The sequence below is a fragment of the Schistocerca nitens genome, chromosome 1 (assembly GCF_023898315.1).
Source record: "Schistocerca nitens isolate TAMUIC-IGC-003100 chromosome 1, iqSchNite1.1, whole genome shotgun sequence".
NCBI lineage: Eukaryota > Metazoa > Arthropoda > Insecta > Orthoptera > Acrididae > Schistocerca > Schistocerca nitens.
In genome coordinates, this window is record NC_064614.1 from 80,547,865 (window position 1) to 80,692,043 (window position 144,179).

Sequence of the window (144,179 nt, forward strand, 5' to 3'; positions counted from 1 at the left end):
TGCTGGATCTGAAATCGCTAATTCGCTACTCTGGCCTTGACTGAAAGTAATCAGTCACAGACGCTATGCGTTCCATGGAACGTTCAAATTTCCCTAGTCGAAATTAATGGCAATTGCACGCTCGCTCTGGGTTGAAGCGATGTGAACAAAATTAAGCCAGAAAAGATTCCCGCAGGAATATTTAACTATCGCTTTACGTTTGTCGCCACGATACGTGAAGCTTATCGCCCTCACTTCGCAAACGTAGAGTCAGAGTCGCGCCTTTACGACACACAGGTGTGTGGCCCGCCGCTAGATGTGAGCGCCCACTCTCTCTGTCTCCGTGTCTTCATTGAGTTTTCAAAGTGCTTTTATATGACGTTATCATCCCCACCTTGATTCTACTACGGCACACGTCTGGCTTCAGCCGACTGCTCCCACGTTAAAGGTAAATTCTTATTTTTCTTTCCCGGGTCTCCACTCGTTAATGTACTTTGGCCACTTACTTGCGTCTCGGCAGTGTTTATTCTAATAGGTATCATATTGATTTTCCCTTATTTCTTCCTGCAGTGCACCTGGGATTTCTTTTGTTAAAGCTAATTGAGTCGTTCCAATGTCATTAGCCAGCTTCCCTGTCCGTCTCCAGCCTGCGTTCGCTTTGTTATTTTACTAATGCCCCTCTCGTTAAAAGGGTAAATCGTTTGTTATTCCGTACATGAGATGGCTCTAATTATTTCCTGTTGTCAATAATATCGTTATTTGCTGCGGAATTTTTCGTTATCGTCGTTGTGCAGCTTATGTAAGGCACGCAAATGTGGACACCTGACAAGTTTATCTTAGTACAAATGTGTTATCATTGTTATAATAACAGTTTGCCAGAGAAGTATTCCTGAAATTTTTATCTGTCTTTTTCTGAGTGCCAGATAGGATCTTCACTGTTCAAGCACTCGTAAAAATGTCCTTTCATGTCATTTTTAAGACATCAGTAAGGTACTGTGCAAATTGTTTTTACGGTCAGGTGTAAAGCCCTAGAAAAAATTTGTCTCTGCTACGTGTTTATATAATCCTCAAATAAATAAAGCTTGCAGATAATTATTAGAGAACTAAACAGTCATATATTACTTCCACCATATTTAGTGTTACTACTAAAATATCGCAAATATTAATTCCAAAACAAAAAACAAGGACATTATGTTACCCGAAATCGTTTTGCGAAGCCAAACCTATCTCATAATTTTGTTATCGCTTAAGAAGATTATAAAGTTTTCAATCTCCTGCAGTATTTCTCTACAGTTTTTCTAGGAATGTTAAACTGTTTGCTCACTTCCAAATTGTTATTTCATATCGGTTGCAGCTATCAGTGCTATCTCATAGTTTTTTCAGAAATACTACCTCTTTCGTTTCTTTTTAAAGCTTTGAACTATCCTAACAACAAAACTGTTGCACGATGATGACTAGAAAACATTACTGTATTCGAGAGATACGGAGATCTTATACTTGAAACTTGGCCCATGAGTAGTAATTTCAAGTTTATATTGAAATGGTTTTAGCTGAGTACTTGAACACAGGTTATAGGTTTTGAAAGAAAAAAATCAAACATTGCATAGTTATTGCTTGTTTAAAATCAATGCGCGACACAATTGGCTCACGTGAAGATTGCGTTGACGTGATCGAGACTTTGTAGTGGGTCTATTGAAATTAATAAGAGTACATATTATAAAAAGACAGATGGACAGGTTGGCCATGTGGACCAACGTAGCTCTATTTAAGAGCCCCCTTCTGCCCTATCGTCATACTGGAAATAGTTTGGTTCACTTACGAAAAGAAAAATCGCGATATACTGTGTCAAAACAATCCTTAATCTACGGGCTTTAATCAATGTACTTACATTTCTTTTAGTAAGAGCCTTGTTTTTGAGCAAGTAAAATTTACTTTCACTAACACGAGAATATAAAATTCGTGCCCTTTGTCGCTCGACAGTCTAACCGCACTGAGCTTTCGTAGACAGACGGCGGTGCTGTTGCCACCAACCTCTCGGTCGGTGCCATATTCAAGAGGCAGTTCAATGAAATAATACCAAATGACCATCGTGCCTCTTTGGGCAATGTGCTGTGTTACCAGATCTGCTACATATCACTGCCTATCCTAATTTTCAGAGCAGGCAAGCTTCTGGTATCCATGTTCTGTGATGAGGCTTGGACATCATACACCGTGTCGGCTATTATTGATTTCACTGTACTTCAACCACATTCCAGGTGCAGAGCCACAAAACTCTGAGTGGATTTCTTCATGTGTGATCGTTATTGTCAGTAGACTTAGTCCCCATTCATTTCTGCTCCGCCTACATGCTTTCCTTACCGCAGTACGTGCCCAAAACTGTACCTGATGAGCAGTACTCATAACGTGATGGCTCAGCAGAGTAACTGATTCCGAAAATTCCTCATGTGAAGAGAGGTCACAGACACATTGCGATGTCCCAGCGGCCGCCACTCCGGAGCGACTGCGCGAGCCAGCCGCCTCCTGCAGGACGTCCCATCTGCTGCTGCTGCTGCCGCCCCCACCGCCCCCGCCTCCGCCGCCTCCAGCGCCTCCGCCTTGCGGAGCGTGACGGCAACTCCCGCGGCGCGGCGGTAATCAGTTCCAGTAGGCCGCGTCACGGCCGCCGCCGCCGCCGCCCCCGCCGCCCACCACCTGGGCGACGGCCGCCGCCCCGACGGATGGCCCGCACCCCAGAGCAACAACAACTAGAGCCGCTGCAACAACAAACTTGCCACCGCGCCAGAACTTGGCCCGATCCGGCCGTAATGCAGTTGTGCTAACTCTGCCCGCCGCCGCATCCCTAGCCACGGGTGCTCGTTACACTGAGGCGACGTTGGAGGGTCTCCGCTTTGTGAACCGCTGTGCTGATGCCAGCGACGTGGTCTCTTGTGCCTGGCAAGCGATGAAATTTTGAAGGAAACGCCTGCACTGTGTATGGCGCATTGTGTCTCTGTTAGACTATCAAATGTCTATAAAGATTATATTTTTTTCTGAAAGCAGGTTGCCTTTATTATGGATTCCTATACCCCATATTATTCCTCACTCGTTTGGCTACAAAACACTGTTTTTCAACATCATCCACTTAATGGTAAGACCTGTATGCCATCATGATAGCATTCCATTGGCCGACGGCGGAGACAACGTCTTGCTGCATCAATAACCTCCACATAATGTAATGCCACTTCCTCAGACGAAAATTGAAAAAAGAGAAAATAGGAACCAATACCCCAAAAATTTCCCCAAAATAAGTTCCAAATTTCATGAAAAGTGAACGAGTAACCAAAGTTCCATTTAACACTATTATTTGGATAATAACCAGTAACTGAAACAAGAACCTTATACTTAGTAATTTGTACAGGATGGGCGTATGGGCAGGTGGCGGGCGTTGTGGAATGATTAGGATTATTTTTAGAGAAAGGCCATTTATTGGCGAACGCATGTTGAAAGGGGCTACATAGGGCTTGGGAGGTGAGGGTGAGCCAGAGCTTAGAGTTTGGCGAACATTGTTCGCGAAGCTACCGAAAGTTGTTGTCTCCCAAAACTAAGTCCACAGTGCCGCAGCACCGGGAGAAGCGGGAGATGTTCAGTGCTACAGGGCGCGCATCCGACTAGCGGGTGAGCAAGAATACAAGAGAGCGAGCCCGGCTTCCTCCGCCCTGATTGGACAGGACCGAGCAAAACCGTGCGGACGGCATGGAACTTTCCAGAGCGTTGCCTGCTAAGCGACGCCTGGGGCGGCGTTACCTCGTAAGCACATGAAAGAGGCGCGTGATCAAGGTGCCCTTCGTCGGTGCTGACTTCCTGTTACTAGACCGAGGGACGAAAGAATTTACAGGCAGCTAACACTGCCGGCCGTGGCTTGGCCGCAATGGAAAAATGAAGATACCGTTTGGATGCTCATATAATAAAGTAACATCCCTTATTGTCTGGCTCATCCTTTACAGATTTATCCACTTACAAAGGAAAGACAGAATCTCAGTAAACTCAAACTCAAAATCATAGTAAATCGCAAAATCATTATAATTAAAATTAGCAAAGTAGAACCAACTATTTCAAACAATACTTCGTGTGAGTACTCTTTGAGAATCGTGAGTAATGGCAGAGGAAAATTCGATCCGTTGTCACTACGTTACGAGAGTTAGCCGAAGCTGGTCAGACTTGTTTCAATACTCGTATATGTAGGCGCGGTTAGATTGTTTTTCGAGGATTGATATTTGCGATCTACTCTGACGCAGTGAAACGGAACATTGACTACAACTATAACATCGCTTAGAGTTTATCTGAACTCTAAGCGATGTTATAGTTGTAGTCAGATAGAGGACTACCTTATATCAGACTGAAGTGAACTTTTAACTAGATAACTCGAACTCAACTCTAGTTAGGTATTGAACAGTGATAGACAATTATCTTCATTCGTAATTGCAAATGGACTCTGGAACTTGGCAATAGTTTTAAAATAGATAATTTATAAATCCCCCCCACCACCACCACCACCACTTGGGAAAGCTTCTTCCTCACGGCCTTGTTAGGAAGTGATTGTTATTGTGAAATAAACCACCCTTTCGTGCCAATTTACGCATTTATGATTCCATATTACGTAATTGTTTAGAGACATAACTGTAATCTTTTGCGTGGTGCGATAATATTTGACTGAATCGTTCGGCGCATGTACAGAAACTCTTTCACGTTAGGAAGCAATCGCAATGTTACGAGTTATTAGAGATTTGAAATTACAACGAAACTATGGGGAAGTTGGTGTTGGTGGAACTGAATTGAATTTATCATTAATATTTTAATAGCAACCGTTAAACCATCGAATATAAACGAGTTAATGTCGACGAGTAGCATAATATTGGTCACAATTGAAGTAAATATCACGCACATGTCGAGAGTTCAGTCAAGCACTGTTTTTTGTAACGTCGTCTTTACCTAATAACAGTATCATCGCTCTACCGACTATCGCCGAGTTTTAGCCAGGGCCGATCAATACTAATCTATCAACTACCAACTAGAAAATCCGATGACGTTACAATAATCTACGTAATCCTTCACGCGCTTTGCCTCTTTCTTTAATCCAAACGGATGAAAATCGCAGGGTGTGAGATCCTGGAAGTATGGTGGATGAAGAAGAACAGTCCAATGAAGGGTGAGCTTCTCTCTGGTGTGCAGATTCGGGTGATACCTAGCGCTGTCGTGCAAAAGTTGAAGTTTGTTTGCATTTTTATGGCGACGAACACGCTTAAGTCATTTCTTCAGTGTCCTGAGGGTAGCACAAAACACTTCATAGTTTACCGTTCCATCGCGAGGGAGCACACGAAAAGGAATAACCGCTTCACAGTCATCGAAGATCGTCACGATGACTTTACCGGCTGAGAGTGCGGCGTCAACTTTTTCTATGGACGAGAGATGGTGTGGTGCCACTCCTTGGATTGCGTCTTGATTCTGCTTCTAAGTGATTTCATCGCCTGTGGCGATGCACGACCGAAACTGCACGACCACCCTCGTAAATCATAAGCAACTCCCCACAGTTGGTCCTTCGGTCCTCTTTATGGTCTTCTGTTTGGTGGCGAGGAACCTTTGAGTACCCCAACTGGTGGATGAGTGTGTCAGCACTACCAACGAAGACGTCCTGTTGTGAACCTCGCTCTTTGATCGTGATCCGTTGCTTACCTGGAATGAGAGTGTCCGCACTTTCCAACATTGCAGGAGTCATAGCTTTGTGTGGTTATCGGGCACGCAAGAGATTTCACAGGATTGGGCCACCTTGTTCAAATGATCACAGACGCCTCGCACAACGATTCACCGCGCTTTTGTTCATTGACAGTTCGCCACAGACATTCTGTATGCGCCTTTGAATATCTAAATTGCTCTGGTTTTCTTACTAGAGAAACTCAAAAAGCTCTCTGTTACAGATGTCATTTTGAAAGCTACATAAAGCGCCACCACCTATCGGAACTTATGAAACTCTAGGGACTGAAGCGAAAATACACTCCTGGAAATGGAAAAAAGAACACATTGACACCGGTGTGTCAAACCCACCATGCTTGCTCCGGACACTGCGAGAGGGCTGTACAAGCAATGATCACACGCACGGCACAGCGGACACACCAGGAACCGCGGTGTTGGCCGTCGAATGGCGCTAGCTGCGCAGCATTTGTGCACCGCCGCCGTCAGTGTCAGCCAGTTTGCCGTGGCATACGGAGCTCCATCGCAGTCTTTAACACTGGTAGCATGCCGCGACAGCGTGGACGTGAACCGTATGTGCAGTTGACGGACTTCGAGCGAGGGCGTATGGAGGGCATGCGGGAGGCCGGGTGGACGTACCGCCGAATTGCTCAACACGTGGGGCGTGAGGTCTCCACAGTACATCGATGTTGTCGCCAGTGGTCGGCGGAAGGTGCACGTGCCCGTCGACCTGGGACCGGACCGCAGCGACGCACGGATGCACGCCAAGACCGTAGGATCCTACGCAGTGCCGTAGGGGACCGCACTGCCACTTCCCAGCAAATTAGGGACACTGTTGCTCCTGGGGTATCGGCGAGGACCATTCGCAACCGTCTCCATGAAGCTGGGCTACGGTCCCGCACACCGTTAGGCCGTCTTCCGCTCACGCCCCAACATCGTGCAGCCCGCCTCCAGTGGTGTCGCGACAGGCGTGAATGGAGGGACGAATGGAGACGTGTCGTCTTCAGCGATGAGAGTCGCTTCTGACTTGGTGCCAATGATGGTCGTACGCGTGTTTGGCGCCGTGCAGGTGAGCGCCACAATTAGGACTGCATACGACCGGGGCACACAGGGCCAACACCCGGCATCATGGTGTGGGGAGCGATCTCCTACACTGGCCGTACACCACTGGTGATCGTCGAAGGGACACTGAATGGTGCACGGTACATCCAAACAGTCATCGAACCCATCGTTCTACCATTCCTAGACCGGCAAGGGAACTTGCTGTTCCAACAGGACAATGAACGTCCGCATGTATCCCGTGCCACCCAACGTGCTCTAGAAGGTGTAAGTCAACTACCCTGGCCAGCAAGATCTCCGGATCTGTCCCCCATTGAGCATGTTTGGGACTGGATGAAGCGTCGTCTCACGCGGTCTGCACGTCCAGCACGAACGCTGGTCAAACTGAGGCGCCAGGTGGAAATGGCATGGCAAGCCGTTCCACAGGACTACATCCAGCATCTCTACGATCGTCTCCATGGGAGAATAGCTGCCTGCATTGCTGCGAAAGGTGGATATACACTGTACTAGTGCCGACATTGTGCATGCTCTGTTGCCTGTGTCTATGTGCCTGTGGTTCTGTCAGTGTGATCATGTGATGTATCTGACCCCAGGAATGTGTCAATAAAGTTTCCCCTTCCTGGGACAATGAATTCACGGTGTTCTTATTTCAATTTCGAGGAGTGTATTTCACGGTATCCGACATCCAATTCTACATTTTTTTAAATCGAAACTGACCCAACAAAATGTGTTTATGAATCAACCGTGTGTTGTTCTGTCTCCATTACTTCTTCTTCTGATATTTAATGTGTTTAAATTGTATGTCGTTGGTGGCGTAAATGTTTGTAGGTTCGCCTCATTTGAGTAAGAATATGGGATGGAATTAAGATGATTTTCCAATTCTCTATCAGATGCTGTCATATTTACAATTTCTAGTTCCTTTCATTGCTATGGCGATTAACGATGATATTTAATAAGGGACTAAGACACAACACCTAAATCGTTGGTTTCTGCGTTAGTAGTAATATCATAGTTTTATATAACAGCCGAGACAATCCGGCACGGTTCCTTTGCCCACTGTGACAGCAGTGGGCCAAGCTGGCGGCAAGCTGCGATTCTCAATACGATATCAAATGAGGGCGTCTAGAATCGCTTATATTGATATTTAACATAATTTTTACAATATGGAATGTATTTAGTGCCATGAAAAACGACAGTATCTAGAAAATTACATCATATTTGACTTTCTTTTGATTTCTAAGGACCCTAGAACATATCAAGCGGTGCATTACCGGACCCTTTATTTACTATTTTCATTTAATTCTTGAAGAATATCCATGTGTGGACGAACTCTTCGAATTCGTGATATCAGTCTTCCAAGGGTCTCTCACTCACTGACATTAAATCCGCTATTTGGAAAGGAAGATCTGATATGGCGCGAAATGGAAACCACAGTTAAAATCCTTGAAGCTTTGCGCAAATGTGTTGAGCAGTGTTTCTTGTATGCCTTCCATCGAGTCACATTGCTCTTTTCAATTCTGAGCGCACAGTGAGCACGTAAATATGCCAAGAAAATAGTTTCTACCGCCTAGTATGAAGGCCTGGTGAGAGATTACGCCTGACGTCATGCAGCCCACATAACATAGCTGCCATGCATTTCTTTATACATGACAATTCTCGGCCGCACTCTTCAGGGACAAGATGCTCCTGTAACGTTTACGATGGAAAGTTATGACTAACATTACAGCCTGTAATTGGCGCCCTCTGAGTTTCCTGACATGAACTGCTGTCTATGACGACAACATTTAGACACAGGCAACGAGCTGCAGATCAGCAAAGAGAATTAGCGGAAAGCAAAGGGCGGCTGTCTTCTCTGACGAGTTTATAGGGAAGATGGTACAACGCTATTACAAATGTTACAGTCAGAGAGGCGACTATGTAGAGAAGTAGGTCAAGGTGTAGCTAACTGCCGCAAATAAAACATTCTTTATTTTCCAAATTGTTTCCATTTCACGATAGATAGGACCTTACTTTCCGACTTTCCGATTTTGATATATATATATATATATATATATATATATATATATATATATATATATATATATATATATATATTTATTTTTGTCTTCAGTCTTCTGACTGGTTTGATGCTGTCCACCAGGAATTCCTTTCCTGTGCCAATCTCTTCATCTCAGAGCACCACTTGCAACCTACGTCCTCAGTTATTTGCTGGATGTATTCCAATTCCAATCTGTGTCTTCTTCTACAGTTTTTGCCCTCTAAAGCTCCCTCTAGTACCATGGAAGCCATTCCCTCACGTTTTAACGTATGTCTCATCACCCTGTCCCTTCTCTTTATTAGTGTTTTCCTCACATTCCTTTCCTCTCCGATTCTGCGCAGAATCTTCTCATTCCTTAGCTTATCAGCCCACCTAATTTTCAACATTCTTCTGTAGCACCAAATCTCAAATACTTCGATTCTCTTCTGTTCCTGTTTTCCCACAGTCCGTGTCTCACTACCATACAATAATGTATTCCAGACGTACATTCTCAGAAATTCCTTCCTCAAATTAAGGCCGATGTTGATATTAGTAGACTTCTCTTGGCCAGGAATACCCTTTTTGCCATTGCTAGTCTGCTTTTGATGTCGTCCTTGCTCCGTCCGTCATTGGTTATTTTACTGCCTAGGTAGCAGAAATCACTTACTTCATCTACTTCGTGACCATCAATCCTGATGTTAAGTTTCCCACTGTTCTCATTTCTACTACTTTTGTCTTTCTTCGATTTCTCTCAATCCATACTCTGCACTTATTACACCGTTCATTCAGTTCAGCATATCCTGTAATTGTTCGTCAATTTCACTCAGGATACCAATGTCATCAGCGAATCGTATCATTGATATCCTTTCACCTTGAATTTTAATTCAACTTCTGAGCCTTTCTTTTATTTCCATCATTGCTTCCTCGATGTACAGATTTAACGTAGGGGACAAAGACTACATCCTTTACACTCTTCTTAATACGAGCACTTCGTTCTTGGTCATCTACTCTTATTATTCCCTCTTGGCTGTTGTACATACTGTATATGACCCGTCTCTCCCTATAGCTTATCCCTACTTTTCTCAGAATTTCGAACATCTTACACCATTTTACACTGTCGAACGCTTTTTCCAGGTCGACAAATCAAAATTGTCCTTAGTTAAGCTGATTGTGCGGTTATTGTCGCACTTGTCAGCTCTTGCCGTAATCGGAATTGTATGGATGATGCTTTTCCGAAAATCAGATGGTATGCCGCCAGACTCATACGTTCTACACATCAATGTGAATAACAGTTTTGCTGCCACTTCCCCAATGATTTTAGAAATTTTGATGGAATGTTTTTCATCCCTTCTGCCTTATTTGATCTGAAGTCTTCCAAAGCACTTTTAGATTCTGATTCTAATACTGGATCACATATCTTTTGTAAATCGACTCCTGTTTTTTCTTCCATCACATCAGACAAATGTTCCCCCTCATTGAGGCTTTCAATATATTCTTTCCCCCTATCCGCTCTCTCCTTTGCATTTAACAGTGGAATTCCCGTTGCACTCTTAATGTTATCACCCTTGCTTTTAATGTCTCCGAAGGTTGTTTTGACTTTCGTGTATGCTGTCTGTCCTTCCGACAATCATTTCTTTTTCGATGTCTTCACATTTTTCCTGCAGCCATTTCGTCTTTGCTTCCCTGCACTTCCTATTCATTTCATTCCTCAGCGACTTGTATTTCTGTATTCCTGAGTTTCCGTGAACATTTTTGTACTTGTACCTGTCCTGGCAGATTAAAACTGTGTGCCGGACCGAGACTCCAACTCGGGACCTTTGCCTTTGGCGGGCAAGTACTGTACCATCTGAGCTACCCAAGCTCGACTCACGCTCCGTCCTCATGCCTTTACTTCCGCCAATACCTCGTCTCCTACCTTCCAAACTTCACAGAAGCTCTCCTGCGAACCTGGAAACATCCCCCAGACTGTGGCTAAGCCGTGTCTCCGCAATATCCTTTCTTCCAGGAGTGCTAGTTCTGCAAGGTTCGCAGGAGAGAGAATGACTGGATGTGAGTGAACTACATGCAATCCTATTTCTCGAGATTAGATATAGATTTCGTTATAGTTAAAAAAAAATTCAATACGTTGTCTCCATTTTATATGCAACAATGTATGGTCTAACATGCACCAGACACAAAGCACTCGTAGGTACTACAGTTTTTCACTGGAAACTGTTGGAATTTTCCGCAGTATTTTACATAATGTCAAATTACTACAAAAATGACAGGTAATTCCTCATGAAGTTGACGAATGCAGTTACAAGATATGAGAGATTGAAAATTTTATTGAATTGTTTCTTTAAAATAGTCTGAGAATGGTTTTAGACCTCCGTTCCAACAGTGTAGCCAAAGCGGGCAGAGAATGTTACGTTGGATGGGCGGCAGCAAACAGACGGCCGCCCCTTGGGAACAGAGGGTGCACTCGCCCAGTATTTACACTGAAAGAGAATGCGTTTCTGCACATCGGCCAAGTTATTTTGTGTTGGCTCTAAAGTGGGTAGCTGAAAGCTATCTGTGCGAGGCTGCTTATGGTCTGTGTCACTGGCCGTCGGAAAAATATTGGCTCACCAGTGGATTTGATTGTCAGCCTTATCGTGCGTCATTGCTTGCCGGCTGTGGTCTCAGATTCTTTCATTAATAATTACAGCTTGTAGTAAGAAACAAATGCAGATATCACTTACACGTTAAAAGCAAAAACAGACGCGAAAATCCTACCACTGACGATGTTTTAACTGAATAAAACGAAACGTGTATTATAGTGAAAAAACACATTGCATTACTTACACTCAAAGCACCAGTATTAACAAATTATTGATACAGGAGTTCCTGGTACCATGTACACTACTGGGCAAAATTTTCGATTACCCGTCACCAAAATGATCAAAACTATACTTCATTCCAATGTGCAAACACATTGTTCAAACTAATTAGACTAACAAAATAAATATTTACTCTCTATATCGTTACGTACAACAGAACATTTTTTAGATCTTAGCCTGTTTAAGGTATCCACCTGTGCCATCAGAACAACTGCACGAACGCTTAGCATTCTGGATATAAGATTTTGTTGTGTTTCTGCAGATGCTGCAGTCCAACAATTCTGTAAATTATTCCACATATATTGAACATTAGATGACCTCGGTTTTCTGACCTCGCTGTCATGTTCATCCCATAAGACTTAAGTTGAATTTAAGTCAGTTGACTGACGTGGCCGATCATATTCTTCAGCTCCCCACATTTATCTTTTGTGTACAGACCCTCCGCACAATTTACCAGCCTGCTTGAGATCATTGTCCTGCTGCAATAAACCCATGACCAATTAGTGTCTTGTCACACGGTACTGTGTTTCTATCAGCATCCCGTGACATCCTCCGTTGTTTAATGTTCCATTAATTCTCACTCAATCACCTATTTTTTCACCCGGAAAACATCACCACACCATGACCGACCCTCTACCATGTTTCGCCATTGATGTCACACACTGACTTCATACACCCTCTACGAAATCGACGAACGCCCATTCGACGATGGTGTTAACAACTTTCACCTTTGTTCACGCTCCCTTACTATTTACTTCCTCGCGAATTTCAGGTGCAGTACGAGTTCTCTGACGATTACTCTGTATACGTATGAACTGGTCTTTCCTGTATGATGTTACTCGTGGTCTTCCATATCGAGAAGCACTTGCATTGGCACCAGGTTTCTTGAACCGCTGCAGTGTTCACACCATTGTAGATTGGGACAAGTTTTGCTGCCATTTGCTAGGATGGCATTCCTGACGCAGGCTACAATTATAGTACGTTTCTCAGTTCCAGTCTTCTGCTTCCATACCTTCGGGTGGTGATATGGTACGAACCTCATCAGGTACATAGACACATTGGTAAATGCCCCCAATGTACAGTAGACTAACGCGAACTGATTGGTACATAGGAAGCTGAAGGAATGAGGCCTGTTCTAATGGAGCCGTCAGTGTTGTTGTGAAAACTCAACAGTGCCCCTCTATGTAAAGACCAATCAGATACACAACAGAGGCACTTAGTCTTTACATGTTTATACTTGTTTTATAATCAGAACGGGAATATGATACAATGTTTTGTTGTTGTGGTCTTCAGTCCTGAGACTGGTTTTATGCAGCTCTCCATGCTACTCTATCCTGTGCAAGCTTCTTCATCTCCCAGTACCTACTGCAACCTACATCCTTCTGAATCTGCTTAGTGTATTCATCTCTTGGTCTCCCTCTACGATTTTTACCCTCCACGCTGCCCTCCAATACTAAATTGGTGATCCCTTGATGCCTAAGAACATGTCCTACCAACCGATCCCGTCATCTGGTCAAGTTGTGCCACAAACTTCTCTTCTCCCCAATCCTATTCAGGACTTCCTCATTAGTTATGTGATCTACCCATCTAATCTTCAGCATTCTTCTGTAGCACCACATTTCGAAAGCTTCTATTCTCTTCTTGTCCAAACTATTTATCGTCCATGTTTCACTTCCATACATGGCTACACTCCATACAAATACTTTCAGAAATGACTTCCTGACACTTAAATCTATACTCGATGTTAACAAATTTCTCTTCTTCAGAAACGCTTTCCTTGCCATTGCCAGTCTACATTTTATATCCTCTCTACTTCGACCATCATCAGTTATTTTGCTCCCCAAATAGCAAAACTCCTTTACTACTTTAAGTGTCTCATTTCCTAATCTAATTCCCTCAGCATCACCCGATTTAATTCGACTACATTCCATTATCCTCGTTTTGCTTTTGTTGATGTTCATCTTATATCCTCCTTTCAAGACACCGTCCATTCCATTCAACTGCTCTTCCAAGTCCTTTGCTGTCTCTGACAGAATTACAATGTCATCGGCGAACCTCAAAGTTTTTATTTCTTCTCCATGGATTTTAATACCTACTCCGAATTTTTCTTTTGTTTCCTTTACTGCTTGCTCAATATACAGATTGAATAACATCGGGGAGAGGCTACAACCCTGTCTTACTCCCTTCCTAACCACTGCTTCCCTTTCATGTCCCTCGACTCTTATAACTGCCATCTGGTTTCTGTACAAATTGTAAATAGCCTTTCGCTCCCTGTATTTTACCCCTGCTACCTTTAGAATTTGAAAGAGAGTATTCCAGTCAACGTTGTCAAAAGCTATGTCTAAGTCTACAAATGCTAGAAACGGAGGTTTGACTTTCCTTAATCTTTCTTCTAAGGTAAGCTGTAAGGTCAGTATTGCCTCACGTGTTCCAGTATTTCTACGGAATCCAAACTGATCTTCCCCGAGGTTGGCTTCTATTAGTTTTTCCATTCGTCTGTAAAGAATTCGTGTTAGTATTTTGCAGCTGTGACTTATTAAACTGATGGTTCGGTAATTTTCATATCTGTCAGCACCTGCTTTCTTTGGAATTGGAATTATTATATTCTTCTTGAAGTCTGAGGGTATTTCGCCTGTTTCATACATCTTGCTCACCAGATGGTAGAGTTTTGTCAGGACTGGCTCTCCCAAGGCCGTCAGTAGTTCCAATGGAATGTTGTCTACTCCGGGGGCCTTGTTTCGACTCAGGTCTTTCAGTGCTCTGTCAAACTCTTCACGCAGTATCGTATCTCCCATTTCATCTTCATCTACATCCTCTTCCATTTCCATAATATTGTCCTCAAGTACATCGCCCTTGTATAGACCCTCTATATACTCCTTCCACCTTTCTGCTTTCCCTTCCTTATTCGAAACAAACTCCCTGTTTTAACCACAAATCCATAGTTGTGGTAGGCGATCAGAAACTTTCGACTGGTAGTGCATTCAAATGAAGACAGTGACTGATAATCATTTGGAAGTACCAGGCCACTGAAGACCTGAGACGATTTAATATATTACGCAGGAGCTGCTGTTCGTCTCGTGAACATGTTTTTAGAAAAGTGTATAATGTTCTATGTAGACCTCGTTACTCTACTTGCAGCCACAGTCCAGCCGTGTGCACTTTCCTTAACTGCGGGCGGTTTTGAAGCTTCCTGCATAGCACTCTCACAGAGTTGCGATTATAATTGCAATCTGTGCAAAACTGGGAAACCCGCGAAATAGTATTGCCACCCAGAATTTCGTCGATAACTTGTTTAGGCGGTGGCCAGCATCGTGTAAGGATTTTATAGAAAGCAACACACTGTGCTGTCTGTTACAATTATATTTATTCTGCTACCAGTTTCGGTCTTCGACCATCTCCAGCGGCAGCTGTATAACATACAAATTGGACAATGTGACAAAGCAATACGAAATAAGATCAAAACAGAAAAAAAAAACAATTGCATCAATGGAAATACCCAAAAAACTTATCGCAGTTTTATCACATGTCATACATGCTTTGACATTCGTTACTACTGAAAACCATAATTGCCAATACAAATGAAAACTCGTAGCAAGATAACAGTACGATGGCCCACTCACTAAAGGACAGCATGTGATGTATAGCAATACAAGTCAAACAACTTCAAAGTCAAGGATGACAGGTCGCGATGTATTGCAGTGTAAGTCAAAGAACTTCAGAGTCAGAGATGACAGTCATGACCAAATCCAAAGAAGATACCACTGAACACTTCTTTGGTTATCAAATTACAAAATAGAAATATTAACAATTGTACACTGATAGGTATTATATATAAACATAAATGAAATGCATATAAAGTAAAAGAGTAAAAGGACTGATGAATGTAACAATATACAGTATTTTAAAATCCAGTAAAAAATGTAAGGATGTCAAGTACAAGCTACAAAGCAGTCTATGAAATTACAATCAGTCACGTATTGTCAGACGAAAATACACATTACTGTAAATAAATATTAAAAAATACAAATTTTAGGTTCAAAAATGGCTCTGAGCACTATGGGACTCAACATCTTAGGTCATAAGTCCCCTAGAACTTAGAACTACTTAAACCTAACTAACCTAAGGACATCACACACACCCATGCCCGAGGCAGGATTCGAACCTGCGACCGTAGCAGTCCCGCGGTTCCGGACTGCAGCGCCAGAACCGCTAGACCACCGCGGCCGGCTACAAATTTTAGGAGTGAATTCAAACAAAAGGAATGTATAATACGTAAATGTGAAGATGTGATATTAAGTTCTTTGACTTATATTACTATACATCACATGTTGTCCTTTTGTGAGTGGGCCATCGTATTGTAATCTTATTACGATTTTTCATTTCCATTAAATAAATATTAATATATTAAATAAATATCATTATCACAGACAGAATGTCTTGGTCAGCTAAGGTTATCGTTCTTGCCGTTCAAGATTAGCGTTGAATGACGGACCTCAGATACATGACCTGGTGCTACACCAGAAAAACCGAGACGATCCTTAAAGGCTACTGTTGGAGGAGAGTTGTTTTTGTAGTCTTCAGTCCGCAGACAGGTCTGAAGAAGCACTTGTCGCTAGTCTATTCTGTGCAATTATCTTTCCGTAGCAACTGTACCCTCATTGATCTGAACTGCTTTTTGTGTTCGAGCCTTTGCCTCCTTATGCCATTTTCACCCACTACGTTTCCCTCCAGCCCAAAACTGTCTCTTAAATTAGTTACGTTTTGTCATAATGACCTTTTCTATTGCATTCTATGTTATACGTCTTCAGTGGTTATTCAGTCTACTTGTGTAACAGCATTCTTCTTTCAAAGGCTTGTACTTTGTTTTTGCCTGTACTGTTTAGTTTCGTATGACGTTACAGGGCTGGCAAAGAATCGGTAACGTCTTTCAAACAATTAAGCTTGACTGGATGAGTAAAATACAGCTATTCCATTTAAGTGAGGACAAGGTGTGCCACAGGTGGGGACGGAAGAGTAGCGTACAACAGAGGCCACGATACTGAGATGCTCAGACGAGGCAGCAGGAAATTGGAAGGATATATTAATTATTCAATGTACTGCAGTAGTCTTCGGTATCTGAATCGCGGAAGTAAATATGAAAGCATAAATTTCTGGCCAGTCAATGTTCACAGAAAATTTTAATCGTTATTCCGATTTAAACATGTTATCAACAAGAACCTATAAATATGGTTTTGTTGATTTTTATGAGGTGCTGATAATAAAAATTAACTTGAGCGTTCACTGAAGCTGTGTTTATAGTAAAAAATAATCGGCTCAGCGATGCACTGTGACAGAAATAGGGTAAACACGAATAAATGTAGGATGGAAAATAATGATAATCAAAGCAGAACTTCTCAGAAAGGGAAAGACATCTAGACTTAATGAAATGGCTGATAATTTTACAGAAATCATGGGAAAGAATTTTTTAGCTTCTTTCATCAGTAGTTTCTCTTACGTCATTGATCCTCTTCAGGTACCTAGCGAGTGGAAAAATGGCACATCAGACCCGTTTTCAAAATGGATCTTTGGAGAAATGCGCGTAATTATAGGATTCTATAATCCATCTGTTATGGAATTATGAAACATATTCTACGTTCACCTCATATGAACGTTTTTAGAGAAACGAAGTCAACTCTATAAAAATTAACATAGATATTGCAATGGTTTTGCTGAAAGCTCGCTTCGTTCGTCAATGAGATTCGGAGACAACAGAGTCTAGGTTACTGCCGTGTTCCGTGGCTCTAGGAAGGCATTCGTTAAACGCTACAATGACGCTTGGTGAAGAAAACAGGAGTATATCAAGTGGCTGACCACATTTGTGCCGGCCTGAGTGGCCGAGCGGTTCTAGGTGCTACAGTCTGGTACCGCGCGACCTCTACGATCGCAGTTTCGTTTCCTGCCTCGGGCATGGATGTGTGGGATGTCCTTAAGTTAGTTAGGTTTAAGTAGTTCTAAGTTCTAGGGGACTGATGTCCTCAGAAGTTATGTCCCATAGTGCTCAGAACCATTTGAACCACATTTGTGGCTGCATTCAGGATTTCATTTTGGATATAAGTTATAAGGAGACCATTCTACAGAAATTTCCGATGGCACATTCCACTTCCTTCAGTGAAAAACATTTAAGCTTTGCACTTGCATTGTAACTCATGAATGAACCCTCAAATCAAACCCTGGAAAAAATACTAGTTTGAGTAGAAGAAAGCAATGCTCAGAAAACGAAATTATTGCAATAATATTGCATTCATCGTTAAATAATGTGAAGACATAATTTGCAATAAGCGCAGATCATCACAAATGACAGACGCTACCCGGGGCGTTGTCAAAAAAGATATAACCTTGCAGAGTGACGCCAAGCAGGGCAGTTTAGGCAGTATCTGCGGATAATTATGGGAGAGAGTTGAAGGCAGCTGTGGACGAGAAGAAGTTGGACTGGTTAAGAATGCACACTGTAAGGTCAAATTATGTGAGGGAATCATCAGACAATTAACTTTTATGAGACTGAAATCTGCGGACGGAGGATAGTGTTGCATGTAGAAAATAAAGTCGCGCCAGTAATATTTATAACTAAGCGCAACCAATAGAAAACATGTGTTACGTAGGTAATAACAGTGTATGGTAGTAGCTGCTGTAATATAATAGAGAAAATAGTAATTAATTATCCAAAAGGAGTGAATGTGGTTCTCTCTTATTTTACTAATTCATTTGCTAACAAATTTACCTCGAGAAAGAATCGACGTACTCCATCGATGCTCAACCTCATGTTAAGATAACAAAGAACTGATTTTTTTTTTATTGAAAGAGTTCCAGGACAGCACGTCAAATGAAAAAAGACACATCTTCTAAACTTGAGAATGTCTTTGAAGTCGCGCAACACAGAACCGCTAAATGGCTTTCGTTGCATTCATACACACACTCTTCCATTCATATAGATTCAATACGGGGGGAAATATAAATTCCGTAGCGTATAAACATTAATATTTAATGAAAATCTTTGTGTTCTGCCTTACGGCAGGTCTTGTCACGGGGGAAGCCTCATCGGAGAAGTCCACCGCATGAGCGTCTAGGGAAGTGATTCCAGTGGTGGTTTCCCGTTGCCTTCCTCTGATTATGATGAAATGGCAATGAGGACAACACAACACCCAGTCCCTGACCGGAGAAAATCTCCGACCCAGCCGGGAATCGAACCCGGGCCCCTTTGCGGGACACAAGGCCGAGCTGACCGCTCAGCTATCGGGGCGGACTAACAGTAAGCTAATTACATTTGGCTCTCCATGCTGGGATAAAACAACACACAAATCTCAACAGGTCGTCCTTAAGCAGATAAAACTGACAATTGTAAAGATAATTTCAGGAGTTCCCAAAAGGAATGGGGCCGTTACTTTTCGAAATATAAATGAATAATTTACAGGGTAACTTTGGAGGCTTCATGAGAATATTTGAGGATAATGCTGTTGTCCATATGAAGGTTGCAACGCCCGGAGATCGTAGCAAAGGATCGACGCTCGAGCCGTGGACTAGCAGCTGACCTATAATGTCGCGCGGTGTAGCCGCGAGGTGTTAGGCGTCTTGTCACGGTTCACGCGGCTCCCCCCGTCGGAGTTTCGAGTCCTCCCTCGGGCATGGCTGTGCGTGTTGTCCATAGTGTAAGTTAGTTTAAGTTAGATCAAGTAGTGAGTAAGCCTAGGGACCGATGACCTCAGCAGTTTTGTCCCATAGGAACTTACGACAAATTTCCAAAACCCATCCAAAGTGACATAAAATGGAATGGCCATGTAAAAAATATTTTAGGTAAATTAGATACCAAGCTGAGATTTATTGGGAGAATCTTAAGAAAACGTCATTCTTCCACAAAAGTAATCCCTTACAAAACACTTCTCCCTCCTGCGCTTGCGAACAGCTCAACAGCCTGTGCGCTTTACCGGATTCAACTAACAGAGTAGATAGTTAAGATTCAACAGTGAGCGGCGCATCTCCACTCGTGCTAATTTAGTTGGGGCGAAAGCGTTACGGTGATGTTCAGTAGTTTCAGACGCAATAAAGCAGATTCGCTGTACAGCACACAGACGTTCACTCTTAAAAGTGAGAGAACTTACGTTGTAGGAGCAGTCGAGCAACGATTTACATCCTTCCACCTTCTTGCAAAATGACCTCGACGACAAAACAGTGAAATTGATTCATATGCAGGTTTAGCTATAATTATTCTTCCCTTGCATCATTTGGGACTTAGATAGGTATTTGGGTGCGATGGGAGTGAGGTGAAAATGAGGGGAGGAGATGCGATAGTGGTATTAGAAATACCTCCACCACACACTCATAGAATCAGACCTACATACCTAATAATGTCAATAACACAAAATCATAACGCTGTGCTGTAAATGAGTGAGATCATAACTGGCGTAGCTGCTTTTGAGGCTGCAATTAAAATGATTTATTTATAGGTATGTAACAGTATCTACGTGCAGCTAATTTCAGGTCTCCTCTGAAATCAGTGCGAATTGCAATTGTATTTCTCAGACTTATTCTCATCATTGGACGTACGAATATACCGTCTTATCTATTCACCTTTTGCCTTGCTGTCTGCCGGCCGCTATGCCCGAGCAGTTCTAGGTACTACAGTCCGGAACCACGCGGCTGCTACCGTCGCAGGTTCGAACCCTGCCTAGGGCATAGATGTGTGTGATGTCCTTAGGCTAGTTAGGTTTAAGCAGTTCTAAGTGTAGGGGACTGATGACCTCAGATGTTAAGTCCCATAGTGCTTAGAGCCATTTGAACCAATTGAACCTCACTCAGTTAAGACAATTTGGATTCTGAAATAAAATCATCCATCTCTCGATACCTCCCATTTACATGAGCTCTACATGACACTACAGTGCTTGGCAGAGGGTTCATAAAACCCACTTTCTGACTGAAATTTCGTGAAAATATCTGTTCGCAACGAAAACCACGTTGTTTTACTAACAAATGGAAAAACACCATTGCGATCATAATTACTGTTATTGATCACTACCGGTCTCGATTCCTATTGCGGAGGCTGTTCAGATGTCGTGTCGCAAGGTGCAGTTTACCAACGTTGGTGCGAATAACATGACTGCCAATCCAGTTCGCATATCATCACTCTTCTTCCCTATTTCGTCATATATGTGTTCTTTGAACTTTTCGAATATCTTCCGTCAGTCCTATCTGGTAAGGATCTCACACGCGGCACTACTGAAGAAGGACATGGACAAGCGTAGTGTAGGCAGTCTCTTAAGCACATTTGTTGCATCTTTCATTAGACAGTAAAATGCAGTCTTTCGTTCACTTTCCTTCTGCACGATGTTTTTAGTTTCGGGAGTCGTTACCTACAAGACTCTCATAAAAAATTTTATTGCTCTCAAGCTGGTGCTCAACGAAGGAAGTAGCCATTGTTTTCGACTTGATGTAGGTATTTACATGTTATGAAACTTCACTATTAGATATGTTTTATGCTATTTAACTTGTATTTCGAGCTGTGACTCTCAATTACTTGTAATTTAGTTTTGCACTTCGTGTTTGTCCCCACTCAGTGGTACACAATAGCATTAAAGTATCAATTTTTCCATTAAGCATCTAATCGTATGAACATTACCTACATTTTGTGCTCCCAAATTTTCTGTCTCTCTTTATCATCTGTAAATGAATGATTGAGTTTATCTTATATATGGTAACAGTACAGTATCTGGCTTTCTGCTGGGGTAGCAACAGTGTAGCCAACGTAGCGTTCTCAGTCAAGGCAAAAAGATTTGTACCCTTTCGGTAGTTAAGTTGGTGGCGGGAAGGATCTCTCTGGTATCTATGGCTGCCTGGGAAGTTCGTTGCAGGGAGAGCGTGCCCCTGGCATACGGCACTGGACCTTTGGTGAGTGAAGACGATACCCCGAAGAGGTGGTGAACGTATTAACGTGCGATAGTGTGTAGCAATTGTAACTGATGTACACGTTTGGTCTCATAGTTCATTTTCAAGTTGGGTTGTCGAATTCTTATACTTTTCAGACTGTAGTCACGAGTATGTTTTCTGTATTTACTAAGTTTTTCGACCCTTGCTTTGTATAACCATAACACGTGGTGTAGTAAGTTTGTTACTGCAGCAGAGCTTCATAAATGAGTTGTCTGACTTCTCTTTTAACTGGAATGAATGTGTTTTATTTCTTCATCGTTTCATTTCGTTTCAGTTTTAAGATAGCGTAGCTTTTTTCATATCACGTGGTGGTAATTTCATCGTGTGTGTTTTCACTAGCAGACCGGAGTGGCTGAGCGGTTCTAGGCGCTACAGTCTGGAACCACGCCATCACGACGGTCGCTGGTTCGAATCCTGCCTCGGGCATGGACGTGTGTGATGTCCTTAGGTTAGTTAGGTTTAAGTAGTTCTAAGTTCTAGGAGACTGATGACCTCAGAAGTAAAGTCCCATAGTGCTCAGAGCCATTTGAACCGTTTTTCGTGTTTTCACTACGATCTTGAATAAGTTTTATTCTTAATTCCGCGTGATATTTAATTGATATTTGTGTGTATACGATTTACATATGTGTTCTTGAAGTCTTCACGAGTTTTTATAATTTTGCTTTGTACGTGAATATTCACGACATTTGGGGGCGTTTAACGCCAGCGTCCGCCCCTCGTGGTCTCGCGGTAGCGTTCTCGCTTCCCGAGCACAGGGTCCCGGGTTCGATTCCCGGTGGGGTCAGGGATTTTTCCTGCCTCGAGATGACTGGGTGTTGTTGTGTCGTATTCATCATCATCACTCATCCCCATTACGGTCGGAGGAAGGCAACGGCAAACCACCTCCATTAGGACCTTGCCTAGTAAGGCGGTGCGGGTCTCCCGCATCGTTCCCCTACGCTCTGTAAAGAAGCATGGGACTTCATTTCCATTTTTCCAACGCCAGCGTAGCTTAGTTTGATATGCAATTGTTATTCGGTACATTTCTTTATCGGAATACGTTCCATAGTATTCTTATTCACAATCATTCAATCATATTGACAGGGATGAATCTCTGAGCCTCGGACTCACTGTGATGGCAAATTCTTTTTATCTCTGTTCTTGTGTGTGAATCGTAGACGTTTGTGTGAACTTTTTCCATGAGCGCCGAAGATTTCCTTTTCATTTATCACCGCAATGCACCGCACAGCTCAATATAAAAATAATATAAGTGAAACATAACAAGCAACGACAGATCATAGTTTAGAATTATTTTGTGAATTTTTAATGTGATGTTATATTTTAATAAACTATGTTAAACTGTGGTGACTGTTTCTCAGACAAACCCGTCCCCTTTTGTAAGATTGTTTTCAAGGTATCCCACCTAGCGTTTCTGAAGCGCACAAGGCAGGCCTAGTATTTGTAGACTCTGTGTGATTATCTTATTCTTTTTGTTGAGGTTGGAGCTCCTGCTTGCTCTGAATTACTTGAGTTAATGGTTGTACTTAAACTGTACCAAAATGCTCTTTCCATATATTCACTGGTTCTTTTTATTGATATTAACAGGTTAGTTATATTTACCAATTCAGTAATTAATTCAGTTCTTATATTAAATTTTTCCAGTTTTAATTAAATTCGGTGACAATCCAGAAAATTTTGTGGCACACGAAACTTACAGTAGAGTGCAGAGTTTCACGCTGGTTAACTTCCCCAGTTTTTGTTTGCAAATCACTCGCCAGATAAACATTCACCCATTATTAACCATTTAGTTATACACCCCAATTGCTTTATTCAGCTGCTTTACATCATTCTCAATAAATGGTTCAAATGGCTCTGAGCACTAGGCGACTTAACTTCTGAGGTCATCAGTCGCCTAGAACTTAGAACTAATTAAACCTAAGGACATCACACACATCCATGCCCGAGGCAGGATTCGAACCTGCGACCGTTTACATCATTCTCCACGATGCTCTTCGTTACAACAGTTAGCCATGATCGCCTTACATCAAAAGCTTCGTCAGTGGAGTTACTGTTCTATAGCTGAATATCTGTCGATTTGGCAGAAAATGCAATTATCGTTTTTGTGGTCATCAACGGAGTTCCATCTGTTCCCCCTCTTTCTCTCACACCCATTTTCCCAAGGCATTATTCGGCCCAGCAGCTACACGCTCCCAATATCACACCCTCCCTAGGCGGTGAAAGATAAAGAGAATCGGATTGGCCCCGGATATTTGGTAGGCGCTGATGTACGGGGTGCGACTGCAAGGCCTGGTGTTGCCCTAAATGTTAGTAGCAGAGGCACGAGAAGGGCGTTGGAGGGGTGAGGTTTGAGGGGTGGATGGGCGATTGAGAAAGGAGGGAATGGGGGAGTGAGACGCCATCTGGAACCGCCAGATGCTGCGCTCAAGGATCAATCTCGGGCGCCTCGGAGCGCGCTAATGATTCAGGGTAGGATGTTCGTAGCTGCCGGCTGCACCATGGCTACCATCTTAAAGAAGAACCTGAGTAAACATCAAGTGTTCGCATACGTAAACGGCACTTAACAACCCCATGTCCGAACCAGATAATAAGCACGTCTACAAAGTTGTTGCCCGTTCCGTACACATTTCATTTCATCTTTACTTGTGTGTAAAATAGTAACATACCGTCATTTAACTGTCACCAGTTTGGCTGGCGTAATTATCGTCCCATCTCCTTACTGTCATCTTTTTTCCAAAATATTCGAGAAATTAATGTTCTCAAGAGCAGTGTCACAAGATTTTTATAGCATATCACAGTTGAGATTGAGAAGGATTGCTCGACTGATAACACTATTTACACGTTCGCCCCCGAATCGTTACAACCCTCAAGTAATAAAACATCGGCAGTTATTATTATTTTTATCATTCCAAGGTAACTGATTGTGTACATCATGTTACACTTAGAAAAACTTGTGTTTAATGGTGCTCACGGCATTACACACAACTGCTTCGAATCATACGTAACAGACAGAAGGTAATAAGTTTTGCTTCAAAATTATCATCATTCCGGAAAGGCTTGTAACACGCCCGGGAGTACAAATGGGGGTGAGGGACCCTTAAGCTGGTTGTCGTTTCAGCTTTTCTTGACCGTGCATCGTGTCCACACCACGTACCTGGTAATCCCACCGCGGTCGTACTGTTCTGCTCCACACTGCTGCTGGCTTGCCTGAAACTATCTATCGAAATATGCAAGCGAGTAAGGGGAGCCACTCAACCTTAAGCAAAACACAGTTCTACGTCTGGTATGAACATCTATATTCTGAGACGATTAAAGGAAATCGCAGGTTGCACTGTTTACATCCTAATTCATAAGTGTTTATCCCAATTAACAATCTTGATTATCTGTCCACAATATCACTCAGACGAGCGTACGCGTAACCGACACGACGCGGGTGATTGTCGATGTTGCGGAAGCCGAAAGATCGCACGAAAGTTCTTACGCTCGTCACGCATACACAGACTTTTGGTACCAGTCCTCCCTCACACTAGTAATAAATTTTAACACTGTTCACAAAGCTAAATTTACAGTTCACAGTTCTCAGTTCTACGAGCGTGTGCGTAACCGTCGCGGCGCGGCTGATTGTTGATGATGCGGAAACGCGATGACCGAACGCAAGTTCTCACGCTCGCTACAAATCACTGGCAGTTTATTGCACTCTTTTATGGTAATTAATTTATGCTAATTCACATTAGTTCATTCTGAGAGACCGAACACGGTGCGGATGATACTGTACGGTATGACACACAACGAGAGGATACATAAATACGTTATCAGCAGCACTGCTCACTTTTAAATTACTTCTTGACTCACTTGTCACTGAATCATTTGCTTATTTTATCACTTTACTGTAATAGCACTTGTAGCAACACTTAACCTCCTCACTAACAATGCCTCTCACATACAGAGCTATACACAACCCCACATAACAGTTCCGTGACCCATGCTCGACTCTACAGACGAGCGATATGACAGTACGCTAACAGGCGGAAGATTTTAGTGATTGGGCGGCGGGTGGGAATTGGGGGGGGGGGGGGGGGATCACAAAAGGAGTCCAGCAGGGTTCAATTTTGGATCCACTCCTACGCCTTATATATGTGAATGACCTCCCACTCAACATTCAACAAGGAGAGAATCACAAAGGGAGTCCAGCAGGGTTCAATTTTGGATCCTCTCCTATGCTTTATATATGTGAATGACCTTCCACTCAACATTCAACAAGGAGAAATGGTACTTTTTGCTGATAATAGAAGTGTTATAACTAATCCTTTTAGTGAGACAGTAATGGAAGAGATTGTTAACGATCGTTTTCAACGAGTCAGTAGGTGATTATCTCTACATGAATTCTGCCTAAATTTTGTGAAAATATAGTGTATTCAGTTCTGTAAAACAAATAGTCATACCAAAAAGTGATATGGCTCATGAACAAAAGTGTCAGTAAGTAGGACAGAATGATCCTAAATTTTGTGTGTAATTACTGTTGAGCATTTGAGCTACTTTTGCTCTCCGTATAGTTGCTAGTTTTGGAAACATACAAATCAACTTCCTGATAAATACTTCCTGATAAATTTTCCATATTTACTCTCAATTATTAAATAATTTTCTGGGGAACTCAGAAAGGAAGTACTGACTGCACGAAAGTGAGCAACAGGAGTTACTCATGGTTTTCGCCCGTGGTTGTCATGTGGGTACCTTTTCAAGGAGTTGCGCGTTTTAAATGGAGCCCCACAATACATAAATTCGCTGATGAAATTAGACATAAATGATAGATCACAACATTAGAAGAAATAATTTTATCAGCCGTTAATAATGCAGTCAGTAGCTCCATTCGTAGTAAGGAAAATGTATTATCATTTGGCCAATAACAAGAAAAAGAAATGTAGCCGCATGACTAGAAGCAAAGAGTATTGTTATTAACAACGCTAGTAACACTAATCGTGCATAAATATCGTGCAGACTGCGTTGTTTCACGTTATTTCGATAAAATAGTAGTTCAAATGTTCTTTGGAACATATAACTAACTAATCCTACCCTGTTTATTTCTGTAGTCAAATCTCTTCATCTCTGCAACATCTCAGTTCTTTCAGTCAGCGCTAATCCAGCCTATGTGCTCTAAGGACTTTCTATAGAGTCTGCAAACAAAATAGTCCGGTTAATGTCTTTCAGTGAACTATTATTACCGGTTTCGGCAGAATTTCACCGTCTCCACATCTAAGACTAAAATTCTGACGTCAGCTGTCGAGCGTCGTTTTCAACGGTGGTGACCTTCGCCCTCCTGTATTTTAGTCTTAGTTCTGAAACAGACTTAAATCGACCGAAATCAGTTATTACATTTCAAAATATGACGTTAACTAGACTGATTGGTTCGTAAAATAATACAGCAGTAGCACTACTATTTTCAGCGATGCAGTGGTCCTTTCCTAGAAAAGTATTTTTGCAGCTATTTTGATTATTATTGTGATGCGTATATCGAATTACTCCATTTACTTCCCTCCTGACGTGAAGTGTATTCTCGAGGAAATCTTCTTTCAACTGTACCATCTCATTCTCTCTGTTTTCGTTCTTTTAAGAACAAAACGAAAAAAACATTCTCACCTTCTGTAATGTATGTAGACCCTCTCAGCTCGTTGAATTTCTGTTCTGTAGTACGCCCTACCCTCAGTGGAAAACCGTGTCTTTCCCATGCGTCAACGACTGAAGTATGGTATATTAAGAGCTAACCACGTGCATTAAGAAAGAAATTTTCTAGTCCAAAAATGGATAAAGGTCGTTTCTGATGCACATAATCATCCATGGTCGGATGATCTGTTATTAACATCGTTATTAATGCCTGAGAATGGTCTGTTGTCTGACCAAAACGTAGCTTCAGTGAGGAAGTGACTTACAACTAACATGCCAATAGTTTTTGAAAATAATTTGAAAGGTGTCAACTGTAATCACTTTAAAATAATTTATTTTAGTGGCTTTCTTCGCATGATGTAGTGACGGTTCCCGTATTCGAACAGATCTGGCCTCTATTCTCGCACGCAGAATGAGAAAATAAGTAAATAAAATGTAACTGTTTGGAATACCCAGTTTTGTCCAATTTTCTGTTGTTAGAAATTATCGGAATAAACTTACTGCATTAACTACCTTTTTAAGGCTTTCGTAATGGTTCCGGAAATTTATTTCAAGCACAACGAAGTGTGAGCATAAAGATGGGAAATGTGGTACAAACAACATCTGACGACCTCCATGTACGTTCTGCAGTGTTAGATCTTTTTTATGTTGGGACAACGTTGGTAACTGAAGCAGAGTAAAAACTGAGAATACTAAACAAGAACGACCTTCTATTCAAGGAATCAGTGAATGTAGTGTGCAGGAGTATTTAGTATTCTACCCATCCTCAACAACTGTTTTTGTATATGAGTAAATAACAAGCAACCAGTTGCATAAAACAAATGGAATTACTTTACCGGTTTCGACCACTTATAGCCCTTCTTCAGAAGGTTATATCTACCGCATTATTTGCAAGTATCAAAAATAACATGCATACAGCATCTTGTTGTCGATAGTAGCAAATAATGTTTTAGGTATAACCCTCTGGAGAAGGACGCAAAGTGTCCGAAATCGACAAAGAAATTATTATTTTCATGTAACTCCTTATTTATTATTTCGCTATGCAACGATGAACCAAAACATTGTGACCACCTGTTTAACAGCGTGTTGTTCCATTTTTCAAACACATTACAACAGAGAATCTGCTCGGTATTGATTCGACAAATGCTTGTCAGGTTTCCTGAAGTATGTGTCATCTGTTGCCTACGCAGTCAAGTAATTCCAGCAAATTACGTGATTGTGCCCAATACGTGTTCCAATGCGTACAGATCAGGTACATTTTGTCGCCAAGACATCAGTGTGAGTTCACTATAATGCCCCTCAGACCACTGTAGCACGTCCGCCCCCGGTAGCTGAGTGGTCAGCTCAACAGAATATCAATCCTAAGGGCTTGGGTTCGATTCCCGGCTGGGTCGGAGATTTTCTCCTCTCAGGGACGGAGTGTTGTGTTGTCCTAATCATCATCATTTGATCCCCATCGACGCGCAAGTCGCCGAAGTGGCGTCAAATCGAAAGCCTTGCACGCAGCGAACGGTCTACCCGACGGGAGGCCCTAGTCACACGACCACTGTAGCACGATTCTGACCTTGCAACAGGATTTCATCGCCGAAGGGGGAAATTCCAAGCATGAAGCGATGCAGGGGGTACGGTATAATGTTCACTGCTGCCATGATCTCTTCGATTGCCACCACAGACCCCATTCAAACCCAACTCAGTGCACCCCACAGTATAATTCTTTCCTTACCCGTCTGCATCTGCGAAGCGTTGCATGTTTCGATTAGTCATACGCCTTGTCGACGGCGTGAAAGAGGTCAACTGTCGACCTTGTGTAACAATACATGTGATTCATTCGACAGGCGACATGTTTCTATTAAGGGGCTCCGGAAAGGCTCAAAATCATGAAAAGTTCAATTTTTACTTTTTTGCGTTTTCTGAATCTGCAGACTATTACCTTTTAATAGATATATAATTTATTCAATTCCGAAGACTACAACTATTTTTAATTTTTTTTAAATGTGTTCTACATGGGCGTGACCCACTGTGGCGCTGTTAAACTGCTGTCAAATGGTGTTATTATTAACGTCCGTGTTCATCAGGTACATTTTAGTGATGTGAGATAAAGTATGTGTTGTGGCTAACCTGTGATGGTTCAATATATATCGCTGGTGTGATTGTCGATTGTTTCATGTTTATTTACTCTGTCGTTATCTCGAAAATATTCGTAATTAATTCTGTTTCTTGAGTCTCTGTTTTGTTGAAGTATAATAATGAGTAAAAGTAAAGTTATTAGAAATCCTCTGAAGGCTTTTAAGAAAAGGAGAAATGTTGGAAAGCCAAAGGTATTTAGAAATATGGGAATGAAGATAGGTTCTAACATGGTACGAGCGATGCTTGCTTTAGACAAGGAACGCCTTCGGGCTGCAGACAGGGCTGTAAAGAGTCTAGAAATACAAGCGAGAGTAAACAGGAGGAGGAACAAGAGGAAGCTAGAGGAGGAATTTGCAGAGGATGAAGATAATCGCCGTCCGAAGTGGCCGTGCGGTTAAAGGCGCTGCAGTCTGGACCGCAAGACCGCTACGGTCGCAGGTTCGAATCCTGCCTCGGGCATGGATGTTTGTGATGTCCTTAGGTTAGTTAGGTTTAACTAGTCCTAAGTTCTAGGGGACTAATAACCTCAGCAGTTGAGTCCCATAGTGCTCAGAGCCATTTTTTTGAAGATAATCCATCCTATGGACCTGGAATGCACTAAAAAGTTAATCCAATCTTTGTCGCTCGATTCCCAAAACTTTTATTTTCTCATACTAATTACATGTTTTCTAAGGATCTTCCAAACATATTTGTTTCAAACTTTCAGTAAATGTTACACAGTACCTTCTGCATAATTTAACACAGCCTTTTTCCAAAAAACTGTATATTTTTGAATATATAAATAAAAAATTGCAAAAAATGTGAATTTTCATTACAATTGAAAAAAAATCATCTTTAATAACTGAACTAAAATTTTGTAAAATCCCTGTGTTAAGTTGTAGCCCACATTCCAATAAATAATCTGTAAAAAGTTCAACTTCCTACCTCAAATACTTTGTGAGGAAAGATGTAATTTATAAGCGTTATTTTAACATTGCAAGTATAGGGCGTTCCGGAGCCCCTTAAGAGACAGTCGCAGTGATGCTGTGCCCATTGCAGTCATAAATGACAATGTCGTTGGGGTAACACAGGAACACGAAGGGATCATGTGACGTGGAGCACTGTGTTCAACAGTGGCCTTTCAAAGGTGTGCTCCGTAATACTTACGTCTGCATCAGCATTGTAGTCTGTCGTCAGATCGCCACAGATCGCTGCCTATAGTGGGTTACACAGAGGGGGATCCTGCGACCTCTACGTTTTGTGATGAGGCGTGGTCGTCCAATGCCATACGACCTAATCGTCATTTCAGCATCATTCAACAACTTTTCACAGATATTCACAACAGAAGTACGCCTACAGGCAAGCAGCTTCACCGTTTCATAGGTTCTCATTTCCCGCCGCAGCGCCAAAACATTGTGGCCTTTTACAAAATTGTTAAGGTTCTCGTGGCCACTTATCTATGGCTCCATATGATATGATCGTTTATTTTATTTATTTAATTAAATTGCAGCCAAATAGCCATATACAGTTACTTTGCTTAACATTTTACATTTACCTTTAAATTTTGGTTAGGTCGTGATAAGTTTTGCTTTTGCAAATTAGATGATGAAAGCCGTGAATAGAAAGTCTAGTTACGACATGTCGCAGCTCGAAGCTTGGCGCTGTCCGTGAGCGGTTCGTCATTGCTTCGGTGACATAGAACTCCTGCCATACTTTTTCTCGTTTGTCCTGCATGATCTTCAGTTGCTTTCTGGAAGCCTTGGTCTGTGGCATCATATATCGAAGTTTGATGTCTTCAATTAGGAATGTCTCTCTCGCTAGCAGGTACACTAGTATAGATCTTGTTGTCTTTGAGAGACCTAGTTCTCTTTGTAGATAAGTCGATTTTACCTTTTCTAGTGTTTCTAGAATTTTTTGTCAGGTGGTCCCATATAGCCTCCATCCCATAGACCAGGACTGGAAATATTTTTGCGTTGAATAATTTCATGGCTGTATCTAGACTGATTTCCTGTATTGCTATTATTGCTTGGGCTTCACGTTCTGTTGTATGTTTTGTGAAGCATTTGGCTGTTGGTTGCAATATCACCCCTAGGTATTTTAAGTCTGATGAGATTTTTATTTTTTTGTCCTCTGATGTTGATTTCCGCATTCTTGGGTGTTTTGCCTCCTTTTCTGAAAATCACCATTTCTGTCTTTGTTATGTTTATGTGTAGTTTGTGTTCTCTGCACCATTTGTCTATTTTCTCAATGATTTTCTGCAGCTTCTGCATATCTGTTGAACCTACGGCTATGTCGTGAGCGTATGCATATACATATACATTTTCTTCATTTTCTCCAATTCGGAGTACTTTTTCAGTGGCAAGAATGTACAGCAAAGGGCTCATTGGGTCATCCTGTAAGACTCCGTTCGATTGCAGAATGAGGTTCGAAAAAGAGAGGTTGTCTGATATTGCGATTAAGTTGTATTCGAGGATTGACTTGATTATTCTTGCCCATACGCTATCATCTCTCATTGTGTTTTCCAGTTTTCGGACTATGAGATATCTTTCCAGTAGGTCCAAGGGTTTGGTAAAATCTATGAACACTGTGTAGAACATTTGTTTCTTTTGTAGCGCTTTGTCGATGTTGTTTAGAAGAAGCCTGACTCCCGTAAGTGCTGATCTTCCAGATCTGAAATCCATTTGTCGTTCTGGGAGATGAATGTCGACAGAGGCTTTGATTTTTCGTGTAGTTATCTTTGAAAACATCTTGAAATGAGTATTTTCCAGGGCTATACCTCTGTACTTGTTTGGGTCGGTTGGGTCTCCTCTACCTTTTGAGAACTTTTATTGTCGAGTGTCTCCATTGTGTCGGAATTCTTCCAAGTTCCAGGCATTTGTTAAATAGTTTGGCCCATGCGTGTTGGAGGGCCTCTTTCGCGTCTTTTATATGTTCATTATATATATTATCGGGTCCTGCTGCTTTCTTGTTCTTCAGTGCTTTTATTACTTCTTTTACATCTTCTCCATTTAGAGGTACCCATACATTGTCTTTTTACTTAGTTTGATGTTGTTTCTGCTTCTTTGGGGGTGTTTTGATTCCTCGTTTGTTCAGTATCTCACTGAAGTGGTCTTCCCATTCCTTCATGTCTATATTTGGTTTATGAGTCAGTTTTCTTGGTCTTGCTGCTATGTACGGGTCTTTCTATGCTTCTCTTTATGCATTTCTTTCTATGTATTCTTTTTCTACTCTTCTAATAGTTTTTTGTAGATTCTCCTCTCTTCTGCGTACAGTTTGTATGTTTCCTCGTCGTGCTCGTTTCTTAATGTGTGGAGCGTTCTTAGAACAGTTGGATAGATGCATACGGTGCCTGAAGAAGGCATAATGAAATGCTGACACTGGTAGCCTTCACGAAAAAATAAAATAATATCTTAAGTTACACGGCTGTTATTGAATTTCACTGACATCTACATTACTTAACTAGCCAATGTCGCCTGTCCATGCTGGACCAACAGAGATACTATTTACAGGTTTTCAAGTTAGCCTTGCAGAACAATCAATTTGTAACTTAACTGTTCATTAAAAAAATTATTCAACGGTTCACCGCAAATACGTACCTACCGCCTATTGGGACGTATTAACACGTTAATCTACCGCGGTGAAAAACGGTGCAGCCTGCGGTGGTGAAATTAACCACTCTGGAGACCACGGCGTTGCCCTGCGTTTACAGGGCCAATGAAATAAATAACAGTTATTGCGTAACCACCGGCTCCCAGATATATAAATGCAAATAATAACGCTTTTAGGTCCGATAACATTTGCCTTCCCTTTGAATTTAAATGATTCGGGGATTAACTCCGGTAACAATATTCAAACGGGGGCCCCACCACTCTCTCTCTCTCTCTCTCTCTCTCTCTCTCTCTCTCTCTCTCCTACTCCCCCCCTCTCTCTCTCTCTCTCTCTCTCTCTCTCTCTCTTTCCCCCTCCCTAGTGGCAGACGCCCGCGTACAACCTACAATCGTCCAGCTACGGACATTTCCATTTGGAAGCTGCGCCGCAGTGTATCTCACCGAAACGGGAAATAACGCCAGAGGGGGTGTAGACGCTTAATCCGTGCGGAAAGGGGTGGCGGCAAAGTTCTAATAAACGCGGCTTTCGGTCCGGAGATAATGCCCACCACACGCTGACCATTAGTAAAGAGCTGGGTTGGAGGGGGTAGGGGAGGCGGGTAGTCTGAGGTGCGGTTGTTTTTATCGGCTTACCTGCGTAGGAGTGGCGCGTAGCGGAGTTAATTCTCTCACGTGTGGCGCACCTGACTTTGCGCCCGCGCTCCCCGTGTCGGAGAACTAAAGTCACAGGCTCGGTCTTCCATAAATCCACGCTATTTTCGGTCGCCTTTCACAAAGATATTAATGAGGGGGGGGGGGGGTGCGTGTCTTCTAGTTCATCTGCATGAAATTATTAGAATGTAATATTTTATTCTCAGAGAGAGAGTTTGTCTTGTAAGTACGAGGGCGTTCAATAATTAATGCAATACAATTTTTTTTAAAGGGGGTTGGTTTTCAATACACCATATTACTTCCGACTCCTTTTTCTATAAAACTCTTTCTATTTTTTTTTTCTCAACGTAATCTCCGTTCAGTGTGCGGGCCTTACGCCACCTTACTGGGGAGTGCCCGCATAGTACCACTCTCTTGTCTGACTTCGGAGCCAACCTCAGTAACCTCCCCATCTTCCACGTACTGCTTCCCGCAGAGTGCATCCTTCGTTAGCCCAAACAGATGGTCCTATGTTGCGCTTTATGGTCTTGTGATAGGCGCCGAAGAGCCCAATGGGCACACACCTTTGAGTACCACAGCGGCTGGACGTGTGTGTCAGCACTACCAACAGAGGCGTCCAGTTGGGCAGTGAGTTGTTTGAATGAGAGTACCTATACGTTCCAACATTGCAGGAGTCACTGCTAAGTGTGGCCAGTCGGCAAGCGGTAGATCGGACAGGTCTGCGCGATGAGGTGACAACACTCATCCCACCCAACGACTTGCCATGCTTTTGTTCACTGCCAGGTCTCCGTAGACGTTCAGCAAGCTCCTAAGGATGTCATGAGCTGGTTATCCACCAAAAGGAAGTCAAAGATGATTCTTTGCATGGAACACAGCTCCATTAGAAACAGCGAGCGAGGTGGCGCAGTGGTTAGACACTGGACTCGCATTCGGGAGGACGACGGTTCAATCCCGCGTCTCGCCATCCTGATTTAGGTTTTCCGTGATTTCCCTAAATCGCTCCAGGCAAATGCCGGGATGGTACCTTTCAAAGGGCACGGCCAACTTCCTTCCCCATCCTTCCCTAATCCGGTGAGACCGATGACCTAGCTGTCTGGTCTCCTTCCCCAAAACAACCCAATCCATTAGAAACGCTATTTTGAAGGCTACGTAAAGCACCGCCACCGTCGTAACTTCAGGAAATATGAGGGCCGAATCGGGAATATTCCACAACAAATTCTGTATTTTTTTAATCTTAAATTGACACTAGAAAAATACTTTTTGCATTTCTTATCGAACGGCCCTCGTATTAGCCTTACTACACTACTGGCCATTAAAATTGCTGCACCAAGAAGAAATGCAGATGATAAACGGGTATTCATTGGACAAACATATTATACTAGAACTGACATGTGATTACATTTTCATGCAATTTGGGTGCATAGATCCTGAGAAATCAGTACCCAGAACAACCACCTCTGGCCGTAATAACGGACTTGATACGCCTGGGTATTGAGTCAAACAGAGCTTGGATGGCGTGTACAGGTACAGCTGCCCATGCAGTTTCAACACGATACCACAGTTTATCAAGAGTAGTGACTGGCGTATTGTGACGAGCCAGTTGCTCGGCCACCATTGACCAGACGTTTTCAATTGGTGAGAGATCTGGAGAATGTGTTGGCCAGGGCAGCAGGCGAACATTTTCTGTATCCAGAAAGGACCGTTCAGGACCTGCAACATGCGGTTGTGCATTATCCTGGTGAAATGTAGGGTTTCGTAGGGACCGAATGAAGGGTAGAGCCACGGGTCGTAACACATCTGAAATCTAACGTCCACTGTTCAAAGTGCCGTCAGTGCGAACTAGAGGTGACCGAGACGTGTAACCAATGGCACCCCATACCGTCACGCCGGGTGATACGCTAGTATGGTGATGACGAACAAACGCTTCCAATGTGCGTTCACCGCGATGTCGCCAAACACGGATGCGACCATCATGAGGCTGTAAACAGAACCTGGATTCATCCGGAAAAATGACGTTTTGCCATTCGTGCAGCCAGGTTCGTCGTTGAGTACACCATCGCAGGCGCTGCTGTCTGTAATGCAGCATCAAGGGTAACCGCAGCCATGGTCTCCGAGCTGATAGTCCATGCTGCTGCAAACGTCGTCGAACTGTTCGTGCATATGGTTGTTGTCGTGCAAACGTCCCATCTGTTGACTCAGGGATCGAGACCTGCCTGCACGATCCGTTACAGCCATGCGGATAAGATGTCTGTCATCTCGACTCCTAGTGATACGAGGCCGTTGGGATGCAGCACGGCGTTCCGTATTACCCTTCTGAACCCACCGACTCCATATTCTGCTAACAGTCATTGGATCTCGACCAACGCGAGCAGCAATGTCGCGATACGATAAACCGCAATCGCGATAGGCTACAATCCGACTTCTATCAAAGTCGGAAACGTGATAGTACGCATTTATCCTCCTTGTGTGAATGCTCTGAAAAGCTAATCATTTGCATATCACAGCATCTTCTTCCTGTCGGTTAAATTTCGCGTCTGTAGCACGTCTTTGTGGTGTAGCAATTTTAAGGGCCAGTAGTGTATATTTTAACCTAGTACTTGTTTTAGCGCGAAGCTGACTAAGCCCGGATGCCGTAATAGTTGTTTCATTTGTCCATTCTTACAGTAAGAGTGTAAGCGACCCGGATGGAATAATGTAGCTTTTGGGTAGGCGATAGCGAAGTTTGTTCTACGACTATGACTTGTACCACCAACCCGAACCTCCAGCACAACCTCCCCTTCCACTGCGGCGCTGTTGTCTGTACGAAAGCGTGCTGAAAGGCAATGCCTCAGAATAGTTTAAGTGATAAAACGTTTTAAGTGAGACCAACGGCATAACATCTACGTCTTTCTTCTTCATGTCTACACATTTATCTATCAAAAAATCACCCTGGCGACTGACACTTTTCTGCCAACGAGAGACCATTTCGTAGATCACGGGCACTATAGAATGTTTACATCGTTGGTGGTGCCATAACCTCACCTCTGCTTACACGGGCTCATCACTATCAAACTGAAGTTGTGATATTATTGGATTCCAGACATTTTGCATATGAGGAAAGGACAGCCATCGAGCTGTAGTTCATAATGATACTAAGCATTACAACCCGAGAGTAAAGAAACGAAATCTGTTTATAACGTGCGCCTATACCAATTCGCGCGGCCAACGTTTAAAAGGTACTTCTAAACACTATGACTCACTGGGCGCAGATATTTAAAATCATTGCCGCAGCGCTTGATAGCAAGAAGCTGCGAAACAGAAGAAAGAACAATTTATCTTTTGTTAGGAAAATTCTAGAGTCTTTATAGCTGCACTTCTGGTCGCCGATATGTTAACATGTACTTCATTACCTTTGATGTTTGGTCGCCGACTTGTTAAGACGTGTTGTGTAGCACCGCTACAAGTTATATTTCATTTAGTGTGAAAAACCACGTTATCACCAAGAAAAAAGAAAAGCTTTTGTAAACCTTGTGACGATAAAAAATACTTACGCGCACGCCAGGACATTTAATTTTTACAAAATATCACACATACAAAAGCAGCGATTGTTGGACTGCTCCATGTATGAGAAAAACATAAAAAAGTAAGTTTTGTATTCATTGTAAATTTGTTAATGTTTATAGTTTAACGCCTTTGTTCTTTGAGAATATATTGATGCTTCACTGTACAGAAAATCTATGCTTATTCTTTTCTTTAAATTAACCACAAACAATGTTTATGTTGAAATGAACTTTGTTACAGGTTCGCTCTTTATCGCGGTGTCTCGATTGTATTTGGGAGACCATTAATGTGTTCAGTTTCCGATCTGACAACTTTTTTTACAAAATTTCACTGTTTTGCATTTTTTAATTATTCAAATAGGTCCCTTAGGTAATTTCATTGAAGAGTCTGATTGCGTGAAAGCAATCCGGGTAAGAGGTCATTTGAGAAACTATTTTCGCGCAATCAATCTGTACGTCTCCTGAACACAATCGAGAACCGACGCATCGGCGATCATTCATTAATTTTTCTCTCTTTCCAAGTCGTACCAAAAAACGACCAAGAAGAACTGCCGTGAGTACGCAATCTAGTGTTAAAGGTTGCATTCTTTATCTTGTCGGCAAAATTGCCATAAATTATCACCATCAATGTTATTTTGGTTAAATACGAAAAGCCAAAAAAACCTTTTAACGCTAGAAAGTCCTCGAAGATGTTCTTTAAATTTTGGAAACAGATGGAAATCGGATGGGGCGAAGTCGGGAGTGTATGGAGGGTGATCGACGATAGTGAACCTGCCGCCTCGGATTCTTGCAGATGTCGGAGCTCTCGTGTGTGGCCTCGCTATGTCTTGCTGAAGGAGAGGGTGCCTCACGTGTGGACGAAATTTCCGAATTCGAAACTAGATTACAGCTCGCTGTTTATCACGCTCCGACGATGTGACGTTACACACCGCCATGTTACACAACATAATTCGTAGCATTCCAGCGGCACTGGACTACATATATGTAGACATGATTAATAAAGTTGTGAAGGGTTAATAACGTTTTCTTCGTTCAGAAAGCTTCATGAGTTTTTACATACAAATTAGTAGGCGTTTGCTCGCAGATGTACTGAAATGTTTCATTGTCCTCTGAAGTTCTACGAGGAGTGAATAACTGGTGCTATTGAACCCATTAAGGTAACGTATTTGTGGTAAAAATCATATCTGTTCTGAAATATGTTGTTTCTCAGTGATGCACAGCCAACACGCAGTCCTAATACAACAATGAGTTTTTTTCACAGTCACACAGACTGATGGTCCTTTCGTGAGCATTATCTGGTTCAGTCAACGCAGAGCCTCAGCATACATCATACGCGAATCGGCATAACCTGTGCACTTAAGGGGCTCCGGAACGCCCTATACTTGCAATGTTAAAATAACGCTTACAAATTACATCTTTCCTCACAAAGTATTTGAGGTAGGAAGTTGAACTTTTTACAGATTATTTATTGGAATATGGGCTACAACTTAACACAGGGATTTTACAAAAATTTTAGTTCAGTTATTAAAGATGACTTTTTTCAATTGTAATGAAAATTCGCAACATTTTTTTGCAATTTTTTTATTTATATATTCAAAAATATACAGTTTTTTGGAAAAAGGCTGTGTTAAATTATGCAGAAGGTACTGTGTAACATTTACTGAAAGTTTGAAACAAATATGTTTGGACGATCCTTAGAAAACATGTAATTAGTATGAGAAAATAAAAGTTTTGGGAATCGAGCGACAAAGATTGGATTAACTTTTTAGTGCATTCCAGGTCCATAGGATGGATTATCTTCATCCTCTGCAAACTCCTCCTCCAGCTTCCTCTTGTTCCTCCTCCTGTTTACTCTTGCTTGTATTTCTAGACTCTTTACAGCCCTGTCTGCAGCCCGAAGGCGTTCCTTGTCTAAAGCAAGCATCGCTCGTACCATGTTAGAACCTATCTTCATTCCCATATTTCTAAATACCTTGCACCTTACAATGTTGCCATCATTGAAAGTCGCAACAGCATCATACACACCAAAGTGAAGTGTTTCTATTCCAACAAATACAGTCTTGGGGATTCTCGACCATATAACACTATTTACACTTTCATTGGGGTTTTGAGTTTTTCCGTGAATACACTTTTTCAACAGTTCAGGTGCTGCTAAGTCTCTGGAAATAGGTTTTATCACCTCCATTATTGCATGAGGCAGACTATGCTTATGAGTGTACACTTCACCAGTTAGCAATCCTTTGTTATATTTACACCAACTGTCTTCTTCTTTGGGACACAAGCTATGTTGGGGATTTTCATCGGTTGAAGAAGTATGAAAAAAAAGAGCCCAAACAGCCTTCTTCATTTAGTCGACACTTTGTGTATTTTGCCTAATAGCCATTCCATAATACGAGGGCAGTTCAATAAGTAATGCAACACATTTTTTTCTGAAACAGGGGTTGTTTTATTCAGCATTGAAATACACCAGGTTATTCCCCAATCTTTTAGCTACACAACACTATTTTTCAACGTAATCTCCATTCAATGCTACGGCCTTACGCCACCTTGAAATGAGGGCCTGTATGCCTGCACGGTACCATTCCACTGGTCGATGTCGGAGCCAACGTCGTACTGCATCAATAACTTCTTCATCATCCGCATAGTGCGTCCCACGGATTGCGTCCTTCATTGGGCCAAACATATGGAAATCCGACGGTGCGAGATCGGGGCTGTAGGGTGCCTGAGGAAGAACAGTCCACTGAAGTTTTGTGAGCTCCTCTCGGGTGCGAAGACTTGTGTGAGGTCTTGCGTTGTCATGAAGAAGGAGAACACGCTGAAGTCGTTTCTTCAATTTCTGAAAAGTTGCACAATACACTTCAGAGTTGATCGTTTGACCATGAGGAAGGACATCGAACAGAATAACCCTTTCAGCGTCCCAGAAGACTGTAACCATGACTTTACCGGCAGAGGGTATGGCTTTAAACTTTTTCTTGGTAGGGGAGTGGGTGTGGCGCCACTCCATTGATTGCCGTTTTGTTTCAGGTTCGAAGTGATGAACCCATGTTTCATCGCCTGTAACAATCTTTGACAAGAAATTGTCACCCTCAGCCACATGACGAGCAAGCAATTCCGCACAGATGGTTCTCCTTTGCTCTTTATGGTGTTCGGTTAGACAACGAGGGACCCAGCGGGAACAAACCTTTGAATGTCCCAACTGGTGAACAATTGTGACAGCACTACCAACAGAGATGTCAAGTTGAGCACTGAGTTGTTTGATGGTGATCCGTCGATCATCTCGAACGAGTGTGTTCGCACGCTCCGCCATTGCAGGAGTCACAGCTGTGCACGGCCGGCCCGCACGCGGGAGATCAGACAGTCTTGCGGCGATGATGACACACGCTTTGCCCAACGACTCACCGTGCTTTTGTCCACTGCCAGATCACCGTAGACACTCTGCAAGCGCCTATGAATATCTGAGATGCCCTGGTCTTCCGCCAAAAGAAACTCGATCACTGCCCATTGTTTGCAACGCACATCCGTTACAGACGCCATTTTAACAGCTCCGTACAGGTCTGCCACCTGTCGGAAGTCAATGAAACTATACGAGACGAAGCGGGAATGTTTGAAAATATTCCACAAGAAATTTCCGGTTTTTTCAACCAAAATTGGCCGAGAAAAAAAATGTGTTGCATTACTTATTGAACTGCCCTCGTAGTTCTGTATTTTGTCAATTACACTGTCAGTTAACCTTCCCTTCCCATCCAACCCTTTACCATCACTGAGTTTTTGTTTTTTGTACGAAGCTTTCAGTCGCCGAAGTCTTGTTCCCATTCGCTTCTGTACGTGTCCAATACACTCAAATTTCTGCACTACAACATCATCACCATAGGGCTTCAGTCCTTGAACATGTTTGAAACTTTTAGAATCACCGTCACCAAGGTAATTAACATATCGCACTTTATCACACGCCTCAGAACGCTGGAATATACTGGCAACACCAGCCACTTCCATTCCTCAACTACTGCCACTATAGTTAGCTTTGCAATTATTTTCATGTGTACCTTTATATTTTTGTGGACATCTACAATACTTTGATATTACTGCTACATCTAAAACTTTCCCTGTATACATACTGGTGGCAGATACTACACCATGAAGAGATGTGTGTCCCCGTTTATGCCAGGTACCATCGAACGCTGCAGTCAAATCTCTGTTACCATTATTTTCCATTACTGCCTCTTCCACAGCGTTCTTCATAGATTCTGTACAGACATCTTCTACTTTAGACCCTATTAATTTATTATAGGTCGTAAACTTGGTTGGGGGATTTGGAAGATTCATGATGCCACAGAAAATTGCACCTGCAGTAGCACCCTTACCAACTGAACGCAAGGAATAAACAAATCTAATGTTGTGTTCGTAGATTTTGCTACCATTTTCTTCAGTTGCAGTTACTGCAACACTGTTCCAAAAGGTGGTCATGTATGAACACTTATCACATTTCAGTTGTATTTCACTAGCAAGTCCTACGTGCTTTATTATGGAGAGTTCCAGACCAACTTCACTACAATGAATACATCTTACACAGTTTGAAAAAATTCCTTTGAGAACCGACATATCAAATATTTCATTCACATCCGATTCGCCCATAAAACATTCGTAGTTTTCACTCATTGAACCAAGCTTCTTCTGTGAAGTATTTTCTTTCCCACTTTGACTGCTATGGGCAGGTGTACTTGAGAGGTTAGGTTCACTCACTTGGTTATCGTCTTTATTGTTTACAGTAATAACACATACCTTTGGCTTTCCAACATTTCTCCTTTTCTTAAAAGCCTTCAGAGGATTTCTAATAACTTTACTTTTACTCATTATTATACTTCAAGAAAACAGAGACTCAAGAAACAGAATTAATTACGAATATTTTCGAGATAACGACAGAGTAAATAAACATGAAACAATCGACAATCACACCAGCGATATATATTGAACCATCACAGGTTAGCCACAACACATACTTCATCTCACATCACTAAAATGTACCTGATGAACACGGACGTTAATAATAACACCATTTGACAGCAGTTTAACAGCGCCACAGTGGGTCACGCCCATGTAGAACACATTTTTAAAAAAATTTAAAAATAGTTGTAGTCTTCGGAATTGAATAAATTATATATCTATTAAAAGGTAATAGTCTGCAGATTCAGAAAACGCAAAAAAGTAAAAATTGAACTTTTCATGATTTTGAGCCTTTCCGGAGCCCCTTAACACACAGTTTGCACAGCCACATATCCACGCCACAAGTCGCTAATGGTGCATGGTGCACAAAGGTGCGTGGTACAGAAAGGTGTGCAGTATACTGCTGCATCCATTTTCAATAAGCTAACACAAGAACTCAAAAATCTTAGCAGTAATCCACGCGCTTTCAAATCGAAACTGAAGAGCTTCCTCATGGGTCACTCCTTCTATTCTGCTGAGGAGTTCCTTGAAAAATGAAGATGATTCTTGTGTTATGCTGTTGATTGCGTTTACTTAAACTAACGGCTTGACTTTCTTTGGGTTCACAAACATTTTATTTTTTATCGATTATTACTTTTAAGTTGTATATTCCTGTAATGATATGTTCCACGACCTTGGGGATTTGCTCCTCAATTTAGTCCTGCGGAACTAGACGTGTAAACGAATAAATCAAAGGGTACCCCGTGCCACTAATAGTCATTTCCTGTCCCGTTCCACTCGCAAATAGGGCGAGGGAAAAACGACTGTCTATACTACTCCGTACGAGTCGTGATTTATCTTCAATTGGTAATAAAAAGAAGGGAAGGGCTTTAAAAATTAGATTCCAGGAGCATTTACTCTCTAAGAAGCGGCAGATTATTCGTAATTCCGCCTTCGCTGAGCACCTTCAACTCAGTGGCCAACTGAAACCTACTTCAGGGAAATTAAAGAGTTTTGCGTCACGCTTTCAAAGGAAAGAGGCTCCGTCGACTTCAAGAGATCGATATTGTGAAACATTCACACACTAAGTAGGGTATGTTACGCAATGTTCAGTTATCAGCCAAAAGTCAGATTGTCTATGATTGCATGTTTCCCATTTTTAGACAATTTTTTAGTTTTTCGCGTTTTATTACCAGGACCTTGGTCGCTTATCACGGGTATGCAGTTGTATTTTTAGCTTTTTCACATCGTTACCTTTCAGCCCTCTATATGTAGTCTAATTTATTGCGCAACGTATTTTACTTCATTATCTTTTTGCACTGTTTTTGACCATGAGGACGTTCTTATGTCTCCGTACATAGTTTCCGGTCTAGCATGTCCTGCATTGTATATATTGCCATGTGCTCCGTTAGCGCTTTTATTTATTTCTTAAGTTTTGCATTACTGTTTGTATTTTGCGACACTGTACACCCGCCGGCAGCGTCGCGTGCTGACTGTCGTTACTGCTAGCCCAATATTTTGCGTGAGCTCCTATCATTCAAGTATATACACTGTGTGAACACGGACGGGCATCTGGGGCTGCTGCAGTGTACGTCTGTGTTTACAGTTTGCGCGAGAGGTCCTGTTCTGCGCTACTATGCTTGTCGTCGCCACCATGAGGTAACATGCATTTTTCGGTTTCTCTTTCTTCTCTACTCATGTAATAGCGGTGATTTTCTTTCTTCAACTTCATAACTCCCGGGGTTAGCCGGCACGGTAGCTCAGCGTATTAGGTTAGAGGGTTAGCTGCTTTTTGTCATAAAAGAAACCTGAGTGATTCGATCAACTATGAACTGGGACGGGCGTCATGGGACGTACGCCACGAGCAACCGTAATGAAAAATTAAGAAAGTAAACAGGGAAAAGGGTAGCGTCTTTGATCAGTGACCAAAAATGTATTTGGTCTTGGGATTCGAAACTTGACACTGCTTACATTTTGGATTAACAATCGGCATTGGCGGCCAAACACGTCCGGCAAAAGAAGTCACGTTTATTCTGCCAACTGCTTTCTCAAAGAGGGCGGAAGTGCGGATAGACGTTCCGCGCACTATCTGGTCTTTGGGGTGGGAAACTGCCCCTATAGGTGGAAAAATCAGCAATGACCAACGGCTTTGGGACGCAGAAGGCAATGGAAACCTCTGAATTGTGGATACAGAACTTGTATCCACAGAACACGTGGCCTGTTATTGATAAAGTGTCACGATGACCTCTCCACTGGCAACAGATTCCACAATAGCCACCATTCGGATCTCCGGAAGTGGACTGCAAAGGGGGGAGGGGACGATGGGCAAAAGATTGAACAAACAACGAAAGGATAACGTACTACGAGGCGGGGCGTGGAATGTCAGAAGCTTGAACATGGTACGGAAGCTAGAAAAACTGAAAAGGGAAATGCAAAGGCATAATCTAAATATAGTAGGGGTCAGTGAAGTGAAATAGAAAGAAGAAAAGGATTTCTGGTTAGATGAGTATAGAGTATTATCAACCGCAGCAGAAAATTGAGTAATTGGAGTAGGATTCGTTACAAATAGGAAGGTAGAGCAGAGAGTGTGTTACTGTGAATAGTTCAGTGATAGGGTTGTCCTTGTCAGAATCGACAGCAAACTAACACAGACAACCATAGTTCAGGGATACATGCCGATATCGCAAACTGAAGATGAAGAGGTAGAGAGAGTATATGAGGGAATTGAAAGTGTAATGCATTACGTAAAGAGAGATGAAAATCAAATAGTCATGGGGGACCGGAATGTAGCTGTAAGGGAAGGAGTAGAAGAAAAAGTTACAGGAGAACATGGGTTTGCGACAAGGAATGAGAGAGGAGAAAGAGTAATTGAACTCTTTGACAAATTTCAGCTAGTAACAGTGAATACTCACAAGAGGAGGAGGAGGAGGTACAGTCAGATTACATCGTGGTAAGCCAGAGATTCCGAAATCAGATATGAATTGTAAGGCGTACATAGGAGTAGACTCAGACTCAGACTACAGTGTAGTAGGGATGAAGAATAGGCTGAAGTTCAAGGAGATTAATCAGGAAGAATCAATACACAAAGAAGTGGGACACGGAAGTACCAAGGAATGACGATATAGACATGAAGTTCTCTAAGGGTATAGACACAGCGATAAGAGACAGCTCAGTAGGCAACTCACTTGAAGAGGAAACGACGTCTCTAAAACGGACAATGAAAAAAGGTGGAAAGAAAAACATAGGTACAAAGAAGGTAACTACCAATAAACTATGGGTAACACTAGATATACTCAGTTGATCGATCAAAGAAGGAAGTACCGAAATGTTCAAGGAAGGTCAAGAATAAAGAAATACAAGTCGCTGAGGAATGAAATAAATAGGAAGTGCATGGAAGCTAAGACGAGATTGCTGCTCGAAAAATGTAAAAAAAAAAAAAAAAAAAAAATCGGAAGGACTTGTTCAGCTTATAGGAAATTCAAAATTACCTAAGGTGAAATTAAAAGCAAGGGTGGTAACAATAAGAGTACAACGGGAATCCCACTGTTAAATGCACAGGAGAGATGGTATTGTGAAAAGAGTATATTGAAGGCCGCTATGAGGGAGAAGATTTGTCTGACGCGACAGAAAAAGAAACGGGAGTCGATGTAGAAGAGATACGTAATCCAGTATTAGAATCAGAATTTAATGAAGCTTTGGAAGACTTCAGGCAGAAGAGATAGATTCCTTTCCATTAGTATTTCTAAAATCATTGCGGGGAACGACGGACATAAAGTCTATTCACGTTGGTGTGTAGACTGTATGAGTCTGGTGACATATCATCTGATTTTCGGACAAATACCATCCATACAATTCCGAAGACTGTAAGAGCTGATAAGTGCGAGAATTATCACACAATCAGTTTAATAGCTCATGCATCCAAGTTGCTTTCAATAACAATATACAGAAAAATGGAAAAGGAAACTGAGGATGTGTTGTATGACGATCAGTTTGGCTTTATAAAAGGTAAAGACACCAGAGTGGCAATTCTAACGTTGCGATTGACAATGGAAGGAAGACTAAAGAACAATCAAAGACACATTCATAGGATTTGTCGATCTGGAAAAAGCGTTCGATTATGTAAAATGGTGCAAGATGTTCGAAATTGTGAAGAAAATAAGGGTAAGCTATAGGGAGAGACAAGAAGGTACAATAAGAGTGGACGACCAAGAACTAAGTACTCGGATTAAAAATGGTGTAAGATACGGCTATAGGTCTTCGCCCCTACTGTTCAATCTGTACGTCGAAGAAGCAATGATGGATATAAAAAATATGTTCAGGAGTGGAATTAACATTACGTTAAAGGAAATCAGTGATACGATTCGCTGATGACATTGCTATCGTGAATGAAAGTGAAGAAGAAATACAGGATCTACTGGATGGAATGAACAGTCTAATGAGTACAGAACATGGACTGATTGTGAGAGTAATTCGAAGAAAGACGAAAGTAATGAGAAGTGGCAGAAATGAGAAGAGCGAGAAACTTAACCTCAGGATTGATGGTCACGAAATAGTTAAGAACTTCTACTAACTGGGCAGCAAAATAACCGATGACGGATGGAGCAAGGAGGACATCAAAAGCGGATTCGCACTGGCAAAAAGGGCATTCCTGGCCAAGAGAAATCTACTCCTACCAAACATAGACATTAATTTGAGGAAGAAATTTCTGAGAATGTACATTTGGAATAGAGGATTTTTGGCATGAATCATGGACTGTGGGAAAATCAGAGCAGAAGACAATCGAAGTATTTGAAACGGGGTGCTGCAGGTGAATGTTGAAAATTAGGGGGACTGATAAGGTAAGGAATGAGGAGGTTCTGCACAGAATCGGACAGGAAAGGTATGTGGAAGACATTGGGCATAAACTATAGAGGAAGACAGATATTGGAATACATCCAGCAAATAATTGAGGACGTAGTTTCTAACTGCTACTCTGAAGTGAAGGCACTGGAGAGGAATTTGTGGCGGGCAGCATGAAACCAGTCAGAAGACTGATGACTGAAAAAAAAATGTTTTAATACGATTTATTCGGTATCAGACCTTAGTGGCGATGGCAAGGAATTTCTCATTTTTTAAAGGGAATTACATTACGTTTCTCTACGTAATTTTATTCGGTTTGGTTTTGAAGCTTAATTTGCTTTTATAATAGTGCCTAAAAGGTATCAGATAGATTATATAATGGTAACGCAGAGATTTAGGGACAAGTTTTTAAATTGCAAGACATTTCCAGGGGCAGATGTGGACTCTGACCACAATCTATTGGTTATGAACTGTACATTAAAACTGAAGAAACTACACAAAGGTGCTAATTTAAGGAGATGGGACCTGGACAAACTGACTAAAACAGAGGTGATAGACAGTTTTGGGGAGAGCATAAGGCAACAACTGACAGGAATTGGGGAAAGAAATACAGTAGAAGAAGAATGGGTAGCTCTGAGGGATGAAATAGTGAAGGCAGCAGACGATCAAGGAGGTAAAAAGACGAGGGCTAATAGAAATCCTTGGGTAACAGAAGAAATATAGAATTTAATTGATGAAAAGAGAAAATATAAAAATGCAGTAAATGAAGCAGGCAAAAAGGAATACAAACGTCTCAAAAATGAGATCGACAGGATGTGCAAAATGGCTAAGCAGGGATGGCTAGAGGACAAATGTAAGGATGTAGAGGCTTATCTCACTAGGGGTAAGATAGATACTGCCTACAGGAAAATTACAGAGACCTTTGGAGAGAAGAGAACCACTTGTATGAATATCAAGAGCTCAGATGGCAACCCAGTTCTAAGCAAAGAAGGGAAAGCAGAAAGGTGGAAGGAGTATATAGAAGGTTTATACAAGGGCGATGTACTTGAGGACAATATTATGGAAATGGAAGAGGATGTAGATGAAGACGAAATGGGAGATAAGATACTGCGTGAAGAGTTTGACAAAGCACTGAAAGACCTGAGTCGAAACAAGGCCCCGGGAGTAGACAACATTCCAGTAGAACTACTGATGGCCTTGGGAGAGCCAGTCCTGACAAAACTCTACCATCTGGTGAGAAAGATGTACGAGACAGGTGAAATACCCTCAGACTTCAAGAAGAATATAATAATTCCAATCCCAAAGAAAGCAGGTGTTGACAGATGTGAAAATTACCGAACTATCAGTTTAATAAGTCACAACTTCAAAATACTAACGCGAATTCTTTACAGACGAATGGAAAAACTGGTAGAAGCTGACCTCGCGGAAGATCAGTTTGGATTCCGTAGAAATGTTGGAACACGTGAGGCAATACTAACCTTATGACTTATCTTAGAAGGAAGATTAAGAAAAGGCAAACCTACGTTTCTAGCATTTGTAGACTTAGAGAAAGCTTTTGACAATGTTATCTGGAATATACTCCTTCAAATTCTGAAGGTGGCAGGGGTAAAATACAGGGAGCGAAAGGCTATTTACAATTTGTACAGAAACCAGATGGCAGTTATAAGAGTCGAGGGGCATGAAAGGGAAGCAGTGGTTGGGAAGGGAGTGAGACAGGGTTGTAGCCTCTCCCCGATGTTATTCAATCTGTATATTGAGCAAGCAGTAAAGGAAACAAAAGAAAAATTCGGAGTAGGTATTAAAATGCATGGAGAAGAAATAAAGACTCTGAGGTTCGCCGATGACATTGTAATTCTGTCAGAGACAGCATAGGACGTGGAACAGCAGTTGAACGGAATTGACAGTGTCTTAAAAGGAGGGTATAAGATGAACATCAACAAAAGAAAAACGAGGATAATGGAATGTAGTCAAATTAAATCGGGTGGTTCTGAAGGAATTAGATTAGGAAATGAGACACTTAAAGTAGTAAAGGAGTTTTGCTATTTGGGGAGCAAAATAACTGATGATGGTCGAAGTAGAGAGGATATAAAATGTAGACTGGCAATGGCAAGGAAAGCATTTCTGAAGAAGAGAAATTTGCTAACATCTAGTATAGATTTAAGTATCAGGAAGTCGTTTCTGAAAGTATTTGTGTGGAGTGTGGCCATGTATGGAAGTGAAACATGGACGATAAGTAGTTTGGACAAGAAGAGAATAGAAGTTTTCGAAATGTGGTGCTACAGAAGAATGCTGAAGATTAGATGGGTTGATCACATAACTAATGACGAGGTATTGAATTGAATTGGGGAGAAGAGTTGTTTGTGACACAACTTGACAAAAAGAAGGGACCGGTTACTAGGACATGTTTTGAGGCATCAAGGGATCACAAATTCGGCATTGGAGGGCAGCATGGAGGGTAAAAATCGTAGAGGGAGACCAAGAGATGAATACACTAAGCAGATTCAGAAGGATGTAGGTTGCAGTAGGTACTTGGAGATGAAGAAGCTTGCACAGGATAGAGTAGCATGGAGAGCTGCATCAAACCAGTCTCAGGACTGAAGACCACAACAAACAATAGTGCCTGAGAGGACCACGCCGGATTCATTGTAATACCGTCATCTCTTTATATTTTCAGATAGTGTAGTGTAGCAGATGTGTAGCTAATACATTCGGATGGCGACAAAGTCAGGTTGTACAAAGAGCGCCGTGTATACCGTAGAACAACACTATATAACTCGCCCAGAAGTTGACAACAGTATATGTATTGCTTCAAAGCATTTTGCCACCTTGGTGGAACAGACACGCAGAAGCTGAGTGAGATCGTACATAATAACAGTTGAGTAGCACCCGGTACAGTTAGTAGAAAATTCGGGACTGTTTTGAAAAAGTCGTATTTATGCACCACATGTACTGGCTCACCCTTGATGACAATGATACGGCAATTTCATCTCACTTTTAATGAGGGTGCAATAAGAGTTACATTACATGGGATTCAATGACAGTTTTGCCTTTTCTGATGATGATCGATTCTATAGTGATAGCGTATACAAATTAATTATGTCAGTAGTTCCTGGTAGTACATAAATATGCAAAGGTATGAAAATCTTAAGAGCTGTGTGTTACTAAATGCGCATAATACAGTTACTCTTTTTTTACGGTTTTGAACATGACTGTTATTCAGCAACTGCATGCTAGTTTCAACTTAGGATTAAACAGCCAACTGGTTGCACATAAATGGTAGGTACGTTGACCTACGCTTTCACACCTACTAGAGGTGTCTTCATCAGAATGAAATGTTGCTGAATCCTACAAAATAACACATAGAAAGTCAGGTATGACAGAAAACACATAAAACAAGATGACAGTTTTCATGACGCACAAACGTTACTTACGTAAAATTTCATTGCTAAAAAGTAAGTCAGAATTTGGAGTTAAAAGTAAAATAAAATGTTCTAGCTTATGCCACGTGTGTCCAGCTGGGACTGATCGGCCTAGTGGCTTACATTGTTGCCACGACAACAATACGAGATACGCTGTGTATCAGACGCGGACAGTAACATAGGCCCATTTTAAACATTATAACAGAAATACTTGAAAAAATAAGACAGTTAATTATAAAAAACAAAATATAAAGGGAGCTTCTTGTCTTTTTGAAAATACACAGTAGTCAAGCAGATTAAGTATAATAGAGCCGTCCGTTAGGCTTTACAGACATTACTATGACGTAAAGGACAGAATGACATAGAAAAATTTTTACAAACAGCTGTCCAATCTAGAAAATATTTGCATGAAGGTAACTGCAGCAGCACACTTCTGTGGGATAAGAAGAAGATAATGTTTCGAAACATGAAGCAGGTTAAGTATAGTAAAAAATGGAGGAATCAAAATTCCGCGAGCAGTCGACTGAAATCATTGAAAAAAATTTTGTTACGCAGTTGTAACTGTTCATTGAGGATGAGGCCATCGTTCTTAGAAATATGATCGAAAATTTGTGGCTCTTTGAGTACATCAAGTCTATGACCTTTCTTTCATCTATCTAAAATGGAAATTTCTTCAACGTGTTTCGGATTGTGTCCGGAAATTACCAGATGATCAACAAAAGTGGAGTCGTGTATATTAGTGCCTCTTTTTCCCAAGAAATGTTCTTTGTACTTGACACTAAAACACCCTCCAGTTTGTTGTAGATAATAAACGTGACACGTATCACAAGTGATTTTATACACACCTGAATCGTGTATCGGAGCAACTGTGGACTTTAGACCTCGGAGGAGAGTTTTTTTTTTTTTTTTGCAAGTTATTGATAGTGTGAAAGGCAACTTTGAATCCATATTTTTAAATCAGAAGACGACAAATTTTATAAGAACTTGGCCGTTATTTTCATTAATTCGCTGGAAGAGAAATTCTTCAATAATTTGTCAGCTGCTGATCTTGGTATTTTACTTTATACTCGGTACGTAGATGACATTTTGATCATACACAGTGGTTCCCGGGAAGGAATGCAGCATTTGCCTGAAATTTTTAACAGTAATCATCAAAAGATTTGCTTCACTTGTGAGTTAGAAAATAAAGACCGTCAGCTCAATTGCATGGACCTCAGTATTGCTGTTGACACGACAGACTTCCTTTCAGCGCTTCTCGAAAAGTCATTAATACAGATAAAATTGTGCCCCCTAGTTTAGTGCCTCCTTATTCCCACAAGAAAGCATTATTCCATTCAGTCATTCGTGATGCAGTTCTCGCACCTTTGTCTCATGAAACGCTTAATGAAGAGATGAACACAATAAAAACTATTACAGTTAATCACAGCTATGATCCCAGTTTGCAAGATCTTCAATGTTAATACTTACACTAAAATGACCACTTTAAGTATCAGTGCTGTTCCTGACAGTGAGGAGTATAAAGATGCTGCCCAACTAACGAGCCTCCCTCGTGATAATTTTTTTCTTTTTTTTTTCGCTATTCGCTTTATTCAGATTTGTGTCTGTGTCGTGGTGTGACGTCCGTTTGCAACAACGAGGTGTAAGGTGTGGACCTGTAATGACAGTTGATTCTCTACAACTACAGTATTAGCAGCCGAAAGGAAGTGCCTTTCGAACGGAAACCGCAAACATTTGATGACACGGCGACGAGTCAGCCGAATCCTCCACTGAGAAACACGTCTGATATGACATAGACGGCACGTGTGTCATGTGATAGGAATCTCTTATCGACGCACGTAATTTATGATTGAAATATGCCTTCTTGCTCGATATAGGTGTTCGTATGAATGTGAATGTGATTACTCTCCAGGAAATGATGAAAACAAAATAGTTCGACACATAAGTTACAACAAATGAATGCAAAAGTTTCACAATCACACAGTTTCTCTGTGCTCCGTCAAAACAAATGTTTTAAACGTTTTTCAATTTGCGTTCCGTTTTGGAAGTCATAACTCTTCAATGCCTTTCTTGTAACATAGTTCACATCCATTTATTTGTTGTTTTCATTTCTGTGAGACGTATATGTGGTATCTCGCCTGTTCTCATTACTCATCACATTTACTTGCGACGGTAACGTATTCTTACCAGATGACTCATATTCTATAACCGATGTATAGTGTGACAACTGCCAAAACTACAGAAAGAGAACAAACATTTCAATGACCGGACAGACATCTGATAGTGTTGTGAGAAAAAAAATGGCCCGAAACAGATGTAAACACGACTCGTCAGCTTGGCAATCCAACGCCATAACCATTTACCCACGACGCTGCTGCTGTTTTTATTGCACTTCTTGGATGGTTCATTTTTTTTTACTGTTCAGTACACCTTCTTCCTCTTTTCGTACCTGATCTGTGTTCAGTTTTTGAGGGGCTATTCAATGGGCCATCTTACCACTAAATCAGACGCTGGTGCGATGGAGAGTTTCCCTCTTTGGGAAAATTGCAGCAAATTTCAACAATATTTTCAGTATACTTTTATAGTTACCGCAAAAATCTCCCTAATGTCTGTCCCGTGTTTTAGCTATACTTTTAGACTCGAGAATATATTAGCACTACTGCGTTTTAGGACTGTGAGACCTCGTTGTCAATGCTTCAGTAGTTGATCAGAAGGATTTTTTTCCTGCAAATACAGCTAACCTCTTGGATAGTGACCTCTAAAGTACATTCCATCCGAGGCCCAATTAGGGGGATTCTACAGCTTGTTGCAGAAGCTTTGAAGTCTCTGGTTAAAGCTTTCTGCTCGTCTCAGGCGGCCTGCGTCAACTATAGCGGCAATGCTGAAGATCGTGAAGTTCGATGAAACTTAGTGAGCAAGGCTGAAGTGGTCCACATGTGGCCTTGGAGCATAGATGACAAGAATCATTCGTACCAGCGTATGCCACAATTTGCACTTAGGTGCCTTTTGTTCCCCTAATGTCTATCGGAACAGCGTATTCATCATGTTCAGCGAAACCAACAGTACACAGTGTCATCATTCATATCTGTTGCTGCCATTTCCCTAACTTCTACCATTATTCACCATTCCCTGTCATTTTGCACTTGCCACCATCTGACGTGAGTCACGACAAGCTTCCCAAGAGGTGAAGTTAATCTCACTAAGCTTTAGTTTCATTGGAAGACAATACGTTAGACTTGTTGGTTGGAGAGATTCACACCCTGAACTCTCCTTGGTTCATGCTTGCCCTGCACAGTGCCTGCGACACATCGCTGACATGTCACTCACAGTCAAGTGAACAACGGAGACAGATTCTTTCTTCCTATGGAGAAAGCAACGTGTATACAGTTATACAAAGGCAATTTTTAACTGTGAAAAAGGTAAATAACATACAGAAATGTTTGATACGGCATTGAATGCAATATAGCTTCAGGTTTTATTTACGAAAGGGCATGAACTGTATCCGTAACAACTGAAGTCAAGGAAGAGTTTCCTTAGGACATGAAAGGAGCTTAGAACCACTGCTGAAAAAGCTAGGGTACAACTGTGGAGGGCCACGACCCACCTCCCCCATGGTTGGAAAAGAGTTGTTGAAGCTTTACCTCCAGACCATGACGGGGGATGGACAACGTGGAAGTCTCTGAATAGACTGAGATCCGGAGATGGAAGATCAAAAGCTAACTTGGCAAGATGGGATACACTGATCCAAATGATATTCAGTGTGACTGTGGAGAAGAACACAGTTCGGCACATTCTTCGGTGTCGATTGTGCCAAATCTCCTGTCCGGAAAATGATCTTCAACAAGCAACAGAAAATGCACTGGAAGTGGCCAAAGACGCCTGTTGTGGTCGAGTGGTTCTAGGCGCTTCAGTCCAGAAACGCACTGCTGCTACGGTCGCAGGTTCGAATCCTGCCTCGGGCATGGATGTGTGTGTGATGTCCTTAGGTTAGTTAAGTTTAAGTAGCTCTAAGTCTAGGGGACTAATGACCTCAGATGTTCAGTCCCATAGTGCTTAAAGCCATTTGAACCATTTTTGAAGTGGCCAAGATTTGTTCAAAAGTAATTTAATCATAACTGTGTAAAATGTATGTACATCTACATGTGCGTTTGTAGCACGTGAATAATAATAATAATTTACGAATGTTCACTGTGGCTACATTTCATAACAAGACAAAAGTCCCACCCGTAATCAATCTCATGCCAAATCCTACGAAGCAAATCTTCCTGTGTGGTGACAACTGCTTGTGTTATCCGTTGTCGCTGTTAATCAACGTTTCCGAGAAGCAGAGGAACAAACACTCTGGCTTCAATTTAATCCCATACGCAGAAGTCGATTGGAGTTAAAATCTTGGTGGCCAGGATATCGTTCCGTCACGTCCAATACAAGTCGGCATATTTCTACGGAAATACGCGACGACTTCAGGATGATAATGTGGTGGTGGGCCATTTTGCTGGAAAAAAATAATTTTGCCCATATCCATTTTTAATTGAGGCATTAGCTAATGGTCAAGCATGTCCAGGTACGCTATGCTGGTTATAGTAGACTTGGGAAAAAGGAAAGACCTACTAATCTTATTACAGCGTAAAGCGCTAAAAATGTTTGCCTTACGCGAGTTACGTCACTGCTCACACCATAACAGAACATTACGCCGATTGACTTCACCGCTGTAATGGGTGGTGGTTTCGTCAATGAACACAATTAAGAAAATCGTCTTCAGTCTGCAGTCGTTAAGCATTTCTACACAAAACTCACCTCATATGTCTTTGTCACTTTCTCTTAAACCTTACAATAGTTCTAATTTGTACGGTTTGAATGACAGGTGGTTTCGTAATACATTCCACACTGTAAGAATGGACATAATCATTTCTAAGCTGGCATGCCTCGTTTGTTTACCCGGACTACGAATGTAATTCTGCCGAAATTTTTCCATTGCTACGTCACAGACTGTTGGCCGACGCTGATTCGGCGTCTTAACTGATACACAGCCAGTCTCGGTGAAACGATTCTAGCAATTAATAATATTTTGTGTTTGTGATGGTAGCTTGCAATATTTAATCCTGAATTGTGTCTGTATTGTAGTAGCGAATTTGAATTCACGAAACCACAAGCACAGCGCACGGTCTGCACCGTTATACGACTCCATGAATGTTGGAAAACTCAGTCACGCATGCCACCTAGCAGGAAAGCTCTGAATCAACTATGGTAGGCGGCAATAGAGCATGAAGATACACTGCTTTCAGTGTGTCCACCATTTGTTTATCCTTTTCGCTGTTAACGGTTACTTTTGTACAACTAACTTATAGATACCCTATACTTTGGCAGGAGGTACCTCTGGTAATGGGCTCTAGAAATCTCACCCAACACACACATTCCAAGGGACTTACAATAACCAATAACTATAAGGTAGTCAGAGCGATTTCAAATGCTTACGAAGAGCAACTACTTCGTCCTGAGCATTGGATGGCTAGTATTATGCTTTGTATTAAACCTTGTTTGCTATTCTGTGATTAGTTTCCCGCGGTCATCGCGATTATGCTGTTATCCTCTCTCTCCGCGAGTCGCAGCAGCAGCGTGTATCGATATTCGTACCATTGTATTATCTTTGGCCTCGCGCTTATAGTTTCTGGTTGTGCCGTGTGCAAGCGGTTGGTCGATTAGCGTGGAACAGCAAGGAAGTCTCCGTGGTGCATGTCTGGCCGGGCCCTTTGGCGGTTCCACGCTCAGTCGGTGAGTGAGGTGCTGTTCCCATTGCTACGAGGTCCGTGGCTCACCGATCCCAGACACGAAAGTTGAGTCTTTACTTAATCTACCAGCCAGCCCCAACTGTTCACAATGTGTCGTTTGAATTTCGTTGTGGGTTGTTAGTACATTCCCGCGAGCAACAACGTGTGTTTTCAAGTTGGTGAAATTCTAGCCGCCCTCGTGTGGAGTTTAACTTAACTTGATTATTTTTGAATCGAAGAGCACCAGCGGAATTTTCTGCCTTGTGCCCGTTAACGTTCCGGTTACCTGCCCTGGCCATTGACGTAATTTCAGGCAGTGTATTTTCCTCGTCGTGTTGTGGCTGTCCAGCACGGCGTGTAGTTTCACAGGTTAATGTGTAATTCGTTGTGTGCTGGTCGGGAGGAGCGGAATTTATTCTGTCGCTTGGTCGTTGACTGTCTGTCGGTTGGATTGCCGTCGGATTAAGAATAGTTGGGCCGACTGCCTGTCTGACTAAGCGAGCGTTAGTGTTTGAATTTCAGGCCGACTCTTGGAAATTTCTGAGCGCCGTTTGATGTGCTGCCTTTTCTTATTTGTCCTTGTTGTTTGTTTATATATGGCTTCTAGCCGATTATAAATTAAAATTGTTTTGCCCTTAAGGCGTGAGATTGTTTAGGCCTTCAGCCTAATTTAGAGAAATGTTTTAAGATAAGGCCTTCTGCCTTTTAAATTCATATTCCTGTTTTTGAGTCTTAAGTTGTTGGCCTTCGGCCGATTTTAATTTAAAGTTGTTTTGCCCTTGAGGCGTGAGATTGAATGGCGCATTTAGCCAGGAATTAAGTTCAAAAATTAATGTTTGGCTTGCTCTGTTTTTAATGTTTCCTTTACTCTTGAAATGTTTGTCAAATGAATAAAGTAGTATGTTGGAGTGCAACTGACAGCCACTCATGTTGGCCCCTTGCAACAAATTAAACTATCTAACCTCTCCTGCAGGTATTGCTGGGGATCTCATGTGCCATACAAGAGAAGAGGATTCGTGCGGGGCTTCATTCCAACTAGTGCCATGTTTATGTGAGAAACAGACAATTAAATTTTAATTGTCATGACTGATATTGCTTTGCTTTTAGTTTTTGCTATACTCAAACACTGCAATTTACCGTAAGGATTTAAAGCTACAACATCCAAGAGAGTGATCTGTGGAAATAGTGAGTGAAAAAACATGGATAAAATTTACGGAGCTTAATAATTGTGTTATAGTTACTGTCAAACAATGTAGCTTCTTAATGATAAATGCCATTACTAGGACATGCATGAATAATGTATCGGGCAACGAGCTAACTTGCGGAACAGCAAGGTGGACCACAACCTTACCGGATTCATGCGACAGATAAATGTATTTCGGCAGGCACATTAGCCAGCATAAGTATGGTTTTCAGGCGGTTTCTCACGCCCCTTTAGGCAAATGCCGTTCTGTGCCCCAACTTCCGCCTCACAGTGTACGATCACCAACAGTTAACATACAATACGCGGAACAAAACAGACACGGTTGATAACCAAATGAAGCAAACTATTTCTTCCTCTAGGTGCCTTGACAGCAGTGGTGTCTCGAAAAGCTTCCGGCCACAAAATGCAATAGTGAAATAAAATATAGGAGATTCTGTAAAAGTGGACCCCGTAGTAGACGGGACAGACGACAGGGATTAAGAAAAATGATACATTCTATTGTGAGGACTGATGTTACTGTCAAACGTACTTTCAGCCACAAAGATTTCAGTATTGCGTCATTAAATCAGCAGTTTAAAGAAGACATACTTACGACGTGAATACAAAAAAACGGCAGTAATCGTCACTCGTCAGTCCCATATCGGTCATAGCTTCATCATGCGCTAGTCAGTAGTAGAGGAGAAAACTTATTTCCCTGTGCTGACGGCCCTCGTAATCATTCATGAGACATTTTGTTGCTGTTTCCTTGAATTGTTACGTTTCTACTGTTATGCACATTACTCTGTGTTTACGCAGTTTTCGGATATTACGTTTTCTGCAATTTAGCCATAACGACAGCAAAGCCTGCAAGAGGCGGATCAAATGTACGTAAGCGAGAAAAGTTATTTCGATATCTTCAGCCGTCACTGACACATTAAATCCTCACTCTTAAAACAAATTTCCCGCAGTTTTAAAGCGAAGATTGTAGTTTCTACCGTCACATAACAATACTGCTTTTATGCGCATGCTAATGTGATTTACACGGAGACACCCATGGTCTAGAGAGAAAAAGGACGGTAGTGTCTTTGACTGGCAATGTAAAAGTCACGGATTCCGGCTTAGAACCTCATCAGGACTTAAATTTTGAATAAAAATCATCGCTAACGGCGTCCGAAAACTTTCAGCACAAGAAATCATTCTTCTGCCAATGGTTTGTCAAAGAGGGACTCAGGTCACGCTCACAGAGACTCAGGTCACGCTCTAGCGCTTTGAGTGGGAAATTGCCCCTAAACGGCGAAATAATCAGCAATGATCAACGGCGTGAGAATGTAGAAGGGAATCGAAACCACTGCATCCACAGAACATGTGACCTTTAATTGGAAAAGTGTCATGATGATCACTCCTCTGGCAAAACTTTCCTATCTAGTCCGCCAAACGGATCTCCAGAAGGAGACTGGCAAAGGGAGGTGACCATTATAAAGAGATTGAATAACCAAGGAAGAGATAACGTTCTGCGAGTCGGAGCGTGGAATGTCAAAAGTTTAAACGTCGCAGCGAAGCTAGAAAATCTGGAAAGGGAAATGCAAAGGCTCTGTCTGGATACAGTGGAAAAGTGAAATGGAAAGAAGAACGGCAGTCCTGGTCAGATGAGTATAGGGTAATACCAAAAGCAGCAGAAAATGGTATAACGGGAGTAGGGTTCGTTATGCATAGGAATGTAAGACAGAGAGAGAGTTAGTTTAAACAGCTAAGTGACAGGGTTGTTCTCATCAGAATCGACAGCAAACTAACACCGACAACAACAGTTGAGGTATACAAGCTGACGCCGGAAGCAGAAGATGAAGAGATAGAAAAGTATATGAGGACACTGAACGCGTAATTTAGTACTTGAAGATATATGAAAATGTTATGGGGGACTGGAATGCAGTTGCAGAGGAAGCAGTAGAAGAAGCGATTACGTGAGAATGTGGGCTTCGTACAAGGAATGAAAGAGGAGAAATACTATTTAAGTAGTGCAATAAACATCAGTTAGTAATAGCGAATCTTCAGTTCAATAATCACAAGAGGAGGAGAAGGTATACTTGGAATAGGGCCAAAGATAGTTTGGTTTCAGTTAGATTACAACATGGTGAGGCAGAGAATCCAAAATTAGTTATTGGGTTATAAGGCGTATCCAGGACAAGATATAGACTCAAATCACACTTTACTAACGATGAAGAGGAGTCTGAAGTTCAAGAGATAAGTCAGGAAGAATGAAAGTGCGAGAAATGGTTACGGAAGTACTAAGGAATGAAGAATTATGCTTGAAGTTCTCCGAAGCTATAGCTACTGCGATAATGAATAACCCAATAGGCATATCTGTTGAAGAGGAATGGACGTTCCTAAAAAAGCCAATCACCGAATTTGGAAAGAAAATCGTAGGTACAAGGAAGGCAACTACAGAGAAACCGTGGATAACAGACGACACACTTCACCTGATCGAAGAAAGAAGACGATCCGAAAATATCCAGGGAAATCCAGGAATACAGGAATACAAATGACATAGGAACGAAATAAATAAGAAGCGCAGGGAACCTAAGCCAGAATGGCTGATGAAAAATGAGAAGGAATGGAAGAAGAAATGATCGTTGGACGGTGTCGGTGAAATTAAAAGCAAGGGCGGCATCATTAAGAAAGCACTGGGAATTCCGCTGTTAAATGCAGAGGAGAGAGCGGATAGGATGAAAGAACACATTGAAGGCTTCTACGATGGGGAAGACCTCTTCTGGCTTGATGAAAGAGGAGACAGATTTAGAAGAGACAGGGGAGCCAGTATTAGAAACAGAAAGTGGAAGAGCTTCAAAAGACGGCAAATCAGATAAGGTAGAATGGGTACATAACATGTCATCGGAATTTCTAAAACCTTTGAGAGAAACAACAACAAAATGACTACTCACGTCTGTTTGTAGAATTTATGGGACTGACGATACAGCACCATACTTACGGAAAGAAAACGTCATACAAACAATTCCGAAGACTGCAAGTACCGACAAGTGCGAGATGTATCGTACAGTCAGCTTAACAGCTATTGCATCCAAGCTGCTGAGATGAGTAGTATACAGACGACTGAAAAGAAAATTGAGGCTTTGATAGATGACAATCAGTTTAACTTTAGGAAAAGTGAAGGCACTAGAGAGACAGTTCTGATGATGCTGTTGATAATGGAAGCAACACTGAAGAACAATCGAGACATGTTCGTTGGATTTTTCGACCCGCAAATAGCATTGGAGCACGATGTTGGTAATTCTGAGGAAAACAGGCATAACCTATAGGAAAAGTCGAGTAATATACAATATGTACAAGAACCAAGAGAGAACAGTCAGAGTGGAAGATCAAGGACGTAGTGCACTGAGTAAAAACCGTGTAAGACAAGGGTGCCTTTGTCCCGTACTGTTCAGTCTATATATTGAAGAATCAATTACGAAAATAAAATAAAAGTTATAGAATGCAATTAAAATTCAAAGTGAAAGGCTACCCATAAGTACATGATATGGGTTGAGAGTAAATCGAAGAAAGTGGAAGTAATGAGAACAAGTCCAAATGAGAACTGCGAGAAACTGAATCTCAGAACTGGTGATCGCGAGGTAGACTAAGTTAAGAAATTTTAGTACCTGAGAAGAAAAATGACCTATGACGGAGCAAGGAAGACATAAAAAGCAGACTAGCGCTGGCGAAAAGGGCATTCCTGGCCGAGAGAAGTCTGCTAGTATTTAACGTAGGTCCTCATCTGAGGAAGAAATTTCTGAGAATGAACGTGTGGAGCACACACACATGGACTGTGAAACATGGACTGTAGGAAAACCAGAAGAGAATCGAAGTTTAATTTTATCCATATTTTTCAGTTTCAAACGTGACTGTACTCAATACATCGAGGTATGAATTAAAAACGCCTTCAGTTAGAATTTTTCGTGTTTTATTCAGTACACGACGCATTTTGGGCCCTGTGTGTCCGTCTTCAGGTGTAATTCGTCTTAATACATGATTTATTTGTTCTCTTGAATGAGATAAAACGCATATTACAAATAATCCAAGAAAAGCGTTTTTAACACTTCACCCTGTGTTTACAAACATGTGCTTGCGAATGTGCCTGTTGAATGGAGTGATATGCTTGAAAACGATGGAGTAAAAAACTTATACTGTTACTAAAACGTTAAAAACGCTTTCCTTGGATTATTTGGAATATGCATTTCATCTCATTCAAGAGAAAAAGTAAATTATCTATTAAGACGAATTGCAGCTGAAGATGGACCATCAGGGTACGAAATGCATCGTGTACTGAATAAAACACGAAAAATTGTGACTGAAGGTGTTTTTTAAATCGTACCTCAAGAGAATCGAAATATTTGAGATATGGTGATACAGTCGAATGGTGAAAATTAGATGGACGGTTGAGATAGGGAATGAGGCGGTTCTCCGCAAAATCGACAAGGAAAATGAACAATGGAAAACAATCACAGAGAAGGGACGAAGATAGAACTTCTGTTGAGAATTTAGGGAATAACTTCCAAAGTACTTGAGAGAGTTGTAGAGGGTGACAACTATAGAGGAAGACAGAGATTGGGATACATCCAGCAAACAATTGAGGACATAGGTTGCAAGTGCCACTCTGAGACGAACAGAGAAGAGGAATCCATGGCGGGCCGCACTATATCAGTCAGAGGACTGATGACTCGGATAAATAGAAAAATCGCGCTAAAGAGCAGTAAAACTTTATTTATGAACAAGTGAAATTGCGGGTGTCATTAAGTTTCTGTGTTACAACCTTATTTCGAACAGTCTTAAACAAAACAGGCACAGTCAAAGTACAATCCCCATTCGAAGTCCAGAAATCGGGATAACTGTGACATTTGACGATCGGCATACAAAGACGTCAACAACAAGACGTGTTTGTCGCGATATTTGGAGAATCTCTTCAAAAACTCTTCAAATAGAACAATTGTTCCATATCTCTAAAACTTTCCTGAATACCTTTCCAGCATTATCTGCCGTCATGTAGAGGTTGTTGTTGTTGTTGTTGTTGATGATGATGATGATGATGATGCGTGTTGTTGGTACACGATATGGAAGTTCGTACGAAGATCTTTAAGATGAATGTCCCAAAAGAAATCCATGAGTCATCAGGAACAACACCGGCTTCTTACTAAAAAAAATCGCCTTACTTAGACACACATTCACTAACATACGCACATATACACATACCCACGAGTGAGCGCGCGCGCTCCCCTCGTCGTCAGCTAAAATAGAGGGCAGATCCTCCCCATTACATCTACTACTACACCGTCGCCAGAATATAACCAGCACTCCTTTAAAATAGGATACACCGAAACGTATACGCCATATGCACTACAAAAGGATGGATCTTTCCACCGGAGAGCAAAATCATGTGTCGAGAGTGTACGGCTTTATTCTGCCTCAGGAGCTGAAGGTCCTACAGCGGGTTCCAATGCCAAAGTTTTTATTCCCATACTTCCAATAATTCTTTCTCTCATTGAAGCAGGACGTTCAGATTCAAAAGAGAGTCGACAGCCTGACGGCAAGTGGCTCACTGTTCAGCTCTGTAACCTCTACATGATGGAGGTGCATGAATTAGGGCCCTGTGGAATCCCACGTACCGACAAAAAGTCACTACGGCGGTGGAAAGGAGAGGGAGTAAAATGAAAATATGGTGTGAGATGGAGCTTTGTGACTAGAAGTGGACATATTTCATCTCTGGGAAGTCGGAGTAGGTTGAGGTTCCAGTGGAGGAAGATGGATACTTTATGAAGTGGGATAAGAGATGGAATATGGACGTAGTGTATAGCAGGCTACCTGGATTGGTGATTTGTAGGCGGGATACTGGGTGCTGGGACTGAATTTTTAATTAAGTAATTGGATCCGGAGGTGTTCTAGGAAGAGAAAATGGTGTGGAAGTGGATGAATTGGTGTAGGACACGCAATAAGGCAGGTAGGCGGATGAGGAAGGCGAGACGTTGAGCGTGTTCTTCCAGCCTTCCAGGCTAGTAGACTTTGGTGAAGTAAGAAATCAAGATATCACTGACGTAAGCTATGATGGGACGGGTGAAGCATTTCTAGGAGAGGATAAATCAGCGCCGGCCGTTGTGGCCGAGCGGTTCTAGGCGCTTCAGTCCGGAACCGCGCGACTGCTACGGTCGCAGGTTCGAATCCTGCCTCGGGCATGGATGTGTGTGATGTCCTTTGGTTAGGTTTAAGTAGTTCTAAATTCTAGGGGCCTGATGACCTCAGATGCTTAAGTCCCATAGTGCTCAGAGCCATCTCAGCCATTTGATAAATCAGCTACAACTTGCTCATAGATTCAGTAGTTTCAGTCGGTTTCGGGTTTGTGTTGGATAGTATGGAGGTTTACATTCTATCCTACTTTCCGGTCGAGGGTTGGTCCTAAATATTTTACTGCATTAATCGAAGGGAAAGCTTGGTTGTATATTGAGTGGTGGAAACGAGGACGACAGGAACGGCGAGTGACGCGACCGAAGATGGTGGCTTGGCTTATCTGTGGATCTCTACTCGAAGTTTCCATGTATTACACGAGCAGAAAATTCAGATGGCTCTGGAGGGGACTTCTTGTCGCTGTGCGGGCATCTTCATCCCAGTCCAGAGACCATGGACGTCACTCTGGCCCGCTGCAATGTGTTTGTTTCCTGCCAAGCCAGTTGAGAGAGAGCATAAATAGTCTGGCTGTCTGAGGCGCTGACTACAGCACGTACTTGCTGGATTTTAACTGAATAACGCTCCAGAACTCTCTTGTGTTAGGAACTTTCGGTAAAGTACTAAACATACTATACTCAGTAGTGTCACTCGACTCTCCACACGAAGAAATGCTATAAAGTAGTGTGAATTCCGTCACTGAACAAATAAATAATGTTGGAGACTGTATGCAGTGTGCTTTGTTTATCACGAACGAATTAAGATAGCCGAAAATGTATCTCTCAAGAATGCATAGAGCCACTGGTGACGTTTAGACACCGCTAAGTGTCTGTCTTCAGAAGACAACGTAGCGAATAATAATTTATCTTCAAAAACCATGATAGTGCACCACACAGTTTTTATTTATTCGCACTTGCTTCCAGAAAGTCCAGTACCGTTCCCATGCACGGTTCTAATCTGTAGAGAAGTCCGAAACTAGCTTTCACTTCATTACTTAATGAAAGCTCATGTAGGAACCGTGTACCGCGTGCGAGTAGGGGCATGTTCTGAGCCTACTCTTTGCGGTCAGTGCACTGGTAACAATCAGTTGATCCCTAACCTGTGGAGGCACGGGAGACCGCAAGAGCGACCCTGCACCGCGCGGAACTCTTGTGATTGCGTCCATCCATCACGTTCCAGGTCGCCGCATTAACTACTTGCCGATATTCCAAGATCGATCCGCATCAAGCAGCACATCAATTACAGTCACCAGTACTCTCAGCGGGTCTCCACTGTCTTAAAGCGTTCCCTAATGCACCGAATGAATATCGCTCAATGTATTATCCTATCCTCTTGATTCCTAGTCATAGTGCTCCCTGCTGATCTTTCCGTGTCACCAACTACGTTATGTCAAGAATTTAGTTATTTTTTGAGAATGATATGTGATGTATACTTGATGCATTCTCGAAGATAGCCTGTACTCAGGGGTTTTGAAACAGGATATTAAGTTGCAAAACTTTCCCAGAAGAAAATGTCGACTATGACCACGGTTTATTAGTTGCATAATATAGACTAAAGCTGAAGAAATTGCAGAAATCGTGGAACTGTAGGAGATAGCGCCTGGATGAACTGAAACAACAAGACGTTAGTTCTGAGTTTCAAAGAGGGCTAGAGTAACGACTGACTGAAAAGAGACGAAAGAAATATGATAAAAGATGAATGGAAAGTCTCAAGAGCTGATACAGTCAGGGTAGGGTTGGATGATTTACACGAAAAAATTACCTTGGATAACACGCAACTTACTGTATTCTAAAGTTCAAGGAGAAAATGTAAAAATTACGGGAATGAAACAAGCAAAAGAAAATAGAGCTGTTGAAAAAATGAGGCTGACATGGAGAGGAAGGTGGTAAAGCAAGAAATTCTGGAGAAAAGTTGAGTTGTAGAAGCGTACTCGGCGATGGGATAGACAGATCACAACCTCTAGAAAATTAAAGAAATGTTTGAGTAGAAGATAAGCACTGTACGAGCTTCAAGACACTAAATGGGAAGCCTGTACAAAGAAATAAGAAGGGCAGGCTGAAAGATAGACTGAATCTGCAGCAAGGCTATACTAAGGGAAAGAAATAAAGAAAAATTTGTGAGAGGGTAAGTGGAAGTTTATAAAGACGATCAGGAGGATGTAGTGCTGAGAGAAAAACTGGCACATAAGTATATGACTGTAATTGAACCGGGGCACCTTGGGTTGACGATGTTGCGTCAGAATTACTGAGATTCTCGGGAGAACTAACTATGGCAACACAGTTCCTACTGCTATGCGGAAAGCATTAATTAGGCGTCACTAACAATTAAAGAACAATACAGTGATCTCATACCCAACAAGGAAGGTCTTCCAGAAGTCTTACTGTTACTTAACAGTCAGTATAGCAGGTTACGTTTGCAAATTACTCATATGAATTGCTAGCTTAGCGCTAGCTTCATTGCTAGTGTTTTTTAGTAATTACAACAAAGATAATTTTATAAACATGTGTTACGCCTACTCAATATTAATGGATTAAACAGCCGTGTCTTTTTGTATGCAATTCTTATAAAGCTGATTTCTCATGGTGACTGTAAAATAGCTTTATTGGATTTAGTTCACATGCTACAGTATCTTGCGAACATTCCATACTAATGAAGGCCATAGAAACATGGTCTTTTCCGAATACAGTTCTGACCAATAAGTGACTGCTTTTTGAGTCGCAGCGATGTTTCCATAGAAACTTTTCATCCTCTAACACGTCTTACTTCATTTGTAACCGAGAAGTCAAATAAAAATTTTCATAGATTTGTCTGTAAAAATGCTTTCATAATGAAATATTTTCGTTAAACTTTGACTCCATGTTTCTGCCCCTAAGGGTATTATTTTACAAAACTGTTAAGACAAGTATTTCTTTTATTTCCAACCTAGAAATCAGACATCAGTTTTCATAGATGTACAGTCGTGGACAAAACGAGCGAGACCCCTCGCCTTTTCGTTATGCTGATCCGCACGGCTTTAAACTTTTCACTCGAGGGAAAATTTGAAGGAAGGACCTCTCTTTCCGCAGCTGCTTACGCTAACCACGGGATCACGGCGCTCCTGAGCTCACCCTATCCTTGATGTTGCCTATCTTGCGCATGGACTACTCAGTTTGTATATTTTGCTTATTTTTTTCATAGTTCCACACAACTTCTTCCTGTTTTCTCGATTGATCTGTGTTCAGTTTTCAAGGCCTATCCACTGTGCCAACTTATAACTAAATCTGAGGGCGGTGCGATGGGGAGGTTCCCCTGTTAGTGGTATTGTGTGTTGGTGGCGTTGCCAGTTTACATACTGTGCATGTAACTCACAATAAATGCGTTGGATGCCTCCTGTGATCAGTTTACTTGAAAAACGTTTGTTGTCATCGTAATTTATGTATCTGACTCTCCGACTTCCAATTTGACAATTTGTGGAAAAATTGTTCACCTTGTTAGTCCTAGTTTCAAACATTGTCTGACAGAAAACGTAGGCATGAAGGAGTGTGTAAAAGCAATTATTCGCTATTATAGCAAACTTTTGAATCCACTGGACACTTGAATTCCCTATATTGATTTTGAGAGTTTTGTTATTTCTCTTGTTATTTACTGTCTCAATGTCATCCGTGAAAATAAAATTAAAGGCAGTTGGATTAGGTTCCTGATGTATAAACTGTGATTTAATATTCTGCGCTGCTAAATAAATTTTGAAGGATGTACTCTTTACGTAAAACAGAGTATCGGTGTCAGCCCTAGGTTTGACGATAAACTTCAGAAATACAATTACAGAATAGTGGCATATCGATTACGGCTCCTCACCATCAACAATAGTTGTTACCCATAGTTTCGTATTTGCTATTTTACCGTCGTTACCCTTTAGAGACCAACGTGATCTTTCCACAATGCCATTTTTGACTTGCTTCTTAATATGTCCTATAACTACAAATTTGTTGAAAATATTAACTGTTAAATACGCTATTCCACAAATTAAAAACTTCCAGTTATTCTTCATATCTTGAAACTTACTACCGTTGACTTTCACTGAAGAAAAGATACATAGTAATAAAATGAAATCAAAGATTAGAATGTCGAAGCAAAGTGTGAATGGTTGAAATGAAATGAACTAAAAATCATCTTCTTGTCCAAAACACGTTACTCTTCCAGAGAACTTCGGCACCTCTCAAAATTTTTTCACCTCTGATGTTTAGCCACATGTGGACAAATAGCGGGTCTCATGATGCAGCACTATTTAGCCGTCACAAAATAAAGCCTCAAAAATCAGTAAATAAAACTATTCAATTACTGTTGCTCCTAATCGCATATACCAACCGCCCTTTGCTGCGACAACGACTCAAAGTCTATTGGGTATTTGATTTTTCTCTGCTTTTTCGGGCCTCCTTACTTCTCCTTCTAGCCCAACCTTTGTTCTCCAATTACGCCTTCATCGGCGAGCTTCACCTCAATATTTTTAATTTGTGCTGAACTGTTTTGTACCCTTCTGGCATATACACGTGAGTCATGTATTTTATAGAGATTGCATGAATATATAATGTGAGTATTTCTTCTCTTATCAAATTAAATATTACATATCTTGCTGTGAATTAATTTGTTTGTCCACATTCCACTTACTGCGTTTCCTTGAAATTATATAAAATAAACGTCTGTAAAAAAAATTAAAAAAAGCTTGAAACGGTTTTTGCGGCTGATTGGTGAAGGGCTGAAAATAAAAACACCTCTGCTGATGCTGCTTAGTATCGCGTATAGCCTCCTTTGGCTTCCACAACAGCTGGAAGTCTGTTGGGCATTGAGCCCACAACTCGAGCCACATAACTAGGAGATTCAAGTAACTCATTCCAAGCGTCATGAATTTGCTGAATTTGTCGTGCGTTGACAAATGGGTGGTTCTCACTGAAACGGCATATCTGTTGATCCTGAGCTGCTGTTGTTTTGCGGCGACGGCCATGAGGCCTCCCATTCAGGTTACCACTCTCTTCCTTTGGTCTGATCCACCTGGCTACCGTCGACTTACGAAGACCTATAGTTCTTGCTATGTCGGCATTTGAAGATCCCTCTGCATGGAGTTCTATTATAGCGCCCTTGTCTGCCTCCGCCAGATTGGCCATTTAGCGTTGACGGAATGATTCGTCGCGGTTAATATCGGCTGCGGAAACAGCGCTGGCAGGAAAGAGACTGCCTCCTCCACGATGGCAGCCACAACGCAGTGGCCAAGTATGTGTAACACGGAAATCGATGGCATAAACGAGAGATAGCAAGCCCGTACCCGTGTCATTACATAGTGGAGCAACTTAGAATCTGTAGTTTTTCTCAGAAGGGACTGGTCCACTCTTGTCATGTCTTATCCTGATAAATGTTACATGAAATGAAATGTTTACGTTTTGCATATGCGGCAGGCCTAACGCAAGAAACATTTCTGAAATATCTGAGGCAACCTGAAGAACACTTCGTGAATTTTATCTGTATAAGGTTGCCTTATAAGAAGGAAAACGTGTTTATCCCCGCTCGCCGTGTTTCCAAGTGGTGAAGTTTACTCTGAGGCATACATAATTCTCGCCGGGCGTAAGAAGCGACTCGACTAACGAGGGGAACTCGCCAAGCGTCATAGGCTGATTGTCCGGAAACTTTGCTCAGTGAAGGAGAGGACAAAATAAGCGAACATGTGTTCCGACTTACCTGCAGACACTCGACCGTTTCCGAGAAAACGACGGTCAAAGTTATCAACGCGCTGTTGCTCTAGTGTAGATACCTTCTGCAGCCGAGAACACAATTGAAGCTTCGGCTCAGTGGCTATCCTCGTTCCTTCTTAACTTTGATACCCGTGTTCGAGACCATATTGAGTTTTTTTAATTTTTTTTCCTACCTCTCTATCAGAATTAACTACGAATGTTTTTTTTTCTAATTTATGTTGAAATAATGTTGTCATTATTCGCAAATTAACTTTATGTGTAATTAATGAATTAAAAAATAATAAACGAATGAGACAAGCTGATCTAAAATCATTTGGTCTGCCTCATGTATCGTTATATCCAAATGGTTTATAAATGTTAATCTACATTCAGATCCGATGATGGCATACGTTGAAACCGGTTATCCAGTAAACAGTATTTAAGCGATCTTGGCTTCTGAATTATTTCTACAACTGAGTGATCGCCCCACTACGCACAGTGTGTTCCCTTTTTAACTTATATCTTTACACAGTAAATTAACTGACGAATAACGACAACAGTGTTTCAACATAAATTGGAATAAACATTCCTAGATAATTCAGAGAGTGAGGGGGGCAAGAAAGGAAAAACCGGGTTTCGAACTAGCAGCGCAAAGTTCCGAAGTCGCTATGGTAGCCGCAGAGCCACCGCTTCAGTTGAATCCTTACCCGCTAAGAGGTATCTACACTATAGCAACAACGCATTGAACTCTTTGACCGTCGTTTTCTCAGAAGCGGTAGAGTGTAAGCAGATAAGCCGAGACACGTGTTCGCTTATTTTGTCCCCTCTTTCACCGAGCAAAGTTTCAGCAAGATCAGGGTATTTCCTCGGGAACTTACACAGGAAGAAACCATAGTAATAATGTAATTCAAGGCTCGCAAGAAAAGATTTAAGTGGTCCTTTTTCTCGCACACTGTTAATGAGTGGGACGGTAGAGAAATAACCCGAACCTTCTACCAGGCACGTAACTCCGGATTGCCAAGAAATCCTGTTGATATAGTCATGTAGATGTAACAACGAAATTATGTTGTAATTACGACATGTGACTTTCATTTGATTTGAACATCGAAGTTGTTTGCTGTTTATTTACTTTTTGTTCATTAGTTTCAGCCATATACGAACACCTAGGCGCCTTAAATTGATATTGAAATAAAGTGTCATGCATGGACCAATAACAATAAATTCTTACCTACTTGTTATAGTAGTGCAGTATCTGCCAGCGTCTTCAGAAGTGGATATCGCATACGACGTTCCTAGGGTGTTTATAAATGGATATTGCAGACGACTTCGAACAAAGTTTTAATGTAGCTTCGTAAAAGTTCCGTGATCAAACGATCTGAGTTGCTGGCTAATACAGTTTATCCTCACTAGACAGTATATATTATCATTATACATGAGGTGAATAGGGTTTCGCCGGCTGCGGTGGCCGAGCGGTTCCAGGCGTTTCAGTCAAGAACCGCACGGCTGCTTCAGTCGCAGGTTGGAATCCTACCTCGGGCATAGATGTCTGTGATGCCCTTAGGCTAGCTAGGTTTAAGTAGTTCTAGGTCTAGGGGCTGATGACCTAAGCAGTTAGGTCGCATAGTTCTTGAAGCCATTTTTTGACCTTTCGCGCAAATTTGCTTTACATAAACGGTCGTATCTTTAGATTGCGTTGACATAGAACCTCACTTTTTTACACCACCAAGGGACCGGCTACCGCAAGAAGTGCGATACATTTCCACTTATTATGTCCACACGTTCTGGAGGTAAACGGGTTTTAAGGGTTGGGTAGACCGATAGACGGTCAAGAAAGTGAGACTATTAGGTTTCCGTTTTTACGGGTTTAGGTGACGAAATCCTAACAACGAAAACAGCTACGACAGTTACTGAAGATGAGGGCAGCATAAATAACACCCACTACTCTTTATTCGAAATGTTCTAGCTGCAGTCGATACATCAGCATATTAATCGTAGCTACGTTTTCGATCCAAAATACGTTTACAGGAATGCAAATATAATCCATTTGCCTATACACGTGGTAATTCACATCCCAGTATTAATGCCACCACGTTTTAGAAGTGCAAACATTCCCATTCCTAGCTAGCTTAAGAAACACTTCGGCTAATGAACGTTTTCTGGCTGTGGCGAGTCTATTGGAGAATTCGAAACACTGTAGAATACGTTTGGCAGCTATGTAGCCGTTTATTTCCTGGGGTTGTGCAGAATTATCCTACAAAATTTACTCTCAAATAACAGTAATTTGTTATTTCGATAAACATCCCGAATGATTGTCACATAAGCGGTGACATAAAGGAAGAAAATTCATGTTTTTTGAGTCCAGAAAGCTCTATGCAACAGAAACTGCAGATTTTCATTGCGAAATTGCCGGCTTGTTCATGTCTGGGGTAATAATAGAGGCTGTTTGCCTGGGTTGTCTGCTAGCGTATTGAAAGGAAGGTCTGGTTTGTTTTCGGTTCTAATCTCTATGGAGGCAGGTAGAACATCAGTAAAGCAATTTTAAGAAATTCTCGCGCCCCCAATACGTTTTATCGCTACCTTTATTCTGTACTGGCGCCCTGTGGATGTCAATATGACACTCTTGTAGAATTTCATACATGTTACTGCTTACTTTTTCCGCTTCTGTCAATAATGGAATTGACTTAAGCGTGGCACTGAATGATTTTTAACTGGATTTCGTTATGAATCTTCACGCATTGCTAAATTTGCACACTTTCATGGTAGGTCAGCAACGGTAATCCAGTATGACTGGTCTGAACGTTGACACAGATCGTTTCGCGGCCGAATGAGGATAATATTTTGCTATTTCGTAACGGTCTGGGGTTTCTTGTCTTACTGAAACAGTTATGTTATCTGGATAAGTTGAAATTCATTTTTATTGGTCCGTTTCATACCAGTTAGCGTTTCTTCTTTCAGTTCTGTCTTATATTTACGTGTTGTATTTAACATACTAATCAGCATTAATATAGTCTTACAAATTATTGAAAACAGTCTAAAAAAGTTCCGACAGTTTGTCAATTTCACGCCTGTGCATAGTATGTTGGTAGCACTTCGTCGCCTTGCCTGTTATGCTGTGTAGCAGACTTTAAAGCATAACGAAAAGGCGAGGGGTCTCGCTCGTTTTGTCCACGACTGTTCAGTACCTTTAAAACTGCTCCAGTAGCTCCTCAATAAAGATTTTTTAAGACAAAGTTTTCATTCCATGTTTCACCCCCTTTCGGGGTTCAATTTCTAAAAAATGCTGAAACACATATTTTTTTATCTTTGACGGAGGAAACAAATACCACCTTTCGTAGTTCTAGCTTCAAAATTGCCTTAAGAGTGACGTAGTTAGAATAAACATTTCATTCCGTATTTCAATCACTTAGTGATGTAACATCGAAAAATGTCTTCTCAAACGATGCCTATAGAATAACATCAGCACCCTGTCCGAAACCTTAACTGTCTGGGCTGGGCGATGATGAGTCATACTTCCTTTTATACAGTGAATAGTACAAAGGTCGATCACTCTGCACTCCGAAGATATGCCGGAACGCATGAGGTAACACTGCTCCTACGTGTTATCTTAGATGATAAGTTTAAAAAATGCAAACGTGTACCTACAACATTTGTAGATTCAGAGAAAGATTTTGACAATGGCAACTGGCATACACCATTTGAGATTTTGAATTTATCAAGGATATAATACAAGGAAAGAAAGGCCTCTACCACTTATACACTGCTGGCCACCGTAAATGCAACACCCTGAAGGAAGCATCCGAATCAAGTGAACTTTACACCATGGGTTTGCAGCGATGAGATATGCAACTGATTAGAATTTCAGCGCAGACGCACATCACGCGCGCCTGTGGCGCCACCTCATAGCGCCATTTAAGGCTTGGCGATTTCGACGAGTGTACGTTCGGCACGTGTGTTTACCTTGTGGTTGTTTCACAAGACGATCAGTTATGCCTCGTAGACAACAGCGAACATCGTTTGATCAAGTATCCGAGTTCGACGGAGGAAGGATAGTGGCTTACCGAGATTGTGGATTATCATACAGAGAAATCGCTAGTCGTGTTGGACGAAACCAAACAACTGTAATGCGGATATGTGACCGTTGGATGCAGGAGGGTACGACGGACCGACGTGATCGATCGCATTCACCTCGGTGCACCACTACACGTGCTGATAGGCAAATTGTGCGCATGGCAGTGACGGATCGCTCAGTGACATCCCGAACCGTAGCACAGCACATTGCGTCTGTAACGCATCATCCAGTGTCTGCGCGTACCATTCGACGCCGTTTACAGCAGAGTGGTCTGTCCGCAAGACGTCCATTGCTTCGTCTACCATTGACGCAGAACCACAGACGTCTCCGTCGCCAATGGTGTGATGACTGACGGATGTGGACGGCAGAATGGAATGACGTTGTCTTTACTGACGGGACATGCTTCTGTCTGCAGCACCACGATGGTCGGATTCGAGTGTGGAGACACCGTGGAGAGAGGATGCTGGACAGCTGCATTATGCACCGCCACACTGGTCTTGCACCGGGTATTGTGGTATGGGGCGGTATTGGATATTACCCTCGCACGCCTCTAGTACGCATTGGCGGTACTTTAAATAGCCGGCGCTACATATCCGAGGTGCTGGAGCCAGTTGTCCTTCCTTACCTTCAGGGCTCGGCCACAGCCATATTTCAACAGGATAATGCGCGACCACACGTGGCACGCATTGTCCAAAGGTTCTTCATCAATACCAGATTGAATTGCTTCCCTGGCCGGCTCGCTCTCCGGATCTTTCGCCGATAGAAAACACGTGGCCCATGGTTGCTCAACGAGTGACCGAGATTACATCCCCAGCTGCCACACCAGATGATCTTTGGCAACTTGTGGAAGCTGCTTGGGCTGCTGTACCCCAGGAACACATCCAACGTCTCTTTGACTCAATGCCGAGATGTGTGGCAGCGGTGATCTCCAACAATGGCGGCTACTCTGGCTACTGATTCTGGTAGGAACCACATGTCACAGACGTCTGTAAACGTTATCATTTGATACTTGGTCAACATGTTATCTACAAAATAAATTTTGTTGTGCTACCTCTTGTCTTTCTTGGTGTTGCATTTACGGTGGCGAGCATTGTACATATACGAGGCTGCAGTGGCAAGAGTCGAATAACGTAAACAATAGACTGTAATTCAGGAGGAAGTGATGCTTGTAGCCTATCTTTCATGTTATACAATCCGTACAGTAATCAGACAGTGAAAGAAGCTAATGAGAAATTTTGGAAATGCATTAAAGTTAAAGGAGAAGTAATTTAAGTCTTAAGATTTGCCAGTGTCATTGGAAATCTGAGAAGGTAAAGGGCATCGAAGAGCACGTGGTGGGGGTGCACGGTGTGTTGAAAAAAGCTAAAATATGCAAATCAACAACAAAAGTAAAAAAAAGGGCGATGAAATGTTGCCGAATAATCAGTCATTAGAATAGGAAATGGGACTGAAAGTAGTTGACGAATTTTACTGCAGCATATAACAAACGACGGTAGAAGTAAAAAGGATGTAAAATGTAGACTGGCAACAGAGTGCAAAGGAAGAAGAGACATTTGTTAATACGAATCACCATTTCATCATTATTTATTGCACTAAGGGGTCTACAGCAGACAAAACAGAGGAAATAACAAGACTACTAAAGGAGAAAAAGAAACTGCATATTATAAAAAAATATAAAGAAGAAAACATATTACAGAAAGCAAAACAAAAAAGAAGGCCAGTCACAGCAGAAGACACATATACTGCAGATGGTGGTCCATCGTTGCTGGTCTCTAGCGTCAACTTCGACAGCTGTTGCCACGACTTGTCTAAGAATTGTTATGCGCGGTGACTGTTTACCCGTGGTCGTTTGCTAATGTAAACGTTCTCGATCCCGGGTTCGAATCATGCCACCGATTAGATTTTGAATAAAAATCCCCAGTAATTCCGTCCGAGGACCACCGGCAAATGAAGTCACCCTCATTCTGTCAAAAAGGGTGAAGAAGCAGACAGAGGTACAGGGCACTCTCTGGCACTTAGAGTGGGAAACAACCTGTAAAGGCGGAAGAATCAGCAATGATCAACGCCATCAGGATGCAGACAGAAATGTAAACCACTGGGTTAAAGACCTATAATATGTATCCGCTGGACATGTGGCTTGTAATGAAGAAAGTGTAATTATGATCTCTACATTGGCAAAAATTTTCCGAATAGTCCTCCATTCGGATCCCCGCAAGGGGACTGCCAAGTAGGAGATGACCATGAGAAAAAGATTGAATAACAAACGAAATGATAAAGTCCTACCATTCATGGAGTGGAATGCAAGAAGTGTGAACGTGGTATGGAAGCTAGAAGATCTGAAAAGGGCAATACAAAGGCTAAATCTAGATATAGTGGGGGTCAATGAAGTGGACTGTAAAGAATCCAAGGATTTCTTCTCAGATGTGTAAAGGGTAATGTCAACATCAGCAGAGAATGGTATAACCGGAGTAGGATTCGTTTTGAATAGGAAAGTAGGGCAGCGAGTGAGCTACCGTGAACAGTCCAGTGATAGGGTTATTTTCATAATAATTAACAGCGAACAAACACATACAGCGACAGTTCAGTTACATAACCTGAAGATTAAGAGACGGGTAAGGAATATGAGGATGTTGAGCGGATAATTGAATACGTAATGCGAAATGAACATATAATAGTCATGGGACATTGGAATGCGGTTGTAGGGGAAGAAGACACGGTTACGGAAAAACATGGGCTTGTTGTTAGGCAAGAGAGAGAAGAAAGAATAGTTGACCTATGCAATAAATTTCAGCTAGTAATAGCCATTAATGTGTTCAAGAATCACAAGAGGAGGAGGTACTCTTGGAAAAGGTAGGGAGATGTGGGAAGATTTCAGTTAGACTACATCATCGACAGGCAGAGAATCCGAAATCAGATAGTGGATTGTAAGGCGTAGCCATGAGCAGATATAGACTCAGATCGCAAATTAGTGGTGATGAAGAGTAAACTGAAGTTTAAGAGACTAGTTCTAAGAGAGAATCAATACGCAAAGAAGTGGGGTACAGAAGTACTAAGGAATGAAGTATTACGCTTGAAGTTCTCTAAGGATTTAGTTACTGCTATTAGGAATAGCTCAACAGAGAGTTCATTTTTAAGACGAATGACCATTTCTAAGAAGGGCAATCACAGAATGTAGAGAGAAAAACATAGGTAAGAAGATGGTAACTGCGAGGAAATCATGGTTAAGAGAAGAAATGCTTCAGCTGATGGATGAAAGAAAGAAGTACAAAAATGTTCAGGGAAATTCAGGAATATGAAAATACACGTCCCTTTTAAACGAAATAAACTGGAAGTGGAGGGAAACTAAACGAAATGATGGCAGGAAAAAAAATCGAAAATGGAATGACTGCCGGAAGGACTGACTCAGCATATAGAAAAGTGTAAAAAACCTTCTATGACATTAAAAGCAAGGATATTAACATTTAAGAGTGTATTGGTAGTTCTACTTTTAAATACAGAGGACAGATAAGATAGGTGGAAGGAGTACATTGATAGCGTCTATAATGGAGAAGACCTCTCTGGTGTGATTGAAGAAGAAACAGAAGTCGGTAGGGAAAAGATAGGGGATCCACAATTAGAATCAGAATTTAAAAGAACATTGTAAGACCTAAGATCAAATAACGCAGAAGGAATAGATAACATTCCATCAGAATTACTAAAATCACTGTGGGAAGTGGCAACAAAACAACTGTTCACGTTGATGAGAAGAGTGTGTGGGTCTGGAGATATACCATCCGACTTTCGGTAAAATATCATCCACACATTATGAAGAGTGCAAGCGCTGACAAGTGCGAGAAGTATCGCACATTCATTTTAACAGCTCATACATCAAAATTGATGACAAGAAAAATACACAGAAGAAATGGACAGAAAAATTGAGGCTCTGTTAGATGAGGATCGGCTTTGCTTTAAAGGTATAGGAACCAGAGAGGCAGTTCTGACGTTACCATTAATAATATAAGCAAAACTAAAGACAAGTCAAGACACGTTAACAGCATTTGTCGACCTGGAAAAAGCTTTCGACAATGTCAAATGGTGCAAGATGTTCGAAATTCTGATAAATACATGAGTAAGCTTTAAGGAGAGACTTGTAATATACAACATGAAGAGACCCGAGAGAGACTAATAACAGTGGAAGATGAAGAACGTAGTGCTGGGATTTAAAAGTGTTTAAGACAGGGATGAAGTCTTCCGCCTCTACTTTTCAATCTATACAGCGAATAAGCAATGATGGAGATTAAAAAAAAAGTTTAAAGAGTGGAATTAAAATTCAAAATTAAAGGATATCAACGATAAGATTCGCTGATGACATTGCTATCCTCTGTGAAAATGAAGAAAAATTACGGGATCTGCTATATAGAAAGAACAGTCTAATTTGTACAGTATATGGATTGAGAGTGAATCGAAGAGAGACGAAAGTTATGAGAAGTAACAGAAATGAGAACAGACAGAAACCGAGCATCAGAACTTGATACCACAAAGTAGGTGAACCTAAGGAATTCAACTACCTGGGCAGGAAAATAACCCATTGCGGCCAGAGCAAGGATGGCACCAAAAGCAGACTATCACTTGCAGAAGAGAAGTCTTCTAGGATATAACATAGGCCTTAACTTGAGAAATAAATGTCTAAAAATGTACTTTTTGAGCACAGCATTGTGTGGTAGTGAGACATAGACTGTTCGAAAACCAGAAAAGAAGAGAATCGAAGCATTTAAGACGTAGTGCTACAAAAGAATGTTGAAAATTAGGTAGATTGTTAAGGATTGAGGAGATTGTACGGAAAATTTCTGATGAAAAGAATTTATGGAAAACCGTAGCAAAAAGGGACAGGACGATAGGACGTCTTGACAGACTAGAGGGAGCTGTAGAAGGTGAAAACTGTATAGGAAAACGGAGGCTGGAATGTACTCAGCAAATAACTGAGGTCGTAGGTTGCAGTTGTTGCGCTGAGATGAAGAGTCTGGCACACTAGAGGAAGTCGTATTGAGCCGCATCAAACCCTTTCAGAAGTCTGATGACTCAAAAAAGAAACAAAAGGAAAATTCGTATCTTCCATCGCGTCATTGGATGACCCTTTGGGCGATTGCCAACATGTTGAGACTCGGTATGGGAGGGATATGTGAGCTCATAAGATGTGGTCAGAGCTATGTAGCCTCTTGCGTCCTAATATTTGGCCAATGTGTATGTTTTCAAACGGCTGGTACAGATGTTCCATAGTTCTTTGTCCCCATTTATCTTCGTAGTAGTGCAGACACGTCCATGATATCGAATAATTAAAAATGTTTTTCCAAAGGTATTGGAATGGATTTAAAGTCGTGTATGGACCTGAAACGTGAACGATGAACATTATAGACTAGAACGGAAGAGAAGCGATTGAATTTTGATACGAAAGAATAATGTTGAAGTTTATTTGCGCCCATCTACATCTACTCTCTGAAAGTCAGCACACTTTACATGTGCGACGGTACCTTGTATTATCGCCAATCTCTTCCTTTCCTGTCCACTCGTAGAGGGAGGCAGGGAATGACAATGTTTCATTACGAACGCTAATTCTTCTTCCCTTTTCTCCGGCATCCTTATACGTGGGGTGTGTTTGTGGCGGCAGAATCGTTCTTTCCTCTGTGGCAGATGCCTGTTCTCTCGACTTTCTCAACAGTACAGTGTTTCGCGGAAAGAATGTCTTCTTAGTTCCAGGGATTCCCATCCGAGTTGACGAACCATTTCCATAATATTACTATGTTGATCGACTCTACGGTTAACATACACTCCTGGAAATTGAAATAAGAACACCGTGAATTCATTGTCCCAGGAAGGGGAAACTTTATTGACACATTCCTGTGGTCAGATACATCACATGATCACACTGACAGAACCACAGGCACATAGACACAGGCAACAGAGCATGCACAATGTCGGCACTAGTACAGTGTATATCCACCTTTCACAGCAATGCAGGCTGCTATTCTCCCATGGAGACGATCGTAGAGATGCTGGATGTAGTCCTGTGGAACGGCTTGCCATGCCATTTCCACCTGGCGCCTCAGTTGGACCAGCGTTCGTGCTGGACGTGCAGACCGCGTGAGACGACGCTTCATCCAGTCCCAAACATGCTCAGTGGGGGACAGATCCGGAGATCTTGCTGGCCAGGGTAGTTGACTTACATCTTCTAGAACACGTTGGGTGGCACGGGATACATGCGGACGTGCATTGTCCTGTTGGAACAGCAAGTTCTCTTGCCGGTCTAGGAGTGGTAGAACGATGGGTTCGATGACGGTTTGGATGTACCGTGCACTATTCAGTGTCCCCCCGACGATCACTAGTGGTGTACGGCCAGTGTAGGAGATCGCTCCCCACACCATGATGCCGGGTGTTGGCCCTGTGTGCCTCGGTCGTATGCAGTCCTGATTGTGGCGCTCACCTGCACGGCGCCAAACACGCATACGACTATCATTGGCACCAAGGCAGAAGCGACTCTCATCGCTGAAGACGACACGTCTCCATTCGTCCCTCCATTCACGCCTGTCGCGACACCACTGGAGGCGGGCTGCACGATGTTGGGGCGTGAGCGGAAGACGGCCTAACGGTGCGCGGGACCGTAGCCCAGCTTCATGGAGACGGTTGCGATTGGTCCTCGCCGATACCCCAGGAGCAACAGTGTCCCTAATTTGCTGGGAAGTGGCGGTGCGGTCCCCTACGGCACTGCGTAGGATCCTACGGTCTTGGCGTGCATCCGTGCGTCGCTGCGGTCCGGTCCCAGGTCGACGGGCACGTGCACCTTCCGCCGACCACTGGCGACAACATCGATGTACTGTGGAGACCTCACGCCCCACGTGTTGAGCAATTCGGCGGTACGTCCACCCGGCCTCCCGCATGCCCACTATACGCCCTCGCTCAAAGTCCGTCAACTGCACATACGGTTCACGTTCACGCTGTCGCGGCATGCTACCAGTGTTAAAGACTGCGATGGAGCTCCGTATGCCACGGCAAACTGGCTGACACTGACGGCGGCGGTGCACAAATGCTGCGCAGCTAGCGCCATTCGACGGCCAACACCGCGGTTCCTGGTGTGTCCGCTGTGCCGTGCGTGTGATCATTGCTTGTACAGCCCTCTCGCAGTGTCCGGAGCAAGTATGGTGGGTCTGACACACCGGTGTCAATGTGTTCTTTTTTCCATTTCCAGGAGTGTATCTCGCAATGCAACTTTGAATTCCTTTTTTTCGATGTCTCCTTCGATCCTGTCTGGTGGGGATTCTAAATGCTCTAGAAGCACTCCGAATGGGAGCGTAAGTGTTTTGTTAGCGGTCTCCTTTTTAAATGATGTACATTTACCTACATTTCGTCAGTAAACCGAACTCAAACATTCACGTTCACCAAGAACGAATTCATGTGTCAGTTCTGTTTCTTGACGCATTACAACGTTAAACTTAGGTATTGAATCTACAACTATCAGCACACCTCTAACTCTGTGTCTGAACATTATTAGAAGTTTCTTCTACCTATTTGTGTTAACTTACATTTTTCCACATTTAGAGCAGGTTGAAATTCGTCATAAAGTAGTACTGACTATAATCGAGAAGAAAATAACTGCATTGAACAAGAGATAAGTTGATATGAAACGTATTAAGGCATCACGGTACAAATAATTTGATAATGGAGAATGTGACGCGTATGTGTTTGTGTGTGTGTGTGTGTGTGTGTGTGTGTGTGTGTGTGTGTGTGTGTGTGTGTGTGTGTGTGTTTGTGTGAGTATGTGTGTGGGTGGGGAGGGGGGGCTGGAGGGGTGAAGGGTGAGAACTTTATAGGGCCCTAGACCTGACGACAATAAACAAGTTCAGGTGAATGTAGATGAAAAGATTATCATAAGATAGACTGGTGTTGGAAGCTACGTCCAAACAGTTTTTGGGCTGAAGTTCACAAAAACAACATCGAAGGTGTCATTATCTTGGTATATTGTATACTTATCCATCGGATTAGATTTCTTAGTTTCGGAACTGGTGGCCTTGTATAATCGATGTATCATACTTTCACTTATATTGCGATGAGAATATAGGTTTCCTGATGGAATACAATATGCATAAATGGAATAAAATGTCATGTGCAAGACTAAGAAGGCAAACGGAGACTGTATGGAAAATCATACTACTAATGTTTTTCTATGAAGATCGACCAAGTGCTGCTTTTTTTTTAAAAAAAAAAGAAAGGAAACACTACTCGAGGAACAAAAAGATTTCATACTACAGGAATAAAACGTAAGGAAACGTTCTCCAGTACATGAATTTCCCCAACTGAACGCGCGATACAAATTTACTGTGTCTCTGATAACTACCACATTTTTAACCAGCTGACAATGAACAGTTTAATAATGGAACTGGATGCGCATCGTCAGTAGCAGAAGGGTCACCGGTGTTAAACTTTTGTTTGTTTGCATTTCACACATTCATTGTATTAGTTACCTCAGTTTGTTTCTGTCACTAATGTCCGCAGCTCGTGGTCGTGCGGTAGCGTTATCGTTTCCCGCGCCCGGGTTCCCGGGTTGGATTCCCGGCGGGGTCAGGGATTTTCTCTGCCTCGTGATGACTGGGTGTTGTGTGATGTCCTTAGGTTAGTTAGGTTTAAGTAGTTCTAAGTTCTAGGGGACTGATGACCATAGACGTTAAGTCCCATAGTCCTCAGAGCCATTTGAACCATTTTTTTCTGTCACTAGACTTCAGGCTGGTTTGTTATGCCACTCCACAGTTCCTTTCTTGTGCCAATATCTACGTCCGCTTCTAAATTTAAGGAAGTCTTTGCGTGATTTCCATCAGTCTGTTGCTTCCTTATTTTCTGTTACAGGGGATTTGAAAATGAAGAAACTAGTTTATTTGGTAACTTCCAGTCACTAATGAGTTACAGAATCATTTTAGCAGAAATTTATCTTCTACGGTTAATGTTTTTGGAATACTGAAGCGTATTGTCAGAAGCGTATTTGGCGTTAGTCCTAGAAAGTCTTGCATGGATCTCTTAAAAAGATTTTGTATTTCGTTTATTTATTCACGGTATATTGACCCCTAATACCAACAGTCTCTTTTCTCAATAAATATATCGATTACCTTAATTATAAAAGTAAGGCCCAGGAACGACCGTTATAGGGGTTAGTATAGTGCAGAAAGGATTAGATATACGAAGACAAGGGTATTCAATACCTTGACAGACCATGTGTTGTGTCTTATAGGAAATGCAGTTGAGTTTAAGACTGATTGATAGAAATGTCTTTTGATGCACCCCTTCCACTGTACTGATGAATATTTTCTAAGGAACTCCCAAAATTAATGTTATATATTATTTTATAATCATCATTACTACTGCAATGCAGTTATGTCAAGCAAATTATTTTGTAGTATTGTGTGTGTGTGAAATCTTATGGGACTTAACTACTAACTACCTAAATTATCCTACGGACAAACACACACACTCATGCCCGAGGGAGGACTCGAACCTCCGCCGGTACCAGCCTCACAGTTCATGACTGCAGCACCTTAGATCGCTCGGCTAATACAGCGCGGCTTTGTAGTATTGTCTCCAGCAAACAGTATATTAGTGTCATGTATTTTAATATAGCAAGTTACTAGTGTACATCTTATTATCTTCAGAATCAGAAAAAATGCCCCCTGGGGCTCGACATTAATTTGCCGGGTACGGGCTTGGCGACCCCGGGGTTCCTGAGCTGGGGCCTGGTTAGTGCCGCCAGTCACCTGCCACCGTAAGCTCTGGGCATGCTTCAGCGACCACCATGCGGAGCGGCGGTGGAACGTTGTGTGCCTCAGGAAGTGGGGATCCTGGTTTGACCAGCCAGGTCGCCAGGATGGAATAAACCTCTATAAAAAAGACCCTTCAATCTCAAGGTTTGCTGCGTGCTGATGAGATGCATGGCTCTTGAGATGGGACAGTCGTTAGCGGGCAACCTCCGGGGAACCTGCTGCACCTCAGTTGTATAAGGCTTGCCTAGGCACTAGCTACCCGTGGGACCGAGATAGGTCGTTGGAAATCTTCATTGCCTCCTCCCAGCTGCAAGGGAGGCCGCTGGTAGGTAGCAACACCCAATCCAGCAAGAGGGCTCATGTAGCCAGTCCACCTGACCAGGAACGAAATCTCAGGGTATCATGTCTAGTAACAGAACACATGCTGGTGGTCAGAATGTGTTTTTAATCTTTAAAAGGAAAGAGGTCAGCTTCCAGAAAGTTTCGCCTTTCTATATTCAAAAAGGGCTCTAGGGCATTGCTGGCAGTTTGAAGTTTGTCAAGCGATTGCGTAATGGAACGCTGTTGGTGGAAACCGCTAGTTCCCAACAAGTTAAGAATCTGCAGAACGCGCAATCACTTGGAGAATATACCATCGACACTGAGCTGCATGCCACATTGAATTACAGCAAAGGTGTTGTGAGCTGCAGGGTATTGGTGGACATTCCCAGAGAATAACTGAGTGGGCTCCAGAAGGAATAGTTGACGTGCAAAATATCATGAAGAGGGTGGATGGGGTTCTTGTTAAGTCCGACTCCTTTATACTGACTTTTAATAGCACGAAACTCCCTGACCATATTAAGGGGCTCCGGAAAGGCTCAAAATCATGAAAAGTTCAATTTTTACTTTTTTGCGTTTTCTGAATCTGCAGACTATTACCTTTTAATAGATATATAATTTATTCAATTCCGAAGACTACAACTATTTTTAAATTTTTTTTGAAATGTGTTCTACATGGGCGTGACCCACTGTGGCGCTGTAAAACTGCTGTCAAATGGTGTTATTATTAACGTCCGTGTTCATCACGTACATTTTAGTGATGTGAGATAAAGTATAAAACCTATTTTCAGAGACTTAGCAGCACCTGAACTGTTGAAAAAGTGTATTCACGGAAAAACTCAAAACCCCAATGAAAGTGTAAATAGTGTTATATGGTCGAAAATCCCCAAGACTGTATTTGTTGGAATAGAAACACTTGACTTTGGTGTGTATGATGCTGTTGCGACTTTCAATGATGGCAACATTGTAAGGTGCAAGGTATTTAGAAATATGGGAATGAAGATAGGTTCTAACATGGTACGAGCGATGCTTGCTTTAGACAAGGAACGCCTTCGGGCTGCAGACAGGGCTGTAAAGAGTCTAGAAATACAAGCAAGAGTAAACAGGAGGAGGAGCAAGAGGAAGCTGGAGGAGGAGTTTGCAGAGGATGAAGATAATCCATCCTATGGACCTGGAATGCACTAAAAAGTTAATCCAATCTTTGTCGTTCGATTCCCAAAACTTTTATTTTCTCATACTAATTACATGTTTTCTAAGGATCTTCCAAACATATTTGTTTCAAACTTTCAGTAAATGTTACACAGTATCTTCTGCGTAGTTTAACACAGCCTTTTTCCAAAAAACTGTATATTTTTGAATATATAAATAAAAAATTGCAAAAATATGTTGTGAATTTTCATTACAATTGAAAAAAAAATCATCTTTAATAACTGAACTAAAATTTTGGAAAATCCCTGTGTTAAGTTGTAGCCCATATTCCAATAAATAATCTGTAAAAATTTCAACTTCCTACCTCAAATACTTTGTGAAGAAAGATGTAATTTATAAGCGTTATTTTAACATTGCAAGTATAGGCAGTTCCGGAGCCCCTTAAGGCAGGTTTCCTTCGCTTAAGTGTGCGGCCCTATGTACACAACCCTATGCGGTGTTTCAAATGCCAGCGTTTTGGGCATACTACTCTTGTGTGTCATGGAGAAGCAACTTGCGGCAGGTGCGTTCTGGGTTCTGGCCCCACATGAAGGTGTCCATTCTTCGACTTCGTGGAAGTGTGTCAATTCCTCTGGACTTCACCCCATCTGTAGTCGGGACTGCAGCGTGTATCTGGAATAACAGAAGATACAGGATCTTAAAACTACGAAGCGCATCCCCTATACTGAGGCAAAACAACTATACAGGGTGCTCCATTGATCGTGACCGGGCCAAATACCTCTCGAAATAATAGTCAAACGAAAAAACTGCAAAGAACGAAACTTGTCTAGCTTGAAGGGGGAAACCAGGTGACGCTATGGTTGGCCCGCTAGATGGCGCTGCCATAGGTCAAACGGATATCAACTGCGTTTTTAAAAAAATAGGAAACCCCATTTTTATTACATATTCGTGTAGTACGTAAAGAAATATGAATGTTTTAGTCGTACCACTTTTACGCTTTTTGATAGATGGCGCTGTAATAGTCACAAACATATGGCTCACAATTTTAGACGAACAGTTGGTAACAGGTAGGTTTTTTAAATTAAAATACAGAACGTAGCTACGTGTGAACATTTTACTTCGGTTGTTCCAACGTGATGCATATACCTTTGTGAACTTATCATTTCTGAGAACGCTTGCTGTTACAGCGTGATTACCTGTAAATATCACATTAATGCAATAAATGCTCAAAACGATGTCCGTCAACCTCAATGCATTTGGGAATACGTGTAACGAGCGAGTAGTTCGCCTTTCGTAATGTTCGCACATGCATTGACAATGCTATGACGCATGTTGTCTGCCGTTGTCGGTGGATCACGATAGCAAATATCCTTCAACTTTCCCCACAGAGAGAAATCCGGGGACGTCAGATCCGGTGAACGTGCGGGCGATAGTACGGTGCTTCGACGACCAATCCACCTGTCATGAAGTATGCTATTCAATACCGATTCAACCGCACGCGAGCTATGTGCCGGACATCCATCATGTTGGACGTACATCGCCATTCTGTCATGCAGTGAAACATCTTCTAGTACCATCGGTAGAACATTACTTAGGAAATCAGCATACATTGCACCATTTAGATTGCCATGGATAAAATGGAGGCCAGTTATCCTTCTTCCCATAATGCCGCACTATACATTAACTCGTCAAGGTCGCTGATGTTCGACCTGTCGCAGCCATCGTGCATTTTCCGTTGCCCAATAGTGCATGTTATGCCGGTTTACGTTACCGCTGTTGGTGAATAACGCTTCGTCGCTAAATAGAACGTGTGCAAAAAATCTGTCATCGTCCCGTAATTTCTCTTGTGCCCAGTGGCAGAACTGTATACGACGTCCACAGTCGTCGTCATGCAATTGCTGGTGCATAGAAATACGGTATGGGTGCAATCGATGTTGATGTAGTATTCTCAACAAAGGCGCTTTTGAGATTCCCGATTCTCGCGCAATTTGTCTGCTACTGATTTGCGGATTAGCCGCGACAGCAGCTAAAACACCTACTTGGGCATCATCATTTGCTGCAGGTCGTGGTTGACGTTTCACATGTGGCTGAACACTCCCTGTTTCTTTAAATAACGTAACTATCGGGCGAACGGTCCGAACACTTGCATGATGTCGTCCAGGATACCGAGCAGCATACATAGCACACGCCCGTTTGGCATTTTGATCACAATAGCCATACATCAACACGATATTGACCTTTTCCGCAATTGGTAAACGGTACATTTTAACACGCGTGATGTATCACGAAGCAAATACCGTCGGTACTGGCGGAATGTTACGTGATACCACGTACTTATGCGTTTGTGACTATTACAGCGCCATCTATCAGAAAGCGAAAATGTGGTCCAATTAAAACATTCATATTTCTTTACGTACTACACGAATATGTAATAAAAATGGGGGTTCCTATTTTAAAAAACGCAGGTCATATCCGTTTGACCTATGGCAGCGCCATCTAGCGGGCCAACCATAGTGCCATCTGGTTTCCCCCTTCAAGCTGGACGAGTTTCGTTCTTTGTAGTTTTTTCGATTGATGCTTATTTCGTGAGATATTTGGCACGGTCACTATCAATGGACCACCCTGTATAAAGCCAAGATGCCCCCGTGTTTTGCTACCTCCTTCACTTCAGTTGTTAAACAGCCCACGCAGAAAGCTGACGCTGTTACACAAACGGAGGCTGCTAGTGTAGGCACTACTACCTGCGTGTGTCTATGCACATGTGCTACTGGAGTCGTTTCTAAGCGTGTCCCTCCCCCCAAAACTTCAGAAACGGTTTGGTTGGCATGCTGCCCAATGATGTCACGCCAGGAACTGCAGTTGTGGCTGCTACTGCTGTGCTGTTACTGGGTCATTCTCAGCCATCGACTTATCTCTCTGCTCTCCAGCCCTCGTCGACTCTGTTCACAGGGAGGTCATTGACGACCTTCATTCCAGCGACCACTTCTCGATCGGCTTTCAGCTACACGCTCGTGTGTGCTGGAACAGAAGCCACCAACAAGGATGATTGGCAGGTCTAACTAGGCGCTGTTCGGCCAGTTGGCAGCGTCCAGGAAAGATCATGCATGTGATCATGCATGTGATCCATCACGCTGCTGATCTACGCGTACCAAAGTCTTTCGGCCCTCTTCAGAGGCGACCTGTCCCTTGGTGGACAGAAGGGTGCCATTTAGCCCTCTGGGACAGGCGTGCGGCTCTTCGACGGTTAAGTGCAGCCCGACAGCGGACAATCTAACAGCCCTTCGAATCGCGAGAGCCAAGGCTTGCCGCGTCATTAAAGAGAGCAAAAAGCGGTCATGGCATGAGTTCATGAACTCCACCAATAGTTCCACTTGCTCCTCAAAAGTATGGAAAGCCATCCAGAGAATGTTCGGTAAACACAGCTATCTACCGATTGCTGCAGTGCTGGACCTGGTGTGCCTCCAGACTTCTCCTTGGGACATTGATCAGACGCTGGCCGAGCATTTTGCACAAACTACTGCCAATGCAAGCCAGGATCCAGTGTTTCGTTCGACTGTCGAGAGGGAAAAGCTGGATTTTGGGTCACACAGTTCTGAGGCCTACAACTCCTCTTTCTCTGTGTGTGACCTCGAATCGGCACTGACTCAGACCTCTGACACTTCACCCAGCCACGATTACATCCGGTACTGCGAGCTTCGACATTTGCCAGCGTCGTCAAAGGATATCCTCCTCTAATGTTTTAATCTACTATGGCAGACAGGCACCTTCCCCAACTCGTAGAGGAAGGCAATTCTAATCCTTCTCCTCAAAACAGAAAAAGACCGCACATGTCCCAGTAGTTATCGGAGTATCGCCTTGAAGAGCTGTGTAGGAAAGACCCTGGAATGGATGGTTAACGGTCGTCTCGTCTGACTGTTAGAGACCAGGCACCCTATTAGCCACTCTTGTAAGAGGTATGCGATGTATGCGCTGCCTGCAACAGGCAAGACTTAGGAGAGTCTCTGACCAGAGAGCAGTATGTAGTTAGTTGTTGCTTGTCGCTAGTCGGCATCAGTCTGCAGTAGTCTTGAGTAGTCTGCGTGAGTCGGCAGTTGTGTGCGCGTGTCGGCGCGTGTCGGGAGTCTGCTCTGGTCGAGACTCTGGAGGATGAGTATTATTGTAAAAGGTGTAGAAGCAGCCTTGCGCATATCTAGTAATGTATGTTAAATGTCATCAATTTCTTTTTAAAAAAATGCTCCAATAATAATTTTTATAATATAAAGTAATTTTTTTAAAAAAAGCATTCATTTCAATTTAAAGATTTTATCCAATGAATAATTAATTCCTTCCACGAGTCACAAAGCATAGGCCAGCATTGCACGTAGCTGTGCCGAAAATTTTTTATGTAAGAGCAGATATATTCCCAGTTTTTATTGAGGTAAGAATTTTTGCTTTTTTATTCAGAGTACATGGGCGAGGCGCAGCGTTGCTGTCGTCATAAAATTTACCAGGTTACTGAATTTTTTTATTATTTTTGTGTTTAGTAATTTTTTCTGTTTCGAACTTAACATTAAATGAGAAAAGAATTTGGTGGGAACATTAAATGTGAATGCATTTCTGCACAGAGATTATAAATGGGAGCCAATTTTGTTCAGAGGTTACAATATTTAAAATTCATTTAATTATTATTTCCGTGGGGAGTTTACACTTGGTTCATATTATAATTTTAAATATTTTTGTGGGGAGGCTACACTTTATGTAAGAGGTATGCGCTATATGCGCTGCCTGCAACTGGCAAGACTTAGGAGAGTCTCTGACCAGAGAGCAGTATGTAGTTAGTTGTTGCTTGTGCTAGTCTTCAGTAGTCTGCGTGAGTCGGCGGTAGTGTGCGGTAGTCGGCGCGTATCCGCGCTTGTGTGCAGTCTGCTCTGGTCGGGACTTTGGAGGATGAGTATTATTGTAGAAGGCAAAGAAGCAGCCTTGCGCATATCTATTGATGTATGTTAACTGTCATCAATTTCTTTTAAAAATGCCCCAATAATAATTTTTATAATATAAAGTAATTTTAAAAAAATAAGAGCAAACATTTCAATTTAAAGATTTTATCCAATGAATAATTAATTCCTTTCACGAGTCACAAAGCATAGGCCAGCATTGCACGGAGCTGTGCCGAAAATTTTTTATGTAAGAGCAGATATATTCGCAGTTTTTACTGAGGTAAGAATTTTTGCTTCTTATTCAGAATACAGGGCCGAGGCACAGCGCTGCTGTCGTCATAAAATTTACCAGATTACTGAACTTTTTTTATTATTTTGGTGTTTAGGAAATTTTCTGTTTCGAACTTAACATTAAATGAGAAAAGAATTTTGTGGTAACATTAAAGTGTAACCTTCCCACAAAAATATTTAAAATTATAATATGAACCAAGTGTAACCTCCCCACGGAAATAATGATTAAATGAATTTTAAATATTGTAACCTCTGAACAAAATTGGCTCCCATTTATAATCTCTGTGCAGAAATGCATTCACATTTAATGTTCCCACCAAATTCTTTTCTCATTTAATGTTAAGTTCGAAACAGAAAAAATTCCTAAACACCAAAATAATAAAAAAATTCAGTAACGTAGTAAATTTTATGACGAAAGCAACGCTGCGCCTCGGCCCTGTACTCTGAATAAAAAAGCAAAAATTCTTACCTCAATAAAAACTGGGAATATATCTGCTCTTACATAAAAAATTTTCGGCACAGCTACGTGCAATGCTGGCCTATGCTTTGTGACTCGTGAAAGGAATTAATTATTCATTGGATAAAATCTTTAAATTGAAATGAATGCTTTTTTAAAAAACAAATTATTTTATATTATAAAAATTATTATTGGGGCATTTTTTTCAAAGAAATTGATGACATTTAACATACATTACTAGATATGCGTAAGGCTGCTTCTTAACCTTCTACAATAATACTCACCCTCCAGAGTCTCGACCAGAGCAGACTCCCGACACGCGCACACAACTGCCGACTCACGCAGTCTACTCTACTGCAGACTGATGCCGACTAGCGACAAGCAACAACTAACTACATACTGCTCTCTGGTCAGAGACTCTCCTAAGTCTTGCCTGTTGGAAGCAGCGCATACATCGCATACCTCTTACACTCTCAGTGTGGATTCCGAAAATTTTGGTCCACGGTCGACAACCTGACCCTCCTAGAAGCGGCTATTCAGCAGGCATTCCTCCGTCAGCATCACTGTATCGGCATATTCTTTGATGGCAGTAAGGCATAAGATACTACTTGGAGACACTGTATTCTCGCACAACTGCATTAATGAGGCTTTCGTAGCCACTTCCTCATTTTTATTCGGTCTTTCCTGTCTCAGCAGTTTTAAGGGCCCGAGTTGGTGACACACTATATGATAGATTTGAGCAGGAGAATTGTGTCCTCCAGGGCAGTGTTTTAAGTGTTACCCTCTTTGCCATAGCCATCAGCAGTATCAAATCTACTGTAAGGAGTCCAGTGCAGTGCTCCTTATTTGTGGACGATTTTCACTGTTTTCTATTCCTCCTCCAGTGTTGCAACGGCGAGCCGTCAGGTGCAACTTACAGTGTGGCAGTTAGAGGAGTGGGCTGCAAAGACGGGTTTTCAGTTTTCTGCTGATAAGAGTGTGTGTGTTCATCTTAATCGTTCTTGTCGTCTTTTTAATTTGCCTGCCTTGAATATGAGGGACATTATTCTACATTTTACAGACACAGTGCGGTTCCTGGGCTTCATTTTTGACTCCAGATTGTCATGGTTGCCACACCTGAGAGACTTGAAAACCACAATCCTGACGGCACTGAACAACGTCAAGTGCCTCAGCCGTATGTCTTGGGGACTGGACAGGGAGCGTTTCCTCCAGTTTTATCGGACCTTTGTGCGTCCGCGGCTGGACTACGGGTGCACGGTGTATGAGTCAGTGAGGCCCTCTTATTTGCGGATCCTTGATGCTGTCCACCATGCGGGGATTCGACTGGCCATGGGTGCTTATCTTACCAGGCCCATTCCCAGCTGAGGCCAGGGAACCACCACTTACCATCGGGTGGCAGCTCCTCCTGGTGCGCCAGATGTTTAAGTTTCTTGCAGCTCCAGCTTCACCCTCTCACCATATTGTTGGTCATCCGCCTCTGGATCGTCTTTTTTTCCACCTTCCCCGAGCCGCGATGGTGTTTGTGATCCGTGTGCGACGTGTGCTGGAGTCCCGTGGTGTGGAGCCCGTATGGCCCCAAATCCAGGGTTTTAACTGCCTGCCACCCTGATTACTGGAGAGGCCGAGAGTGATTTTAGATTTGGTGTGGCACAAGAGAGATAGCACTCCTGCTTCCGTTTTTAATGCTACATTTTCTGCCATTTTATCTGAGCGTCATGACTATGTAGCTGTTTTTACGAATGGGTCAAAACAGGGGTATTCTGTTGGTTGCTCTGTTGCTTTTCCGGTTCGTTTCCTCAAGGTCCGACTGCCTCAAGCGTTTACTGTCTTTGATGCAGAATTGTCTGCAATCTTGCGGGCACTGTAGCAGATGATATGCTCTTCCCATCCTATATTTCTTGTCTGTTCCAATTCACTAAGTACCCATCACTCGTTGCAACGTTTCTATCCAGCAGCTTTAATACTCCAGACCATCCAGGATGCTCTCCCCCAACTACCACGACTGGGGAAGGAGGTGACTTTCTGCTGGGTTCCAGGGCACATTGGCATTGCTGGGAACGAAAGTGCAGATCTAGCAACCAAGGAGGCCTGTCTCGATCCACAAGTATTTCAGTGTGCCATCCCCCTACATGCAATCACCTCGTTGTTGAGCTCACGAGTCTTGCGTCGGTGGGAGGATGAGTGGCTGTAAATGACTGCCAATAAGCTACGTTCAGTCAAGCCCACAACGCGTGTGTGGTGTACTTCCTTCCCGTCACGTAGAATGGACGAGGTTCTCCTCAGTCGTCTTCGTATAGGCCACAGTCCTATGACGCAGGGCTTCTTGCTCCGGCGAGAGGACTCTCCAATGTGTGGTACTTCTGGCGTCCAGATGACTGTGCGCCACGTTTTATTAGATTACGTTTTACTTTTTGACCAGCGGGCCGCGGCTGACTTGCCGGCGGATCTACAATCTCTTTTAGGAAATAATCAAATGAATGAGGTTAAAGTTTCAAGGTTCTGTGACTTGTCCTATGTTTTTACCAAGATTTTGGGGAGAGGGTCTTAATTTGTTCACAGGGTGACTGACTCGACCATATTTTACGTAAATGGCCAGCCAGTGACCATTTCCTGTGGCGTCCTTGAGTCTCCTTTCTCGTTTCACTTACGTTTTATTATCTTATGCAACATTTTCATCTTTTCTCGCTTTCTTTGCGTATATTCTTCCATTTCACTAATTTTGCCCACAATCGTTTCTTTTAATGTGTGAGGGCGCTGATGACCTCGGCATTGAGCGCCTTAAGCCCCAACACACACACACACACACACACACACACACACACACACACACAGTCCGCAGCTCGTGGTCGTGTGGTAGCGTTCTCGCTTCCCACGCCCGGGTTCCCGGGTTCGATTCCCGGCGGGGTCAGGGATTTTCTCAGCCTCGTGATGACTGGGTGTTGTGTGATGTCCTTAGATTAGTTAGGTTTACGTAGTTCTAAGTTCTAGGGGACTGATGACCATAGATGTTAAGTCCCATAGTGCTCAGAGCCATTTTTTTGAACCACACACACCCACACGCACGCACACACACACACACACACACAGAATCAGTAATATCAATGTGGTTTATGAATTGTATATTAGGGATACTGCACGCTTTAATGCTACGCATCCATTATCTTTGTTTCCATACACACATGTTCTGATGGCCATGAAAAATCCTGCTCAGACATCTGGCAGTGTAGTACTGACAATGTTAACATCTGTAGATTCCATTACAGTAAGTGAATATTCTCCTTAGTATGTTCGCATTTAATATCTTATTTTATATACACATGGTACAAACGTTATTGTGCTTCATTTGTAAATGTAGATTCTGCACATTTGCCTGTGCCCTTGCCCGGAGCTAAAAGCAGATATGAGCATCACCGCTATTGAAAAAATAGGTGTGGAGCATTAGTCAGAAATTTAGTTCGCATTCGTCAGGACAGAGGTCAGTTTCTTCAACCTGCTGTCCACAGTCAAGTATCCCGCGGATGCCCTAAATCACTTAAGGTAAATGGTGGAGTTGGTTCCATTGAAACGATTTGCCCATCATGCTTCGTCAGTTCGAGCTTTTTCTCCGTCTCTTATGATCACGTCGTCGACGGGAGTTTCCACCCTAACTCCCCTGAGCAGGCTTCGTACTCTTTATATCGTTTTTCAATGTTGTTTTGACCATAAGGTTTCCCATTATTTTTTTATTTTTCTCAGAGATGGCAAAGGATTTGGAAGATCAGTTGAATGGCGTAGATAATCTCTTCAAAAGAGGATTTTACATTAACCACAACAAGTTTCAAAAAAGGATAATTGAACATAGTCAAATTAAGTGAGACGAGGCTGAGGAAATTAGACTAGAAAGTCAATCACTATAAACGGTAGATGAGTTTCACTATTTGGGTAGCAAAATAATTATTGATGATATTAATGCAAGAAAGAAATTTTCTTTATCAGTCTGTGATCATTAGGAATATTTTGTGCACTAAACCGTCTAGAACGCTGAATAAATGTCTTCATTTATTGCGGCGTTTCGGCTATGATCTTCATCAGATATCAAAAGACTTTGATCTTTCAAAACAAAGTTCAGCGGCAGTATTGAAACATATACCTAGTCGAGGCGATTGATGATAGCAGTACCCGAAACGGCGTAATAAATGAATATATTTAGTGATCTAAATAGTTTATTCAAAGAAAACTAGGTGATAACGGGAGACGTAGATGCAAGAAATTACGGACTGATAATAGAAATGGAAACATTTGAACAGCATATTAAAATGACTTACATCAAACGACACATATCCATGGGAAATTTAGAAAAACTGTTTAATTTATGTATTTACTTTACCATGGGTATATTTATGGGCATCGTTATGTCATGTGATGGTAATGTAACTGCCAGAGAAGAGATTGAATTTTTAAGTTTCATATTTTGGTAAAGTAATTAACCATTAAGAAATGGAAAAAAGTTTTTAAAAATACGTGTAAAAGATATTGAAATCGTCTTTTCTTTATTCACATTAACATTGTCTTGATTACATACAATATAATATATACAGTATTATATTTCACAGTACTAATGCATCGTTTTACAGTAATAATTAATGTTTGGCAATCCATTCTTTTGTCATCTGAGCTGTCCTTCTCTGCAGGCCACTTCAAAAATTTTCTCAGAATATGGTACGTGTTGGTCAGGCAGTTTCTTCAAGTCCTTGGTTGTATTAGTCTTAACCGAGATATTTTCCCTGTAGATAAGATTGGTTTTTCTTCCACAGCCAAAGAATCACATAAGTGGCCTACACGAAAACTGTATCTAATCAGTCCATTCATCGCTGCAGAAACTATAATACAACTCTCCATTGTGTTATCAAAAACACAATGCGAGAAAGTGCTAACAGTGAAATGGTAGCTTCGCTTGCCTTCCCACACTTTGAGTTTTCTTTAGAAATTCTGATTTACCTGCAGTACGACTGCTATCACGACTTGAAGTCCAGTACCAAAATCTCTTTAACAAGAAATGTACCCGATTTCGAAAAAGAATCGCCCCCTTGACGCCCTGTTTCTTTAGTTTTCTTTGCACGTGCATGAATCCCTATTAAATGATAAAAATCGATGAGAAGTTTTTATCTTTGACGTACTGTGATCGATACTTGACGAGGTTTATCTCTGATATCACGTGAAGTCCAGACCACGCCCATTTCCACGGTATTTAGGCCGTTCTTCGACATCCGACACGTCAGTCGGTAAGGCTTAGCACAACCAGGAACACCTCCGAAGATGTCAACGTACTTTTGGACGAAACGTCAGGGATAGAAGAGTTCCATGGACCACAGCCATACAACCCGGAAGAATTCTTGGCAGCTGAAACATCCGGTCGTGAAAATCTTCATTGTATGTCATGGAGTTGTCATTTGATTGTGTGTTTCAAATTACTAGTGTATTGTACTGCTATGCATTTCTTTACGTTCAGTGTGTCATTATTCCTGACATTTAACTACTTTTCTCATGGTACATTGTGCACTAAATTGCCAAACCACATTCTCTAGTTATTTGGAGCCCGGAAATTTATGTGTCTTACGGGGGCAAATCTTGTTGCATGTGTTCTTGTACGCCAAGATTGTATTTAACGTAGGTGAGGTTCACCAGCCAACCGTTCGCATCTCTCTTCCATCGATGTTTTCCGTCCAGAGTGACGGCTGAATATTTACCGTTTCGGTCTCGTGGCGTGATTTGAAGCTTAATTTCGGTGGGCCGCTGACTGTTTTTACAATCAAGTGTAAGTTGGGGGTGGCTGCGTTGGTTAGTTATCTTATTAGCTTTTAGCGTCTTATCACAGCTGTTCTGTCAATGCTGCCGGCGTGTAATCTCATGATTTGGACATTTTTACTGGCTTCATTTAAGAGTTACTTCTCTGTTCATCAGGCTATCATTGCGTGTTGCGCCTTGGAGCGTGTGTCCAGGTTTTCTGAGAAAAGGAGTGTGAGGGGCACCGTATTGGGACTGCCCTAAGTAATTTCGGGGCCGTTCGTCCGGATCACATTTCCAAACGCGTGGTGTTTTCATATTAAGCAGGTATAATTGTTTTGGTTTCCTTTTAATGTCCTCCTTTTAGGTAATCCTGAATTATCTCTTGTATTTTAGTCTAACACGTTCTAAAGGTGTTTCATGGCTGTCTGTTTTGAAGAGTGTTTTCTTACGTTATACTTGTTATAAAACACTGTTATTTGGATCATTGTTTAGTTTTGTGGGTATAACTGTGTCCTTTTCACAAAGGAAAAGAACCGTGGACTAGATCGTTTATCGATTATCAGTAAAGGTTCTTCAACTGTTTTATATAGTTGGATGGTTTTGTCTTAATATATCAAGGTCCTGTTGACCTAAGTGGTAACGTTACTTTTCCAGAACGATTTTGAATCCTTATTTTCCTTAGTCTTTCCATTCCCAGGCAACCTTACGCCAGTAGTGTGTGCTAATAATAACCATAACTTTGTTAGACATCCTTCTATATTCATTTCTACGCATATAATTTGAACAAAATTCCTTACAGAGCACTGCAGTACCTCGGTGCAAACGATTTTTGATGTAAGAATCTAATCTTCGTGTAGTTTTCGTTTTTCATTTTCTTTAAGGGATACAAAATGTTTGTTGACTTAGGTACCCTTGACAGAGATACATACAGTTGTCCGTGACTAAAGACGGGAGTTTGTAAATACAATTCTGCTCCTTGAAGCGTTTGTCATTGCAAAATGTGTATTTATAACGTATTGCTTATATCTGGTATATCACCAAGGCCACATTAAGCTCTAACAGTATTTTGAGGTTTTATTTTACTTCGTAATTTAGTTCTGGCTGTAGGGAAGCACTATCACACGCGCTTGTTCAGAGAAGCTGTAGAAATACAAAAACACGCGAACAGTTTGAACAAGAAAGAGGAAAGCCTTAAGGCCAACGGATCATGACTTCCCGTACTGCAGCGAACGACCGTCGCAGGTAGCAAGAGGAGAACCGCACCGGAAATGACCGCGGAGAAGCCCTCGGACGTTGGCGCGCCAGGTACATATAGTCTGCGCCCGCGAGCTCGGCTCCAGTTCACCACCGGCAATGGAGGGTGAAGCTTTGACAATGCCAGCCACTCGTGCTGGCGAAACGTCAGAAAAATCATTAGATGAACGTCGGCCGAAGAACCCCAGACAGAAGCCAATAGGCAGTTTGTCAACAAGTGGCCACGAAAGCCTGAACAATTTTGTATTCGTAATTTATGCTGTAGGTCAATACATACGTACACTATAGAAGCAGCAATTTTTATATATATATATATATATATATATATATATATATATATATATATATATATATATATATATATATATATGGGGTTCATGGTGTGGGTTTCTGTAGTCATATCCTAGTTCATGAACCACGGGCAACGTATGAGTGGCCAAGTAAGTGGTCCCGACAGTCGGGATACCAGTTACTTTGGAATAAGGCAGGGCATCTCGGACATATTCTGAGTCGTGGTCACCTTTGTGCACATACGGCAAAGACTACCAAATCCACCGGTTAGTCCCTCAGCCGTTAAGGGTAAAACCCAATGGGACTCGGGGCAAGTAAGGCTAGCAACCTGCTTCCCTGGTACTTTAAATATGATGCTGGCAACAATCAGAGCAAAATGCCTCGGACCTTTGGAGGTGACGGAGTCCCACCTCTAACTGACAAACCAGGGACTCCTAAGATACGACTTGGCAAACAAATGGTAATGAGATGGGGAGCTATTAATATCAATGGGGGCTACTCTGGGAAGAAGATAGAGCTGGCAGAGGCTGCAAGTAAGATGGGGCTGGACGTTTTAGCTGTTAGTGACATTCGGGTAAGGGGTGAGAAAGAAGAGGATGTGGGAGAATACAAGGTCTACCTGTCAGGAGTCAAAGCAGGAATAGCAAAATGGTGTGTAGGGCTTTACATCAGGAAAGAAATGGAACCCAGCGTAGTTGCAATAAGGAATGTAAATGAACGATTGATGTGGATAGACTTGACAGTGTCTAACAAGAAAATTAGGATTGTGTCAGTATATTCGCACTGTGAAGGGACAGATCAAGATAAGATGGATAGTTTTTATGAGGCACTCAGTGATGTAGTTGTTAGAGTAAAGGACAAGGACAGTGTTCTGCTCATGGGTGATTTTAACGCCAGGATTGGAAATCGAACAGAAGGGTATGAAAAGGTTATGGGTAAATTTGGAGAGGATTTGGAGGCCAACAGGAACGGGAAACAACTCTTGGATTTCTGTGCCAGTATGGGCTTAGTAATCACAAACTCCTTTTTTAAACATAAGAACATTCACCGGTATACTTGGGAAGGCAGGAGAACCAGATCTGTCATTGACTATATAATAACAGATCAGGAATTCAGGAAGCATGTGAGGGACACACGTGTATTCACGTGTATTCAGGGGATTCTTTGATGACACTGATCATTATTTAATCTGCAGTGAAATTGGGATTGTGAGGCCGAAAGTGCAGGAGGTCACGTCCATAAGTAGGACGATAAGAGTGGAGAAACTTCAGGATAAGGAAATCAGGCACAAGTACATAACAGCGATCTCAGAAAGATACCACTTAGTTGAATGTAGTCAATTACAGTCATTGGAAAAGGAATTGACAAGGTACAGGGACACAGTACTAGAAGTGGCTAAAGAATGTCTTGGAACAGTAGTGTGTAAAAGTAGGATGAAGCAAACAGCTTGGTGGAATGACACAGTCAAGGCAGCCTGTAAAAGGAAAAAGAAGGCTTATCAAAAATGGCTACATAATAGAACTCAGGTAGACAGAGAAAGTTATGTTGAAGAAAGAAACAAAGCCAAACAGATAATTGCAGCATCCAAGAAGAAATCTTGGGAAGACTTTGGAAACAGGTTGGAGACTATGGGTCAAGCTGCTGGAAAACCATTCTGGAGTGTAATTAGCAGTCTGCGAAAGGGAGGTAAGAAGGGAATGACTAGTATTTTGGACAGGTCAGGATAACTGCTGGGGAATCCTGTGGATGCCTTGGGCAGATCGAGGGAATATTTTGAAGAGTTGCTCAATGTAGGTGAAAATGCGATCAGTAATGTTTCAGATTTCGAGGTAGAATGGCATAGGAATGATGATGGAAATAGGATCACATTTGAGGAAGTGGAGAAAATGGTCAATAGATTGCAGTGCAATAAAGCAGCTAGGGTGGATGAATTTAAGTCGGAACTCATCAAATACAGTGGAATGTCAGGTCTTAAATGGCTACACGGGATAATTGAAATGGCCTGGGAGTCGGGACAGGTTCCATCAGACTGGACAAAAGCAGTAATCACACCAATCTTTAAACATGGAAACAGAAAAGATTGTAACAACTACAGAGGTATCTCTTTAATCAGCGTTGTGAGTAAAATCTTCTCAGGTATTGTTGAAAGGAAAGTGTGAGTATTAGTTGAGGACCAATTGGATGAAAATCAGTGTGGTTTTAGGCCTCTTAGAAGTTGTCGGGACCAGATCTTTAGCTTACGGCAAATAATGGAGAAGTGTTATGAGTGGAACAGGGAATTGTATCTATGCTTTATAGATCTAGAAAAGGCATATGACCGGGTTCCTAGGAGGAAGTTATTGTCTGTTCTACGAGATTATGGAATAGGAGGCAAACTTTTGCAAGCAATTAAAGGTCTTTACATGGATAGTCAGGCAGCAGTTAGAATTGACAGTAAATTGAGTTCATGGTTCCGAGTAGTTTCAGGGGTAAGACAAGGCTGCAACCTGTCTCCACTGTTGTTCATATTATTTATGGATCATATGTTGAAAACAATAGACTGGCTGGGTGCGATTAAGATATGTGAACACAAAATAAGCAGTCTTGCATATGCGGATGACTTAGTTGTGATGGCAGATCCGATTGAAAGTTTGCAAAGTAATATTTCAGAGCTTGATCAGAAATGTAAGGACTATGGTATGAAGATTAGCATCTCCAAAACGAAAGTAATGTCAGTGGGAAAGAAGTATAAACGGATTGAGTGTCAATGGGAGGAACAAAGTTAGAACAGGTGGACGGTTTCAACTACTTAGGATGCATATTCTCACAGGATGGCAACATAGTGAAAGAACTGGAAGCGAGGTGTAGCAAAGCTAATGCAGTGAGCGCTCAGCTACGATCTACCCTCTTCTGCAAGAAGAAAGTCAGTACCAAGACTAAGTTATCTGTGCACCGTTCAATCACTCGACCAACTTTGTTGTATGGGAGGGAAAGCTGGGTGGATTCAGGTTACCTTATCAACAAGGTTGAGGTTACGGATATGAAAGTAGCTAAGATGATTGCAGGTGCTAGTAGATGGGAACAATGGCAGGAGGGTGTCCACAATGAGGAAATCAAAGAAAAACTGGGAATGAACTCTATAGATGTAGGAGTCAGGGCGAACAGGCTTAGATGGTGGGGTCATGTTACACGTATGGGAGAAGCAAGGTTACCCAAGAGACTCATGGGTTCAGCAGTAGAGGGTAGGAGGAGTCGGGGCAAACCAAGGAGAAGGTACCTGGATTCGGTTAAGAATGATTTTGAAGTAATAGGTTTAACATCAGAAGAGGCACCAATGTTAGCACTGAATAGGGGGTCATGGAGGAATTTTATAAGGGGGCTATGCTCCAGACTGAACGCTGAAAGGCATAATCAGTGTTAAGTGATGATGATGATGATATATACAGGGTGAGTCACCTAACGTTACCGCTGGATATATTTCGTAAACCACATCAAATACTGACGAACCGATTCCACAGACCGAACGTGAGGAGAGGGGCTAGTGTAATTGTTTAATACAAACCATACAAAAATGCACGGAAGTATGTTTTTTAACACAAGCCTACGTTTTTTTAAATGGAACCACGTTAGTTTTGTTAGCACATCTGAACATATAAACAAATACGTAATCAGTGCCGTTTGTTGCATTGTAAAATGTTAATTACATCCGGAGATATTGTAACCTAAAGTTGACGCTTGAAACCTCCGACGTTCGGTTGCGTGTTGTAACAAACACGGGCCACGGTCGGCGAGCAGTATCTGCAGGGACGTGTTTACGATTACGACCGTGTTTACGAGTGTGGCTGTAGTGCACTGTTGTGGTTTGGTCTAGCTGTCGCAGTGTCCGCATGTAGCGCTTGCTACTATTGTTATTCTGCATTCGTCTCCGCACGCAGACCAACTGTAGTACACCGTGTTACCAGACGTCTGTGATAGTGTAGTGTTGTAGGAACTGTGACCATGGTGTATTCGAACTCTGAAAAGGCGTAGATGATACTCATCTATGGCGAGTGGCGACGAAATGCAGCTGAAGCCTGCGGGGTGTATGCAGAACGGTACCCGGACAGAGAGCATCCAACGTGCCGCACATTGCAAAACATCTACCGCCAACTGTATGCAACAGGTATGGTCGTATCACGCAAACGGGTCCGTAACAGGCCCGTCACAGGAGAAGCGGGTGCAGTTGATGTGTTAGCTGCTGTTGCCATGAACCCACACATGAGTACACGAGACATTGCGACAGCCGGTGGACTGAGTCAAAATAGTGTCATGCGCACACTGCGTCGTCACCACTTCCACCCGTTCCATGTGTCGCAACATCAGCAATTACATTGTGATGACTTTAATCATCGAGTGCAGTTCTGTCAATGGGCATTAACAGAGAATGCGTTGCAGTTCTACCTGTTTACCGATGAAGCGGGTTTCACAAACCACGGGGCAGTGAATCTACGGAACATGTATTGCTGGTCCGTGGACAATCCTCGCTGGCACAGACAGGTAGAGCGACAGCGACCGTGGACTGTAAATGTATCGTGCGGAATCAGTGGCGACCACCTCATTGGTCCTCACTTCATTGCAGGGGCACAAACAGCTGCAACATACATCGCGTTCCTACAGAATGATCTGCCAACGTTGCTCGAAAATGTCCCACTGGAAACGCGTCGACGTATGTGGTATCGGCATGATGGTGCACCTGCACATTCCGCAATTAACACTAGGCTGACCATTGAGACGATGTTCGACGGGCGTTTCATAGGACGTGGAGGACGCATAAATTGGCCAGCCCGTTCTCCTGATCTTACACGTCTGGACTTCTTTCTGTGGGGTACGTTAAAGGAGAATGTGTACCGTGATGTGCCTACAACCCCAGAGGATATGAAACAACGTATTGTGGCAGCCTGCGGCGACATTACACCAGATGTACTGCGGCGTGTACGACATTCATTACGCCAGAGATTGCAATTGTGTGCAGCAAATGATGGCAACCACATTGAACATCTATTGGCCTGACATGTCGAAACACACTCTATTCCACTCCGTAATTGGAAACGGAAACCACGTGTGTACGTGTACCTCACCCCTCATGGTAATGTACATGTGCATCAGTGAAAAAGACCAATAAAAAGGTGTTAGCATGTGGACGTAATGTGCTGTTCCAGTCTCTTCTGTACCTAAGGTCCATCACCGTTCCCTTTGGATCCCTACGTAATTCGGTGTTCTCCGATACACACGCTCGAACAGCGGAGGGGTGGTACTAATGCGTCAACTTTAGGTTACAATATCTCCGGATGTAGTTAACATTTTACAATGCAACAAACGGCACTGATTATGTATTTGTTTATATGTTCAGATGTGCAAACAAAACTAACGAGGTTCCATTTAAAAAAAACGTAGGTTTGTGTTAAAAAACATACTTCGTGCATTTTTTTATGGTTTGTATTAACCAATTACACTAGCCCCTCTCCTCACGTTCGGTCTGTGGAATCGATTCGTCAGTATTTGATGTGGTTTACGAAATATATCCAGCGATAATGTTAGGTGACTCATCCTATATATATATATATATATATATATATATATATATATATATATATATATATATGCTACAGAAGAATGCTGAAGATTTGATGGGTAGATCACATAACTAATGAGGAGGTGTTGAATAGAATTGGGGGGGAAGAGGAGGGTGTGGCACAACTTGACAAAAAGAAGGGACCGGTTGGTAGGACATGTTTTGAGGCGTCAAGGGATCACAAATTTAGTATTGGAGGGCAGCGTGGGGGGTAAAAATCGTAGAGGGAGACCAAGAGATGAATACACTAAGCAGATTCAGAAGGATGTAGGTTGCAGTAAGTACTTTGAGATGAAGAAGCTTGCACAGGATAGAGTAGCATGGAGAGCTGAATCAAACCAGTCTCAGCACTGAAGACCACAACAACAACAACAACAACAACAACAAACATATATATATATATATATATATATATATATATATATATATATATATATATATATATATATATATACAGGGTGAGTCACCTAACATTACCGCTGGATATATTTCGTAAAACACATCAAATAGTGACGAATCGATTCCACAGACCGAACGTGAGGAGAGGGGCTAGTGTAATTGGTTAATACAAACCATAAAAAAATGCACGGAAGTATGTTTTTTAACACAAATCTACGTTTTTTTAAATGGAACCCCGTTAGTTTTCTTAGCACATCTGAACATATAAACAAATACGTAATCAGTGCCGTTTGTTGCATTGTAAAATGTTAATTACGTCCGGAGATACTGTAACCTAAAGTTGACGCATTGAGTACCACTCCTCCGCTGTTCGATCGAGTGTATCGGAGAACACCGAATTACGTAGGGATCCAAAGGGAACAGTGATGGACCTTAGGTACAGAAGAGACTGGAACAGCACATTACGTCCACATGCTAACACCTTTTCATTGGTCTTATTCACTGACGCACATGTACATTACCATGAGGGGTGAGGTACACGTACACACGTGGTTTCCGTTTTCAATTACGGAGTGGAATAGAGTGTGTCCCGACATGTCAGGCCAATAGATGTTCAATGTGGTGGCCATCATTTGCTGCACACAATTGCAATCTCTGGCGTAATGAATGTCGTACATGCCGCAGTACATCTGGTGCAATGTCGCCGCAGGCTGCCACAATACGTTGCTTCATATCCTCTGGGGTTGTAGGCACATCACGGTACACATTCTCCTTTAACGTTCCCCACAGAAAGAAGTCCAGAGGTGTAAGATCAGGAGAAAGGGCTGGCCAATTTATGCGTCCTCCACGTCCTATGAAACGCCCGTGGCCCGTGTTTGTTACAACACGCAACTGAGTGTCGGAGGTTCCAAGCGTCAACTTTAGGTTACAATAACTCCGGATGTAATTAACATTTTACAATGCAACAAACGGCACTGATTACGTATTTGTTTATATGTTCAGATGTGCTAACAAAACTAACGTGGTTCCATTTAAAAAAACGTAAGTTTGTGTTAAAAAACATACTTCCGTGCATTTTTGTATGGTTTGTATTAAACAATTATACTAGCCCCTCTCCTCACATTCGGTCTGTGGAATCGGTTCGTCAGTATTTGATGTGGTTTACGAAATATATCCAGCGGTAACGTTAGGTGACTCACCCTGTGTATATTGCTCGACATCTACAATCATTTATGGGAACTAGGCAACTTCCCAGATGAAATGGCGCACTTACGTAATTGTTCCCATACTTAAGTCCGGCAAAGACAACGATTTGGCTGTTCATACCTTTCCATCGCTGTTTATTCTTGCATGTTTAAAACAATAGAAGTGATCATGAAGAGCCGTTCTGAATGGTGGTTTCAGAGGAACTCCGTACTGCTCCTATCTCAGTACGGGTTCCGAAAATAATGAGGCAACATAGACAGTCTAAGTCTCTTAACTACCGACACACAACGTATTTATGCTTCTAATAGTTACATGACGGCACTGTTTTCCGATTTTTCCGGTACATATGACGATGTGGACGTGAACGTCCTGATACGGAAGCTCCAGTCAATGAGTGTGCCGGTCCTCATTACTCGCAGTCTTTACTCTCTTCTACGGCAACGTGTAATCTGCGTCAAACAACAGGTCAATACTTTCCATGGACCGCATCTGGTCTACAGAGGACTGCTGCAATGTTCGATCTAAAGTCCTATTCTTTATGCAGTGTACTCGTCTGTCCTAAGCACAGTTTTGGTCGTTCAGCAAAAGTTCTAATATACGAGGGCTATCCACAAAGTACAATACGTTTTCGTTTGTGTCCGTTAGGGGCGGGGCTAGCGCGGCCATCTTGGTGTCATGGCATTCCGCCGCTCAGTCGGCATCCTGCCGTGCTAGTGAGAGGTTCGTGCTGTACTCCGTTGAGTTACTGTGACAGTTTGAAATGTCAGCGTTAATTGAAAATGCCGCGAAGTGTGAAGTGCGTGCTGTAATAAGGTTCCTGATTGCAAAAAACTGTGTACCGATAAAAATCTATCAGCAGCTTTGTGAAGTGTATGGGGACAACATAATCACTGAAGGTGGAGTGCGTCAATGGGTCATAAAATTTAAAAATGGCCGAACTAACGTTCACGACGAAGAGCGAAGTGGAAGACCCAGCATAGTGACTGCCGAACTTGTCGAAAAAGTCGGTGCCGTGGTCCGTGAAAACCGTAATTTCACTACAACGGAACTCTCTATGAGTTTTCCACAAATTTCACGAAGTTTGTTGCACGAAATCATTACCGAAAAGCTTGGTTACCACAAGTTTTCTGCGAGATGGATACCAAAAATCTTGACTGAGATTCACAAAAATCAGCGAATAGCTGCAGCGTTGACGTTTTTGGACGTTTACGAGAAATATGGCGACTTATTACTCGATCGCATCGTTACTGGTGACGAAACATGGGTTAGGCATGTGAACTGCGAGACAAAATTGCAGTCAATGCAGTGGGGGCACACAAATTCCCCCCAAAATCCCAAGAAAAGCATGCAGACAATGTCGGCAAGGAAGGTGATGGTGACTGTCTTTTGGGACAGAAAAGGTGGGATTTTTGTGGATTTCCTGGAAAGAGGCACTACAATAAACTCTCAAAGGTATTGCCAAACTCTGCACAACCTCAGAAGAGCAATACAAAACAAGCGCAGGGGAAAGTTGGGCACAAAGATGTTGCTGATTCACGACAACGCCCGGGCCCACACGGCACATGCCACTCGTGAAGTTCTCGAATCTTTTAAGTAGGATTTGTTTCCTCATCCGCCGTACAGTCCCGACGTGGCACCGAGCGACTGCCACTTATTCCCGGCAATGAAGAAGTGGTTGGCTATGCAGCGTTTTGATGACGACGCACAGCTCCAAGAAGAGGTAACCACGTGGTTGAAGGCGCAGGCGGCCGAATTTTACGACGAAGGAATTTCCAAGCTCGTCCATCGCTACGATAAGTGCCTTAATTTAAATGGCAACTACGTAGAAAAGTAGTATTTAAGTGTGGCTTTCATCAGTATATAATAAAAAAAATTTCCAATACTTTATTTATTTTTAATTCCACAACGTAATGTACTTTGTGGATAGCCCTCCTACACCGATGTCATCTGCATATACACGTTTTCTCTGAGGTTGAGGATGACGCTACTGTGGTTGCATCGAGCGGTGTACGTACCGTATTCGTGGGCGAACAGAATTGGATTGAAAGTGGCATATGCTTTATCTTCGGCGATTGTCTTTCCAAGACAGAAATGAACTAGAACAACGCCAGAGATAGGAGTAAGGCCTTTTACTATTCCAGTAAAGAGCTCAGTCAAATAGCTTGGACTCTTTGTCCACAGCAGGTTGACATGGGCAAGCCTTGTGGAACATGATTTCCAATGTCGGTCGATCACTCAGTATCCTACAACCGGTATCTCGCATGTGATGGGGAGCTGATGTTACAGCCCTGTTCACTCTTTAGCGTGGCATGATTCTATCTATACTGGATTGTGGGTGCATATTAGTGGCAAGGTTACGACATGCCTCCTAAGCAAGACCGATACTCTGCAGTACCGTGCCACACACATCTGTCTTAAGGCAATGGATTCTAGCATTACACACACATCCATGCCCGAGGGAGGACTCGAAACTCCGACAGGGAGAGCCGGTCGGCTAACCCGCGCGGCAGAAAGATAGCACAATGCACTTCTCACAGTTTGACAAGACTGACAATCAACCCCAAAATATAGTTTCCACAAATAATCTGTCAAATGACCTAACAATTCATCATTCTTAAACTGAATATAAGTGTGCATTTGAGTAAAACACCAATTCAGTACTCATTTACATCACCGAATGCATCAACCAAAGTTAGTCATTCTGGATTTCATGACTCACCTAGCCAACATTTACAAAAATCAGTAATTGCTTACCTCCTTTCGGAAGTGCATTATGTAGTAGTTTGGATACGTGATACAATTGCACGTGATACAATTGCATATCGAAGATTCATGTTAAACCAAAAAAAAAAAAATTGTTGAAATGGCTCTGAGCACTATGGGACTTAACATCTGAGCTCCTCAGTCCACTAGAACTTAGAACTACTTACACCTAACTAACCTAAGGACATCACACACATCTATGCCCGAGGTAGGATTTGAACCTGCGGCCGGCTGCGGTGGTCTCGCGGTTCTAGGCGCGCAGTCCGGAACCGTGCGACTGCTACGGTCGCAGGTTCGAATCCTGCCTCGGGCATGGATGTGTGTGATGTCCTTAGGTTAGTTAGGTTAGTTAGGTTTAAGTAGTTCTAAGTTCTAGGGGACTAATGACCTGAGAAGTTGAGTCCCATAGTGCTCAGAGCCATTTGAACCTGCGACCGTAGCGGTCGCGCGGTTCCAGACTGAAGCGCCTAGAACAGCCTGGCCACACAGGCCGGCTGTTAAACCAAGATGAAGTTTCTAGAACGACTGATGTTTCAGGAAACTTTTTTAATGATAAACCTCTGTGTCTACGTAATCGTCGTAGGTGTAAATTGTCTAAAGATGGCAGTGAATCTGTTTTTATCAGGGCTCGTGGGATGTCTATGAAGGTTAAGTTTCTTGGTGGTATGGCTCTGAACAGTTTTAAGTTCTGTAGCGTCCGCCGATAATCGGAGTACCTTGTGCCATGTCAAACTAATCGTGGTATCCGTGATATTACGGAATGTAGTACGAGGCGAAATTAAATTTTGTATGGATTTCGACAAGTATATTTGTTGACTTCATTGTGTTAGGCAGACTGGTTTATTGCGAAACGATCCAATGTAACGGTAAACGAAAATTTTATTGCTGTATAAGACAACCATCTGACTGTTCAGTAAAGTGATTTATACTTTTCAAGCACTAGCAGTTATGCAAAAGATTATATTTGCTGAATCTAGCCTTTTGGGTAGCTCAAGAACATGGTATTTCAGTTCAAATTTGCATTAATGTGTACTGTAAAAAATAAGTAGCAGTTTACCATATTCAGTATCTGCCGACCTATGGTCAACATCAATATAGATATCAACACCCCGGCTACTTGGTCATCTCCCAGGTCAAATGTCTTCCACAAAACGATACGCTTCGTGAGAGCGTTCCCACCCTTGGTATTTCCCTACCGCTGTGGAGGAGCAGCGGGGTCACGTTTAGTGTGGCCGCACGGCGCACTGCAGTTCCGGCGCGCCCACCGGCAGCGGAGGTCGGCCCGCTGCCGGAGCCCATGAATGGGTAATGCCCCGGCCGGTGGGCTCCGTTTGTGCGGAAACAAGCCTTTTGTGGGCCACCGCGGCCCGAAATGGCGAGCAGCACCGCACACGCGCACACGTTGCTCCCAGCCCCCCGTACAAGTGGAGGGGCCCCGCGCTCGGGGGCTATTCAGCTCCTTACGCATACCGTGCCGAGCTATGCCCTACCGCTAAGCACTCTCAGATGATAAAAGCTGCTGTAGTCTCTGATAGCACCATGTAGACATTCACTGACGTTTCGTCCCTACCTGCGGGTTATCAGAGATAAACCGCTAACTTTATCGAACGCTTAAGTGGGGGTCATTTATTGGCGCAGCATGAACGTTACAGGGAACCAACATGCGTGGTTATCTCTGGCAAGTGACACAGTCCACTCTTGGTTGGTTACTTGGTTGATTTGGGGGAGGGCACCAAAGAGCGGGCTCATCGGTCCCATCGGATTAGGGAAGAATGGGAAAGGAAGTCGGCAGTGCCCTTACAAAGGAACCATCCCGGCATTTGCCTGAAGCGATTTACGTAAATCACGGAAAACCTAAATGACGATGGATGATGGAGATGCCTCGTTTGTGGGGCGCTCAACTGCGCGGTCATCAGCGCCCGTACACATTCCCAATCTGAACACAGTCCACTCTCGCCACTTTCATGAATGTTGATGGAATGATGGGGACAACAGAAACACCCAGTCCCCGGGCAGAGAAAATCCCCAACCTGGCCGGGAATCGAACCCGGAAATCAGGATGGCCGGACGTGGGTTTGAACCACCGTTCTCCAGAATTCGAGTCCAGTGTGCTAACAACTGCGCCAACTCGCTCGATAGCCCTACATTAATCACTCTCTTGCTGCATGGTCAGCACTCAACATTTATTTAACTCCGAGTATTATTGAGCTTTCGATTAATTTTTCAAGATGTGTATCCTAGATGGTGACGAAACTTCAGTGAATAGGAGGATACCAAATGAGAATTCACAGGTTAGGATATTTCATATTATGTCAGTGATTACAACGTCAAATCAGATTCACAAAGAACTTGAAAGTGTGAATCGACTTGCCAGTATGACGATACACTCACTCAGGTAACGATGCATGCACTTGTCTGTTGGGAAACGTGTCACAAAGCAGTTGTCTCCTGTCCCGAGGCAAGATGAGCTACAACAGGTGTAATTGCTCCTTGATCTGCCGGGTGCTGTTTCTGGGATAGGGTTGACATCCGAGCTGGTCGCACTCAAGCTCCATCAGGGACACAGGTCTGGAGATCTTGCAGACATTTAGTAGAGATAAGTGCCGTGTATGGACGAACACTTTCCTGCTGAAGAAGGGCAGTAAGATACTATCGCACGAGAGGTAACGCAGGATGTCCGTGACGTGCTGTTTTGTTTACGAAGTTCATTAAGTCAGTTCCTGAACACATAAGCGATTGCTGGCCATGCCATGACGCCAGGACTAACACCGGTGTGTCTCTACAAAACGTTGTAAGAATTGGACCTCGCCGCCACATTCGCCAACGATGGCCTCTATATCAGTGAAGTGCTGTTCGTCGCTAAGTACAATACAACGCTATTAATCAGCAGTCCATGCTCCCCGGTTACGGCACTACTTCAAACGCAGGGTAGGACGGTAGTTTCCCAGTCCAGATAGGGCGATAGTTTCCCAGTCCAGATAGGACGGTAGTTTCCCATTCCATATAGGATGGTAGTTTCCCAGTCCAGATAGGACGGTAGCTTCCCAGTCCGGATAGGACGGTAGATTCCCAGTCCAGATAGGACGGTAGTTTCCCAGTCCAGATACGAGGGTAGTTTCCCAGTCTAGATAGGACGGTAGATTACCAGTCCAGATAGGACGGTAGTTTCCCAGTGCAGATAGGATGGCAGTTTCCCAGTCCAGATAGGACGGTAGTTTCCCAGTCCATATAGGATGCTAGTTTCCCAGTCCAGATAGGGCGATAGTTTCCCAGTCCAGATAGGACGGTAGATTCCCAGTCCATATAGGATGGTAGTTTCCCAGTCCAGATAGGACGGTAGATTCCCAGTCCAGATAGGACGATAGATTCTCAGTCCAGATAGGGCGGTAGTTTCCCAGTCCAAATACGAGGGTAGTTTCCCAGTCCAGATAGGACGGTAGATTCCCAGTTCAGATAGGACGGTAGTTTCCCAGTGCAGATAGGATGGCAGTTTCCCAGTCCAGATAGGACGGTAGTTTCATAGTCCAGGTAGGACAGTAATTTCCCCCTCCAGATAGGACGGTAGTTTCCCAGTCCAGATAGGACGGTAGTTTCCCAGTCCAGCTGCTGCTAGTCGCAGGCCAATGTAGCAGGATGGCACAGAATATTGTAAGGACTTCACTGATATTTTTCGCATAGCAGGCGCAGATGTGTAGGAGCTACACTGTCACTGGAGCACAATATGGCCTCTTGGTGATAGGACACCGCGACGAGAACCATGACAAGTAGTACACTTGCCGCCATCCTGTTTCCTTGCAGTCCAACAAGGGGCCATTGTCAAATCTGAACGCCCACGGGTGTAGATATTGTACGATTCTTCCAGCCAGCCAAATGAAGACAAGCAATGACACTTCTCTGAAACTGTCATGTGCTGATAACTCTGTCTCACACTTGTAAGGGGCATCCCCGTGTCTTTCACAGCGATCACTCATCTAATGCAGTTCAAGCGCCTTATATACCCCACCAGGCCTGGCAATAACACTAAACTAAGACAACACTAATGCATTCCTGTGGCCGTTATACCTATTACAGAGAACTGGAAGTCCAATCATTTATATACCCGCCGTTAGAGTGTTTGTGTGCGAAGTCATTTTGCCAGGTAGTGTACATTATGTGCAACAATTATGAGGGAGCAGTAATAACTCAACTCCTAGAATGAAGTGCTTCGATTAAAAAGGATGTAGAACAGGGATGCAGCATTTCGCCCCTACCGTTCAATCCACACATCGAAAAAGCAATGACAAAAATAAATGAAAGTTTCAAGAGTGAGAATAAAATTTAGGGTGAATTGGTATCAACGGCAAGATTCGCTGATGACATTAGTATGACATGTAATGACAGAAATAAAGGTAAGGTTGAAGCGTGGGATTAAAAGTCACGGTAAAAGGACATCAATGTTAAGATTCGCTGATGACGTTTCTATCCGGAGTGAAACTAAAAAAGGATTAGGCGATGTGTTGAATGGTATGAACAGTTTAATGAGTACAGAATGTGGACTGACTGTAAATCGAAGGAACATTAAAGTAATGAGGAGTAGCAGAAATGGCAACAGCAAGAAACTTATCATCTGAATAAGGGGTCACGTGGTAAACGATGTTAAGGAATTCTGATAAAAGGCAGCACAGGAATCCATAACGGGCGGGGCAAGGAGGACATAAAAACCAGACTGGGAGTGACGAAAAGGGCGTACCTGGTCAATAGGAGTCTACTAGTATCAAACATAGGCCTTACTTTGAGAAAGAAATTTCTGAGCATGTATGTTTGGAGCATATTACTGTACGGTAGTGAATCGTGGACTGTGGGAAAATCGGAGCGGAAGGGAATCGAAGCTTTGGAGATGTGATGCTAGAGAAGAATATTGAAACTTGGGTGGAGTGATAAAGTAATAAATGAAGAGATTCTCAATAGAAGCGGGAGGAAAGTAATGTATGGAAAATACTGACAAGGAGAAGGGGCAGAATACGACATGTGTTAAGACACCAGGGAATAACTTCGATGGTACTAGAAGGAGCGGTAGAGGGTAAAAACTGTAGAGGAAAACAGAGACTGGAAGTCATGCAGCAAATAACTGAGAACGTAGGTTGCAATCGCTAATCTGAGATGAAGAGGTTGGCATCGGAGAAGAGTTCATGGTGGGTCACATGAAACGAATCACAAGAGTGATAAAAAAATAAAAATACAGTGATGCTGTCTTTCGGTCCTACTGATCAATCTACACATTGATAACATAGTGACGAAATCAAAAGAAAGGTTAAGGAGTAGCATAAATACTCAAGATGAAAGGATATCAGTGATGTTGTTCTCTGATGACTTTGCTGTCCTCAATGACAGTGAAGAAGAAATGCAGGTTCTGTAGAATGGAATGAACCATCTAATAAGTACAGAGGAAAGCGAGTATATACAATATAGAGAGTAAATCGAAGAATCATTAAGGAGGAGAATCAGGAACGAAGTTAATGATAAACTTAACATCAAAATAAGGATTTTAACAGTAGAATAAGTTAAAGAATTGAGTCACTCTGGAAGCAATGTAACACATGGTGGACAAAGCAAGCAGGAGAAAAAAGCTGATTAAAACAGGACAATAGGCTGTTTCCAGCCAAGGGAAATCTGAGGAAGAAATTTCTGAGAATGTGCTTTTGTAGCACAGCATTGTATGGTAATGAATCATTGAATACAGGAAGGCCTGGGAAGAAGAGGATAGAATCGTTTGTGACGTGCTGCTACACAGGGATGCTGAAAATTAGGTTGACTGATTAGACAAGAAACGGGAAGGTTCCCCCAGAATTGTTGAAGGAAAGAACTTATGGAAAACACAGGAAGAAGCGACATTGTCATAGGACATGTATTAAGACATCAGTAAATATCTTTCATGGTACTAGAAGGAACTGTAGGGAGCAAAAGCTGTACGGGAGGAGAGAGAATGGATTATATGAAGCAAAAACTGGGGGCTAAGGATGCAAGTGCTACACTGTGATGTGCTGCATCAAACCAGTATGGTGACTGATGACTGCAAAGAAAAGTTTAATGTGATGTAACTATACTGAATATCTTATAGCAGACCCCCCGTCCATTTCCAGACTTATGAGGGTGAGGCGTAGCGCCGTATACCGATCCTCCCTTGGAGACGGTTAAGTGGGAGATGTGTCTTAGAGCTGGATAGTGACAGATGGTGACACGAGACTGGACGCGCACGTAGTTTATGTATCAGCCGATAGAGGGCCATATTGGATAGGGGGACTGTGATTTTAGTTTCGGTTGTGCCCACTAGAGTGCACTAAAGTAATAGAATGTTTTTCATAAACTGTTCTAGTATTTTCATAATGTGTTATTATCTCCTTTTTGTGTATGTAAAATGTTATAAATGTGTTTTAGCAGTATGAATGATGCGTGAGTGTGGTTTAAGGTTAATATGAAGATAAGTGTTTAACGAGTTATGTAGTAGGATTTAGTGTGGGAGCATTTCGAAGTATGGATGTGGACAAAGGGGATTTTAGTAGAATATATTTGTAAAGTAAGTTTATGGTAAAGGGAAAGTTAATTCAGGTATAAATAACAATAGTAAATAAGTTTATGCATAAGCAAAACTTCAGCATATTAGATAATTACGTTGGTAAGAAGTGCAGTCGTTAGTTTTACGATTTTACTGTTGGTTATTTATGAAAAGAGAGGACTGACGCGGGAGAATGTTGTTTTGCTATTGGCTGTTAAGTAAACTGACCAATGGTACAGCAATATTCTTCGCGCGCCTTTCTCTGCTGGTAGAGAAGACTTAGAGTATTCTTGAGAAGAGTGGAAGCCTAGCCATGAAAGAGTTCGGACATGTGTAGTAGTAGTTCCGATGGAAATGATAAGTTGCCAGATCCAGCAGTGTTTCATACATCAAAAGTGTGGTAAGGTAATGGCATAATTATTCCGATGGGCGTGTATAAATTTCGGAATTTTTAAGTGAATTTTGTGACGAGAAAAGACATATATTCCGCGTGGCGTATTGACAGGTCGGCGGCTAAAAAACTGTGACTGCATTTGGTACCGACAGACTTAATATTTGGCGAGCATTATCAATCAAAAACAATCAATATTTTCGGGAAATGCAACACCATAAACTTGCTAACGTGAGTGAAAGGGATTGTGAGTGACTGTGTTAAGACTAGCACGGGCTTTGCAGTGATACTTGTTCACCTAAGTTTCAGAATATATTAATTGAGGACAAAATTTCCAACCTTTCATTTCGTGTGAAAACTTTCTCCCGAAAGGTAGATTAGTGACTTTAATTGCAGCCTGGTTCACGTCGAAGTACGGTAGGTTTCGCTTGGCTTCTCTACTGATGATATGCTGAGACAATGTTCACAGGTAGGTGCAGGATCGTCGTAAAGGGGCGGAAGGAACCGCGCCGCCTAACGGTATGGACTTTTTTTATATATTTTTCTGTCTCTTCCTTAATAATCTCACTATAGACGCAGATACAGACTGTATTTTAATCTGATAATGTATTAAGAAAAAAATCATATTGTGATTTGCGTGGATACATCCTTGAATTATGTATCACATAAAATGTACTTTAGAGTTCGTCGACGATAAGGCAATTACATAAGGTTCGAGCAGAGTACGGATAAAGAGCCTGTTCGTTAATAATTCTGGGGAAAGTGAGGAAAACTTGAATATGGATGCCATAAGGGTGATTTTAACTATATTACAACCAAACAGTAGTTCAGTGGCTACCCACTGCACCACCGAACTTGCCGCGATGAAAACAGAGCAGAAGGTAGGAAGGGGCATGGACAGCAATAAAAATGGGACGTATCTTTTCTGAAGGACTGGTCCTAGAAGTTGGCTTAATTTATGCACACTCCAACTGGGACGTTAAGGGTACTCGGACACGTGGTAGCAACTATATCAGAGGAACAGTCAGCCAGGTACAATGAACTTTTTCCAGCGAAAGTGCTTCTCATTTGTACATGGGACTACTGTTTCTTGGACATTGAACCTCATATAGGCGGCTTTGTGTCTTCAATATTTCACACGGATAGACAGATAACTTATCTCCTTGCCATCAATCACTTCTTAGTTAAAATCACATGTCTTTTTTATTTTATTTTCATTTCATTTAGTGTATTAATTTCACTCGGATTTCAATGATTTAAGAACAGTGAATGCATCACTTTAATTTCCCAGACACAGATGTGGATCACTAAGGTACTTTTTGGAACTTAAAAACTTTGGGCATTCACGCCTTAAGATGTGACGTTATCACGTCAGGCTTAGGCCAGAGTCCACAACGTGTTAGACAGTACCGAGAGGTGTCCACCGAAACACACTGAACTCGCATTCGGGAAGAACACGGTTCAAATCTGCGTCCAGCCATCCAAATTTAGCCTTTCCGTTATTCCATAAATCGTTCCATGGAAACACTGGGGTAGTTCCTTGGAAAGATCACGACAGGTTTCCTTTCCAATCCTTCAAACATTCCGAGCCTGCGCTCTGTCTCATGACCTCGATGTCGACGGAACGTTAAACTTTAATCTTCCTTCCTTCTATATCTACATCTATATGGTTACTCCGCAATTCACACTTAAGTGCCTGGCAGAGGGTTCATCGCACCATTTTCATAATACTTCTCTACCATTCCACCCTCGAATGGCGCTTGGGAAAAAGGAGCACCTATATATTTCCGTTCGAGTTCTGATTTCTCTTATTTTATTATGATGATCATTTATCCCTATGCAGGTGGGTGTCAACAAAATGTTTTCGTATTCGGAAGAGAAAGATGGCGATTTAAATTTCGTAAATAGATCTCGCCGCAAGGAAAACTGCCTTTGTTTCAGTGACTACCACCCCAACTCGCGTATCATATCAGTGACACTCTCACCCCTATTGCGCGATAACACGAAACGAGCTGCCCTTCTTTGCATTTTTTCGATGTCCTCCGTAAATCTATAATGAATTCTCTACTGTAAATGATGAAAGTATGTGAATGCAGCTTGCCGCTAACTTGGTGTAATGTTTTGTCTGTACAGAGGTGTATCTGTCTCCTTTATTACTTGTACAGTTTAAATATATTATTTACATGAAATCAGCCTAGTAGAATCTCTGGTGGAGCCCTTCGTCTTAATATTCAGCGGCTGGCTTGCTGGAAAAGATCTTTACATTTGTTATTATTATTAAGCGCTGCATTCAGTTGGGAAAATCGATCGTTTGAACAATTCGTTCAGTTTACGACAGATTTAGAATTTCAGATGTGGACGAAGCCTTTTTGGACGATTTATAAAAAAACTCGGAGATTCTAGGCTCTCTTCGTCACAGCTGAAACTTCCCCACTAATTACAGGGCCAAGACAATCATCAATGATTCAGACAGAGAACTCATTCGTCATCCACTCTAGAATAAAATGGTCACAAACCTTATTTCTGAGGAAAATTGTATATTCAATCCATCTCCATTACATGTTCCGTTTTCTGTGGATTCCAAGTCTTATGTAATTTGCTTTTACAGTTTTTTCTTTCTCTTTACCTATCACGCTAGTGGCACAAACGTTAATAGCTCGTTTTAGCGAGAAGAAGAGTAAATATGTCTCTTTTAGCAACCCGACAATCTTCCAACCGATACTTCCGAAGCTGTTTCCTTATCCCTCTACATTAACCATGGAGCATACATCTCTGTATCTCTCTGTTATTCCAAAGAATAAACGTACTAGAAAAATACTTTGGCGTCGACGAGATGTCGGCGCATATATTACTAGAAAATCCGATCAGATACTTTTCAAACGTAAATAAATGTGGATGATTTGATTGACCATTATTAATTATTGCGTGGTAGAGGGTAATTTTCCGTGGGGAGATTACAAATCCTACCTGGTAAGGATCCCACACCGTGCAGCAATATTCTAGCAGAGGACGGACAGGTGTAATGTAGGCTGTCTCTTCTGTCGGTTTGCCGCATCTTCTAAGTGTTCTGCCAACAAAGCGCAGTCTTTGTTTTGCCTTCCTCACAATATTACCTATGTGGTCTTTCCAATTCAAGTTGCTCGTAATTGAAATTCCTAGATATTTAGTCGAATTGACAGCCCTTAGATTTGTGCGATTTATCGTATAACCAAAATGTATCGTAATTTTTTTTTTAGTACCCATGTGGATGACCTCGCACTTTTCTTCGTTTAGTGCCAACTGAAACTTTTCGCACCATACAGAAATTCTCTCTAGATCATTTTCTAATTGGAATTTATCGTTTGATGATTTTAATAGACGGTAAATTACAGCGTCCTTTGCAAACAATCTAAGGGGGCTCTCAGATTATCACCTAAATCATTTATGTAAATCAGGAACAGCAGAGGGCCTATGACACTACCTTGCGGAGTGCCAGATATCACTTCTCTTCTACTCGATGATGTATCGTCTATCACTACGAACTGTGACCTCTATGAGAGAAAATCACGAATCCAGTCACAAAACAGAGACGATACTCCATATGCACGCAATTTTATTAATAGTCGCCGGCCGGGATGGCCGAGTGGTTCTAGGCGCTACAGTCTGGAACCGCGCGACCGCTACGGTCGCAGGTTCGAATTCTTCCTTGGGCATGGATGTTTGTGGTGTCCTTAGGTTAGTTAGGTATAAGTAGTTCTAAGTTCTAGGGGACTGATGACCTCAGGAGCTAAGTCCCATAGTGCTCAGAGCCATTTATTAATAGTTTCTTGTGAGGAACGGTATCAAAAGCCTTCCGGAAATAAAGGAATATGGAATAGATCTGAGATCCCTTGTCGACAGCACTCATTACTTCATGGGAATAAGAGCTAGCTGTGTTGCACAAGAAAGATATTTTCTGAATCCGTGTTGATTATGTGTTTATTATTTATATATCGTGTAGCAATACAGACCATAAGAAAGTAACAGACAAATAACTAATATAACAAACGTTAATAATTGCAAACAAACGTCACTAATATAAAAGTTTAAGGATTATAAACAAACATCAAGTCTATTAATATTATCTATCGACTCTAGAGTTGCGAGCAGGAAGTCATCGGGGCTCCCATTATAGGCCTCTTGGAACACTCTTCAACAATGTGGCTAATGGTCTGACTTTCCCCGCAGTCACACTGACGGGATGGTATTTTAACCCATTTATACAAGGAGTACGCACATCTGCCATGAAGAGTTAGAATCCTATTTAGAGTGGACCACGTTTTGCGTGGTAGGTCAAAGCCAGGTGGTTTTTGTGTGATGCAAGGCATGTTATGATTTTGCCATGTGTTGGTTATTTATCAGTAAGTCATTTTCTTCAAGGAGATTCATTATGTTCGAGTACAGTAAATGTTCCAAAATACTACTGCAAACCGAGGTCAGTGATATGGATCTGTAATTCAATCGTTTGCTCCTATTTTCTTTCTTGAATACTGGCGTGACCTGTGCTACTTTCCAGTCTGTAGGAACAGCCATTTCGTCAAGTGAGCGATTGTATATGATTGCTAAGAAAGGCGCTATTGTGTCTGCATACTCTGAGAGGAACCTGACTGGTATACCATCTGGACAGGAAGACTTACCTTTCATAAGTGATTTGAGCTGTTTCGCAACACCTAAGTTATCTACTGTTATGTCACTCCTACAAACAGCTGTTCTGGTTTCGAATTCTGGAATGTTTACTTCGTCTTCTTTCGTGAAGGAAATACGTAAAACTGTATTTAGTAACTCTGCTTTAGTGGCACCATCATCAGTAACATTTCCATCGTTATCGCGCAGTGACGGTATTGACTGTTTTTTGCCACTGGTGTACTTTACATACGACCAGAATCTTTTTGGGTTTTCTACATATTTTGAGACAATGTTTCATTGTGCAAACTATTAAAAGCATCTCGCGTTTGACGTCTGCACTAAATTTCAAGCTTCCGTGAAACTTAGCCAGTCTTGGAGAGTTTGCGTTCTTCTGAATATGGCTTGCTTTTTTCGTTGCTTCTGCAACAGTGTTCGGGCGTGTTTTGTGTACCATGGTGAATCAGTCCCGTCTCTTATTAATTTATGCGGTATGAATCCGTTTATTTCTGCTGATACTGTATCTTTGAATTTGAGCCATATCTGGTCTACACTTTCGTAATTAGCTTGGAAGGAATGGAGACTCTCTCTTAGGAAGACATCAAGCGAATTTTTATCTTCTGTTTTAAATAGATATATTTTTCCTTTATTTATAGTGGTTTTGGTTGATATGGTCTTAAGCCTCGCTACAATGACCTTGCGTTCACTAATATTTGTATCCGTCATGACGCTCTTTATTAGATAAGGATTATTTGTGGCCAAGAGGTCAAGTGTGCTTTCGCAACCATTTACAATTCATGTGGGTTCATGAACTAATTGTTCAAAGTAATTCTCAGAGAAATCATTTAGTACAATTTCGGAAGATGTTTTCTGTCTACCACTGGCTCTGAACATGTATTTTCGCCAACAAATCGAGGGTAGATTGAAGTCTCCACCAATTGTAACTGTATGAGTGGGGTAGTTATTTGTAATGAGATGAAAAGGTAAAAGGAGCCAATTATTGATTTGGTGCGGCTGTTGAGTATAACCTCTACTCATAGTAATTCGCAGGAGCTATCTATTTCAGCTTAATTTTTCACTGCAAAGCCTTAAAATGGCGTCCACTCTACGAATAAGTAACTGTAATCTTTAATAACTTTACATATTGCTGACCATAAAAAGGAAAACAATAATGTCCCAGTCTAGTGTTAGACTTACACATTAGAATTTCATTTTAGCGAGAATGGCCAAGCAGATCAATAAAAATATTATGAGCAACAGCCTAATAGCATGTTGGTCCACATTCGGAACGCACTACACAGTCAATTCTGCATTTCACAAGATATTAGTAGGTTTAAGGACGTATGTTGTATCAGATATGTGCAAGTCAAGCAACTTCCTTAAGTCAGGGGCCAGTGGTTTGAGTTCATATCATTCTTCTCAAACCACTGTAGTATGATTCTGGCTTCCTGACACGAACAATCATAGTGTTGGAAGTTATCATTCTACGCTGTCCACCGCTGTCACGGTGCCTTCGGTTCCTACCACACTTCCAATGGAAGGAAAGGTGGAAGACTGAGTCGAACGTCCCACCGACATCGAGGTCATTAGAGACGCGGCACAAGCTCAGATTGTGTGAAGGCTGGGGGAGGAAATCGACCGTGCCCTGTATGTCCCGTGGAGGACTTGCCGTTTGTTGCCCAGACCACAATATTATCCCTTGGAGTATCCGAATACGACCGACTACCTGGTGTAACAAGAAACGTAATTCATCGGCCCAGGTGAAACGGTCCAGTCTCGATGACCCTGTACCCTGTGCAACAGTAATTGACAAAGTCGTTGGGTCACTCTGGGGCCACATACGTCGACTGTGGAGTCCCATGTCGAACAGTGAGTACTGAATGGTGTGCCCTGAAACACTTGTGCTTGCACAGGCATTGTACTCTGTCAGAAAAATCTCACTTCGTCTCCTGTCTGTCGTTACAGAGCGAGCAAGCCGCTGACCTTCACGTTTTGTGACGAGGCGTGAACGTCCAATATCTTGCCCACTGCTTTCAGCGACTTTCCACTGGCACTCAAGACAGTAGATCGCAAACAACAGCTTTGGCGGTCGCGAGATGCTCACTGAGAGTTGCCAGTTCATAAAAATCTTCCTAAAGTATACCAAGAAAGATTTCTCAAAGAATCGTTAAACCGGTTTCTGCAGTCAGTGGTGAAACGTCCCCTTTAAACAATTTTACACGACTGTCCTTAAACTGACACACAATATTTTTTTTTAGCGCAATGCAATCTGACTTTCAAAAATCCCTACAAAAGAATGGCCCTGACTAACATTAACCTATACGTTTCACAAATCACTTACCTCACAAAAATCTTGGTTACTCGAGCTACTGCAATAAAGCGAGCGCCACTACTGCCAGCTAAATAAAAGATTCAAACTACTGAAGGCACTAACTACTGATAGGCATAGTTAGCAAATGAAAGATTTTAATAGAGAACAAACAATGTATTTACCTTAATATTCATAATATATATAGCAGTTCATGACAAATTTCAAAACTCCGCCATCTCTCTCCCCACATCCACCACTGCTGGCGGCTCACCTCCAACTGCGCAACGCTACGCGCTGTTCACAGCCAGCTGCCTAGCACTACAATGGCGAGTATTACAACAATGCAAAGCAGCCACAGACTGCACACAGCACAGCCAGTGATTTTCATACAGAGGTGGCGTTACCAATAAAAAAACCTAAACAGCCTACTTACATAGCCCCCATGCTCCCCACAAAAAAATTTTACAAATTGGTTTGGGCAGTGGCCAATACAGATTTGAAAAAATTTTTCATAATTACAATAACAAAGAAATCAAATGCACACACTTATTGATACAATGTTGGTCAAAAGCTAAAACAACAGAGCAAACCCACAGCGGAGTCAGTCGAAGTTTTGAAGAGTATTGGTGGGTAGGTCATCACAGAGCAGACCCACTGTAGTCCTGGTAGAGATTACGGTATTGGTGGGCCACCAGAGGCGCAGACCCACTGCAGTCCTTGTAGAAATAATGGTACTGGTGAGTCAGCAAAGACGCAGACACACTGTAGTCCTTGTAGAGATAATGGTACTGGTGAGTCAGCAAAGACGCAGACCCACTGTAGTCGTTGTAGAGATAATGGTACTGGTGGGCCACCAGAGGTGCAGACCCACTGCAGTCCTTGTAGAGATGGCCAGCAGCCATCTGTTGTGACTGTGCAGGTGCACAATCACCATCGAAGATTCTTGCGGAGAATATAGCAAGTCCATAAACCACCACTTGTACACGCACAGAAAAATTTTATTTTTGAAATGTCCTTAGAACCAGCAATGCTGTTATCCAGTCCCTTGCTGAATTATTAACACACGTGCAAACACTAACAGTCCCTACTTCTCACATATTGTCCATATACTATGACCAACAGAAATGTGTACAGTGAAATGTAACTTACAAGTTACTTAATTTGATGACGTGGTAACAATTACAATTTGATAACATAAAAATACAATTACAAAGGTACAAATACATCAGTAAAGAACATAACAATACAAATAACATTTGCGGTAATAGGGGCTTTACAAAAGAATAGAAATAAATATATACATCAGTGTTACAGGAATTATGACATAAGTTCATACATAAAAGATCAGAATAACTTTTGAAACATCAACTTCACACATGAACATTAAAACAAAACAGAATAAATAATGTCTAAACATCTTTACAAAGAAAATAACATATTATTAACGCAAATTATATTTGAGGATAACAGTACTCCTCATCATAGTGAATGTAGCTTATGAAACGTCCCCTTTTGAACAATATATACAGGACTGTGCTTAACCTGACACACAATATTTTTAGCGCAACGCAATCTGACTTACTTTCAAAAAATCCCTACGAAAGAATGGCCCTGACTAACATTAAACTATACCTTTCACAAATCACTAAATCACTTACCTCACAATAATCTTCGTTTCTCGCACTACTGCAATACAGCAAGCGCCACTACTGCCAGCTAAATAAAAGATTCAAACTATGGAAGGCACTAACTACTGATAGGGATAGTTAGCAAATGAAAGATAGTAATAGAGAACAAACAATGTATTTACCTTGATATCATCATATCATCATGACAAATTACAAAACTCCGCATCTCTCTCCCCACATCCACCACTGCTGGCGGCTCACCTCCAACTGCGCAACGCTACGCGCTGTTCACAGCCAGATGCCTAGCACTACAATGGCGAGTATTACAACAATGCAAAGCAGCCACAGACTGCACACAGCACAGCCAGTGATTTTCATACAGAGGTGGCGTTACCAATAAAAAAACCTAAACAGCCTACTTACAGTGGCACAGTGAAGCGGGTACATTTCAGATATGTTAATACCACACACAGAAATATAAATAACATTCGTGATCCGTAGACCGTACAGGCCGTATTGCACTTGAATACAAGCAATACAATCGATGAAGCAGAGAGACAACATTTGCAAACCTTGGTCTTAGAATCTGAGGATGAGTTGATCACTTGAACTATCGATATTTAATGCTGACACGGAGGTGTGGGGAGGTGTTGGGACGAGCTCGCGGTTCAAAAGTCAGTTAACACACGTGACGGCTAATGCTTGACTGGTGTCCGGAGGCGCGGCTCGCCCGTGAAGCCACTGCTGGCGAGAGATGGCGTGCGTTGTGGAGTCATGCTAGTCTACATTAAGACTGTTGTCCACACCGTATCCCGGTAACGGTTGCGCGCGCTGTGCAAGTGCGTCTACTGAATTGGGAGCAGGAATTTAGTTGTCCGGAGCCAAATCGAGACTTCCCTCTTCAACTCGCTTTTGTCAGTTACTTTCCTCATTTCGTATCGTCATTAAAGCTTCTCGCCATTCGTCTCTGCTCAACTTACATACCTTCGTTAGCGCTTCATTGCACTCAACGCCACCGGACGGCATTTAAACTCGCGATGGTTACTAGTAATAATGTTATGGCTCATCAGCGTACGTATATTGGATTCCTTCGTATGGTAATTTCTAGCCAGTAATTAGGTGACAAGGCTCTGGATGGGTAGCTAAACGGCCTCATGTGGACTTTTCCATGCACTATATTTTTAACGTAAAGGCATCCATCTTCTTCCTTTATGTTTTCTTATAAGCCCTTTTCTCAACAGGTAACGGTCTTGGTCTTAATTCTTTGAATCCAACAATGCAATTCCTTGGTTCATCTCCGAACCGTTTGCCTGGAAACAGCTCTTCCCACTTCCGCTGATCTTTCATAACGGAATTCACAACTTGTACAAAAACCAGACTGCGGTTTTAAGAGTCGAAAGGCACGGAAGAGAAGCAGTACTTGAAAAGAGACTGAAACATTGCTGTGGTATATCCGAAATGTTGTTCTGTCTGTACTGTGGGAGCAGTAAAGGAAACTGATCGAAGTGAAAAAAAAAGAAAAAAAATTGTGCCTCGACTAAAAGAAACAATCGCTTGAAAGGACATTTCCTGAGGCATCAAGAAAAAAAAAATGGTTCAAATGGCTCTGAGCACTATGGGACTTAACATCTATGGTCATCAGTCCCCTAGAACTTAGAACTACTTAAACCTAACTAACCTAAGGACATCACACACATCCATGCCCGAGGCAGGATTCGAACCTGCGACCGTAGCAGTCGCGCGGTTCCGGACTGAGCGCCTAGAACCGCTAGACCACTGCGGCCGGCAGGCATCAAGAAATTGTCACTTTGGTTATAGAACGAAATGTGTAGGGGGGGCTCAGGAGCAAAATTTGTACACACAGGGCGAGGCTTAGAATACAGTGTTGTGGTATTCTTCAGTCCAGAGACTGGTTTGATGCAGCTCTCCATGCTACTCGATCCTGCGCAAGCCTCTTCATCTCCGAGTGTCTACTGCAACCTACATCACCTTCTGAATCTGCTTAGTGTATTCATCTCTTTGTCTCCCTCTACGATCTTTACCCTCCGCGCTTCCCTACTTACTAAATTCGTGATCCCTTGATGCCACAGAACGTATGCTACCAACCGATTCCCTCTTCCAGTCAAGTTGGGACACAAATTCCTCTTCTTTCCAATTCTATTCAGTACCTCCTCGTTAGCTATGTGACCTAACCATCTGATCTTCAGCATTCTTCTATAGCACCACATTTCAAAAGTTTCTATTCTCTTCCTGCCTAAATCGTTTACAGTCCGCGATCCACTTCCGTACATGCCTACACTCTATACAAAATACTTTCAGAAAAGACTTCCTGACACTTAAATCTATGCTCGATGTTAACAAATTTCTCCTTTTCAGAAAGTCTTTGCTTGATATAGCCAGTCCACGTTTTATATCCCCTGTACTTCGACCATCATCAGTTATTTTCATTCACAAATAGCAAAACTCATCTACTTCAAGAGTCCCATTTCCTGACCTACTTCCCTCAGCATCACCTGATTAAATTCGACTACATTGCACTATCCTCGTTTTGCTTTTGTTGATGTTCATCTTATATCCTCCTTGCAAGACACTGTCAATTCCGTTCACTGCTCTTCCATGTCTTATGCTGTCTCTGACAGAATTACAATGTCATCGGCAAACCTCAAAGTTTTTATTTCTTCACCTTGGATTTTAATTCTTACTTCAAATTTTTCTTTTGTTTCTTTTACTGCTTGCTCAGTATATAGATTGAAAAACATTGGGCATAGGTTGCAGCCCTGTCTTGCTCCCTTCTCAACCACTGCTTCCCTTTCGTGCCACTCGACTCTTATAACGGCAATCTGTACAAATTTCGCTCCCTATATTTCACCCCAGCAACTTTCAGAATACAATAAGCCATTTCAAATGATTGTAGATTGCAGTAGCTCCCCGGAGATGAAGAGGCTAGCACAGGATAGTCTGGCGTGGTTGTATCAAACCAGTCTTCGGAGTGAAAACAACAACAACAATAAAAGTAATATCAGCATCCTAATTTCGTGCTCATGTCCAATATGTTCTTCTATATAGTCATGTCTTGTCCTCTGTCTCCTAATAATTCCCAACTTAATCTCTTCTTCACTCTCTGAATAAGGGTCTGTTTCTAAATAATTTTCGCTTTAAATGTCCATGTCTCATGTGTGTCAGTACCATCTGTGGTGTTGTGTAGCGAAATTATCGACATCTCGCCGGACTGATGTGCGCCTGGACATCTCGCAGGAATGATGTGCATCTGGGACTGGTATCTCACCAGAGGGCAATAACGCGCTGGCTGAGGTGTGAAATGCGGCAACAGTACGGCTGGCGCGCCATGCGACACCATACCTATTTCAAAGTCGCCATTTAACTTTTATAGCAGCCAAATGAGATCGATTTTTTACTGAATTATATTCTTTTTCCTGCAAGACTGTAAATATATGATATGGGAACAAGGTAACGGCCCCGCAACCGCTGTCCTGGCATCGGGTGAAGAGGGCCCGAAAACTTCTGCCTAAGTTTATTGACAACGCCAGGTACGGATCTTCACATACTAAAGAAACGTTGATGTCGAGCAATAAAACACTTTTAAGTTATTCTGTACAGACGATGCTGCTCGTTGAGATTGATCTGGACTTACTACATCGTAGGCCGGTGTTACTAATGTCTCTGGGAATTTATTTATTTATCTATTTAGTATCTCAGCGCCCGTTGCTTCCCTCGCATAGACTGTACGGTCTGCACAGTTTTTTTTGTTTTGTTTTTCTTTAATGAAATTTTTATGTTGTTCACAAATTGCAAAATTTTCTACACTATTGACGGTAATTAAATGCATGGAAGCATGTTCTTTTCCGAACGTACTTGTGACCAAAAAATTATTCGGGTTGCTGGAGTCAGAGGTTTTTGTTAATCCTGGCTTTTGAGTTCTTATGGTATAGTTTCCATAGAAAATTTCATCCTCTAATGCATTTCTATATTTCGAACCAAGAAGTGAAATAAAAGTTCTCATTCATTTAGCTTTAAAAATGATTTAATATACCAAAATATTTTCTTAAACGTTTTCACTCACTTGGAAGTTGAATAAATAAACAATTTTTTTTAAATTTCTGACTGAGAAATCAAGTACCAATTTTCATAGTTCTACCTTCAAAATTGCGTTAATAGCGAGAAATTAAAAACAAATTTCTTCCTCTATATCACCCCCTTAGAGGTGGCATTTCAAAAATTCCTTCTTCAACGATACCGATAGTATAAGTTCAACACCCTCTCCAAATTCCAAGTTTCTGGTCTTAGCGGTTTGGGCTGGCTGATGATGAACCAAGTCAGACAGTCAGTCAGGACAATTCCTTTTATATTTAGGCATTGCTTATTTAGCCTAATCATATTAGGGCCTTAAGGCTCTCCCTTATACCTGACCAGGACGAACACACACAAAAATATTACATAACAATCACGAGAATAATAATTTGCATTATTAATCAAAATAATTACTGTCAATAATAATAATATAACACCAGTAAAGATGATAAAATAATAGAGGAATTAAGAGTGATATTAATTAGTTATTACATAACAAATTCAATAACGATAATAATTTGCATTCTTCAAAAGGTAATAATTTGCAATAATAAGAATAACAGAAACAATAATAAGAAAATAACAGAGGCAATAAACATGATACTCGTTAGCTTAGCACTTTTTAAGCCATATTTGGTTTTATAAGAAGTGAATAGGATAATGAAAGAGAAGAGGATTGAAATGAAAGTAACATTAGTTGCTAAAAAAGAAGAGAATTTAAATATGGATCTCTTTAGACGTGGGGAGGGAAAAATTGGGGGGGGGGGGGAGAGGGAAAGGAGGGAGGGAGAGAAGGTTGCGAAAGTGAGACGCATCAGGAGGGAGCTACTGTGATAGAAGGCAGGCCATTAGTTGTCATTTGAAGTTTGAAAGGATTTAAATTCTATAATATTTTCAGGTAGATTGTTCCGAAATCGAGTTCCTGGTACAGAAAATGATTTATAGAAAATGGTAATGTTGTGTAGTGATACAGACATGATTTTATTTTGTTAACATCGAGCATTTATGCCACTTCGTTCAGATAATGTAATGACTGAATGTAAGGATTCAAGACAAATAGGATAGAGTGCAATGATTGAGAAGATGATTCAGCAAACACAGAGTACGATAATCTCTATGCTTATCGACACGTAGCCATGATATGTGTTACTAGGCAGGAACGATACAGCAGAAATTGCGTACATCACAAATCTATCGTATACAAACATTCATCGGTAATTCCAGCCGACGTGAGCTCTCGTAGATCACCATAATCAAGGATGGGGGGTATTAGTGACACTATGACTTTCCTTTTAAGATCGAGATTAAGCATCAGTGCTCCCGCGTAGATCTCTCGTTTTAATTTTCCTCACGGATAAAGTTGCATAGGTGTCACGTCCACTAAGTGTGCAGATCACTTTGCGTATCCCGAATCACCTATGCAACGACCACCTCCAAATGTTTGGTTAAGAATGCCTGTAATTATTTGCGTGGAATGGGTGGTACATACATCAGGTTCGTATCACGTGGATTGCCTTACGTTTAGTGTGCTGCCTTCCAATAACTGAAACACTTACGGGTAATTAGAGTAGTTCTTGGAAACTTGGTACCGTTATGTGACAGACCGACGCCATTGTTCATCCACTTTTCTCAGCCAACGTGGATTTTTAGCTGACCCGTAGTAAATTTCACGAGGATAACCGCCCCGTGATTTCTAAACAGTGCTTCATCCACCTAAAAACTACGGACAACTTTGCAATTTTCGCCTACATCATTCGGTGAACTGTAAGAGGTTCTGGAAGTAATTGACATGAGCCTACTTATGGGACGAATGGCGGAAATGATTAAAAGGGTTGAGATGTGGAGCTCTGAGTATACTACTGTGTCGATCCTATTCGCACATTTCGGTGTATGTGTTACAGCTGCAAAAAAATTGCATTCTCACAACAGTTACCGTCCTTTTTTATTTGGCGTTTATTATTCTTCACATTTCTAGTTTCTTAACATAATTTTTTTAGTGTCTGCAAAGAGATACCTCTGTGCGATCAGGGTATCTCCCAGTAAATAATCACGGTGCACACTAACACATACATGACTTTTGTTATAAGCGAAAATTGGGTACACTTCTTCATCAGTCGCATACGTCATCAAAATCTGGATAGCTTTGCGGGAATGTTACCTGATCGCTACAAAAGTCGCACACAGACTGAAAGACTTCATGTTGATAATTAATCATATGAACCGTACCTGATATGTGTTTGCTTACGTTTGACACCATAGACTAGACGTTTGTGGGACCTATTTTCCTGCAGCCGGGATCAGGGCTCTGTTGTGCTGTTATCTTGTTAATAATTGAGCAAACACTATACACGACGTGTGGCTGAAGTCCTCTTATAAGACTTTTTATACTGCCACAGAAAACAGTATACAGCCCCATTAAAAAATTTCTGAGTCATAACTGAGTAGCTTTATTACTTGGATACGTCAAAATAATTTTCACCTTATCCTTAAAATATGCACCTTGATCTGACGTTAAAAGTTAACCACATGACTTGATCACATCTCATTACAAATTCGTGCAGGTACACACTATAGGCGGCTATGTGAATGATTAAGAGTTGCCATTCTCTGCGGTGGAAGGATCTCCATTTGGCCAACTGGCCGAAACGTACTGAATCCAACCTTGTGGAGCATTCGGATGTGACGGACACCCAAAATGATGAGAAGCATACTCGTCTGGCCGCTTCTGACACAAGGGATGTTCGCCGTATTATGTACCAAGCACACAACTGCCCCTACACATCTGCGCTTGCCTTCCGAGAACAACTAATGTACTCCCTGCAACATACTTTCTCATACGACACCACTGGTCACAAATTGCAGCAGCCGGAGTGACGAATTACCATCTCATGCGTGGGCTCCGTTAACAGCACAACAGAAATGGCTGCATTTGCAGAGATGCCGTGACCGGGAAGCATCGACTGCTGGTGAGAGATACTGCACAGTGTTCAGCGATGATTTGCGTTTCGACACTGTATTGGAGACCATCGTCGGGGGTATGGTGGCGATATGGGTAGGAGTTCCCTTCTTACAATGCGCTGGACAGCCACAGTGGTGTTATTCTGCTGCCTTGGTTTTGGGGACCATTGGGTATCAAATTACACTCCTGGAAATTGAAATAAGAACACCGTGAATTCATTGTCCCAGGAAGGGGAAACTTTATTGACACATTCCTGGGGTCAGATACATCACATGATCACACTGACAGAACCACAGGCACATAGACACAGGCAACAGAGCATGCACAATGTCGGCACTAGTACAGTGTATATCCACCTTTCGCAGCAATGCAGGCTGCTATTCTCCCATGGAGACGATCGTAGAGATGCTGGATGTAGTCCTGTGGAACGGCTTGCCATGCCATTTCCACCTGGCGCCTCAGTTGGACCAGCGTTCGTGCTGGACGTGCAGACCGCGTGAGACGACGCTTCATCCAGTCCCAAACATGCTCAATGGGGGACAGATCCGGAGATCTTGCTGGCCAGGGTAGTTGACTTACACCTTCTAGAGCACGTTGGGTGGCACGGGATACATGCGGACGTGCATTGTCCTGTTGGAACAGCAAGTTCCCTTGCCGGTCTAGGAATGGTAGAACGATGGGTTCGATGACGGTTTGGATGTACCGTGCACTATTCAGTGTCCCCTCAACGATCACCAGTGGTGTACGGCCAGTGTAGGAGATCGCTCCCCACACCATGATGCCGGGTGTTGGCCCTGTGTGCCTCGGTCGTATGCAGTCCTGATTGTGGCGCTCACCTGCACGGCGCCAAACACGCATACGACCATCATTGGCACCAAGGCAGAAGCGACTCTCATCGCTGAAGACGACACGTCTCCATACGTCCCTCCATTCACGCCTGTCGCGACACCACTGGAGTCGGGCTGCACGATGTTGGGGCGTGAGCGGAAGACGGCCTAACGGCCTACGGCACTGCGTAGGATCCTACGGTCTTGGCGTGCATCCGTGCGTCGCTGCTTTCCGGTCCCAGGTCGACGGGCACGTGCACCTTCCGCCGACCACTGGCGACAACATCGATGTACTGTGGAGACCTCACGCCCCACGTGTTGAGCAATTCGGCGGTACGTCCACCCGGCCTCCCGCATGCCCACTATACGCCCTCGCTCAAAGTCCGTCAACTGCACATACGGTTCACGTCCACGCTGTCGCGGCATGCTACCAGTGTTAAAGACTACGTTGGAGCTCCGTATGCCACGGCAAACTTGCTGACACTGACGGCGGCGGTGCACAAATGCTGCGCAGCTAGCGCCATTCGACGGCCAACACCGCGGTTCCTGGTGTGTCCGCTGTGCCGTGCGTGTGATCATTGCTTGTACAGCCCTCTCGCAGTGTCCGGAGCAAGTATGGTGGGTTTGACACACCGGTGTCAATGTGTTCTTTTTTCCATTTCCAGGAGTGTATAATTAAAACCCTCGCAGCCGTCTCTTTTCCATTTTGTTTATTTATGTAACCTGTTTAGGTGTTCAATTACATTATCTTCAAGCCCCTTGACTAGTTAAATTGAGAGGAACGTGTAATTTACCCCCTCCTTCGTAATTCCATCTATTGTCTACATTAGTCTTTTATGAAGATTTGAGAGGAGCGTATATTACAATACACTTTATAGCTTCTCATGTAGAGTTGGCTCTTGTTCTTCGTGTCTAGGGGTCTGGTTCTTCAAGCTGAAGATGTCACATTTTAGGTCCACACGGCTGGATTGATCTTAAATTTGAAGATTGTTGTTGCAGAATTTTTGTTTTCACGTAAATCTATTTTCTCATAATTTAGTTCATCATATGATCTTTTGATGTTTTTCGCATTAACAAAGCAGAAATTACACTGTTCGCGCAAAGTACAAAAATACATCCGATCACATCAGAGGCATACATACGACTAACACACTCTGCGGAAATAACCATATTCCATAGGGCTTAGAATTTTTCTTAACAAATGAATTTCTACTTGTTTCCGTTACGTTATTGATTTCAATTATTATTTCATAAATAAATCCAGAAATAAACGTAGTAACCAGTACAAACTTCCGTAATTAATAAAAGGACTTTTAAGTACGCCAGTAGTTCGTAATTTCAAATGTTTCTAAGCAAATTATTTTAGCTGTACATTCAGAACCAGTAATTACCGATTACAACATCAAGACATTTTATAAAGTAATTCATTTTAATAAATTTGAGCTTGAAATATAATATACTGTGTATTAAATTGCATGAAAGTTAAAAAAAAAATTGAGATAATACTAACCTGTCCAAATTTCGAAACATAATACTGGTATCGACAACTTTTGTTGAGGAAAAGTAATGTTAGAGGAGGATGTCCCGTTACAAACCCCATCTCGTGTGCATTCATAACACGACCCAATATTAAATAACCGGCGTGCCGTAGTCCCAGGTTTACACGATAGTTTCCCTTCATTCAAGGATGAGCGAAGATATAGTATTTTGTACACCAGAGATCTGCTGCCACCGGTTACTTAATATTGGCCCCTGTTATGATTGCACACGAGAGCTGATTCCTGCCAATTTGCAGTGGTCAAGGTTCAAATGGTTCAAATGGCTCTGAGCACTCTGGGACTTAACATCTGTGGTCGTCAGTCCCCTAGAACTTGGAACTACGCAAACCTAACTAACCTAACGACATCACACACATCCATGCCCGAGGCAGGATTCGAACCTGCGACCGTAGCGGTCACGCGGTTCCCGACTGAAGCGCCGAGAACCGCACGGCCACACCGGCCTGCGCAGTGGTCCAGGGACCTCAAGATGGTGCTGGGGAACAACGAAAGTGGTTGAGTAAGTAAACTAATTGCAACAGAGACGGATGTACGTGTTTTATTTTTCGTTTCATACTGAAAGGTCGAAGTTCTTGTAACCATCTATTACACGGATGGACATACATACACTGACTATCCCTTCAGCTCGCAGTTGATAGTGACTGAGGGAACTCCGACGCCACAACGTTGCATCACTGACGTCATGCGTCGTCACGTGTTGCGTCTGATGCGACAGTATTGTGGTGCCAAACCTCAACAAAATGCTCGTCCAAACTTGGTACGTGTTTCTTTCGGGCGCGTGATAATACGCGAGATACTGAGACACTCCTGTGGCCGGCAAGAACCCCATATCTGTTTCCGAGAAAACTTGTGTCGGACCACTTTGGGCGTCAGTTCCTTTGTAGAGCTAGTATCAAGAACTAGTTACAACAATTGTAGTCAGTTTCCTCAGGAGAGCATACAACGTCTTTATAACATCGTTCCCAGCCGAATCCCTTCATATATCCAAGTCAGAGGGGGTGAAGCGTCGTATTGATACCGTGGGATCATATTGTTAGGTTCTTAGTAAATTTGACTCGATTTTGTATTACATATCTTCTCTACTTGTGAAGTTCATTTCGTTTCCTCCTCTTCTTCTACGTGCTTCACATTCTTGGCAGGTAGTGTATTTACTCGACCTAGTACGTTTAGTTTCTTCCGTGTTAGCAGTCTAAACGTATGCATTTACTGTTCGTGGTTTTAGCCTTTAGTCTCATTATAAAAGGATGCTAAAAGCACATGCGACGGCTTGACTCTGCTGAATGCCAGTCAATAAATGTAACGTCGCCTACACCCTCTCGAGACTTTGCATCGGCGTTCTGAGTTGCGTACAGTGAATCTATCTTGTCCCATCTGTAAGGCCATCCACTCCTCGTCTTGTTGCTGGTCCTCTCAGACCGGCTATTTCCGCCTATCTTCTGCTTGCAACGCCCACACAGTGTTCTGCAGAGATTGCTGCCAGTTCCACCCCCTTATCTGCTCGCTGAATGTTCTCCATTGCCTCCCGCTCCAGGGGCTAACATGTCGTACTGGACGATGTCCAGTTACAACCTCGATCCTATTTGCTGTAGCATTTGGTAGCATTACCCAGGGATTTCTTTTTTCCAGTGACAAGTCGGCGATGTCCTTATCTCCCCTTTAGACGCGGATCGGCTTACTCCAAAACTACCCTATCGTCCTGTATGCAATGTACCCTTTCCCAGCCGTACAGAATCGAAGGTTATGTAAAACCATACAGACAATGCTAAGACACTGCACTCTTTTGATAAGCTTTTATCCACTACAAACATTTAAATGAAGCAGAAATATTATTGGAAATAAATAACTGAAGAGAGTTGGACATGTACTACAAAGGCTAGGCATGTAGACATATTATTATTATTGTTGTTGTTGTTATTCGAACTCATTTCCTGTATTCACTGTGCATGCACGCTACTTAATAAGTCTGTGGTGCCATTTATTTGCCATTTGTGAAACTCGCTGAATTACGTAAGTCTCAGGCCTGAGAAAAGGTGCTGTGCACTTACTGCTGTTACACGGTTTCATGTTTTCAATGTTTTGTGCTTGTTTAAGCCGGTATTATGGCGTGAAGTATCTTTCCCTAACCTTTGCAAGTCAGCTTTGGGGTCTTTTATATTTAAATATCGTGTATTACATGAGAAGTTCTCACAATATTTTTCACGTGTGAAGATTATCAATGATCGAAACGGGTTGTGAAGAAATATGTTGTAAGACAGCACAGTGTGTAACATGCATTTCACCAGGACATATCAAGAGAATTGCGTGTGGGTAAAGAATGTCCATACCATTACTCGAGGAGACGCAATGCCAATAAGCGTGTGTGGATTTGCCCATTGGCGAAGCTAGAGGCCGTGGCAACATTTTTAGACATGGCTACAGTTACGGTACCTTGACGAGGTACCCATCTACCTCAGTTAGAGGCCATTCGGTTTTGTAGGTTGAGTACTCAATAGCTCCACACTCATTACGTTTGAGAATATAGTAATTTACAATATCTTTAGCTGTGTTTTTGTCCGTATGGCAGAGTTCATTCCGAACGTAAATCTGTTCGTCTGTCTTGTATTACTGTAATTGTGAATGATGAGTCTTTGATGTTTCGGTAACTAACCACTTGAAAAACTAGTAAAAATTCCATTCACAAAATTACTGGCTCACAATTACATGAACGATACAGTAATGTTGCATTGCAACTGGCTACTTTCACAGTAAAAGTGTATTTGTTATCACTATATAGCACTTTCGTTGGTGGAATTGTTCCTGTTATTTATTATCACTGTAGTGTGACTGCGAGCACATGAGTATAGCGTGATTGTGTTGTCACGAATATGTTGTTGTTGTTGTGGTCTTCAGTCCTCAGACTGGTTTGATGCAGCTTTCCATGCTACTCTATCCTGTGCAAGCTTCTTCATCTCCCAGTACGTACTGCAGCCTACATTCTTCTCAATCTGCTTAGCGTATTCATCTCTTGGTCTCCCTCTACGATTTTTACCCGGCACGCTGCCCTCCAATAATAAATTGGTGATCCCTTGATGCCTCAGAACGTGTCCTACCAACCGATCCCATCTTCTAGTCAAGTTGTACCACAAACTTCTCTTCTCCCCTATCATATTCAATACCTCCTCATTAGTTATGTGATCTATCCATCTAATCTTCAGCATTCTTCTGTAGCACCACATTTAGAAAGCTTCTTATTCTCTTCTTGTCCAAACTGTTTATCATCTATGTTTCACTTCCATACATGGCTACACTCCATACAAATACTTTCAGAAACGACTTCCTGACACTTAAATCTATACTCGATGTTAACAAATTTCTCTTCCTCAGAAACGCTTTCCTTGCCATTGCCAGTGTATATTTTATACCCTCTCTACTTCGACCGCCATCAGTTATTTTGCTCCCCAAATAGCAAAACTCCTATATGTTCATCTTATATCCTCCCCATTATCCTCGTTTTGCTTTTGTTGATGTTCATCTTATATCCTCCTTTTAAGACACTGTCCATTCCGTTCAACTGCTCTTCCAAGTCCTTTGCAGTCTCTGACAGAATTACAATGTCATCGGCGAACCTTAAAGTTTTTATTTCTTCTCCATGGATTTTAATACCTACTCCGAATTTTTCTTTTGTTTCCTTTACTGTTTGCTCAATATACAGATTGAATAACATCGGGGAGAGGCTACAACCCTGTCTCACTCCCTTCCCAACCACTGCTTCCCTTTCATATCCCTCGACTCTTATAACTGCCATCTGGTTTCTGTAAAAATTGTAAACAGCCATTCGCTCCCTGTATTTTACCCCTGCCACCTTTAGAATTTGAAAGAGAGTATTCCAGTCAGCATTATCAAAAGCTTTCTCCAAGTCTACAAATGCTACAAACGTAGGTTTGCCTTTTCTTAGTCTAGCTTCTATGATAAGTCGTAGGGTCAGTACTGCCTCACGTGTTCCCATATTTCTACGGAACCCAAACTGATCCTCCCCGAGGTCGGCTTCTGCCAGTTTTTCCATTCGTCTGTAAAGAATTCCCGTTAGTGTTTTGCAGCCGTGACATATTATACTGATAGTTCGGTAATTTTCACATCTGTCAACGCCTGCTTTCTTTGGGATTGGAATTATTATATTCTTCTTGAGGTCTGAGGTTATTTCGCCTGTCTCATACATTTTGCTCACCAGATGGTAGAGTTTTGTTAGGAATGGCTGTCCCAAGGCCGTCAGTAGTTCTAATGGAATATTGTCTACTCCTGGGGTATTGTTTCGACTCAGGTCTTTCAGTGCTCTGTCAAACTCTTCACGCAGTATCGTATCTTCCATTTCATCTCCATCTACATTCTCTTCCCTTTCTATAACATAGCCCTCAAGTACATCGCCCTTGTATAGTCCCTCTATATACTCCTTGCACTTTTTTGCTTTCCCTTCTTTGCTTAGAACTGGGTTTCCATCTGAGCTCTTGATATTCATACAAGTGGTTCTCTTTTCTCCAAAGGTCTCTCTAATTTTCCTGTAGGCAGTATCTGTCTTACCCCTAGTGAGATAAGCCTCTACATCCTTAGATTTGTCCTCCAGCCATGCCTGCTTAGCCATTTTGGACTTCCTGTCGATCTCATTTTTGAGACGTTTGTATTCCTTTTTGCCTGCTTCATTTACTGCATTTTTGTATTTTCTTCTTTCATCAATTATATTCAATATTTCTTCTGTTATCCAAGGGTTTCTACTAGCCCTCGTCTTTTTACCTATTTGATCCTCTGCTGCCTTCACTATTTCATTCCTCAAAGCAACCCATTCTTCTTCTACTGTATTTCCTTCCCCCATTCCTGTCAATTTTTCCCTTATGCTCTCCCTGAAACCCTGTACAACGTCTGGTTTATATAAAGGTGAATATATTTTTGTTCTTTCGGCCTTATCGCTATATTTTATTTTGTGTGATATTCCTGCGTTGTCAGTGTACTGGCGTTGTCGAACAGTGTTGCAAAGACTTTTGCTTATTTTATGAAGAGTGGTTTCCAAAATGTATTCTCTTTGTCTTTGTGTTTTTTTGTGATCAGTATTTTTAAGGGATGATTTTACACGATTTTTGTGTCTTCTTGTGAGACTGATTAGTGATGAAAGTCATGGCCGCAGATAGTCCGGATAATACCCATATAATACCTATACGGCATTCTATAATTAACATTTTGGGTGAGAACAAGAATCAAAGGTACGTCGCTGCAGTGCTATAACTGGAATTTTCAAACTCAGATGATGTCAATGGTTCGTGATATTTATTTTTGAAGCAGTTCTACGTTCCGCTAACTGCATGTTTAGGCAATTCTCAATAGAAATTTCAGTATTGATTTGGATAGTATATTATATATTGTTCGAGAACTGTTACGCTTCAAACGTACCTTCCCCCGTTGCGGGGATAGGAAAAATTTCGTTATTCTACCGGAAGCTGCACTGCACGCTAACTGATAACTAATAATTCGGTTTCTTATCTATTGCTGCACAGCGCCTTTGTAGCTGAACTGCTAAAAAGTTGAAATATGGGGAGTACGACACATGCTCCTCTGGAATATGAAACCACTATGATTTAATAAGCAAACAGATACCACGTGATGTGTCAGAGTGTGGTTTGTATCTGAATATATTGTGTACAACAATTAGAAACATTTATAAATAAAGCTCAAAACTGCCTTACATGTGGAAGCGCTTTTGCAGATCGTATTTTCATAGTTACTCAGATAAACAAAGAGTTAGACCTAGCAATATGTCATTTAATTACTGACGTGAAAAATGCCTTTGATGCTGTTAAAACAGAATTAATATTGGCTATTAAGCAAGGCATATCACACCATCGCAACTAATTGATGCAATACGCTGCTTTTACAGGAGCCGTTCTGTAGGACTAAGAATGACGTAGGAGCTCTAGTGAAACGATATATGTCAGCACTGTCTAAGGTTGTCAAGAGCGTCATTCTTTTGCACATCTCAATGTAGACTGTCGCTTTCGACCTTGAAATGCGTGAAGTGAACGCAACAAGGAAGGAGGTGATTTCACGGACGCCGTCTGTGCTCCCTACTGATGCCTTTCCCTGTCGATTCTAGCGACTATGAGTCTAAACTGCTTTCCTCGCCCACTCATAAGAGAATCGCGTGACTTCGAAGCCGGGTGTACTGTTCTCACATTTTTCCCAGAGGTGTCAAGAGACGGGGTGAAATGTGTTTAAGGGGAAGGGAGGTGGGATGTGATGGCCTTCCCATCGTGTGATAAGTCACTGTGGCGTTAGGTAATTTGTGGTGAAATTTGGTGCCAGTGTGACATCATTAACCCACCTCAGGTCTCACAAGAACTTTTGGCCTCTGACCTTTTTTCGTATTTGTTGACACCTCTCTGTCTAAAGTGTCTTAGAGTTCGAGGGTATCGTCGGTGGGCGTCACGCTTTCGTACCGTCACAGAGGAGATTGTAAACAGTTTCGAGTCAAATTTCAAACTTCTGCATCGCAATGGGAGAAAATTACGTGGTTTCAAAAAGTGAACCTTTAATTGCGTTGTGAGGTGTATTTCCGACAGAAGGGCTCCTTTCTCTCCTGTGTAAATCTCTTCAACTCTGAGTAGCACTTGTAACCTACGTCCCAAATTATTTGCCGGATGTATTCCAACTTCTGTCTTCCTGTACAACTCTCCTGGATGTATTCGAATCTCTGTCTTCCTCAGCAGTTTTACCCTCTGCAGGCCCCGAGATGTATTCCAGTATTTGCCTTCCTCTACAATTTTTACCCGCTGCAGATCCCTCTAGTACCATGGAAGTTTTGCCCTGATGTCTTAAGAAATTTCCTGTCATCCTGTTCTTTCTTCTTGTCAGTGTTTCCAATATATTCCTTTCCACGACGAGTGCGCAGAATCTCCTAATTCCTTACCTCATCAGTCCATCTAATTTTCAACGTTCTTGTGTAGCACCACATCTCAAAAGCTTCAAATCTCTTCTTTTTCGCTTTTCACGCAATCCATGTTTCATTACCACACAAAGCTGTGCTCCAGACGTATATGCTCACAAATATCTTCATCATATTAAACCCTATGTTTCATAATAGCAGACTTCTCTTGGACAGGAATGACCTCTTCATCAGTGCTAGTCTTCTCTTTGTATCTTCGTTGCTCCGTCCGTCATGGGTTACCTTGTTGCCTACGTATCAGAATCCCTTAGCTTTATCTACTTTGTGATTACCAATCCTGATGTTAACTTCCTCGTTGTTCTCACTTCTGCTGCTTCTTATCACTTTCGTTTTTCTTCAGTTTACTCTCACAGCAGTGCGCTGAATTATATGGTACCTACGGGTGTTTGCACACTTACGTAATTACCTACTCCCTATAAGTATGGGTCTGCAACATCTCTGGTATTTCAGTAGATATGGACCAGTTCTGAAAGATTATTTAGGCTAAATTCAGTACCAGAAAAGATTGAGTAAAATTGCTAGTAATTAAAGCTCAGCCTATTTAGATGTTCCTTTGAGACCAGTGAGCTTCAGCTATACCAGAGCAAGCGCACCTAAAAGAGACACGAATCGTTCTACTGTAAAAATTATTCCATTCCTTTGTGACAGGATGCTACAGTAACCAGTTTCGAATTTTTTCTGGGTAAATACATTCTTGGTTTGCGAAAACATTTAATGTCAACGACGCGTTTTACCCTTTTCGGACATCATAAGATTGTCTATAAAGACAAGAAATCAATCAATTAGTAAAAGACAGAGGAAAGACGTAGTCATCTTGCACGACTACACAGGTAAATTGAAGTGAAAGCTAGTAAAAGTAGCTAGATATGAAAATCATCCTCCATATAGCCATATAAAGTGGAAAATGGACACAACAGTAACTGGATAGGTAATCCGTCTGTCATAATTTCATAAAATGCAAGGCGGACCTAGTTAACTCAGCTTCTTCCTGTAAATAATGTAAATATAAATATACCTGAAGATTCAGCTCTAACGTTGTAACACCGGTCGTACTATTAAAGGATCGAGCAGTACAACGGCTGTTTGTGTTTAATTTTCAAGAAAGGCCATGTTATAAAATTCAGTCTTCCAGTTCACTTTACATTAACTTCTACGCTTTAGTCTGCTCCATTCAAAGAGCCTGATTTATTACCTACGTGATTATTTGATTATTTAAGGGGATTTAATTAGTGGGAATTTGTTCAGTAATTAAGAGACAATACATCATAGAGATGAAATTATAAATTATTTGACATTAATTATGGTCATGTTCCTCTTTCTCTGTATCTGGAAGAACACTCGTATAGTAACAACACTCTATCATGTTAATGAAGTATTACAACCTCTGAATGTACGTCAGCTGTACCGGAAATAACACCAGGTCAACAATATGACAAGTTCTCTGCTGTCACTGAAATGGTATTACATGTCTATGTTGCCTGAATGATTATTATCGCGGTGTTACGAACACATTAAAAATTTTATGAAGTGCACGTCCGTAACAGGAACACTGGACTGTGTTTCAAAATTACCGTGTGCCTTGTATTTCATCCACGCGGAGTGCTGGTAGATAATGTTTCTTTCTTTTGCGTGATTTTCGTTCCCATAAAAACTTTAGTACGGATGAAGATTACCACATGTGAACGTCCACCTGCTGCGTGAGAATTCTATGTGGTTGTCTCAGGCCGTGCTCTGCCTGCGGCAAGCCCGTCCAAGACGTATCTCACGCGAACCCTTCATCAGGGCTCCTCACTGTCTCATTTATCAACTCCATTTTGCTCCGAATTCCGTTTCTCGTTCTCACTTTTTAACGCATCTCTGCGATGAGGGTTCACATTTTCCCACGCCAGAGATTAGAACCGTCATTAACATAGCCCTTATAATAATAACGCGAAATAATAAAAATATGGGTGGTTTTTTATTGAGTCATCAGTCTCCTAGTCTGCTCTGATGCGGCCCGTCACTAATTCCTCTCCTGTGCTAACCTTTTCGTATCACTGCAGAACTTGCAATGTACGCCCTCAATTATTTTTTGAACCTCGGTCACGTTTTATAAACATTTGTTTTGAGAACATTGATCCTTGTAACGAAAAAATAAATTTGATCCAAATAACTGACATCATTTAGTTTACTTTAAAATTGTGATAGGAAGAATAAAAAATAAAAAAATAGAGCTCTTGAGCAAATAACGTAATGGATTTCGCGTGAGTTACCCGTGTGTCGAGGCTGCATATCCACATAACTTCAGAAACTTCAAGATTTCATTTTACGAACGCACATTTTATTAATGTGGTATACGAAACCGTTAGACATGACTGTAATGTATACAGCGACATAAATATCAAATAAAAAATCAATGTAAGGTTTACACAGATTCGTTGTTGTGCTAACGTGCACATTATACTGAAGATAATTAAGTCAACAGATATAAACAAAAAGATTAGGTAAGGATGCAGTCAGTCGCTATAAACTTTTGTTGTACGCATTTGCTGACTAACTTGCACTCGAAGGAAGAAAGCGCTTAGTGCAATTCATGGTCCGAAAAATAATGAATATCTTCCGGTTTGCTTACGACTGTTTCCGTGGATGCGTGGCGAAAAACCACTCACTGTGGTAAACTGCGGCTTCATCCGTACATACGCTGATGACACTAGCTTGGTAGTAAAGGGTTTTGTGGGCAACATTGGCTCGGTTTCAAATAGTGCAGTTCATGAGATAATTCATGTCTTGTAGAATATAAACTAACGCTAAATCACAGTAACACTCAGTTTTTTCGGTTTCTAACACACAATTCAACAAAACGTGACGCTTTAATTTCACAGAATGGACATATGACTAGTGAAACTGGACAGTTTAAATTTCGAGGTTTTCAGATAGATAGTAAATTGTCGTGGAAAGCCCACGTTCAGGATCTTGTTCAAAGACTTACTTCAAAGACTTACTAATCGAACGGTATCTGAAGTAAGTGATCGCTCGACATGAAAATTTACTTTGCTTATTTTCATTCGCTTATGTCTTATGGTACATACATCAAGAAAAGTTCTGCATCACCTCGGTTCCGAGAGTTCCGGAACATGTACAGAAAATTGGAATAGAAGTCAACATAAACATCATTACCTCCCTTTTCAGTGCTCATGGAAACCACACATTGCGTGTTGTACCACCATACAGCGAAACATTCAGAGGTGGTGGTCCAGATTGCTGTACACACCGGTACCTGTAATATCCAGTAGCACGTCCTCTTGCATTGATGCATGCATGTATTCTTCGTGGCATACTATCCACAAGTTCATCAAGGCAGTGTTGGTCCAGATTGTCCCACTCCGCAACGTCGATTCGGCGTAGAGCCCTCAGAGTGATTGGTGGGTCACGTCGTCCATAAACAGCCCTTTCCCATCTGTCCCAGGCAAGCTCGATAGTGCTAATATCTAGAGAGCATGCTAGCCTCTCTAGTCGAGCGATGTCGTTATCCTGAAGGAAGTCATTCACAAGACGTACACGATGGGGGCGCGAATTTTCGTCCATGAAGACGAATGCCTCGCCAGTATTTTGCCAATATGGTTGCACTATCGGTGCATTCGCGTATCGTACAGCCGTTACGGCGCCTTCCGTGACCACCAGCGGCATACATCGACCCCACATAATGCCACCTCAAAACAGAAAGGAATCTCACCTTACTGCACTCGCTGGATAGTGTGTCTAAGGCGGTCGGCCTCACCGGGTTGCCTACCAACACGTCTCCAATAATTATCTGGTTGAATCCATATGCGACACTCAACGGTGAAGAGAACGTGATGCCCGTCCTGAGCGGTCCATTCGGCATGCTGTTGGGGCCGTCTGTACAGCGCTGCATGGTGTCGTGGTTGCAAAGATGGACCTTGCTATGGAAGTCGGGAGTGCAGTTGTACATCATGCAGCCTATTGCGCACAGTTTTGAGTCGTAACGCAACGTCCTGTGGCTGCACGAAGGACAGTTCCTGTATCCGAACAACATTGCTTTGGCTCACTCCTAGACTCCTGGACAATTCCCTTGTTGAGACCCCTTCCTGGGACAAACTAACAATTCGGACGCGATCGAACCGCGGTACTGACCATTTAGGCATAGTTGAACTATAGACAACACGAGCAGTGTACCTCCTTCCTGGTGGAATGACTGGAACTGATCGGCTGTCAGATCCCCTCCGTCTAAAACTTCCTGGCAGATTAAAACTGTGTGCCCGACCGAGACTCGAACTCGGGACCTTTGCCTTTCGCGGGCAAGTGCTCTACTGGCAGAAGTAAAGCTGTGAGGACCGGGCGTGAGTCGTGCTTCGGTAGCTCAGTTGGTAGAGCACTTGCCCGCGAAAGGCAAAGGTCCCGAGTTCGAGTCTCGGTCGGGCACACAGTTTTAATCTGCCAGGAAGTTTCATATCAGCGCACACTCCGCTGCAGAGTGAAAATCTCATTCATTCCCCTCCGTCTAGTACGCGCTGCTCATGCAAGGTTGCTTACATCTTTGGGTGGTTTAATGACATCTCTGAACACTCAAAGGGACTGTATCTGTGATAAAATTTCCATAGTCAACGTCTATGTTCAGGAGTTCTCGGAAGCGGGGTGATGCAAAACTTTTTTTGATGTATATATTATATTTTGGGGCAACCCTTCCCTATCTAAAAGGATATTTTTGGCTTAAAAACGGCAGTTCGGGCAGTAAGTGGTGTAAGTTCCGGAAACCTCTTGTCGACTCCTGTTCACGAGTCTGTGTATTTTGACATTGGCCTCTAAATATATATATATTTCTTACTGCCATTTCTTGTTAACAATATTAGCTTATTCCCAAGA